Below are 144179 nucleotides of genomic sequence, written 5' to 3'. Positions count from 1 at the left end.
CCTAGCCACTGGAATAAAGCAATTTCTTTTTTATATATATACTGCCCACTCTGTGTACCTGTTTATGAGGAAGTAGACCAGAGAAAGATTGCTGGTCTCCAGAGTTCAGGTATAAGGCTGACTACCTGGGCAGAACGTATGCTCATAAGAACGCTCCCATTTATATGCTGAATAGAATAAGGTTATTCACCATGATGGCATGCATATTAATTCAAAAGGGAGGAATGAAGGGAACATATATACTAAAATACTAGAATTAGTAGCAAACTTGCTAATGATATTTGATGTCTTGGTCTCTTGTTTGTATAACTGCACATGGTAAATATCTGTTTCCCATAACACTGACATATATATATTGTGCCCTTTTGTGGTTAGAACATAAATATGCCATCATGGATGGTTATGGAGGTCACACTGACTAAATTCCTGAATTGTTACTGATACAATGACAGTCTCTGGAAATTGTCAGAGTCCATCATTTGATCTCTCCCCACCCCACTCTGGCTGAGAACGTGTATGTCATCCTCCAGGAAATCAAGTGGTAATTAAGAAGACAAATGGAAAAGATAATACCACAGAAAGAAGTCAGATTACATTCATTGACCCTTACTATTGTGTGACCTGATGTAAATCCAGAAGTTAGTTTACATTCACTGACTTATACTATGGGAACATGCAAACCAGATTCCAGAATATGCAGATGCCAGAGTTGAGGATTTATGACTTTTTGGGTATAAGAGGACATCGCTTTCTGTCATAAGTTCGTAGTTCTTCCTTGCATGTATGTATGCACCATTATGTGTTTGGAACAGCTAACCATTTAAGCTTGATCAAGATTAAATGCTATTTTACTCAAGCCTCTGTTTAAGTCTCTTGATTGGCAGTTATGAGCTTAGACATATTAATAAATGGACTTTACATTAACAATCTCTTCAAAATGATGGAATTGGGTCTTTATTTTCTTAAACATTGATCGGAGGCAAGCTGACATTGTGTCAATTTAGACGACAACATCTTGGTCTAAAAGTCATTCCTTTGTCATTAGTAATTTTGTGACCAAAAGATATTCATGAATATTCTCTCTTCACTGAAAGAGAACAGAATACCTAAGCCCGGCTTTATATAGTATAGCTTAATTCAAACTCTTATTTTTCTAACTCTTGCCATTACTGAAATTTTTATTTTGTATGTCTTTATTTTAAGGGTAGGACCAGTTGGTTGTTGTCATAACTGATATATCTCTGCTAAGAAACTCTAGCTCAGACATGTAAAACTCAAGGCCCATGGGCCACATCCGGCTCCAGCACACCCGAACCCGGTCCGGTGCTCCCCTGGGGGCACAAAAAGGAGGCAGCAAGCATGTGGGGGCTGGCATCCTGGTGAAAGGGAAGAGCTCTCTGATTGTATTCCAGCCTGGGTGGCCATCACAAAGTTGTTGTAGATCAACACATAGAGCCCCAGCAGCAGCACTGTGCCTGCCATCAGCACTTTCACTGCCTCCATGGCCCACAGCACATGAGGGCTTCCCTTTCACCAGGACAGCTCCCCTCCTCCCACCTCCCACCCCCATGTGGAAAAGCCACGATCACTGGCAGTGCTGACACCCTCTCCCTCCCCTTCATCCCTTCCTGGGCACGGAGGGAGGGAGGGAGGAAGGAAGGAGATGAGAAGGAGAAGGAGAAGGAGAAGGAGGGAGGCATGGAAGGAAGGAGGGAGATTGGAATGAGAGGGAGGGAGGGAGGAAGGAGATGAGAAGGAGAAGGAGAAGGAGAAGGAGAAGGAGAAGGAGAAGGAGAAGGAGGGAGGCATGGAAGGAAGGAGGGAGATTGGAATGAGAGGGAGGGAGGGTCTGAGGGAAGTCCTGCCTTAGCACTTGGCTACCAGCAGCCTTGCTGCCCTCTCACTATCCCCTTCCTTCTGACCTTTCCTGGTGGTCTCCCATTCTATCACTGAGAGTGCTTTGCTTATAAAACTGGGTCTTCTCACATGGAGAGGGAGTGGGCCTCCCTCTGACTAAGCACTTTGCTCTCCCACACTCACCATGAGCAACCTGGCGAAGGAGAGTAAGCACAGTAGCAACAGCCTCAAAGAGGAGGTAAGCATGGTTGGGCGTCCCCTCAGGGAAGTGGGGCAGGGCTGAGGTGGGCTGTCAGGTCACAGCATTTGCTCTGCACTGCCCAGGCTCCAGGCAGCCCACACCACTATCCAGGACTCCTCTTGTGGCCTGAGATGGATAGCAAGGCTGTTCTGATGGATGCAGCTTTGGTGCTCGTCCTAGTCTCATCTTCCACTGGAGACTTCCAGATCCCCCTTCCCAACCCTGTAGCCCACTACAGGAGGCAGAGGATGACACTGTTGCATGTGGAAGCACAGAGGAAAAAGTTTGCAGGAAGAAGTTTCCTCCAAATTTAACTTCTGCCTTGACTTCTCTGGAGAGGAGGATGGGGTGGCAGGGGAGTTGCATGGGGGAAGGCTGCCCCAACAAGCCAGGATCCTTACCACGCAAAATTGGAAATGAGTATTCCCTTTTGAGACAGGCCAGCCTCCCTCATGCAGGACTGAGGAACTTTACTCCCCTATCTCCTCCTCTTGCTCTCTAGAGATCTGTCAAGGCAGAAGTTAGAGTCAGTGGAAACTGCTTCCTGCATACTTTCTCCTCTGCGCTTCCATGCACAGCAGCTTCATCCTCTGCCTCCTGCTTTGCTGGGAGGGGCACCAGACAGGGAAACACCAACGATGTCTGGGTTTGGGTAAAGAATGTTTCCTTTGGTGTGCTGTGCACATGCATGCATCCACACACACACACAAACACACACCATTCCAAGCTTGGAGCCTTTTATCCAAATCTGAGCTTGCAAACTGCCAATCATGCCTGGGTTTGGGGAGAAGGTCCTCTCCTTCCTCTGTGGATAAAAGTCCCCAAACTTAGAATGTGTTTTGTGTGTGTATGTGTTTGTGTTTCTGTGTTTACACACGCATGCACTTAGCTGCCAGCAGTTTTGGGAGGTAAGGAGCTTGTGAGGCACCAAATTGTCCCCATGTTGAGTTAGCTTGTTCTGTCCCAACCTCAGCCATCCTGAGTCAACTGCGCCCAGTGAGCAGTGTTGACCTGGTGATACCTACCCAACCACACCCACCTGGTGCTGTGAGTCATCATAATCTTACATGCAACTGGCCCTTTGAGGGCAACCATAATGCTGATGCGGTTCTCAATGAAATTGAATTTGACACCCCTGCTCTAAATTTACTGTCATTTACAGAGGTACAGAAATGAATGCCAGAATGCAAAATTCATGTGTGATATCACTCATATCTTTATTATATTATCTTACAATATGTTTTTTTTAATATACTTTATTGAACTTTTTTACATTAAAAGCATAAAAAAAGGAAAAATAAAAGCTTATCTCATTTAACAGCTATTTGTGGTGTTTTTCATCTGACAATAATCCGTGCAATAATGACAAACATTAAATTCTACATATTTGTATTCTTATTTTATCTATTGATTATACTTAGTAACTAAATATTCCTATCTCCTTTCCATCCATCCATACCACCGTTCCCATATACCATAAAATACTGATGTCTCTTTACCCTTAGAGTTAGTTTGTCCATTTCTGCGCAATTTATAATCTTTTGTATAAGTCTCTCTGAGGGCACACATGGCTGTTTCCAACATTGAGCAAAGGCCATCCTAGCAGCAGTTAATATATGTAGTATTAAATATTTTATACTCTTCAAGTATTTTTTTTTAAAAATCCCCAATAAAAAAAGTTCGGGTTCTAGATCCAATTGTTCATTCGTAATTTCTTGTAGCCACTTTTTAATTTTTAACCAATATTTACGTGATTCGGGGCAGGACCACCACATATGGTAATATGTTCCATCTTTATTTTTACATTTCCAGCATATGGGAGACATTTTGGGATACATTTTCGCTAGTCTCGAAGGGGGCAGGTGCCACCTGTAGAACATTTTATATGCATTTTCTTTGTATGCTGCTGATTTTGTTAATTTATAATTTCTGTTCCATATTTTCTCCCAATCTGATAAATTTATATTATGTCCAATATTTTGGCCCCATGCAATCATACATCCTTTCACTACTTCTTCTTCCAATTCTACTTCTAGCAAGTATTTATAAATTTGGGTAATATTTTTTTTGTCTGGCCCTAGTAAAATTTTATCTAATTGCTGTGGTTTAAGATATATTCCATATTCTTTTATATCTTGTTTGTATCGATTTTGTAACTGAAGATAGGCCCACCAGTCAACCCGTAGTCCTTGTTCTTGGAGGTCCTGTAGTGTTTTAATTTTCCATGAATATCTAATAGATCTTTATATTTTAGCATTTTATTCAAATCTAAATTATTTGGGTGAATCATCGCTTCCATTGTGGATAGCCAAATTGGGATTTTTATATAGTGTTTCTTTTTAACTTTAATCCAATTGTTTATTAGGGAATCTCTAATCAAATGTCTGTGGAAATATTTTTGTTTCATATGGCCTGTTTCCCACAGGAAGGCATGCCATCCTCTCTGTAGGTCGTGGCCTTCTATAGCTAGTATTCTTTTATTCTTTAAATTAATCCAGTCTTTTAACCAAACTAGTGTTGCTGCACTATAATATAATTCCCAATTTGGTAATCCAAATCCTCCTCTGCTCTTCATATCTTGTAGATATTTCATTTTTATTCTAGGTTTTTTCCCCTGCCAAATAAATTTTCCAATTGTTTTATTAAGGTCATTAAAAAAGATCTTTTCTAATTTGACTGGAACAGTCTGAAACAAAGATAGGAATTTTGGTAGTATGGACATCTTTACGGCTGCTATTCTTCCTAATAGTGACATCTGCATCTTCTTCCACAATTCTAAATCTTTTTTTGTTTCTTGTAATAATTTGTTGTAGTTATTCTCCTTTATTGCTTTACAATGCGCTGTCAACCATATCCCTAAGTATTTGATTTTTCTTGTTGTTTGAAGTCCAAGTGATCTTTCCAGTTCTATTGTTTGTAGTTCTGTTAAATTTTTCGGTAGAAGTTTCGTTTTCTGTCTATTAATTTTCAACCCTGCTACAGTTCCATATCTTTCTAATTCCTTAATTAGTGCTTGTCCTCTCTCTAGTGGTTCTTCAATGATAAAAGCCAAATCATCTGCAAACGCTTGCAGTTTATATTCTTCACTTCTAATTTTCAATCCTTTTATTTCTGGATTTTGTCTAATTCGTTCTAGTAATACCTCTAATGAAAGTATAAAGAGCAGAGGGGATAGGGGGCAGCCTTGTTGAACTCCTTTTTCTATATTTAAAGTTTGGGTATTTTCTCCATTGATTATAATTTTTGCTTTTTGTATTGAATAAATTGCTGTTATAATATTCTCAAATTTGGTGCCAAAGTTCATATCATATACTTGTTGAATCATAAATTGCCAATTGAGATTGTCAAATGCTTTTTGGGCATCCAAGAAAACAAGGGCTACCTGTTTCTCTGGGCGAGTTTCATAGTATTCTAAACTATCCATTATTATTCTTACATTGTTTCTAATTTGTCTGTCTGGAAGGAATCCATTTTGGTCTGAGTGTATATAATCATTCAAAATTTTCTTTAGTCTGTTGGCGATAATAGTAGCAAATATTTTATAATCTACATTTAACAGAGAGATTGGTCTATAATTTTGTATCAGCCTAGGATCCGTATCCTCCTTCGGAATTAGCGAAATTAGTGTTTCCCTCCATGTATCCGGCATTTTAGCTGATGTTAATACCTCATTAAATAAATCAACCATTATTGGTCCTATTTGTTCTTCTATTATCTTATAGAATTCTGCTGGAAAACCATCAGGGTCTGGTGTTTTACTACTTTTCTGGGATCTAATTGCTTGATTTAATTCCATCATAGTTATATCCTTAGTCAGCATTTCTTTCAGTTCATCTTTTATTTCTCGAGTTCTTTTTTCCCTTAGATAGTTCCTAATCTGCTCCTCATCTATTTTTTCTTTCTTATAGAGATCTTCAAAATATTTATGTGCAATCTCTTTTTTCTTTTCTATTGTATATTGGTTTTCTCCATTTTCATCTTGTAATTGGTAAATTATTCTTTTCTCTCTCTCTTTTTTGAGTTTATAAGAGAGCCATCTTCCTGGTTTATTTGCTTGTTCAAAATGTATTTGTTTGGTTGCTTTCAGATTTCTGACCAGTTCTTCTTGCTCAACTAAATTGAGTTTGTGTTTATAGAGAATCAGTTGTTCTTGTAGTTGAGAGTTTAATGGGTTATTCTGTAGATTAGTCTCTAATTTTTTGATTGTTTGAAGTAGATTATTTTGTTGAGCATATTTTTCTTTGCTCTTTTTTGCAGTAAAGGATATTATAACTCCCCAAATCACAGCTTTCATAGTATCCCATAAGTTTTGGGTCGATGTATATTGATTATTGTTTTCTTTAAAGTAAAAATTTAGTTCTTCCTTAATTTTCTTAGTAAATTCCTCATCTTTCAATAATTGAGTATTTAGTGTCCATCTTCTCCTTGGTTTTTTTTTCCCCTTCCAGCTAATTTTAAGCGGGTTGTGGTCTGCCCATGAATTCAATAAGATTTCTACTTCTGCCACTTCTTCTACTAGGTCTCCACTCATCCATGCCATATCAATGCGTGACCAAGATTTATGGGGGTTCGAATAAAAGGTAAATTGTCTTTTTTCTGAGTTTAGTATTCTCCATATATCTATTAAATTTAGTTCTTTAGTCATTTCTACAAATATTTTTGGCAGTTCTCTTTTTTTTCTGCTTTCTTATTCTCCCCATTATAATCTTTTTGATAATTTGATATCGCATTAAAATCGCCTATGAAACAAATGTTTTCCTTTTCTAATTCAATAATTTTGTCATATAGGGCTTTGTAAAATTCACTTTGATTGTCGTTGGGGGCATAAATTACCACTAATAGGATTTTTTAAAAATTTATCTGTATTTCTATTGCCAAAATTCTTCCTTTAGGGTCTTCAAATATTAAATTTGCCTCTATTTCTTCCTTAATGTACACCGCTATTCCTTTCTTTTTCTCCTGATCTGCAGAAGCCGTAAACAGCATCCCTAATTTGGGGCAATTTAAATATTTTTCATCAGTTTTTAGAATATGTGTTTCCTGTAAGCATATGATATCTACATTTTGTTTTATTAAATTTGCAAAAATCCTTTTCCTTTTTGTCACTGAATTTAGTCCATTTAATAAGAGAATTTTATAATAAGAATTTAGTAATAAGGAATAATAAATATAATTTAATAATAAGAATTTAGTCCATTTGGATAAGAGTTTCACCTCCTTTTCCATAGCCCTAGTTATCTTTCACTTTTTGTCTTCTAATTGCTCTTATATCCCTTCTGTTTGTTGTTGATTAGTATCTATTTCTTCTTGTTCTTTGTGTTTATTTTTTAGTTGGTCTTGTCTTCTTTGGGGATTTAGCTCTAAATCTTCTTTGCTACTTTGGTCTTCTGACCCCACCAGTTGTTCAAAAAAGTCCTGAGCTTTTTCAAGTGTATCTATTTTAATTGTCCTTTCCTCCCAAGTAACCAACATCCCTTCTGGAATCAGCCATCGAAATAGAATGTTTCGTTTATTCAACTCCTTAGCCAGAAATTTATAATCCTTTCTCTACTCTCTTACTCTTCTTGGGATTTGCTTGAGAATCTGAATTTCTTTACCTTTATGTGTTATTATTTCTTCTCTGGATATCTTGTATATAATATCTCGCACTTTCCTTCTTGTAAATCGTATGTGGACCTCTTTTGGAAGTTTGTTTCTTCTCGCGTAACTCGTGCTGACCCTGTAAACGTCGTCCATCTCCTTTAACATTTCCTCCTTGTCTCTATCTAATACTTCAGCTAAGATTTCTGCCATCACTAGTTCCAAATCTTCATCTTTTTCTTGCACTACATTTTGAAATCTTAAATATGATGCAGCCTTATCCATCTCTATGAAGGTCAGGGAATTTCCCATTTCTTTGCTCACCATTTTTATTTGTTGGTCCATCTTTTCTAGTTCCTTCTCTGTTTGTTCCGTTCTTTTCTCTACTTCCTTTATTGTATGTTCATTCTTCTCTAATGCTTGTTGGATTGATCCTATTTTTTCATCGAGTTTCGATATGTCTGATCTTATTTCCAGTTTTAATTTCCCCATTTCCTCTTTCAGTTCGTTAATATCCGCTCTTGTCTCTGAATGGTTCTTTACCATTATTTCCTGGAGTTTTGCCATTGATTCTTGTAACATAGATAGCGAGATTTGAATATTTATATTGGAGGCAGTATTTTGTTCCTTGGCTTTCAGCATTCCCTCTGTTGTTTTTTGTGTTATTGCTGAAGGTGTTGTTGTTGAGGGTGTTAGAGGTAGTGTAGTTTTCTTTCCTGCCTTAGTTAGTGTGATGTTTGTGGAAGTCATCTCCTAATATCTCTTTCTGCTTTTTAAGAATATTGTACACGTTGTCCCAAATTGGCATTAAACACCTTCAAATTCTTTACTTTGAAAGTTCGTTATTAGTATAATTTAGTCCTTACTATAAACTTTTATGTTATTATATTATTTGTATAGATCTTAATATTCACATCAATATTCAGAAATCATAGAATGCATAATTAATTAGAGGGTTGAGGTGTCTTACTATAAATATCTATATGAAACTCTTTTTTTTCCCAAATCTGACTATAACTAATTATAACAGTAACTTATAGTTTGAGTTATAAATATGAATTAACAAGTATATATAAATGTTGATATATTAATCAAAATATGTGGTAATCTATAAATCTAAGTTATAAATCGGTATATATATAATTATATATATAGGTTGAAAGAATACAAAAAAGAAAGAGCAGAAACAAACATGAAAGGAGTATCAATATATAACACTTTCAGTCAGTTAATATATAATGTTTAAATTAGAATATTTAGCTATAATCAATTCTTTGGCTGGGTTAGTTAGCCTTCTAACAAATAAATTAATAGTTTAAGTGGATTAAATAATGATAGTGGTTTCCAAAAAGCGTTCAAATCATTATATCCAGTAGAAAAAGAGAAAAGTAAGAAAAAAAATCAGTTGGCAAATTCAGTGAACAAAAGTAGGCAAAAAGTAAAGGAGTCACCAATTCCTCAGTTTCTTATTAATGTATTGGTCTCTCAAAATCAACTCAGTCTTCCTTATTATGCTGATAAGTTGCTGAGTAATGCTCTTTGCTATGGTCGCTCTCCACTTCCGTTACTTCAGCAGATACCTTCATCGAGGTACAACATTTACAACACAAATGGTGGTCATAGGATACAAAATTAACACTTAATGATACAACACTTAATGATAATCATAGGGTACAAATAAGCAATCAGGAACAATCAATATCAATATAAATGAGGATTACCAGCAACAAAGTTACAGTCATACATGGAAAGAGATTGGTGATGGGAACGATGAGAAGATTAATAGTAGTGCAGATTTAGCAAATAGTTTGACAGTGTTGAGGGAATTATTTGTTTAGCAGTGTGATGGCCTTCGAGAAAAAACTGTTCTTGTGTCTAGTTGTTCTGGTGTGCGGTGCTCTATAGCATCATTTTGAGGGTAGGAGTTTGTGTCCTGGATGTGAGGGATCTATAAATATATTCACGGCCCTCTTCTTGATTCGTGCAATATACAGGTCCTCAATGGAAGGTAGGTTGGTAGCAATTATTTTTTCTGCAGTTCTAATTATCCTCTGAAGTCTGTATCTTTCTTGTTGGGTTGCAGAACCAAACCAGACAGTTATAGAGGTGCAAATGACAGACTCAATAATTCCTCTGTAGAACTGAATCAGCAGCTCCTTGGGCAGTTTGAGCTTACTGAGTTGGCGCAGAAAGAACATTCTTTGTTGTCCTTTTTTGATGATGTTTTTGATGTTAGCTGTCCATTTTAGATCTTGCGATATGATAGAACCTAGAAAATTGAAGGTTTCTACTGTTGATACTGTGTTGTCTAGTATTGTGAGAGGTGGAAGTATGGAAGGGTTTCTCCTAAAGTCTATCACCATTTCTACGGTTTTGTGTGTGTTCAGTTCCAGATTGTTAAAAGGTAAAGGTAAAGGTTCCCCTTGCACATATATGCTAGTTGTTCCTGACTCTAGGGGGCGGTGCTCATCTCTGTTTCAAAGCCGAAGAGCCAGCACTGTCCAAAGACATCTCCATGGTCATGTGGCCACAATGACTAAATGCCAAAGGTGCATGGAATGCTGTTACCTTCCCACCAAAGATGGTCCCTATTTTTCTACTTACATTTTTTACATGCTTTCAAACTGCTAGGTTTGCAGAAGTAATGGGAGCTCACCCCATTATGCAGCACTAGGGATTTGAACCACTGAACTGCCAACCTTTTGATCAACAAGCTCATCTTAGCCACTGAGCCACCACGTCCCATTAAAAAGCATAAGAAGATGCAAAAATAGAACCAGTTTGGTTAAGGTGACAGTCTGTAAACCAGAATCCTGTGAGTTCTAATCCCACTTTAGGCCTGAAAGTCAATTATTATTATTTATTCGATTTTTATACCGCCCTTCTCCCAAAGGACTCAGGGCAGTGTACAGCCAAAATAAAACAAGCAATACAATATACAATTAAAACCCGAATTAAAAAACTTATTACACCATTGGCCTAAGATTTTAAAACATATAAAACTAAAAAAAGAACCATTAAAATTCATAGGAAAAATTTAAAAACCCAATAAAAACCCAGTAAAATTTAAGCCAGCCCCACGCGAATAAATGTGTTAAAAAAATGCGAATAAATAGATGTGTTTTCAATTCGCGGCGAAAGGTCCGAAGGTCAGGTATTTGGCATAAACCAGGGGGAAGTTCATTCCAGAAGGTAGGAGTCCCCACAGAGAAGGATCTTCCCCTGGGGGCCGCCAGCCGACATTGTTTGGCGGACGGCACCCTGAGAAGTCCCTCTCTGTGTGAGCGTACGGGTCGGTGGGAGGCATGCGGTAACAGTAGGTGGTCCCGTAAGTACCCAGGCCCTAAGCCATGGAGCGCTTTAAAGGTAGTGATGAAAACCTTAAAGTTTTGGATGACTTTGGCCCAGTCACAGTTTCTCAGCCCAACCCCACCTCACAGGATTGTTTTGTGGGAAAAATAGGAGACGAAAAGAGTATGTTTGTTACCTTAAGTTACATAAAAAGGAATAAGGATGGGATAAAAATCAAATAAATAAATAAAAGTGTTTTAATATGAAAAACTAGATGATATTAAAACAGGAAGTATATATGAAAATCTATAAGAAGGGGTATGAATGTTAAATGGATGTAGAGGAACATAAATCTTTGACTGCATCAAATGACAGAGCACTCTAATAAGGAGAACTAGATGGTCATTAAGACTAGTTATAGGTCCTAGCAATATTGTATGTTGTAGCAGGGTTGGTACATGAAAGTAACAAGGTATAGAATTGTTCTGTGTACCTTGGTATTTGTGCAATAAAGCTGAGATAAGACAAGTATGAATCTGATACAGACACATGCTCTATTGTTTCTATGTACAGAATCACAGGGGCATTATTTCTCCAGGAGGGGAATTTTCCCATATCAGTGTTCAAGGACAAATGAGGCAAAGGCATGACATTCTGCCAGAGTAAAGGTTCTAGGGACTTTGAGTTAAGTAAATATGCCATAGGAACACATAGTATCCATTGGATTCAATTTTATTTATTTATTTATTTTGTCAAACACAACAATATACATAAGTATAAGCATGAAATAACCACACAAATTGAATACAACCTAAGGGAACATTAAGACAGGAACGGTAGGCATGCTGGTGCTCTTTCCACAGATAGGCAAGACTTCTTAGGAATGAGGTGAGGTCAACAGTAGACAGTCTTTGGTTAAAGTTTTGAGGATTTTCGGATGAGACCACAGAGTAAGGTAGTGCATTCCAGGCATTAACAACTCTGTTACTGAAGTCATATTTTCTACAATCAAGATTAGAGCGGTTCACTTTAAGTTTAAATCTATTGTGTGCTCGTGTATTGTTGTGGTTGAAGCTGAAGTAGTCTTCGACAGGAAGGACATTGTTTATTTATTTATTTATTTATTTATTTTGTCACAACAATATATGTAGGTATCATACAAAAAGATTATATAGTATATAAACACATATATGAGTAAATATAAGGAGGTAAAAGCATATATATATATAGAAAGAAGAAAAGAAAAACAATAGGACAGGAACGGTAGGCACGTTTGTGCGCTTATGCACGCCCCTTATGGTCCTCTTAGGAATGGGGTGAGGTCAATAGTAGAAAGTTTTTGGTTAAAGCTTTTAGGATTATGAGACCACAGAGTCAGGTAAAGTATTCCAAGCACTGATGATTCTGTTACAGAAGTCATATTTTCTGCAATCTAGATTAAAGCGGTTGACATTAAGTTTAAATCTATTAGTTGCTCTAGTATTATTGCAATTGAAGCTGAAGTAGTCTTTGACAGGAAGGACATTACAATAGATGATTCTGTGAGTTAGACTTAGGTCTTGTCGAAGGCGACGGAGTTCCAAGTTTTCTAAGCCTAGGATTTCAAGTCTGGTGGCGTAAGGTATTTTATTGTTTTCGGAGGAATGGAGAACTCTTCTTGTAAAATATTTCTGGACACGTTCAATTGTGTTGATGTCAGAGATGTGGTGAGGGTTCCAAACAGGTGAGCTGTATTCTAGAATTGGTCTAGCAAATGTTTTATATGCTCTGGTTAGTAGTGTGGTGTTTTTGGAAAAGAAGCTATGCAAGATTAGGTTTACAACTCTTAGAGCTTTTTTTGCTATGTAGTTGCAGTGGGCTTTGGCACTTAGATCATTTGACATGAAAACTCCAAGGTCTTTAACGGGATGGGGGTCGTCTGTAAGGTAATGTCCATCTAGTATGTACATAGTGTTTGGGTTCTTTTTTCCTATATGTAAGACTGAGCATTTGCTGGTTGAAATTTGGAGCTGCCAATTTTTAGACCAAGCGGTTAGATGATCAAGGTCGTTTTGAATGATAGAAGTATTGTCTGTGGTGTTAAATAGTTTGACATCATCAGCAAAGAGAACACAATTACTTGAAATATGGTCACAAAGATCATTAATGTATAGTATAAAGAGTGTTGGTCCAAGGACGCTGCCTTGAGGAACGCCACTCTTGACAGGAACAGGATTTGATAAAGCATTGCCAATTTTGACCACTTGTTGTCTGTTAGACAGAAAAGCAGATATCCGTTTGTGAAGGGGTCCTGAGATGCCATAGGATATTAGTTTTAGGAGAAGTTTATCGTGTACTACTGAGTCAAAAGCTTTGCAAAAGTCTATGTAGATTGCATCTATTGATTTGCCTTGATCAAGATTTGTAGTCCATATGTTTTTACAGTGGAGAAGTTGTAAGTTACATGATAATTTTTTCCTGAAACCAAATTGTTTGTTGGAGAGTAGGTTGTTAGTTTCTAAGTATGAGGTAATGGATTGGTTGATGATTGATTCCATGACTTTGCAAGTGACGCAGCAAAGAGAGATCGGTCTGTAATTTTCGACTAAGCAGGGGTCTCCTTTTTTGAAGATAGGGATGACTGTGGCTAGTGACCAAAGTTTGGGAAGGGAACTGGTAGTGAAAGCTTTATCAAAGATAATACTTAGGGGTTCTGCTATATTAATAGAAAGTTTTTTTAAGAAGTATGCACATAGTCCATCGGGTCCAATAGACAGCGATGGTTTTAAGTTATGAAGAGCTTTTCCAACGTTATCTTCTGTGAAATCTATATGAGTTAAGTCATCATAATCATTGCTGGTACGTTTGTGGAATGTCGGATGTGTGTTATCGGAGTTAACAAAAACTGAGCCAAAGAAAATGTTGAAGAGGTTTGCTTTAACTGTTTCGTCATTGCGTTCTTTGTTGTTAGTATCTTTTAGTGGTGGGATGGATCTTGAGTCTTTAAGTTTATTGTTAACAAAATTATAAAAGGCACGATTGGAATTAGTGCGCAGAAGGTTCTCTTCTTGTTTGGTGTGGTAATTTGTGCATTCAGTTTTTATTTGGTTCCATATATTTCTGTAGCGGTTTTTGAAATTGGCAACATAGCCTTTTTTGTTTCTTTTCCAGAGGGATTTTTTTTTTGATTGAAGCTTTTTTATTGATATGGGTAGTTTGTTTTTCCTGATCATGGTAGTCATTTGTGGAACATATAGTTTAATGACTCTATTGATTTCAAGTAGGAAGACTCTATAGTGGTCTTCAGCAGTTATGCAGGTTGCAAACAGATTTTGCCAGTCCAGAAATGAAAAATCGTTGTTTATAAGGTCGTAATTGGCTTTTTTGAAGTTGTAGTTGGGAATACTGTTGTTATGACGATTTAAGTATGGACGTATATTGAGACGAAAATCAATCATGCAGTGGTCACTGTTGGAAAAAGGTTCTTTAATTTGTAGTCCATAAATTGAGTTTGAATTGTTGCAGAAGATGAGATCAAGGCAGTTGTTGAGTCTTGTATTGTTAGTTACAAGTTGTTCAAGACCTAGGTTTGTAACAGCGTTGTATAGTGTAGTATGGATTGGGTCAGTTGAACATTCATTAGTTGTCCAGTTAATGAGAGGTAGATTTAGGTCACCCAGGAAGATGAGAGGATATGGGCAAGAGGTAGCCCATGTTAGCATTGAGGTTAGCATATTTGCATGGATAATGTCATAGTCAGGGGCTCTGTAGCATAGTAAGAATCGAAGAGTAGTGTCAAGTGATAGGTCGCATACAATAGTTTCAGGAAGAGAGAGTTTATGTGCTACTTGGATATTTTTCAGATTCAGTGACTTTTTGTAAAAGAAGCAGTAGAAGATTTTATGAGTTATGCTGAAGGTGGCATAGTTCTAAATTTTCTAAATCCAGAATTTCAAGTCTAGTGGCATAAGGTATTTTGTTGTGATCAGAGGAGTGGAGGACTCTTCTTGTAAAATATTTCTAGACACGCTCAATTGTATTAATGTCTGAAATGAAGTGTGAGTTCCAGACAGGTGAGCTGTAATCGAGAATTGGTCTAGCAAATGTTTTGTATGCTCTGGTTAGTAGTGTAATCTTTCCGGAGAAGAAGCTATGCAAGATTAGGTTTACAACCCTAATCTTTACATTGCCTTTTTGGCAATGTAGTTGCAGTGGGCTTTGGCACTTAAATCATTTGATATGAGAATTCCAAGGTCTTTGACAGAGTGAGGGTCATCTACAAGGTCATGTCCATCAAGCTTGTATTTATTCTGATTCTTTTTTCCAATGTGTAAGACAGAGCATTTGTTGTTTGAGATTTGGAGTTGCCAAATTTTTTGACCATTCTGACACAAAGTCAAGGTCTGAATGGCAATAAAGGTTAATGTTTTTTTCTCTCCTTTTGGATTAAATGAAAAGAGGCTAACTCACTACATTTTCAAATGTCTTCACTCACTGCTTAAGATGTTGGCTGGTGCTGGAGATTGAGTTGCAATCTAAAACCAGTGTCTTGTAGTGTCTTGTTAGAAAAATATGGCTTGTGTTTATTATCTTTTCTAGATATTGCTCTTTGTAGGTCAAATATTATATGCTCAATATTGGATTTCACTGTCAAATATAATTAAAGATTGCAAGATGTAAAGGACCTGGCAAACTTGAAATCTGAACTTGTATTACACACACACACAAACCTCAAAAAGATTGTACTTAAATGATTACTTAAACAGCATAATTCAAAATAAACTAGGAAACATTAAATTCAGGGGGGAACTATCTCTGAGGAGTTATGACATGCTAAAAAGCCTTGGGAGACAGTCCTATAACCATTGTTTAATCTGATTATTTCAAACGCTTTCCACATTTGTGTTTACTTTTGTTGAGCCTGTGCATTGACAGTCCTGCTTCTAGAAGATAATTACTTTTGGTTTATTTCCATCTTCTCCACCAATCACTTCCTTTCTGCCCTACTGATATTGATTTTTGAAATGCAAAACTACCGTAGTTTTAATATTTCAAAAATACTAATGGAGTCATAACTCATCCTTCATTAGTAAACAGATTACGGGTTTTTAAGTCAGTTTCCTTTCCTTGTTGATAATAATAGCCAAGGGCAATACAGTAAAATTTAAGTAGGCTTCCTTCAGTTCCCACAGGGAGGAGGAGGAGAGGGAAGGGGACAGGGAGGAGGCTTTAAAGTCCCTTGTGTTGAAAATCAGAGGCTATCTTTAACAAAATCAGCAAGGGCAAATTCTTCACTCTGACTGGTAGTACAAAGCATATTCAAAAGAATTCAAAACTTCTTCCTCCCTCTGTTTCAAATAGCTCTAAGAATTTTTGTTAACTAGAATGTTGATCCCATATGCCTCACTGGGACACATTCTGTTACGTACAGACGTACATGAGTAATTTACATAGCTGCCACTGATTGGTTGATTCAGCGGCAGGAAATTTAAAGCGCTGTCAGTGGCCAGCTTGCATGCCAGAGATCTATAAAGAGTGAGGCTCGGTGGCTGCAGGGCGGTTCGTATTGGGATTTTGCAGAGCTAATAAAGAGTTGAAGGTTCCTGTCATCTCTTTGCCTCAATCTAACACTGGCGATGAAGGTGGGATCTCAGAAAGGACAGAGGAACTGACCAACACCTCATGGCAGCCGCGGCCATCTTATCTCTCAGAAAACCTCCACTGGCCAACCAGACCGCACCCATCCTGGCAACCTACAATCCATGGATGGAAGAATGGCACACCTACATGAGCCATTTCAGGATGTTCCTGCAAGCAAACAACTACCAAGATCTACCGGATGACCGCAAACGAGCCATTTTCCTGACCTACTGCGGCCTGAAGCTCTATAAGATGGCACAGACCTTAGTCTCATCCATCGACATTGAATCCATTTCGTAGCCAATGCTGCAGGGCAAGTTGCAGGACCACTATGCTCCAGCCATGACCCCCATGGTCAGCCGGCATGAGTTTTACCGGTGGTGCCAATGAGAGGGGGAAACAATCAATGACTTCATGACAGACCTGCATGAAATCGCTTTGAAGTGCAAATTCATAAACCCAGAAGAGATGATGAAAGACTGCATCCTCCTGACGTGAGAGACCTAGCCCTCCAAAAGAAACTGATGGTGAGATGAGGGGTCTCCTTCAAGGATGTTGTAGAGGAGGCAAAAGTGGCCAAAACCTCAGACACCTCAGCCACGGACACCAAGAGGGCCAGCAGAGTTCACCAGAGCTACCGTGAACCCAAAGTCCTGCTTGAAGCTTCAGAGGAAAAGGACGATGAGGTCGATGATGACACTGTACATTGTGTGCTCCCAGACAAATGAGGAAGCCACAGAGACGGGGACAACAACCCCATTGCTCGGGATGCCTGGGATTCCACACAAGATCGGCTTGCCGGTTTAAAGAGGCAATTTGCCACCCCTGCCATCAAAAAGGCCACATCGCCAAGGCTTGCTGGGCAACCCAACCCATCCCACCCTCCAGCAGACTGCCAGCAGCACCCAGAAGGCAGGGACCAGCCAGGCAGGGGCTCCCGCGAAACCGACGCCGAGGAGACTCCTACCCTGACCATCGAGAAATACATCAAATGACCGTGGGGCACTCTGACGCCTACGACTGGGATAAATTCCATATAACCGTCTCTATTGAGGGGAGCCCATGCCAAATGGAACTAGACACTGGGTCATTCTTCACCATTGCTTCCTGGAAAACCCTACAGTGACTAAACCCAAGACTATCAAATACACAACTGAAGCCACAGAAAATAAAACTGAACGATTTCCAAGGCAACTCCATCAGTGTGCTGGGCAGAACAGAAGTCAGGGTCCAGTTCAAAGAATTCAATGGCCAGCTACCCCTAATTTCTAGCAATCGCCCCACATTGTTAGGTGTGGAGTGGTTCAAACTGCTGTGGTTAGGCATCACGGGATTGCACCAGGTCCGAGAGACTGAATTGGGCCAATTGCTGTCCAAATTTGGTGATGTGTTTGATGGAAGCCTAGGTAAATATACAGGGAAACCCATATCATTTAACCTAGACTCCCAAATTCCCAATAAGACTCAAGCCTCGCAGGATTCCATTTGCTCTGCGGCTGAAAGTTGATAAACAATTAGACAAGCTAATTGCTCAGGGGATCTTAGAGCCAATTGACCATGCCACGTGGGAGACCCCAATAGTCACCCCAATGAAGCCAGATGGGTCAATCAGAGTGTGCGCAGACTATAAGTGCACAATTAATAAGACCCTTCAACAGCATGCATATCCAGTGCCAGTAGTACAGCATCTGCTGCATTCCCTAGGGAAGGGCAAGATATTCGCTAATTGGACCTGGCACAAGCCTACTAGCAATTGCCAGTGGATGAAGCCACTGCAGAGGCCCAAACAATTATAACCCACCCTGAGGCATTCAAATGCAAAAGGCTGCAATTTGGAGTGAGCGTGGCCCCGGGGCTATTTCAAAGCATGATGGAAAGACTGCTGCAGGCCATTCCAGAAGTCATCCCTTATTTCGATGACGTCCTTATATTGGGAGAATCAATGGCACAACTAATGGCCAGATTAAGACAAATGCTAGGGAGGTTCCAAAAGAGGCCTCAAGGTTAAAAAAAGAAAAGTGTAAAATCGGGGTCACACAAGTGGAATTCCTAGGATACCGCATCAACTGGTCAGGAATTCATCCCACCAATTCGAAAATAAAAGCCATCAAAGAAGCCCCAACCCCCAGGAATAAAGCCAAATAACAAGCCTTTTGGGGACTATTGAACTTTTATGGCATCTTTTTAAAACAAAAGGCTACCATTGCTGAACCACTCCATTGACTCCTGGGGAAGACAATGGTGTGGACATGGGGACAGAAGGAGAACGATGCCTTCACCGCAGTGAAAGACTTTTTATCATCCAACAGCGTCCTCATACAATACTCCGAAACCCTGCCACTATTGCTGACCTGTGACACTTCTCCCTTCCGAGTTGGAGCAGTCCTAAGTCACAGATTTCCAGATGGGGAAGAGGCTCCCATAGCTTATTATTCCAAGACATTGTCCCCAGCAGAGAGGAATTACAGCCAACTCGATAAGGAAGTCTTAGCTGCTATGGCAGGAATAAAACGCTTCCACGAATATCTCTACAGTGGAAATTCAAACTCATCACTGACCACAAACCCAGCCTGGGCCTCATCATGGGAGACCAGCAAACCCCAGCATTCATGTCACCCAGACTGACAAGGTGGTCCATATTCTTAACAGGATACAATTACAAGCTAATACACTGCCCAGGCAAAAGCATCACCAATGCAGATGCCCTCAGCTGATGCCCCATACTTGTGTAAGACCCCACACCCACCACCCACATCTTGATGATTGACGCAGATGAGACCAGCCCCATCACATCCACTGAGATCACAGAACACACCAAGAAAGACAAGGTATTAGCCAAAGTCTTGAACTGGGTGTTGAGGGGGTGGCCTCAAGGCAAGGCGGGAAATAAATTTACACACTTTGAAAAGAGGCAACAAGAACTGTCTGCATTAAAGGGGTACCTGCTATGGAGGGAGAGAGTGATAGTCCCCCAGAGCTTATGGAAACAAGTACTAGAGACATTACACACCAGGCACCCAGGCATTGTGCGCATGAAAGCTTTGGCCTGGAGCTACATCTGGTGGCCCAATGTGGACTGGGACATCACAGAGTAGGTGGCAAAATGCATGCCCTGCCAGGAATCAAGGCCAGTACCAACCTGAATGACCCCCCAGGGAATGGGAGACCCCCAAGGGACCCTGGTCAAGGATACATATAGACTTTACCGGATCCATGGGGGGAACAAACATTCCTGATAATAGTGGATGCCTATTTCAAGTGGCTGGAAGTCATCATCATGCCCACCTGCACAACGGAGGCCACCATTTATTTATTTATTTTATTATTTATTATTTAAATTTGTATACCGCCCTTCTTCCGAAGGACTCAGGGCGGTTCACAGCCAAGTAAAAACATACAATACACTATAAATACAATTAAAATACAATTTAAAAAACTTATTAAATTGGCCACAATTAAAATTTGGAGATAAAACCCATTAAAAACCCATAACTTAAAAAACTAACCCAGTCCAGCGCAGATAAATAAGTAAGTTTTAAGCTCGCGGCGAAAGGTTCGGAGGTCCGGAAGTTGACGAAGTCCTGGGGGGAGTTCGTTCCAGAGGGCGGGAGCCCCCACAGAGAAGGCCCTTCCCCTGGGTGTCGCCAGACGACACTGTCGCGCCGACGGCACCCTGAGGAGTCCCTCTCTGTGAGAGCGCACGGGTCGGTGAGAGGTATTCGGTAGCAGCAGGCGGTCCCGTAAGTAACCCGGCCCTATGCCATGGAGCGCTTTAAAGACGTTCACCAACACCTTGAAGCGCACCCGGAAGGCCACAGGTAGCCAGTGCAGCCTGCGCAGGATAGGTGTCACTCGGGAGCCACGAGGGGCTCCCTCTATCACCCGCGCAGCTGCATTCTGGACTAACTGTAGCCTCCGGATGCCCTTCAAGGGGAGCCCCATGTAGAGAGCATTGCAGTAGTCCAGACGAGACGTCACAAGGGCGTGAGTGACTGTGCACAAGGCATCCCGGTCTAGAAAGGGGTGCAACTGGCGCACCAGGCGAACCTGGTGGAAAGCTCTCCTGGAGACGGCCGTCAAATGGTCTTCAAAAGACAGCCGTGCATCCAGGAGAACGCCCAAATTGCGCACCCTCTCCATCGGGGCCAATGACTCGCTCTCGACAGTCAGCCGCGGACTCAGCTGACTGTACCGGGATGCCGGCATCCACAGCCACTCCGTCTTGGAGGGATTGAGCTTGAGCCTGTTTCTCCCCATCCAGACCCGTACGGCTTCCAAACACCGGGACAGCACTTCGATAGCTTCATTGGGGTGGCCCGGTGTGGAAAAGTACAGCTGGGTGTCATCAGCGTACAGCTGGTACCTCACACCGAAGCCACTGATGATCTCACCCAGCGGCTTCATATAGATGTTGAACAGAAGGGGCGAGAGAATCGACCCCTGCGGCACCCCACAAGTGAGGCGCCGCGGGGTCGACCTCTGCCCCCCCGTCAACACCGTCTGCGGCCGGTCGGAGAGGTAGGGGGGGGGCCACCGATAAACGGGGCCTCCCCCTCCCCATCCCTCCAACCGGCGCAGCAGGATACCATGGTCGATGGTATCAAAAGCCGCTGAGAGGTCTAATAGGACCAGGGCAGAGGAATAACCCCTATCCCTGGCCCTCCAGAGATCATCCACCAACGCGACCAAAGCCGTCTCAGTGCTGTAACCGGGTCGGAAGCCGGACTGGAACGGGTCCAGATAGACAGTTTCCTCCAGGAGCTGGGGAAACTGATATGCCACCATACTCTCTACAACCTTCGCCGGCGGGTTGGAGACCGACGATAATTACCTAAAACAGCCGGGTCAGGAAGGCTTCTTGAGGAGGGGCCTCACCACCGCCTCTTTCAAGGCGGCCAGAAAGACTCCCTCCAACAAGGAAGCACTCGTAATCCCCTGGAGCCAGCCTCGTGTCACCTCCTGAGTGGCCAGCACCAGCCAGGAGGGGCACGGGTCCAGTAAACACGTGGTGGCATTCAATCTACCCAGCAACCTGTCCATGTCCTCGGGAGTCACAGAGTCAAACTCATCCCAAACAACATCACCAAGACCGCCCTCAGATACCCCGTCTGAATTGCCACAATTTTGGTCCAGACCATCCCTAAGCTGAACGATTTTATCGTATAGATAACCGTTAAACTCCTCAGCACGTCCCCGCAACGGGTCATCCCGCTCCCCCTGGTGAAGGAGGGAGCGGGTCACCCGAAACAGGGCAGCTGGGCGGTTATCTGCCGACGCAATGAGGGAGGAGGCGTAGCAACGCCTCGCTTCCCTCAGTGCCACTAGATAGATCCTAGTATAGGATCTAACTAGTGTCCGATCAGCCTCTGAACGGCTGGACCTCCAGGAACTCTCTAGGCGTCTTCTCCGGCGTTTCATCCCCCTCAGCTCCTCGGAGAACCAAGGAGCCGGTTGGGATCTGCGCCGGGTCAGAGGCCGCAAAGGCACGACATGGTCTAAAGCCCCAGCCGCAGCCCGTTCCCAGGCTGCAGCTAGTTCCTCTGCCGTGCCGTGAGCCAGACCCTCAGGAAGTGGCCCAAGCTCCGTCCGAAACCTCTCTGGGTCCATCAGGCGCCTGGGACGGTACCAACGTAATGGTTCCGTCTCCCTGCGGTGTTGGGTAGCGGTCAGAAAGTCCAGGCGAAGGAGAGAGTGATCTGACCATGACAAAGGTTCAATGACTATTTCCTTTAAGTCCAGATCTCTCAACCACTGACCAGAGACAAAAATCAGGTCCAGTGTGCCTCCCCCGATGTGAGTGGGGCCATCCACTACTTGAGTCAGGTCCAAGGCCGTCATGGAGGCCAAGAACTCCCGAGCTACCGTCGATGACGAGCCGGCAGATGGCAAGTTAAAGTCCCCCATGACTAAAAGTCTGGGGGTCTCCACTGCCACCCCGGCAAGCACCTCCAGGAGCTCGGGCAGGGCAGCTGTCACGCAGCAAGGAGCCAGGTACGCGACCAGCAAGCCCATCTGACATCTATGACCCCACCTCACAAAGAGGGATTCACACCTGGCAATCTGAGGTACAGTGGTCTCCCTCGGCTCTAGACTCTCTTTAATACCATAAGTGCACTGAAGAGGCTGTTTGCCACACAAGGGTTGCCGGACATCCTAGTTTCAGACAACGGACCGCAGCTGACCATGAAGGCAATGGAGGCATTGTTGGGGGACTAGGGATCAGGCACGTGTTGGTGGCACCCTTCAAGCTGGCCAGTAATGGGCAAGCAAAATGAAGCCCTCACCCACATGGGACCAGGGAACTGGCAGGAGAACTGGCAGGAGAAAATTGACCAGTTCCTCCTGGTGCAACACATCACCCCCAGCACTGTCACCAGTCGAAGTCCTGCCGAATTACTGATAGGACGAAAGCTGAGGTCTCAGCTGGACCATCTACACCCGAACTATCACTCAAACACATCCATGCAGCACCCCGAAATCAGTCAGGGGTTCGAGGTAGACGACCTGGTTTTTGCCCAGAACTACGCGGGGCAAGAGTCACAGCCATTACGGGGCCCAAATCGTATCAGGTAAAGCTACAAGACAGCTGAATATGGAGACGACACATTGACCAGCTCTGGACCCAACTGAGAGAGTCCCAACTAAGGAAAACTGGGAGAGAAAAGCAGGGGAGCAACCTCGACCAGCGAGAGTCTCTGCCCAGACGATCAAGTCACACAGAAACCACCGCTGGAGAACCAGCCCTGATTGACAAAGACCCTGGAGACCTGCTCTACAACCCGGTGGGAGAACGCAAAGACTATCTGAATCTGACAGAGTCCTGTGGGGTGGCCAGGATGAGAGCCCTCTTGACACCGGGCCTGGAACTGCAACGCACCGGGGGGAGTTCCAGGCTTTTCCATTGTTGCCGGCCAGAGGAGCATCAGGTTCATCCTCACTCGATGGAAGCCAGGAAACAACTGAATCATGCAGGCCCAGTAGGACAATCACTCGCCCCGCCTACCTGCGTAACTACATGACTTTCATTGGATATTGATGGACAATCTTCCTTCTAGGAGGGGAGGGGTGTTACATATGGACGTACGTGAGTAATTTTCATAGCTGCTGCTGATTGGTCGATTCAGTGGCGGGAAATTTAAAGTGCTGTCAGTGGCCGGCTTGCATGCCGGAGCTCTATAAAGAGCGAGGCTCGGCGGCTGCTGGCCAGTTCGTATTGGGATTTTGCAGAGCTAATAAAGAGTTGAAGGTTCCTGTCGCCTCTTCCTTGCCTCAATCTAACACATTCTCATTTCTTGTGAGGATTATTAATTCCTTTTTGCACATCATTTCATTTTTGTAATATGTTAAAGTAATCTTCAAGGATATCTCTCTCTCCCTCTCTCTCTTTCCCCTTCCCTCCCCCACTCTCTCTGTGTGTGTGTATTCATGATGTGTGTACCTGTGTGTATTTGTCAGGGTTCCAAGTAATACACCTATAGCAAACAGAACTCTGAGGCAGGTAGATTTCTCAAAGAACATGTTTATTGGATATATCATATTGGCACAGTTCTGTTGAAAACCAACTCTGAAGGTTCCCATGGTTTTCACCTAATTAAAAATAAAAGTTTTTCCCCTTTCCCAAACAATCAGTCACATGGTCCAAACAAGGTGCCGTCCAGTTGCCTGGTAATGTCACTTCTCCTCTCTCTCTGGCCACCTGTGAGAATGTCCTTTGTTCCCTGGAGAAAGCATTTTGTTTTGGCTACAAAACCCCAGCTATCTCTATTCCCCACTCTCTATCCCTCAGCTCCAGTGTGGCAACACTGAAGCATCAAAATGGCTTCAGTCAGGTCAGTTGACAGTATTCATGATTCTTTTGAATTTGGAATTGTAAGGAAATCATATTCATTATTCTACAGAAAACCTACTGAAGAGCAATTCAATCAAAAGCCCCAAAACAAATCAGAGAATGGGGCCTTGCTTTTTCTCCAGGGACATCCATAGGAGGGTATATGTGTCCAAAAAAACCCCAAAATGGAAGTTGTAACTGCAGGATCGGAGCCTAGCTCCTTTTTTACATTTCCTTTGTATCTTGACTTTTTCGATCCTTTGTAGATGTCTGTTTTTCTTATCACCAGGTAGAACCACAGAAGACCAAACTGGGTTTTTTAAACAGGATTTCTCTAATTACTTAGAAGTTCTTCTTATTTTTCAGTATTTCTTTTTTTTTTTATTCTCAGGATCCCTTCCTACTTTTAAAAACTATGGAAGATCCTAAAAGAACTTTTGTTTCTATCAGTAATATTTATCAATATTCATGTAACAATAAAAGTAGTAAACACATTATATATTAACATAAATTATTTTTCATACAAAATTTTTACAACTAAAAATATACTGCTTAGAGTGACATTGATTTCAATAACATCAATACTTAGCAATTAATTTTTATGCTGCAGATCCTCATGAGGATTTTGGGTGCCCCAAGTTTCTCAAGCACTTTAATAAATGCTGATTTAAGGTTAGTAACTATTTTTGAATGTCTAGCCACTGAAATTAGCCTACTTTTGTCTGATTTATTTTTCTGATGCATTTTGTCCTTTTCTGGAAATGCACTAGTAGTCATCTATAGATCATGTTATGCTTCTATATCTATTTTGCAAAAACACTTGAATTATGCATAAAAGGACACATTTGCTGCAAAAGTGTTTTTTATTATTAAACTCCTGAAAAATTATTACATTACCTCATTTTATTACTTGTCTCATTTTAAATGGGCAGAATATTTTAACAGTCTAAGTAAAGTAATAGTTTTTAGCGTAAAACTGGAGATATATTTTTTTCTTAATAAATATGCATGCATGGTTTTCAGCTCCATTTAACTAACATGTTTTTTTTGAAGATTTTACAATAGCAAATGCAACAAACCTCATTGAGGAGAGGGTGTAACACATAAAGCGTGATTAATGGTAGTTATAGTTCTCTATCTTTTATTTGAAAAAAATATGAAATATGAAAACTCAATCAATATAGGTGTATGGACTCTGTATTACCCTATGGCAGGGGTGAAATCTAAAAATGTTCCCTACCAGTTCTGTGAGTGTGGCTTAATTGGTGGGCATGGCTTGGTGGTCAGATGACTGGGTGGGCATGGCCAATAACAATAAATAATAAAAATAATAAACAAAGTATACAAAACAATAAGAGGTACCAAAAACCAACTTTCACACTTTACACACACACAACACAACACAACACAACACAACTGACTCACACACAATGTAAAAGCAAAATGGCCCCTGCAACAAGCAGGAACCTCACACAGCCACAAAAACCTCAAAAATCAACTTTCACACTTTACACACACACAACACAACACAACTGACTCACACACAATGTAAAAGCAGCTACACTTCACCCAAAATGGCCCCTGCAACAAGCAGGAATCTCACACAGCCACAAAAAGCTCAAAAACCAACTTTCACACTTCACACACAACACAACACAATACAACCGACACACACACACACACACACACACACACAATGCCACATACAGCTTTGTGAGATTTTGTGTGTTTGTGTAGTTAGAGTGAAACACTACAGAAACACACCAAATCTCAGAAAGCTGCACAAATATTTTATTTTATTATTTTATTTTATTTATATTTTTTAGATCAGGGATCTCCAACCTTAGTAACTTTAAGGTTTGTGGACTTCAACTCCCAGAGTTCCTCAGCCAGGAAAGCTGGCTGAGGAACTCTGGGAGTTGAAGTCCTAACTAAAGTTACTAATTGAGACAGTTTTAGATAAAAGCAGCTAAATTTAAAACTTCCTTAATTTTAAATTGCTGTCTAAAAAAAAACTCCTTAAAAAAAAACCCAAGTAACTATTTTTAAAGCTCCCCCCCACACATTTACTTACCCAATTGGAGGCAGGCAGATTGAGTTGCTCACTGAGGAGATGGATTGCAGGCAAGCAGATTCAGTTGCTACCTGATGCAACTGATTGCAGCAGCCGAAGCAAAGCAAGGCTTAGCGAGCCCAAAACAAGCAGCAATTAGGTAAGTGGGGATGGGGCGATTGGGTGGGCATGGGCAGAGGTTGTAAAACAATGATTTTAAAAGCATGTGATGATCAGGCAACTCAGCTGGGATCGCCAAAGGAGCCTTTTAAAAGCTTTTTGTTTACAACGTCTTCTGCCAAAGAAGTTGTTTAAAAAAAACTTTTAAAGGGTTCTGATGATCCCAGCTGAGCCACACGATCATCAAAGGCTTTTTTTTACTTTTAAAAGCAGTTTTTCGGCTGAAGAAAAAATGCTTTTAAAAGTAAAAAAAAAACACCTCTGATGATGGCGCAGCTCAGCAGGGGCAGGGGGCAGGGGCAGGGATTTTTGCTACCGGTTCTCTGAATCACCCACCGACATCGCTACCGGATCAGGCAATCTGGTCCGAACTGGGAGCATTTCACCCCTGCCCTACGGTTAACAAAGCTGTATCCATTAGGACTAGGTATTCAACTGAAAATTATGTGGGAGAATTAATTTTAAAAACCATGTAAATGTTATTCTAATTGTTAGGACAGTAAATGAATTTTGCTATCTCCTGCTAAAAAATATGCATTTTAATATGGACCTTTCTTAGGTGGAAGGATTTGAAGAAGTCCTATGTTAAACTGGGCAAGGCTTGGTCTCTTTAAGAATGAGCAAAACAGCAATCCTGTAAGTCATACCTCCACAATACAGTAATTGGGAAAGATATGCTAATTGAATTTTTATATTTCTCAAAGCCCTTAAAAGACTATAAATGTTTGGAACAAATATTTCAGTTCAGTTAAACACAGATTGCTTAGAATGTTAACAAGCAAAGAGAGTACTAAGCTGATAAATAATATTCTAACAGATCTTTTTAATCAGAAGAATCAAGATTGCTTCCCAGTTCTTCTGCAAGCCAAGTACTTGACTAAGTGATCCAAATTTAGACTTTGGCCACAAGGCTACTCTTTTCTGATCCTTAAAAATACCATTGCTTTTGAAAGGCTTATTCAACTGCTTCAAAGTTGCTCTTAGTTATCTCCTCACATGTATGCACTTGCAGCCACTTCACTTCCTATAAAAGAAAACAAAGAGAAATTACTCCAGAAGCAAGCTCTTCAGTTTGGGGTGATTGCTGTAGAAATTCAAAAAAGGAATCTCCAATTATCTTCCATGTGTTGTGAAACAATACTTCTGAAGGAAGATTGGGAGCTGGAAGTACTTATTTCTCTCAGACTGAAAGAAACTGAAAGAAAAAGATTAAAAAGGATAACTCATGAAAGGGTCAGAAGATAACCTTCTATTTCCTACTGCAGCCAGTACAAGTCTTTTTGCCTATACGCCACCACATAACTTTTAATTCCTTAAATATCTCCATCAGGATTCCATGATGGATCCTGATTTTCTAATGTATAATATTTTTCAATAATCTAAATATTTACTGAGCAAAAGTACTCAAGTACTCATGCACTTGATTTTTTGAATGCTTGGAACAATTAACAATTAACATTTGTGAATTATATTTAAGTGTACTTGCTATTGGTAAATGTTCTAATAAGACTAGATTATTTGGAGAACAGTACACTTTCAACTGCTTTGAATAACTTGACTCAGTACCTCCCAAAATAAAATTGGTAAAATAATTTCCTTATTGTCTTGACAATAGAATAAATTTTCACAGTAACTTATGAATGAAACGTGGTCCCAAGATTGCAGCTAGACACTTGAAATCTCACTTTTGGGTATGCAGTATTTTGTATTATTATTTCTGAGCTGCTTTGATTTTTTTAAAATAGCTATCTGGCTACTTTATCAATAGTCTTCCATTTTTCTTGTTCCATTGTACAACTCTATTCTTTCCTCAGTGATAATTATGAAATGTTCAAAATGTTAGACTCTTCAAGTTTATATTTCAACATTTGCTAATTCTTTAAGAACCAGAAAAAAAGTTGCACATTTTCTTACAGAAAAGTGGCTAGAAATATTAGAAAGCTATCTTGTGCAAAGTTAGACCACTGTTATAATAGCAGAGCATAACAATAATAGCAGAGGTAAACTATCTTGTTTTGCTTTGTAGCAATGGGGTATATACTCTGATAGCTGCAATGAATGTAACAATGTCATCACTAGAGGTGGGACAGTTGGGAGTTTGAGTACTACTAAATCAAAATGACTACTATTGAGAAACCTGTTCTGAGTCCTACAGTGTTTTAAAAACATAGGCAATAAGGTTACAAGAAATCATCATTTGCTGCTAATTCTTAATGGTACTATCCTGTGGGACTGGTGCCTGCTAAAATGGGATTGGGAACTGCATATGGCTCATTAGGTACTGAATGCTCCCTTTTAGTCTTAGTCTATGATACTTAAAAGGGGTGGCACATATAATCATATTTAATAAATGATATGAATTCTGTTCATTTCTGGACTACAGTCTGACAATATCATCTGGAAATGAGGTTTTATATCTTCCTTCTAGCAAGGCTCCTGTAGGTTTGAAAAAACATAACAATAAGGCATTAAGTTTAATCTTTCCCCTTATTCAATTTCAGTTCTAAATAAAGATGGCCTACACCTTTTAATTTATTCTGCTTTTGTTATAAAAAGCACAAGAAAGTTGGGAGGAAAGGGGCCACCTCTATAAAGTCACAGCCACTGCTGGATATGTATGGCCAGGAGGACCTTCTCTCAGCTATGGGTTGTGTGTCAGGTACAGCCCTACCTGGAACAGAACTTAACTGTTGTAGGAATAATGAAACTCAGATCTCTGAATCAAAGGAGTTGTATTTATTTGCGCAAAAGGTTCAGAGCAACTTAGCTGTAGCGACATCTGAACAACTTCCTTATGGACAAACAAGCAGTTATATACTTTACAAAAGTAGAAAAAACACACAGAAATACAGCATATCAGCATTAATTGGTTATGGCTTCCTGTTGCTGTGCTAAAGCAGCTAAATATATCTCTCTCCCCTCGTCTCCAGGATGCGGTTACAGGTTTCCTGCAAGAAATGTCTACATTTTCAACAGCTAATCTTGTGGCTATCTCAATGCTTGCACAACTTGCAAAACTGAAGTTTGACATTTTCCATTCTCTTCACACATTTCAGCTATTTTTTTAATATATTTTTTAATATATTTTTTATATATCTTTTATAACCTACATTTGTACCCTGCTATACTCCCTCCTCTGAGACTCTATTTATAGATATTAATTTATCAGTAATTGAGTCTCACCTGAAGTCTGTTTGTATTTACCTAGAGAAGCATAACATATGGCAAGGGCAATACTTTTAGACTGGCCTCCACCCTTTTCCTTCCTACAGCCAGCGCAAGACAGCTATAGACAAGAAAGCAAAGCAGTTTGTAAAGTCATTCCCAAATTTCATCTTCTTCAGGCACTTCTTCCAATCCCCAGGGTCCCATTCCTACATACACTTCACCGTCAGGACCTTCATTTTCCAGCTGGGGATCTGGGTCAAACTTATTTCTCAGCAGCCTTTCTGTCACTACTAATTCCTTCTCAATTTTTATTTCCTTTACAGATCTGATAACTATTTGTCTGAGTATAGGTATTACACAAGGAATAAAGGCTATACCTGCTATTCCACATAACAACAAGAATAACATCTGCTTGACCCTGGTAGCCATGAGAACCATACATTAGTACCTTGTACTCTTTGTCCAATTTTAGATGCCCTATCTTGTAAATCCCTTGCTACTTCTCTGACTACTCCTGATTTGTTCATGTAAAAACATTCTTCTCCCAAGAATAGACATAAACCACCTTTCTTGGCTGTCAAGAGGTCTATGGCATGCCGGTTCCGGTTTGGCACCGTAGGTGATGGCGGTGATCTTTATGATCACCAACCTCTGGATTATGTGGAATCGCTAGGACAGCTTAAATCTGCTGTCCAGTGGTTCGGAAAACCCCCTCTTCGGGAGAAGGAGAAGGTGGTGAGCTGAGGGTAGAGGTTGAATTTCCCTAAAGCCCCTGAGAAAAAAGGGGTTTGAAGGGTTAAGTTCCCTCCAGTAACCCGAAGTGCTCCAGATCCGAGGATTCTTCTGCTTTGGCGGAACCAATCACCACGACCAAACGCCGAGATTTATTTTGGACAATAAAGGATTATACCGGACAGAACGAAAGTGGGAGAACTTTAAGCAAGTAGCCAAGCCGATTCCCCGATACTTTGTAACAAGCTTGAAAACAGTAAAAAAATGGAGGCGAATTGTTAACAAGTTAACGAGTGGAAAGCGAAAGTGATACTTTCAGCGTTGCCGTCTGCAGTTGGTAATTTGCATGTTACTTGCTGCTCTTACTCTTTAACTCTTTGCTGCCTGCTGATAGAATCAAGGGGAGATTTTTAAATACTGCTTTAAAAGACTGTGTTTCTTAGAGGTTAAGAAGATTTAAAGTGAATATTAAGTTGGAAATAAATAAATAAATAATTTTATAGAAGATGGCAGCCAAACAATTAAAGTCTACTGTAACAAAGAGCTCTGGAACTTTATCAGTTGGTGCCTCTCCAGCTCATACAGCAGAGACTAGAACATTGAATTTAGAGGCGTTACAAGAGAACTTAAAAGGCTTTATAGAAGAAAAATTTAAAGTAATAACTGATGAGATGTCTGAAATGAAAGAGCAGATATCAGAAATTCAAGTGGGAAATAAAGAAGTTAAAGAAGGATTTGTAATGGCAGTACAAAGTTTGGCAACGAATGTGATTTTATTAGAAGAGGAGGTTGCAGAAATTAAGCAACATAATTTAAAATTAGAAAATAAAATGGATGAATTTCAAAGTAAAATGGAAAAAACAGAGGATGAAATAGTTTTGATACAATATAGAAATATGGAACTTGCTCTTAGAATCCGAGGTTTGAAAGACAATAAGGAAGAGAATTTAAGGGAATTTTTTTCTGAAGTATTTGCTGAGATATTAGCAGCTCGTCCAGCAGATGTGGCTTATCAAATTGATAAAATATATCGTGTGAATTCTTGGATAGCAAGGCAAAAAAAGTTGCCAAGGGATGTTGTTATTTATTTTACAAACAGAACAGTGAGAAATCAGATTTTGCAAGCTTCATATAAGGGGGAGAAGATTCAGATTGCTGGTCAAGATATTTTAATATTAAAGGAAATTCCACCAAAAATGTTAAGGGCTAGGAAGGAATTTGCCTTCCTGGTGAATGAACTTAAAAAACGTCAGATTGAATATAGATGGGATATTCCAACTGGTATAATAGTATACTATGCAGGGAAAGTACATCGTCTCAATACAGTTGGAAAAGCAAGAGAATTTTATGTTGAGGTATTAAAGTTGGAAGTCTTCCCCCATTGGAAGCTAGAAGAAGGGAGGCTGAAGTGAAGGAAAGAGAAGTGAAGCAGGTACAAGAACAGATTGTGATGGAAGAAGATTTATTACAAGTATTGGAAATACCTACGACGGGTTTAGATTCAAAAGAACAAAGGCTGACAAGAGCTGCTGCTAAACGCAAGGAACAAGAGATGAAGGCACAACAACAACTGGCAACTACTACAACGGAAACAGTGGGAGGAGCAAGGCCTAAAGTAAAATGTGATCTGCGGCTGGTGTTCCAAAAGTTTCCTTTGGCCGATAATGGCAATTAAACTATTATCTTGGAATGTTAATGGCCTGAATTCACCGCAGAAGAGAAGGAAAGTATTTCATTATTTGAAACAATTTAAAAATGACATTACCTGTTTACAAGAAACACATATTAGATCTTTAGACCAGAAATATTTGATAAACTCAAAACTGGGGGTACATTTTGTTGCCTCCTCTTTGGGAAAAAAAAACGGTTTAGTTATATATATAAAAAAGGATATATCAGCAAAATTAATTGAGGTGGATAAGCAAGGAAGATACATTGCTATTGAACTTTTGTTGGAGGGAAAGAAGGTATTATTAATAGGAGTTTATGCTCCGAATCAACAACAAGAAATTTTTTTCAAGTTTTTATATAAAAGAATAGTGTTTTGGGATTATAAATCATATATATTAATGGGTGATTGGAATGGTGTGTTGGATACTCAAAAAGATAAAAAAAGTTTAAGGAAGATGTCAAGCAGGGTGAAATTACCAAAGGTTTTTTTTGAAATGATGGAGGACTTGGAATTAAGAGATATTTGGAGAGAACATAATACAGAAGAGAGGGATTTTACCTTCTTTTCTGACAGGCATCAATCATTTTCGAGGATTGATTTTATTTTGATTTCTAATGATTTGTATTCTAGAGTGAAGAAGACTAAGATTTGTTCAAGAACTCTATCTGATCATAGTCCGGTTTGGATTGAAATTGATCGGGAAAAGGAGGCTAGGAGATCATGGAGGTTGAATGAGAATTTGTTTAAATATGAACAATACGTAAATGAATGTAAAAAGCAAATGAAGGAATTTTTTATTATGAATATGAAAAAAGAAACATCTATACTATAGAGATGATTTGGGACGCTAGCAAGGCCTATATGAGAGGAAATCTTATACAAATGAATATTAAATACAAAAATAAATTGCAGAAAAAGAAAAAGGAATTGGAAGAGGAAATTAAAAAGAAAGAACAGTTATTGATAAATAGCCCAGGAAATAGTAAAATAAAAGAATCAATAAATATATTAAGAGGTCAGTTTAACATGTTGATGGCAGATCAAGTAGCAATTAATTTACAATATGTAAAACATGATACGTTTAATAACGCCAATAAGCCAGACTGAATCAATTAATTACTTCAGAGGAAATTTTGTTAGCAATTAAGCAACTTAAAATTGGTAAAGCACCAGGTACAGACAGCTGTTTATTATAAAAATTTACAAAATGAGATGGTTGAACCACTTAAAGAGTTATTTAATAAAATTCAAATGGGAGGAGATGTTCCCCCTTCATGGAGGACAGCCTTTATTTCGCTAATACCGAAGGAAGATCGAGATGGTATTAAAGCAGAGAATTATAGGCCTATATCACTTTTAAATACTGATTATAAGATATTTGCCAAGATACTTGCTAATAGATTAATGCCAGTGATGAATCAAATAATTCATAATGATCAGTCAGGATTTATTAAGGGTAGGCAGATGAGATATAATGTGAGGCAAATTGTAAATTTACTTGAATATTTGGAAAGAAACAACCAAATCTCAGCGGCTTTTTTTTTTTTGGATGCTGAAAAAGCTTTTGATAGATTGGACTGGCAGTTTCTGTTTAAAGTAATAGAAAAAATGCAATTTGGGGATTATTTTATCCACGCAATTAAGGCAATATATCAGAAGCAAACAGCACAAATAATAGTAAATGGTGGGTTAACAGAAACTTTTAAAATTGGGAAAGGGACGAGACAGGGATGTCCCCTGTCTCCATTACTTTTATTTTAACTTTAGAAATTCTTCTGAATAAAATACGAGTTCCGATCAAATAAAGGGAATTAGAGTTAAACATCAAGATTACAGATTAAGAGCTTTCGCAGATGACTTGGTTGTTACTGTATCTCAACCAACATACTCAGCTACTGGTTTAAAAGATATAATTGGTCAGTATGGTAAAGTATCTGGATTTAAGGTGAATCAGCAAAAGACAAAGATGATAACTAAAAATATGAATATACAACAAAAAGAAGAGTTAGAAAGAACTACAGGTTTTGAAATCGTTAAAAAGGTTAAATATTTAGGAATATATATTACAGCTTCAAACGTTAAATTATATAAAAATAATTATGAGGTATTGTGGCAGAAGGTATGGAAAGGAATGGAGAGTTGGAAGAAGTTACTATCCTTGTTGGGAAGAATAGCGGTTATAAAAATGAATGTTTTGCCCAGGTTTCTATTTTTATTTCAAATGATACCGGTGCTTAAGAATGATATCAAATTACAGGAATGGCAAAAGGGGGTTAATAACTTTGTATGGATGGGCAAAAAACCAAGAATAAAATTAAAAATAATGCAGGATGCAAGGGAAAGGGGGGGTCTTAAAATGCCTAACTTGAAATTGTATTATGAAGCAGTTGTTTTATCATTAATTACTGATTGGATTAATTTAACTGAGGAAAGAGTTTTGAATATAGAAGGGTATGGTTTGTTATATGGGTGGCACGCCTATATATTATATGATAAGAAAGTAGATAAAATATTTAAAAATAATATAATTAGAAATGCATTATTGAGGGTTTGGAGGAAATATCAATATAAATTAGATGGAAAGATTCCAATATGGGCAATCCCGAGACACATGATAGAAAATATAAATATATATCAAAAGATGGATGTAGTTACCTATAAAGAACTTCTTTGTATGGAAAAGGGGGAATTACAATTAAAATCTAGAGAAAAGATGGGGGAAGAAGGGAAAAATTATACATGGTTCCAATATGGACAATTACAAGCTAGATGGAAATTAGATCAAAAAATAGGTGTTAAGCAAACTGAGGATAATTTGTTAAAACAAATGAGAGATCAAGGCCAACAGCATATTAAGAGGTTGTATAATGTATTAGTAGAAATAGACTCAGAGTCCGAACTAGTTAAGGATTGTATGATTAAGTGGGCACAAAATTTTCAGCAACCAATAATGTTGGAAACTTGGGAAAGAATTTGGGTGAGGAATGTTAAATTTACACAAGCGCAAAATATGAGAGAAAATTTTTATAAGATGTTTTATAGATGGCATTTAGACCCCAAAAGTTGTCATGTATGTATCCTAATGTACAGGCTAAATGTTGGAGATGCGATTGTGAAGATGCCACTTATTACCATATATGGTGGACTTGTAAAAAGTTAAAGCATTTTGGATTAAAGTATGGTGGATCATGCAGAATATTTTGAAAAGAAGATTAAGTTTACTCCGCAGTTCTTTCTACTAGGAATAATTATGGATTGTACAGCTATAGAGACTAAATTGATTTTGAACTTAATAACAGCCATAAGACTTTTGATTGCTCAATATTGGAAGAAAGAAGAATTACCTACAATTGAAGAATGGACACTCAAAGTATCAAATCTGGCAGAGATGGCAAAATCTCCGCTTACTTGAAAGACTATACACAAGAAAAATATATTTTAGAATGGAAAATGTGGATTGATTATATTCAAAATAAGTATCAGATAAAAATATCAATAGCATATGAGTAAATTTAGGAAATATTTTGTATTAGATATATTTTGAAGGAGAGGGAATTGAGAGTGTGACTAAGTGTGGTGTGACTAGAGATTATAATTTAGGAATTATTTTGGATTATGATTGTTAGTTTTGATACCCTGCATTTTGTTCTGGGAAGTCGGGGTGGGGGGGGGGGTAAGGGGGAGGGGATTTGGGGGGGGTTTGGTAGAGATGGAGTGATGGTTAATGTACAGGGATTATTGAAGATGTATAAATATAATTAATGTAGGGTCGGGTCTGCCCAGTTACCATTTTAGAACGGTGGGGAGGGAGAAAAGAGAGAGTAGGAGGTAGGAAAGAGGAGAAGAGGAAGGAAGAGGGGTAGAAGAGGGAGAAGGAAGGTGGAGGGTGGAGGGAGGAGAGGATGTAGATAAGAGAAGGAGAGGAAGGTCTGGAAAGTAGAAGAAGGTAGAAGAGGGAAGAGTGTTAAAAAGGGGGGGTGGTGACTGGGCAAGCCCGACTAATTGTATATAACTGTACATTGGATGAATTATTTGATATGATTGTAAAAATAAAACTTTTTATAAAAAAAAAAAAAAAAAGAGGTCTATGGCATGCCGATTTTGCAAGACCACTGCTGCTAAAGAGTCTATCTGGTCCTGGACTTCAACCAGGGTCCTAGCAATCTGGTTCAGACTTCGTTGGAACTCTTCAGATAGTTGTCTAAACTGTATGATGGAGTGGGTTAAACCACCTATACCTGTTCTGACAGCAGTGCTTATTCCTAAAATGGCTAATAATGGTATTACAAGGGATACCTTTTTCTGAATGTGTCCCATGAGGGAAACAGGAAGAGTTGTTCCCCACTGACTACATCCATCTTTGGGAAGAGGTGTACCAAAGTACATGTTCCAGTCCAGTTGGTAGGTAGACACACATATGCATTTTTCCCACATAAGAAAAATACTCCATTTTCTTTTCAACACACTACATGTTCATGGAAAAGGCATGAACTCGATGGTTCCCCTCATTACTCCAGAACCCCAAGGTCCCTGCCATAAACATACCAGTTAATGGTTGCAGTGGAAGCTCTTGTCTATGGTCTCTCTGCTCATTTGTGAAGTATGGAGCTTCAAGAAGATAGCAGGAGCTTTTGAGGGGGTTGGGAGATGAAAAGATTTGGATGAGGTTAATTGGATTAGAAGGGAAAATTTTACTCGATGTTTGGTTTATGTATAACAATACCTTGTGATTGACCCGGGAAGCCGGGGGGGGGGGAGGGAGGGGGGAAGGGGGTTTTCTGGGAGGGAGGGGGGAAAAAGGGGGGAAAATGTTTTTGTTTCTTAAAACTTTTTCAAAAAAAAAAAAAAAGAAGATAGCAGGAGCTTTCATTCCCAGAGCGGAATAGAAGACAAAATCCTTTCATGGGTGCATTGTAGAGCCAGAATGGGAAGTGAGGTGGCTTAAGGATATTTGGGCACTTTATCAATGTCACATTTCCTCCCCATTTAGTAAAGCTTAATTGTGGTGGAGGCAAGAAGGTGACTCTTTTCTGGAAAAGGCGGTGCACGGAAGGAGCAATATCACGAGTTAGCTTCACATGCAAAAGTGCACGTCGATAGCTAATGTACAATTCTAATGGACATTGTTGCCATTGCCCCTTTGTCATTGATCCCACAGGAATGCCCTTCTGAGATTCCTGCTCCTTTTAACACACAAAGAGGGTGGCCCTAGGAGATCCACACCAACAGCCACTGGACCAACAATGGGAAGATGGCTCATTCCCAGCTTTACTAAGTCGTTATAGAAATCACCATGTAACTTTGCCTCTACCGTATTAATTCTCCACCCAGCATCTCTTTCAAAAGCCATGGTGGCCTTGGTTTCGGCCCAAAGATCTGGCAAGAATGGGACTGCATTATAGGCAGATGGGGATGCAGATAAACACAACCAACATCTTTTGCCTAAAGCAGAGTCAAATTGGTTAATCAGCATCTGGCCCAATTCTAAATGCTTTAAGTATATAATGTCCTTTTCTCAATTGTTGCAAAGCCACCCTCCCTCTCCTCTGACCTACCCCATAGTGTATCTTAGGAGTAACGCGCTTAGTCGTAGGATTTGGGGTTGGCCCAGGGTATTGTCCCCATCCGGAAATAAGGTGGCGATGGCGGGAGCGAACTTGATCCAGTTCCTCCTTGCCTATTATCTCCGAGGACCCCAACCCCTGGACCCTAATCTTATCCTGCTCTTTGTGATTTTCAACGTTCCCGGAACCTTCTTCAGGAGTAAGAGGAGTTAACTGGTCATACTTACAACATTTGGAATTGTTGGCCACAGTACTATGCTATGTTGGCCACTGGCAAGCAATAACCCAAGCCATTGAAAACCCATGTCAGATATTTAAAACAAACCTTTCCCAACTATAGGAATTACCACGTCAGAAAGATGGATGGGAGTAGGTGTGATTTGGGAAGGGTCAAAGTCAGTTTTGCGTGTTCCACAAAGCCAAGTCTTATTTCCTAAATATAGTACCCACAGTCCCAGATTTCCTAATATACCGTAAAGGACCCGCTCCCAAGATTCTTTTTCTTTTTTTAGAAAAAGTTTTTATTGATTTTTAGTTTACACACACACACACACACACACACACACACACACACGATTTATGAATAGTATTGGCCATATCATATCTTATACAATTCAATATATTCAAATATATTTTACTTAGTTACAGTTTTTCAAAAATATTCTTTTTTCATAGTTTTTATTCATTTCCTAATAGTTCCTTGCTCATTTTATTAAGTCACATCTTCTTTTGCCCTCGTTCTAATTTCTCCATTTTTATTCGTGTTCATTCTCTTTCGTTCTTTTTTTTTAACTATTTCAATTTTTATCCTAATTTTTCAAATATATTCGGGGTTACCTTTCTTCCATTTCAACTTTTCCTTTTCACAGCAATCCTTTCTTCTCTTCTCACTCCTTTCCCTCCCTCCTTTCTTCCTACCTACTTTCTCCTCTCCTCTCCTCTCCTACTCCTTTTCTACTTCCCCATCCTTTCTTCCCCTCTACCCTACCTCCTCCCTATCCAACCTTCTCTCCTACTCTTATTTCCCCTACCTTTCCTCCTCTTCCCTTTCTTCTTTCTCTCTCCGTGTCAGTGTTCCAGAAAACCCCTCCTGCAGAAAAGACTCTGAAACCAACATCTTTCAAAGTTCTTTTACTAGCATAGGTAAACTGGCACAGTTGGAGGAAAACCGAAACAGGGGATTCCGGTTCCTCCCTCAGTAATACAAACCCCAAAATCTCCACCCTCATGACCCCTCTGCCAGTCACATGTGCTAATCCTCAACCGTCCCAAGTCGAAGCATCACTCCAGCCACTCCTTCTCCAGATGCGAACCCAACCTGACTTTGACCAGCAGAAAATGTTATTATGTCTAATCATCCCTTGTACTACCACCTTCCTCCCCTCCTTTCCCACAGAGAATTGTGGCAGCGCATGGAAGCCTTCAGCCTAGTATGGCTTCCAAAGCTGACAGGTGTCCCCTCTTGCAGAAGAAAATACTTCCTAGAAAAGAAAACAGACAAACCCAAAATGGGGTTAATGCTACCAACTCCCCTTCTAACCCCCTCCCCCCCCAGGAGGACCTTTAGGTTTGTCAGGGAATTTATCATGAAATTGTTTGACTAGAGCATCAGCATTTACATCCCAGCTTTTTACCCAAGTAGCTTCAGACAATGGGTATCCCTTCCAGTGGACCAAATATTGTAAGCGACCTCTGTATAGTCTAGAGTCCAGGATCTTTTTAATTTCATAGTGGGTAAACTGCCAGGTAAACTGGCACAGTTGGAGGAAAACCGAAACTGGGGATTCCAATTCCTCCCTCAGTAATACAAACCCCAAAATCTCCACCCTCATGACCCCTCTGCCGGTCACATGCTCCAATCCTCAACCGTCCCATGTCGAAGCATCACTCCAGCCACTCCTTCTCCAGATGCGAACTCAGCCTGACCTTGACCGGCAGGAAATGTTATTATGTCTAATCATCCCTTGCACTACCACCCTCCTCCCCTCCTTTCCCACAGAGGAGAATTGTGGCAGCACATGGAAGCCTTTGGCCTACTATGGCTTCCAAAGCTGACACTCTGTCCTTCTCCCTTTCCATCTGTCTCCTTCTTCTTATCTCTCTCCATTGCTGTATTTATTTTCATTTCAATATTTCTGGTGTCCAGACAACCCCGGTTTTCTCATTTATTATACATTTCTCAAACCTCCCCTCCTATATTTTAGTTATTAACATTGTCTTTATCTTATTCCATTTATATCTTACAATCAATTAATGCAACCTTCCACCTCTTATTTTCTTAGAGATTTTGTTCACAATTCAATACATTATTTTCATCATTTACTATCATTTCAATTTTTGTTCCCTTTTACATCTTAATTTCAATCATTTTCACTTATAAGCCATACTATCTTTCACATTTCATCTGCTGGATTTTCCATTCTTTTATATATTTAAAATTTATTTCCTTACCATCCACTTTAATTCTCTCTCAATCCATGTATTCTCAGACACAAACAGAAAAAGAAAACAAATATTCCATTATATCTTTCACATTTAATTTACTTCTTCTCTTTTTATTTTCATTCATTTCAACCTTTTTTACTACCTTTTTACAATAATCCATATATTTCTTCTAATTTCCATTATTCCAGAAAATAAAAGAAAATAAACTTTCTACCACTATTTTAGTTTTTTTCTACTATTCATTTTTCTCCTTCTTTTAACCATTTTCCACCTTTCTCTGACTTTTACTTTTAATTTCCCCCCTCAATTTTTCTCTATTTCCTCCTCTTCTCTGTTCTATCACTGCTAATGCCAGTGTAATCATCTATTTTTTCACTCTTTTAATTTCCCCCTTTCTTTTCTTCTTTTCTTCTTTCCTTTTTCCCTTTCTTTTTTAAAATATCTTTTCCCCTCTCCATTTTTATTCTTTCCCTATCAATCCCAATATGATCATCTGTATTATCCTCACTCATTTCTTTTTCAACATTATATTTTTGTTGTTCTTGTTTTCTCATAATTTCATAATTTCTTTTTTTATTTTTAAACCACAGTTCTGCTTGTTTGTTCCCATTAAAGGACTCTCACATCATTTGAAGTATCTCCCATAATTCCTCCCAATTCTCCATGCTTTCGATGTGAGGAGAAAAACTTTTTATATTTATTTATCTTAATTTATGTATAGTCCAAATTCAAGTCCAAACTATTCTCTCTCCCCACCACTTTTTTTCCTGTTTCCAAATGCAAGCCAATTCAAATGTTTTTATTTTTTCCTGCAGTCCAAATTCCAATCTTGATTTTTCCAGTTCTTACCATAGCTGTTCAAACAAGACTCCTTTAATGTCCCTTTCCTCTTAGACTAAACAATGCAATGCTGTTTTTTTCTCTTCTTCTCCAGCAATGATTCTCTCCAATGCACAACTACTGGCAACAAAATGTCACTCATTAATCACAAAAGCAGTTTCGTTTTCTTCCTCTATTAAATCCTTTTCTCTCAATCTTCTTCTCCCTTTAATATTTATATTTATATTTTCTTCCAAGACCAATTTTAAATCCAGATGGAACGTTGTTTCTTTTAGGGCTTTTGACTTGTAAATCCTCTTTACTGTTTGCTTCCTCTCACTTTAAGTTTTTGCATGCCAATTAGCCCCTAACTTCAAGCCAGAAAATTTTTGAGCTTTACAAGTTTTTTTCTTCTTACCTGCGAGTTGGCCAATCGCTCATCTGGTAACAATACTCTGTTCTGATCTCACCTCCTGCTCAGTCTTCTTGTGTGGCTGTCCCAACATTGGCAGCTTTTAATGGCTGCCTTTCCTGTTGTTGGGTTGAAGGCTGGATGCTGGTGCTGCAGGGAATTTGCAACTTCCCTGTTTGCGCCAGCCGGTGCCTTCTTTCTTCGCTGTCCCTCCAGGAAAGCTATGGTTCATTGAGAACCCCCAGAATGGCAGGTGTTGTGTTCGGCTGGAGAACACATGACCAGTAACCAGCAGTTGATTGGTTAACCGCCGATGCTATAGCCGGCGGGAGAATTAAGGAGCTGCTATTGGCTGAGCTGTTTACAGCTCCAATATAAAAGGGCTGTCAGTTTAGAGCTTGCTTGCTTGCTCACCTCAGTTAATTGTTTGTAGTTAATAAAAGAACTGTTAATGGTTCTCCTGCGTTGCCTCACTTCTTGCTGTTGTTTTGCGAATACAACACTGGCGACGAGGATTTTGTTAGCGGAGATCGCAGGGGAACAAAGCCATTCATGAGAACTAGCCAGAGAGCAGAGCCAAGGCAACAAGACATTGAGGACTAAATTACCTCAGGCAAGTCTCCTTGATCAATGGCCACTCTTTCCACATTCGCTCCATTCGATCAGGCGAAGGAATCCTGGGACTGCTTTGTAGACAGGGTCAATTGTTTCCTGGCCGCAAATGACTACAGCAGGAATTTGAGTGTTTACCCCAGGGCACTGGGGCACACCATCCCATCATGGCGCTGGCCACGCCCCCTTTCCACTCCCAAGGTTCTTCAAACATCAGTATACCCAGGGGATTCACTCTGTCCATGGTTACAGCCTATGTTTTCAGGTACAGTGATCACAATTAGTACAATCAAACTCATTACAGCCAGACCCACTGCACCTATGGCTACATATGCTCGGACTACCATTCCTTGAAATATATTTAGTCTACCCAAGTTGTTTTTCTCATCCAGGTTCTTCAGCCGTACATAGAGGGTCAGCTTCTGGAGTGACACCAGTAAGGCTTCTTCTGCCCCGTATGTTGCCTGCCCGCTGCCAGTAAGGCAGTTATAGGGGGTGCTTCTTTAAGTGCACCACTAGAGGATGGGTTTTGTCTTGTTCTGCTTCCCAATATTCATCAGCTACCGGCTTAATTCAAGTCCAGTGAATCCAGGACTTGGATTCCAACACTTTTACTGCAAGTGGAGAACACATAACCATAGTACATGGGCCTTTCCACCTAGGTTTCAAGTTTTCCCCTTTCCAGTGTTTTACCCATATTTTGTCTCTTACTCGGATATTATGACTGGGGGTACTCAAAAAAGGTGGACTGAGGGACACACAATATTGTTGGATTTCTTGTATTTGCTTGTTCAGTTCGCCCACCATTTGACTCATCCATGTGGTCCCTATCTGGCTTAAGTCCCCCATATGATTTTTCAAACTATTACTGGTTTCTTCCCAAATTTCTGGAGCTACTTGACAGTGCAGCTGCCAGAAATTCAGCCTTTCATTGCATCCTATCATCCTTCTTCTTTTCTTCCACCTTCTCTCTATTCATGTAGACTTTTCATGCAATTTCCATCAACTGACTCTTAGTTATGCCCAATGCCCTTTCCTGTTTCTGAAGCTTTTTTTAATATCAGGGGCACTTTGTGATATGAAGGCCATGGCTAACATATGGGCATTCTCAGGACTCAAGGGGTCAATTGGGGTGTATGTCCTATAAGCCTCAATTAATCTCTGGAAAAAGGCTTTGGGACTCTCATCAGTCTCCTGTATTATTAAAGAGGGCTTGGATATATTCACTGGTGGTTTTGCTGCCTGCTCTAAAGCCTGGAGGATCAGTCCCTGATAGTTCTAGAGGTTTGCCAGGTCTTGATAAGGATCCCAATGGGGATCCTGTCATGGAAACCATTGATCTAGTACAGCCTGAAGATTTCCTCCCGCTGCAGGTTTTAAGATATTACTGATGGCATTATTCAATCTCTCTCTCTCTTCACCATTGAGGAGAGTATTCATTACTTGTTCTAGGTCCTGCCATGTAGGATTGTGTATCTTGATAAAGGTTCCAAAGAGGTCAACAACCTCTTGGGGTTTGGCTGACAGGGGCACAAAATGCTACTTCCAATTTAAGAGGTCTGTAGTAGTAAAAGGGACATATTGGAACAGAGGCTGAATGCCCTGGGCATTCATGACCCTTTGGTCCATCTGGCGAAGTGGGGCCAAGAGTTGGGCTCTAATATAACCTGCAACTGGAGAATGAAAAGCGGGTGGAAGGGGGGGATGAGGGGATCCCTTAGGCCTTGATCAGTATTTGGTATTTCCCTCTGTATTTCTTGTGCTCCTGCCCCTTGAACTTGATTGATGCCATCCTCCAGATTGGACAGTTGAATTGGGACTGGAATGTTGCCTGCTTTGGGCCATTGGTCGATACACAGGAGCATAAGGCAGAGGAATATCTTCTTAATAGGATTCTGTTTTTAGGACAGATTTCCCTTCATTGTGACTCTCCTTGACTTTACATCTGGAAGTTCCTTTCATTCGAGCCACGCAGACTCGCATGAGTTCAATTCGACATTTGTGAAGCCAATCAGGATTCTGTTTTACTACTATTTGCCACTGGTAAATATAAGGGTATTGATCTGGGTGCCCATAATCTGAGTCAGTCACAATTTGGTGCTCCTTGAAATGATGTCTAAATTAATGGTACCTTGGGGCTTCTATCCTACATTAAATGTTGGCAACTCACTTTCACAAAATTTCTTTAGGTCACCTGGATTGGCCCTAGGGTCTCCATAATCTCCACTAAAACCTCTCTTGAAATTATTCAACATACACTGAAGAGGTATCCTGGGGACAATTCCTCCACCACCCATTGTCTAACACACTGCCACTGACCTGTGATGCCGGACGTTCCAATGGTCACCAACAGGGACTGCAATGGCTTAACCACCCACACAATTCTTGAGCCTCCTTAGGATACACCAATCCCAGACCCAGGTGGGTGATCAGGCCCTCTCTTCCACTCTCAAACTGAGTGGGGCTACAATGACACAATACTTGCCTGCAGGTGTCTTCTTTTCAGCTGGCATGGTTTTGTGGCTGCCTTTGATTCCGGACGGGTTCTTGGATCAGCCGGTTGTCCACCGAATACCCCTGTAATACCATCTGCCTCTTTCTGGAGAAATCATCCGTGGTGCCTGAAGGTTCAGGGAGGCAGCCCCGACTAGGCACCAGTCGGTCCATGCTGTCCTATGCTGTCCTCAGTGAAAGATCGCTCTGAGTCCTGGCGGAGTCGCCATAAATGTTGTAGGAATAATGAGACTCAGACCTCGGAATCAAAGGAGCTGTATTTATTTGCACAAAAGGTTCACAGCAACTTAGCCATAGCAACATCTGAACAACTTCCTTATGGACAAACAAGCAGTTATATACTTTAAAAAAGTAGAAAAAACATACAGAAATACAGCATATCAGCATTAATTGGTTATGGCTTCCTGTTGCTGTGCTAAAGCAGCTAAATATTTCCCTCTCCCCTCCTCTCCAGGATGCGGTTACAGGTTTCCTGCAAGAAATGTCTACGTTTTCAACAGCTAATCTTGTGGCTATCTCAATGCTTGCACAACTTGCAAAATTGAAGTTTGATATTTTCCATTCTCTTCACACATTTCAGTTATTTAAAAAGCAATCTTTTATAACCTACATTTGTACCCTGCTATATAACTATGACAAGACATGCTGTTATCACCCCAGAAATGTTTGCATTTGTTCATAATAACCTTGTAAATTTAATCCTCTTATACCAATTTTATCCACAGGAAACTGGGATCATCAGAGGGATGGCATATAATTTTTTCAGTAAATACTAAATAACTGAAATAAATGTAGGCTATACAAACAAGAATAAACTTCTTGAGCTCAGTGGAGAAGAGTTCCAGAAGTTGCTCCAGTTCTGAAAATAATAATCTGGATCTTCTTGCCAAGGAAGAAATCTTACATTTTCGGTGCATGGAAAGGACAACCTGTCATTAGAAAAGGCAGGTGTTCAAACTTACTTGTAATTTAGTCATAAATGAAGAAAAAAGAAACGGGAAGCCTCTGAATAAGTACTGCAAGTTATGTTACAGGATCCATCAACATGAAGGATTTTTATCCTACTGTGAAGGAAAGGTTAACCTGAGAAATAGTATTGCATCAACAGAAATGATAATGAGTTTATATGTGACAGCGGGTAAACAGCAACACAGCACAAGGAAGCTATTGTGATAGGCAGTTAATTACAATGGAAGTCATGTCTTGGTAATGAAGAAGATTCACAGCACATTTCTTTCCAGTCACAGTACAATTTCTCCAGCTCTGTTTATGATAATCTATGGAATTATTTGACAGCAAGATGACATTTTGACTTTGAAACAAATTTATTTTATAGACAGTGCAATTACTCACTGGTATTCTGACATTCAGTTATGTGTGGAATTGCTCTGTAATAATAATAATAATAATAATAATAATAATAATAATAATAATAATAATAATAATAATAATAATAATAATAATAATAATAATAATAATAATAATAATAATAATAATAATTGGAAGATATATAAATATTGGGTCTATTTCTGATTAGGACATAGGACATTTTCTTTTTAGCATTCTGGCATTCTTACTTAAAAAAAACTATGTTTTCTGTAACATCATGTGTTAATATGCAGGAGAAATTGCCTTGCAATATGTATTTCTTTTTTAAAAACAATAAGAGGTACCAAAAACCAACTTCCATACTTTACACACACACAACACAACACAATACAACCAACTCACACACACACAAAATGCCACATACAGCTTTGTGAGATTTTGTGTGTTTGTGTAGTTAGAGTGAAACACTACAGAAACACACCAAATCTCAGAAAGCTGCACAAATATTTTATTTTATTATTTTATTTTATTTATATTTTTTAGATCAGGGGTCTCCAGCCTTAGTAATTTTAAGGTTTTTGGACTTCAACTCCCAGAGCCTCAGCCAGCAAAGCAAAGCAAAACAAAGCTGGCTGAAGAATTCTGGGAGTTGAAGTCCACAAGCCTTAAAGTTACTAAGGTTGGAGACCCCGTTTTTAGATAAAAGCAGCTAAATTTAAAACTTCCTTAACTTTTAATTGCTGTTTAAAAACCCAACTCCTTAAAAGAAACCCAATTAACTATTTTTTAATAGTTTACTTACCCAATTGAGGCAGGCAGAATCAGTTGCTAGCTGATGCAACTGATTGCAGAAGCCATGGTTTGCGAGCCCGAAAGGAGCAGCAATTATAGGTAAGTGGGGGAGGGGGCGATTGGGCAGGCATGGGTGGTTGTAAGAGGTTGTAAAAAAGTGATTTTAAAAGCCTGTGATGATCAAGAAATTCATCTGGGATCACCAGAGGAAAAAACGGCCCCTCTGACGATCCCATGAGGCTTGTCTCATAGCAGTCCAGAACCTCTTAAAAGGATTTTTTCTACAAGCTCTTCGGCTGAAGAGCTTGTAGAAAACATGTTTTTTAAAGGTTCTGGTGATCAAGCAATTCAGCTGGGATTGCCAGAGGAGCCTTTTAAAACCTTTTGTTTTTGCAACCTCTTTGGCCAAGGGAACCGATTCGGGAGCATGGCCAGGTGGGCATCGTTACTGGTTCTGCGAACTTGGACAGATTTTTGCCAGCGATTCTTAAGAACCAGTCAGAACTGGTAGCAACCCACCACTGACGTGTAGGCATAGTGTGTGTATTTAAGAGACTGATGCAGAAATAGCATTAAGGAAACTTGTAGCGAGGGTAATACCTCTGGAACAACTAAAAATATAATTAGCTTGTTATAAAAAGATTTCTGGAAATAAACCCATATGTAACATGACTATGGAGATTCTTGGTCATCCAGGTCATGGTTGTCCCAAAGGTGCTTTTTCAAAAGGCAACTGGACTTGCCTTTTAAGGTAGGTCCAGAAAGTCCAATTGCCTCTTAAAAAAGCACCTTTGGGACATCTGTAACATGAGTTTTACATGACCAGAACACTATTCAAACTGACACCATACGTACTGAACAGTTCTAATAAAATTTTCTTCATAATCATCAGTCAGAACAGATCAAGATTTTTGGATGAGAAGCGAAACGATGTCTTAATGAAAAAAACACAATCCCATTCCCTTTTGAAAAAAAAAAACACCTTTGAGATAACCGTAGCTTGGATGACTGAGAATTTCCATAGACATTGTGCTTTCTATCATTTTTTTCTCAGCTGCAAGGTTTGCTTTTTGGATCAACTAATGCCATTTCACTGGATTTAATGCAGGAACTGGATCCAAATTGTAATGTATCTTTAAACTTTTGGAGGGAAATTTGGGCGGGAACAAGCACGTTGCTGATTGGTTCAAGCATAAGCCAAAACTGTATAAAAGGAGGAATTTTGCCAGATGTTTTTTGCTGGGTTCACTATAAACTAAAGAGCTGTTGTCACTCACTGGTCTCCAGCCTCGTTATTGCCCGAATCTAACATTGGCGACGAAGGTGGATACTGAGGCAGTGAGATCAGGAAAAAGAGCTGAAGGAGCAAAAGAAGACGCGAACCCAGCCAGTTCAAGGGCGGATAGTTAGCGATGTCCAGCTACACGGCGCCAGCGCCATTTGACCCAGCAAAAGAGAAATGGGGTCATACATGGCTCGCTTCGAGTGTTTCCTCGAAGCGAACGAACTACAAGGAGTTTCGGATAATAGGAAGCGAGCGTACTTCCTGAGCCACTGCGGTCCAGAGGTTTTCGATACCGCGGAGTCACTTTCAGAGCCAACGCCGGTACAATCGGTACCGTGGCAAACACTACAAACAACACTTCGAGCGCACTACGTACCGGTACCCTCAAAGTTCGTCCAACGGTTCGAGTTGAGGCAGCGGGTACAGCGAGAAGGCGAATCGATAAGCGTGTACATGGCCGCGTTGAGGAAAGCCGCGAACCACTGTGAGTACAGAGATTTGGAGGACTCCTTACTCGAACAGCTCATTTGTGGGGTCAGAGACATCCGATTGCAAAGGCGGCTGCTGTCTAAGAGCAACCTGACTTTGGCAATAGCCCTGGACGAAGCCAGGGCTCACGAGATGTCTACCAAAGCGGCCGAAACATTGCAAAAGCCGAACGCACAGGGTACCGTGGCGAAAACAACACCGGTCCACAATGAGGAGGTCCAGGCTGAGTCAGACGGTGAGGAAGAGGAAGAGGTTTTCCACACCGGCCGGAGAGAGGGGATTGGGGCGAATGCGTGAGTTGCGGGGGCCAACATCAACGACAAAACTGCAAGTTTAAGGACGCTATTTGTCGGCGGTGCGAAAAGAAAGGTCACATAGCGCAGGCCTGTCGAGCCCCCCAACCTTCCCGCCGAAAATTCAAACCGACCAATCAGAGCGCGGGAGCAGCGAAGTGGCCCGGGATTGGCCAATTCAAAAAGGGACCACTGTGAGAGTGAGCCTCGCATCGACGCGACTAGAAAAAAAGATTTTTACCAAGACATACATTGAAGGAGTGCCGTGCCAGATGGAAGTGGACACCGTCTCATCAATCACAATTATGTCTTGGGGCACCCTCGTGAAAGACTTGCCAGCTGTCGCGAAGCGCCAACTACAAACCCAGAAGCTGAGAGTGCAGGACTACCAAGGAAATCGAATCCCTGTTCGAGGGGTGACGTCCGTCCAAGTCAAATATGGACAGTTCAAGAAGACCCTGCCAATCACCATAGTGGATGGAACCTTACCGAGTTTGCTAGGACTGGACTGGTTCCGAGCTTTGGGCATGGGAGTGACCGGGGTCTTCAGAAACGAAGTCGACCTCAAGGCTGAACTACTGAAGGAGTTCGAGGACGTTTTCAAAGACTGCCTGGGCAAGTACGAGGGGACCCCTATCTCTTTCAATCTAGACCCACAAGTTGCCCCTATCAGGTTAAAGGCTAGGAAGGTCCCATTTGCCCTTAAGCCAAAGATTGACAGGGAATTGGACAAGCTAGTTAGCCAGGGAATACTAGTGCCCGTTGACCATGCGAAATGGGAGACACCCATAGTGACCCCAGTCAAACCGGACGGATCGGTCCGGATTTGTGCTGACTACAAGGCAACGCTAAACAAAGCGTTGCAAAAGAGTGCATACCCCGTTCCAGTGGTGCAACACTTGCTGCACTCGTTGGGACAAGGGCAAGTTTTCGCCAAACTCAATTTGGCTCAAGCCTACCAGCAGTTACCCGTAGATAGCAGCACAGCCGAGGCGCAGACAATTGTCACGCACCGGGGGGCTTTCAAATGCACTCGACTCCAGTTTGGAGTTAGTGTGGCCCCAGGGCTATTTCAAAACCTAATGGAGCGACTATTACAGGGTTTACCTGGGGTGGTGCCTTATTTCGATGATGTATTGGTATCAGCTGAGAACTTAGGGGAACTGGGAGTGAGACTAAGGAAGGTTTTGGGCATTTTCCGGTCTGCCGTGCTTAAAGTTAAGCTTAACAAATGCCAAATTGGGGTAGAGTCCGTGGAATTCCTAGGCTACCGCATAGATAGGGAAGGGATTCACCCCACTGAGAGCAAGGTAAGGGCCATCAGGAAGGCCCCAGCTCCCAAAAATAAAACGGAGTTACAAGCATTCTTAGGTCTTGTCAACTTCTATGCGGTATTCTTAAAACACAAGACAACAATAGCTGAACCGCTACACAAATTACTAGCAAAGAAAGCTGTTTGGTCCTGGGGGAAGGCGGAAGCTAGGGCATTCGAAGGGGTAAAAAACCTTTTGTCTAGCGATAGCCTCCTCATTCAATATAATGGCACGTTGCCATTAGTACTAGTTTGTGATGCATCTCCCTATGGGGTGGGGGCTGTGCTCAGCCACAGATTGCTGAATGGAACGGAAGCCCCTATAGCATATTACTCCCGAACAATGTCCCAGGCCGAAAGGAACTATAGCCAGCTAGATAGGGAAGCATTGGCAATAGTCTCCGGGGTGAAGAAATTCCACAAATACGTTTTCGGATGAGACTTCGAGATAGTCACGGACCATAGACCCTTACTAGGTCTATTGGCAGGCGACCGCCCAACACCCGTTGCACTTTCACCCAGGCTGACCCGTTGGACTATTTTTCTAGCGGCATACTCTTATAAATTGATCCACCACCCCGGAAAAGACTTAGGGCATGCGGACGCTCTAAGCAGATGCCCTTTACCTGAAACCATTGAAGACCCGACCCCGGGAATTCCAGTCTTATTAATTGACTCTTGGGACTCTGGCCCAGTCACATCCAAAGAAGTGGCTAGGGCATCTTACAAGGACATTACAATAAGGACTGTAATCGGTTGGGTACAAAGGGGATGGCCCTTCTGCGCGAGCGGTTCAAAGACTTTGCGAAAAAACGAGCGGAACTGTCGGTTCAAGGGGGGTGTCTGTTATGGGGGGATAGAGTGGTCATTCCAGAAAAACTACGGAAAAATGTATTGGAACTATTGCATGTGGGCCACCCGGGAATCGTGAGGATGAAGAGTTTAGCGAGGAGTTATGTTTGGTGGCCCTTGATGGATCAGGAAATCAGTGACAGGGTAGGGAAATGCCAACCCTGCCAAGAGTCACGGCCACTACCCCCTACAGCCCCAATTAGAGAGTGGGAGAAACCCCAGGGGTCATGGTCCAGAATTCACATTGATTTTGCCGGCCCGTTCCACGGTCAAACCTTTTTAATTGTAGTAGATGCCTACTCAAAATGGTTAGAAATTATCCTCATGAGATCCATGACGGCTGAGGCAGTCATATCAGTCCTAAGGCACCTGTTTGTAACCCATGGGTTACCCGACACCCTGGTTTCCGACAACGGCCCGCAATTCACGGTAACTCAGTTTGAGGGGTACTTGGCAGAGGAGGGCATCAGACATGCCCTCTCGGCGCCTTTCCACCCGGCGTCGAACGGACTTGCAGAACGTTTCGTTAGGAGCGCAAAGGAAGCGCTTTCTAGGATAAGTCCAGGCGATTGGCAAACAAAAATCGATACGTTCCTAGCAGTCCAACATAGAACCCCCTGTGTAGCAACTGGCCGCAGCCCAGCGGAATTATTGATGGGCAGAAAGCTCAGGTGCCCGTTAGATCGTTTAAACCCAACCTACACCCCAGATGGGTACAGGGGGACACAAGGAAAAATCAGGGAAATGGCAGTTGGTGACCCAGTGTGGGCACACAACTATAGCGAGGGTCCAACATGGTTAAAAGGAACAATCCTTGGAATAACCGGGCCAAAATCCTATATAGTAGACATGGAGGATGGCCGAGTTTGGCGGCGACACATAGACCAAATAAGAAAGCGAATACCAAGCAAATCAGAAACAAATCAGCCAGGCCCTGACTACCAAATGTTTGAATACACAGCTGACTCAAGCCCGAGGCGAACGGGGGACTTATCTGAGTCCAATGAAGTCCAGCGACGCAAACCGGTTCCTCAGGAAGACAGCAGGGACGACTCTGCCAATAATCCAGGGCCGGACGGCCAAGAGGAGGAGCTAGGAGGAACTAAAAGTCCCTCCGAACAGCTCGACTCACTCCCCGAGAATGAATTGCGCAGGTCCAAAAGGGTCAGGAAACGCCCTTCCTACCTGCGTGACTACGTTGAGAAATGATATGCTAAATAAATGTAAATATAGGTACAATGCGTTCTGGGAGGGGAGGAGTGTAATGTATCTTTAAACTTTTGGAGGGAAATTTGGGCGGGAACAAGCACGTTGCTGATTGGTTCAAGCATAAGCCAAAACTGTATAAAAGGAGGAATTTTGCCGGATGTTTTTTGCTGGGTTCACTATAAACTAAAGAGCTGTTGTCACTCACTGGTCTCCAGCCTCGTTATTGCCCGAATCTAACACAAATGGTGATTTTTATGTCTGAGTCAATTGCGTCCTGTTACCTGTGCTCAACATTAAGAAAACTAAAATCTTGGCATCCAGCCTTCTCAATTCCTGGCAGATAGATGGGGAAGAAATGGAGGTAGTGACAGATTGTATTTTCCTGGGCTCCAAGATCACCGCAGATGGGGACTGCAGCCAAGAAATTAAAAGACGCTTGCTCCTGGGGAGGAAAGCTATGGCAAATCTAGACAGCTAAAAAGCAGAGACATCACCCTGCCAACAAAAGTGCGTATAGTCAAGGCTATGGTTTTCCCAGTTGCAATGTATGACTGTGAAGGCTGGACCATAAGAAAGGCTGAGCGCCAAAGAATCGAGGCCTTTGAACTCTGGTGCTGGAGAAGACTCCTGCGAGTCCCTTGGACTGCAAGGCGAACAAACAAGTCAGTCCTAGATGAGATCGACCGACTGCTCTTTAGAAGGCCAGATCCTGAAGATGAAACTGAAATACTTTGGCCACCTAATGAGAAAGAAGGACTCACTGGAGAAGAGCCTAATGCTGGGAAAGATTGAGGGCAAAAGAAGAAGGGGTCGACAGGTGGCTGGATGGAGTCACTGAAGCAGTAGGCATGAGTTTAAATGGACTCCAAAGGATGGTAGAGGACAGGAAGGCCTGGAGGAACGTTGTCCATGGGGTCGTGATGGGTCAGACACGACTTCGCAACTAACAACAACCTGTACTTTGATCTTCCATGCAGGCATTTGCCATCAATGTAAAGTGTTAAATGGTACAAGTAATGCTGTGGAGTGTTGCTGATAGGACATGGCATTTTCCCAGTGGTAAAATCTCCAAGGTTTGTTACTGGTTTGCTGCACGTGCATATGTGTTGCGCACGAAATGCACCTATGCATGCATGCATAGTGCATACCAAACGCATGCTGTACATACATGCAATATGCACACCAAACATATGCTGCGCACGCATGCGCAGTGCGCACCTAAAGGAGGCTTAAGAAGGTAAGTAGAACAGCGGGGTGGGGGAGAAACAGCTATGCCGTTCCTGCTTTCTAGCAAATATAAATCACATGGCATAGCTGATTGTCCGAAATACTAGTTCAATCGAACCGGTAGCTTTAATTACTACTGGTTCGCACTGGTTTGGGCATTTCACCCCTGCATTTGCTCCACATTTTTTCTGTCATTGGTGCGACATTTTTCTACTGGTGGTTTGTTGCTAACATGGTCAAGAAGGGAAACACCTAATGACCAATAGAACATACACATCTCCCTGCATCCAGAGGGCATTCAGCACTTTGTCCAGTTCTCAGCTCCATGCAGCACTACTGGGTGAACCATCGTTCTGTGAACTTTCATTTTAAAGTGAATTGCTATGTACCTCTCTCAAAGCACCCCAGTAATCTCCTTCTATTACAGCCATGTAGCATTCATTTGTACACACACTTCCCCATTCATACCACATCACTTTGCAGATGAGATCTTAAGTAACAGAAGGAGTTTGTCTTTAATAGATTTGCACTGCTGACTTAGATGGTGAAGGTGCTTGAACTAGTCTCTAGATACACAGTCTTCTTGATTTTGAGGCACAAACTAAATTGCCTAAAATGGTCGTTCCATGTCTGAACACAGTGCTGAAGTTATTCTCTGGTGGTAGCAATGAAAATAGAACAAGGCCTAGGAGACACTACAAAGCAGATTTCATATAATGGAATGGCATATTTGTTGACTTATACTTTAACACATTTTTACTGTCTGTTGTTTTATAACCTTATTTTAATGGTTTCTTCTTTGATATCTGGTATGTTATAGTTTATTATATCTCACTATCTGAACATAATTTTTATCTAGAAATGTTTCTCTATGATCCATTTTTTTGATCTTATAGTTTTTCACCATCCTTTAATCACGTTTGCCTCTTTTAGATTATCTTTGAATACTGTTGTCCTAGCCATACATTTCATTGTGATATCTCTGCTCTTTAAAATATATCTTATTTCATTGGCATTTATTTTATTGTCCTTTCTCACCTAGAATTGTCTATATTGAAATCTATGTTCAATTATCCTACTGTCAGGTGTGCCTCCATTCAAAACGCAAGAAAGAAAAACCCCAACTCCATTGTTTGTAGAGAAAGGTGCTTTTACTGAGTAGAAACTGAATGCATCACAAGGAAAGCAAGCTCTGAGGCAATAGGTGTGGTTTACACATAGAAGTTCTAACATTAATCCCTCCTCCCCCCATAGTTCAGGCAGTCTTGTCCAATCCACCTTCTTCTCAGGTGCCACGTGAGGAGCATCTTCAGATGGCTTCATTTCTCTGGTATGCACGGACCGTTACCTGTGAGTGTTATCAGCCCGCCTTCTAGCCTAAGTTTCTGAATATAGGTTTCGTTTCTCACTATCTGACCTCTCCTTTCTTCCCCCATCCTCCATTTGATAACAGCCAAAGCAGCTAGACCTTATCAGGGATATATTACCTACTACAATTGAACCCAAAGTATTGATGGTCTTCAATATTTAGATGTAGTGATCTCCCATGAAAACAAGATTGAAAGTGCTGCTTTATGGAATTTAGCATCTACTTGAATAAACTCCCAATCCACATTTTTATATTTAAAAGAGCAAGAGATATGCTATTAAATGTGTACACTTTTCAACAATTCATGCTGGCAGTCTTGAAAAACCTTAAAAAACGGTTTGGCAGTTAGGTATCGGTACGGATACATTCTCCATAAATAAATAAAAAATATTGTCACTGGCAATTGGAAGTGATAATGTTCATCTTTAATATTGGAAAAAATAATTTGAAAAAAGGGACATTTCACTTAAAATTCTGATTAATCATAGTAGGATCAATCATCTAAGTTATATACATATTTAAGAATCCTTGCTGAATCAATCACTATATTTATTGAAGACCATGCTGTTCTGCCCCAAAGATTTAAATGGAAAACATGTCTAAATGTTTATTTTGAAAAATCTGAAAGAAGTTTTATTAGACAGGATTACACTTGTTCTTCAATGATTAACTTCATAAACTGACAATATTATGTCGAACAGCCATTGTAATTATCTTTTAACAAATTGGAAACAGGTAAGACATTTCCACAAAATTGAAGATTCTGCCATCAAAATTATGAAAATAGGATCATGATATTGCACTGTCAGAACTGTGTATACAAAATGCAAAGTTTGTGGCACACTGGTATGAGATGACTTTTGTCATTCACCCTCTATCGCTTCACCGCCACATCCACAAATGTTTCTGCAACAGGGCCTGAGAAAGGTATATACTCATTCCTTTGGAGTTTATTCTAATACTGAACTCAGTTGATGTCAACATTCACCCTCCATATCTTTCTGCAAGGGAGATTCTTTATCTACCAACCCTAAATATCCTCATTGTAAATGTATCAGGAGAACCAGAGCTTGCCAAATATATTCTATTTATAGTCTCTGATTATTATTATGAGGAAGTAAATATTTCATTTTTGAACTCTCTAGTGCTGAACAATGCAGCAGAATTGTGTTTAATTTCTGTTTGATCATTAGTTATGTAAATTGGATTAAAATGTAGATTTAAATAAAAATGGAAATGCATGCTGAAATAATTCAAGGTTTGCTTTTTACTGTAGTTTAATTTTGGTGATACTCTAGCTCCCTCTGCTGTGCTGATAACTATCCCCAAATGCAAGGGCAAGGATTACCAATCTGATTCTCCCGTTCCCCCCCCCCCCTTCAGTAAAATCATTAGCAAATAGCACATATTAATATTATAGAGAAAAGCAGTGGCTTCTAACAATTATAAATAGTTCAGAAACTGTCTATTATCTCCCTGTATTTTAAGATTAAAGAACAGGATGACTGCTAGTCATTTCTGCAACTATACGAACAAAATCCATTCTTTTTTTAAGTCTTTGCACCTTTCACAGATGACCATTAGTGGCAAGCATATATTCTCAAAAAAGTTAAGCAATGTCAGGACTGCTTAATGTTTGGATGACAGACTACCAACAACCACCCCCCATCTATAAACATATAGTTATAAACTATAAACACCCCCCATCTATAAAGTCAATTTTTGGAATAGAGCCATTTTGTTACTTCAGGCAATATGTTTTAGTGCAGGGGACTCCAACCTTAGTAACTTTAAGGTTTGTGGACTTCAATTCCCAGAGTTCCTCACCCAGCAAAGCTGGCTGAGGAACTCTGGGAGTTGAAGTCAAGCCTTAAAGTTACTAAGGTTGTAGACCCGTTTTAGGGCATTTTGACAATGTTGGTTGCAAATAAAGGAAAGCTGGTGTATCTGAAGGCATCAGGCTAGAGAGATATAGACTTGTCTAGGTATTTTGGAAACTTTTGTGTATAGGAATATTTCTACTGCAAACCACAGCAGCTAAAATACCTCTAATTACAAGGATCAAAATACCTAGGGGAGAAAATCAAGGTAGTTTTTAGGCTACACTTAATATCATAAATCTTTGCAACTTGTTACCACACAAGGTGACAGTGAACAACAGTTTATGTGCATGATTTTTTGATGCCTCCTGAAAATGCTGCCATACTGGAAAGTGTTAGAGGAAACTGGAAAATAACTAAACGTCATAGGCATATTAACAAGCATGATTATGCTATTGTAAGCTAAGCTGTTTATGTCAAGAGGGATCTTTGAAGAATTTAATGCACGCTTTTCTCCATAGATGCAGAAAATATTTTCTAACCACTTTACTTCTAATATTGAATCATTTTACAGCCAGGAGCTATGACATAGTGGGTCATTGGTATAATTACTGCTTGAAAGGAAGATTTTAAAAAACTTGACATGAAACATGAGGAGGGGGAGGGAGGGTTAGTTGTTTATGGATTAGATAATTATTGATAGAATGATAGAATGCTCCACAATGGGACAATAAATGTGTAGGCATATGGATTGTGATATAAAATATTTGCAATTCTCCCCATCAAGATCCCTGGTTACTCCATCAGTCTCAACAGATGTGGCAGAAGAGGCCTGCCACAGATGCTCCTACCATGATGTCTGTGTCCTTTGGAATATCATTCCCCTGGAACATAGTTTGGTCCCAGCCCTTCTGACCTTTAGGAAAGGCCTGAAGATATGGTTGAGCCTGTCAACTTTGAAACAAACCTGGCTGAAGCCATCTTGTGCTGCTTCATAGTTGCCACGAAGCCAGAAGGGGTGAAGGGAGGGGGTGGAAGTAGATGGCCAGGCTCCAGTCAAAATGCTTTCTTGTAAGAAGCAAGATCATTGAAACAGGTGGCCGTTGAAAGTAGAGAAGAGTGTGCCTTCCATCTTCATTGGACAATTTGACCGGTGACACTTGTAAGTGGGGAGTTTGATTCTTTTAATTAGGTGAAAACTGTGGGAATTGTCAGAGTTGGTTTTCACCGGCTGTGCTGGTATGATGTATCCAATAAACATATCCTTTGAGGAATTTACCTGCCTTGGAGTTATGCTTTCAATGGGTGCATTACTCAGAACACTGACAGAGCAACTGCGTTCGGCAGTTCAGTTGGAGGGAGCCTCTTCAATAGTTATACTAAACTGGATGTATTGATTGTATTTATCTTCTGATCATATTATGCTTTTGTGCTTGAGGTTTTTAATTAGTGGTTTTGGTATAGTTGTATGTTAGCTATTTTTACTTTTTAAATTCTTCTTGCTGTTTTTTTAAATTTCTGTGAGCCACTGTAATATCCCATTTCAAAGACAGGTGCTGCATTTTCCAAAGGCAGAAGCCAATCTAACTTAAGAAGTTCTTGGATTTTTAATGCAAAAATTAATATTTGTCACGCATATATATTTGAACATGTCTTCTTTAGTACATAATTATTCACTGGAATAAAGAATTATTTTAGTAAGAGCACGCACACATATAGAAAGCAGGAATGGATAAGATTTGGTGTGAATCCCAAATCCAGAATGGATCAAAACAATTTACTGAAAGGGAAATGAAGCAATTCCAATTTGTCTACAAACCAAACAAAGAAAAAACTACCCCTCACCCAAACAGTTCAAAGAAAAAAGGACTAAGAAATCACTGAATTTAATGAGTATATTTTCTGACTCGTTCAGTCTTTTTTTTTAATTAAAGGACTATTATTTAAAACCCATTCACCAGTCTTTATGATGTTTGGTTTCCTCCATTTCTTTGTGGTGTCCTAAAGTTCCTGAAATTTTTATTCAATTCTAGTGAAAAATAAAAATATTGTTGGAGGGTTGGCTACAATTCAGTTTGAGATGTTGCTTCAATTTGGGCAAAGAGATCAGTTTTTTTTAAAAAAATCAAATAAATCTTACATTGATGTTTGATTGAAACATCAATCAAACTAGGACAGCAATGAATAAAAATGACTAGTCATGGCACACACTATTTAGGATGCGTTCTGAATGTGCTACAAAACAAGAATGTTATGATTTGATTTAAGTATTTGTTTACATATTGACTTACTACACAGCTCTGAGTTTGATGATATTCACATTATGTTAAATGACAAAATCACATTATGTTAAATGTCCAACCACTTGGAATAAAGTACATACAATTAAACATGACCTTTATTCAAGGATGAAAAAAATTGCAAAACTAATTAAAAGAATAATAAACACAAACATAGACATCTGAAAGCCAAAGTGAACGAAGTTCAGTTTTTTGGCAAGCTTCTCCCCTTTTCTTCCCCTCAATGCAAAAGCAAATAAATAAAAGTTACTGAGCTTGCAGTACGATGCTCCTTTCATAATTTGTCTTCCCTTGATGCCTAGCCCTTGATGCATATGTTCACAAACATCCATTTTGCTTGTTGAAAAAAAAATAGTAATCAATCAACTGGGCAAATGAAACACAGAATGAAAATTAAACAAATTGGATATAGTCTCTCCAGGGACTTCAATTATCCTCTAATGTGGTAGATAGTCTGGATACAAACAGTTTTCATTTATAAATTTTGATAGTAACGGTGACGGTTTTGAAAACCTCTGTATGCATACTTTGCATCCAATTTGCTGTGAGGCACTCTGTCAAATGGCTCATGATCATTGAAGCAGGATTCAAAGACTTCATTTACTGCTTTCTCAGCCGTCTCTTTAGTGATATTTCTAACAGCCAACATGGAGCGAACAGCTTTCATCTTTACACAAGTCTGAAACAGGTGATAAAAAAGGCCAAGGCATATCTAATCAACTAAAGCTTTCATTAAACAAACAATTATATTTATATAATATTAGGTAATATAACTATTACCTAAATAAATAGATAATAATTATAAGTTCCATGAATATCTTCCAATGTGTTGCTATCTAACTCAAAAATATTTAAAAAAATTTTCCACATTAAATGTATCACTTGGAAGATACCATAGTGTACAATTCAAGTTAATAACAAATAATTCATGAGAATACTTTATCAGCTGTGTCATTTAAAAAAAAAAAGCATTTGTAATGCTTTTATAGTAATTTTAGATCAATGAATAAATTCAGACTTTTTTTATATCTAGGACTTCCATTACTTGAAATACACATATCTAGATTACCTGATTATATGATTTCAAGAATAACAGCAATTTTCAAAGGAATAGCCAGAAATAATTTAATATATTCATTACCTCATAAATATTGTGGGGCATCCAAAGCTTATATAAAGTAGTCCTGAACTATAGATTATTACCAAAAATCAATGAACAATTATTTTATCCAAGTCCAAATAAACAAGTAATCTTAGTGTCTATGGAGATTCTCAGTCATCCAAGTCACGATTGTCCCAAAAGTGCTTTTTCAAGAGGCAACTGGATTTTCTGGTTTTTCTTTGAAGATGTTTCACTTCTCATCCAAAAAACTTCTTCAGAGCTGAAGCTTTGGGACAAGTAATCTTAGTCTTTCTAACCATAAATATAAAGTTCCATAATATGGAATGTACATATCAACACTGAGAAATATAATCCAAGATTAGCTAAATTTTGAAAAAATTGATCTGGCCAATAAACAGTAGGTTTCTCATCCTTAATCCCTCTTCTTTAAAATAAAGGATGCATGAAAAGTATTGCTCTCACTTCCATAATGTTGAATTAAATAGGAATATTTCAATAAATAAAACTCAAAATCATTGAAAGCTATCTTTTAACTGTATTATTGTATTTACATCTCCATATAATCACCGTTATTCACTGCTCTATTAAATGCTTCATTAAATGCTGTCAAAAAAGTGCTTCACATTTTGACTCTTCATCCAGGCCTTGATAATCCTTTTCACTTCCTCTACCTTTGCCACTTCAAAAAAAGTTACCATATTTTTCAGACTATAAGACGCACCAGTGTATAAGACACACAAAGATTTTGAAGAGGTGAGTAAGAAAAAAAAAGTTTTTGCCCTCCCCCAGCCCCCAGGAGCACTCTGCAGGCCTCTCAAACACTCTGGCACACCACATTTTTCGCAAAATTTTTTGCCCATTTTGTCCCATCTGTGAAGACCTTATGGAAGACCAAAATGTGAAGTTCTTTCATTCTTTAAAAAGCTTGTTTATCACTGAGAAATGTATTCAGAGAATGTAATTTTATGGGGAAATAAATTCAGGTAACGAAACAGCTTATTTTGAGGATTATGTTTCTGTTCCATCTATTTTAACATCCCTATTTCAGTTAAAATTATGGAAATGGAGCAGTATTGAAATTACTACCGGTTTGACTTCCTGTTTGGCACCGTAGGTGATGGCGGTGATCTTTACGATCACCAACCTCTGGATTATGTTTAATCGCTAGGACAGCTTAAATCTGCCGTCCAGCGGTTCGAAAAAACCCCTCTTTGGGAGAAGAAGAGGAGGTGAGCTGCAGGGTAGAGGTAGAACTTCCCTAAAACCCCTGAGAAAAAAGGGGTTTAAAGGGTTAAGTTCCCTCCAGCAACCCGAAGTGTTCCAGATCTGAGGATTTTTCTGCTTTGGCGGAACCAATCACCACGACCAAATGCCGAGATTTATTTTGGACAATAAAGGATTATACCGGACAGAACGAAAGTGGGAGAACTTTATGCAAGTAGCCAAGCCAATTCCCCGTTACTTTGTAACAAGCTTGAAAATAGCAAGAAAATGGTGGAGAATTGTTAACAAGCTAACGAGTGGAAAGCGAAAGTGACAGAATTTTTATTGCTTGCCGTCTGCCGCTGGTAAATTGCATGTTATTTGCTACTTTAACTCCTTGCTGCCTGCTGATAGAATCTAGGGGAGATTTTTAAATATTGCTTTAAAAGACTGTGTTTTTCAGAGGTTAAGAAGATTTAAAGTGAATATTAAGTTGGAAATAAATAAATAAATAAATAATTTTATAGAAGATGGCATCCAAACAATTAAAGTCTACTGTAACAAAGGGCTCTGGAATCTCATCAGCTGGTGCCTCTCCAGCTCATACAGCAGAGACTAGAACATTGAATTTAGAGGCATTAAAGAGAACTTGAAGGACTTTATACAAGAAAAATTTAAAGTAATAACTGATGAGATGTCTGAAATGAAAGAGCAGATATTAGAAATTCAAGTGGGAAATAAAGAAGTTAAAGAAGGATTTGTAATTGCAGTACAAAGTTTGGCAACAAATGTGATTTTATTAGAAGAGGAAGTTGAGGAAATCAAGCAATTTAACTCAAAATTAGAAAATAAAATGGATGAATTTCAAAGTAAAATGGAAAAAACAGATGATGAAATAGTTTTGATACAATACAGAAATATGGAATTTGCTTTAAGAATCCGTGGCTTGAAAGAGAATAGAGAAGAGAACTTAAGGGAAATTTTTTCTGAAGCATTTGCTGAGATATTAGCAGTCCGTCCAGCAGATGTGGCTTATCAAATTGATAAAATATATCGTGTGAATTCTTGGATAGCAAGGCAAAAAACGTTGCCAAGGGATGTTGTTATTTATTTTACAAATAGAACAGTGAGAAATCAGATTCTGCAAGCCTCATATAAGGGGGAGAAGATACAGGTTGTTGGTCAAGATATTTTAATATTAAAGGAAATTCCACCAAAAATGTTAAGGGCTAGGAAGGAATTTGCCTTCCTGGTGAATGAACTTAAAAAACGCCAGATTGAATATAGAAGGGATATTCCAACTGGTATAATAGTATATTATGCAGGGAAAGTACATCGTCTCAATACAGTTGGAAAAGCAAGAGAATTTTATGTTGAGGCATTAAAAGTTGGAAGTCTTCCCCCATTGGAAGCTAGAAGAAGGGAGGCTGAAGTGAAGGAAAGAGAATGAAGCAGGTATAAGAACAGATTGTGATGGAAGAAGATTTATTACAAGTGTTGGAAATACCTACGATGGGTTCAGATTCAAAGGAACAAAGGCTGACAAGATCTGCTACTAAACGCAAGGAACAAGAGATGAAGGCACAATAACAACTGGCAACTACTACAACGGAAATAGTGGGAGGAGCAAGGCCTAAAGCAAAATGTGATCTGTGGCTGGTGTTCCAAAAGTTTCCTTTGGCCGATAATGGCAATTAAACTATTATCTTGGAATGTTAATGGTTTGAATTCACTGCAGAAGAGAAGGAAAGTATTTCACTATTTGAAACAATTTAAAAATGACATTACCTGTTTACAAGAAACACATATTAGATCTTTAGACCAGAAATATTTGATAAACTCAAAACTGGGAATACATTTTGTTGCCTCCTCTTTGGGAAAAAAAAAACAGTTTAGTTATATATATAAAGAAGGATATATCAGCAAAATTAATTGAGGTGGATAAGCAAGGAAGATACATTGCTATTGAACTTTGGTTGGAGGGAAAGAAGACATTATTAATAGGAGTTCATGCTCCAAATCAACAACAAGAAAATTTTTCAAGTTTTTACATAAAAGAATAGTATTTTGGGATTATAAATCATATATATTAATGGGTGATTGGAATGGTGTGTTGGATACTCAAAAAGACAAAAAAAGTTTAAGGAAGATTTCAAGCGGTAAATTACCAAAGGCTTTTTTTGAAATGATGGAGGACTTGGAATTAAGAGATATTTGGAGAGAACATAATACAGAAGAGAGGGATTTTACCTTCTTTTCTGACAGGCATCAATCATTTTCGAGGATTGATTTTATTTTGATTTCTAATGATTTGTACTCTAGAGTGAAGAAGACGAAGATTTGTTCAAGAACTTTATCTGATCATAGTCTGGTTTGGATTGAATTTGATCGGGAAAAGGAGGCTAGGAGATCATGGAGGTTGAATGAGAATTTGTTTAAATATGAACAAAATGTAAATGAATGTAAAAAGCAAATGAAAGAATTTTTTATTATGAATATGAAAAAAGAGACATCTATAGAGATGATTTGGGACGCTAACAAGGCTTATATGAGAGGAAATCTTATACAAATGAATATTAAATACAAAAATAAATTGCAGAAAAAGAAAAAGGAATTGGAAGAGGAAATTAAAAAGAAAGAACAGTTATTGATAAATAGCCCAGGAAATAGTAAAATAAAAGAATCAATAAATATATTAAGAGGTCAGTTTAACATGTTGATGGCAGATCAAGTAGCAATTAATTTACAATATGTAAAACATAATACGTTCAATAATGCCAACAAGCCAGGAAGATGGCTTGCCTATTTAATAAGGAAAAAACAGAAATCACGAACGATTGATAAAATAGAATATAGGGGTAATGAAGTTTATCAAAAGAACTTGATTAAAAAAGCATTTTTAGAGTATTATAGTAAGTTATATACTAGGGATATGATTGATGATACAGAGATAGAAAGATATTTACAACAACAAAATATTTGTGAGCTTACAGAAAATCAAAGAGAAGAATTGAATCAATTAATTACTTCAGAGGAAATTTTGTTAGCAATTAAGCAACTTAAAATCGGTAAAGCACCAGGTACAGATGGTTTAACAGCTGTTTATTATAAAAATTTACAAAATGGGATGGTTGAACCGCTTAAAGAGTTATTTAATAAAATTCAAATGGGAGGGGATGTTCCCCCTTCATGGAGAACAGCTTTTATTTCGTTAATACCGAAGGAAGATCGAGACGGTATTAAAGCAGAGAATTATAGGCCTATATCACTTTTAAATACTGATTAAAAGATATTTGCCAAGATACTCGCTAATAGATTAATGCCAGTGATGAATCAAATAATTCATAATAATTAGTCAGGATTTATTAAGAGTACGCAGATGAGATATAATGTGAGGCAAATCGTAAATTTACTTGAATATTTGGAACGAAACAACCAAGTCTCAGCGGCACTCTTTTTTTTGGATGCTGAAAAAGCCTTTGACAGATTGGATTGGCAGTTTTTGTTTAAAGTAATAGAAAAAATGCAATTTGGGGATTATTTTATCCATGCAATTAAAGCAATATATCAGAAGCAAACAGCACAAATAACAGTAAATGGTGGGTTAACATAAACTTTTAAAATTGGGAAAGGGACGAGACAGGGATGTCCCTTGTCCCCATTACTTTTTATTTTAACTTTAGAAATTCTTTTGAATAAAATACGTGGTTCCGATCGAATAAAGGGAATTAGAGTTAAACATCAAGATTATAGATTAAGAGCTTTTGCAGATGACTTGGTTGTTACTGTATCCCAACCAATATACTCAGCTTCTGGTTTAAAAGATATAATTGGTCAGTATGGTAAAGTATCTGGATTTAAGGTGAATCAGCAAAAGACAAAGATGATAACTAAAAATATGAATATACAACAAAAAGAAGAGTTAGAAAGAACTACGGGTTTTGAAATCGTTAAAAAGGTTAAATATTTAGGAATATATATTACAGCTTCAAATGTTAAATTATACAAAAATAATTATGAGGTATTGTGGCAGAAGGTATGGAAAGAAATGGAGAATTGGAAGAAGTTACAACTATCCTTGCTGGGAAGAATAGCAGCTATAAAAATGAATGTTTTGCCCAGGTTTCTATTTTTGTTTCAAATGATACCGGTACTTAAGAATGATATCAAATTACAGGAATGGCAAAAGGGGGTTAATAACTTTGTATGGATGGGCAAAAAACCAAGAATAAAATTAAAAATAATGCAGGACACAAGGGAAAGGGGGGGTCTTAAAATGCCTAATTTAAAATTGTATTATGAAGCAGTTGTTTTATCATTAATTACTGATTGGATTAATTTAACTGAGGAAAGAGTTTTGAATATAGAAGGTTATGGTTTGTTATATGGGTGGCATGCCTATTTATTATATGATAAGAAAGTAGATAAAATATTTAAAAATAATATAATTAGAAATGCATTATTGAGGGTCTGGAGGAAATATCAATATAAATTAGATGGAAAGATTCCAATATGGGCAATCCCGAGACACATGATAGAAAATATAAATATATATCAAAAGATGGAGGTAGTTACCTATAAAGAACTTCTTTGTATGGAAAAGGGGGAATTACAATTAAAATCCAGAGAAAAGATGGGGGAAGAAGGGAAAAATTATACATGGTTCCAATATGGACAATTACAAGCTAGATGGAAATTAGATCAAAATTAGGTATTAAGCAAACTCAGGATAATTTGTTAAAACAAATGAGAGATCAAGGCCAACAGCATATTAAGAGGTTGTATAATGTATTAGTAGAAATAGACTCAGAGACTGAATTGGTTAAGGATTGTATGATTAAGTGGGCACAAAATTTTCAGCAACCAATAATGTTGGAAACTTGGGAAAGAATTTGGGTGAGGAATGTTAAATTTACACAAGCGCAAAATATGAGAGAAAATTTTTATAAGATGTTTTATAGATGGCATTTAGACCCCAAAAGTTGTCATGTATGTATCCTAATGTACAGGCAAAATGTTGGAGATGCGATTGTGAAGATGCCACTTATTACCATATATGGTGGACTTGTAAAAAAGTTAAAGCATTTTGGATTAAAGTATGGTGGATCATGCAGAATATTTTGAAAAAGAAGATTAAGTTTACCCACAGTTCTTTCTACTAGGAATAATTATGGATTGTACAGCTATAGAGACTAAATTGATTTTGAACTTAATAACAGCCGCAAGACTTTTGATTGCTCAATATTGGAAGAAAGAAGAATTACCTACAATTGAAGAATGGACACTCAAAGTATCAAATCTGGCAGAAATGGCAAAAATTTCTGCTTACTTGAAAGACTATACACAAGAAAAATATATTTTAGAATGGAAAATGTGGATTGATTATATTCAAAATAAGTATCAGATAAAAAAATATCGAATAGCATATGAGTAAATTTAGGAAATATTTTGTATTAGATATATTTCTGAAGGAGAGGGGAATTGAGAGTGTGATTATGTGTGGAGTGACTAGAGATTATAATTTAGGAATTATTTTGGATTATGATTGTTAGTTTTGATACCCTGCATTTTGTTCTGGGAAGTCGGGGTGGGGGTGAGGGGTAAGGGGAGGGGGGGGGTTGAGGGTAGAGATGGAGTGATGGTTAATGTACAGGGATTATTGAAGATGTATAAATATAATTAATGTAGGGTCGGGTCTGTCCAGTTACCATTTTAGAACGGTGGGGAGGGAGAAAAGAGGAGAGAGTAGGAGGTAGGAAAGAGGAGAAGAGGGGTAGAAGAGGGAGAAGAGGAAGGAAGAGGGGTAGAAGAGGGAGAAGGAAGGTGTAGGGTGGAGGGAGGAGAGGATGTAGATAAGAGAAGGGGAGGAAGGTCTGGAAAGTAGAAGAAGGTAGAAGAGGGAAGAGTGTTAAAAGGGGGGTGGTGACTGGGCAAGCCCAACTAATTGTATATAATTGTACATTGGATGAGCTGTTTGATATGATTGTAAAAATAAAACTTTTTTATGAAAAAAAAGAAAAGAAAGAAATTACTACCAGTTTGCTGGTTGCGCATGTGCACGTGCATGCGCAGTGCACATCATGCACCAAATGTAAGGTGCGCATGCACAGTGCATGCCAAATGGAGGCATGAGAAAAGTAGAACAGCACACAGGGGAGGGGTGATCAGCTATGGTGTGGGATTTTTTTTTTTTTACTTTTAAAAGCATTTTTTTACAACCTATTCGGCTGAATAGTTTGTTAAAAAAACGCTTTTAAAAGTAAAAAAAGAAGGCTCTGACGATCAGGTGGCTCAGCTGTGATTGTCAGAGCCTTTTTTATCTTTTAAAAGCATTTTTTAAAAGAAACGACAAGCCGGCAAGTGGGCGACCATAGGCGTGGGAGGGGGCAGGGATTTTTGCTACTGGTTCTCTGAACCACCCACTGCCATCGCTACCAGAGTAGCCAATCCGGTCTGAACCGGGAGCATTTCACTCCTGAAATGGAGACATTATTTTTAATTCTCTCCCCCCCACGTATATGCATATACACACACAGCATAAGGAATGAGAAAAAAAACCTTGTCTTATATTTTTCATGTCTATTGACATTACATTCCTTTTGCTAAGTCTCAAATTACAGAAGAAGCTACCTCAAATTAAGACATGAACAAAAATCTCTTCTTTTACAGATTATTATTAATTTACCTGCTGATGCTGCTTCAGCCCAAACCTAAATCTCATCATCTCATTTATGAGAGAACAATCTCCACTGAGATTAGATGCCCGAATCTATAAAAGATGCACAAATTGAGTGAAATATTTACAGAAAAGTTAGCATAGTATCCCATTTTAAAGTTTTTGTCCCAATGGCTGCAAAACTGTCCATTTCCTATTTGTCGTATAATTGCTAAAAAGACCTTCAACAATTAAATGGTTAAGAATAAGTGAATTCTCTTGGTTGTTAATATAGCATGGGATGCTATTAAAACATAACAGCTGAAAGACTATCACCTTTATCTCATTTTAGACATATAGACATTTATTAATTTTTGATTTTATTAATTATTCATGATTTTATTAATACTTGGTTGGGATATACCAGGAAAACTCCAAGGCAAAAAGTGTTTATAAACTGTACCAAACTATTCCCATACTACTGCCAATAAACTAGATGAACATATCCATGGAGACAATAGGAGTTGATATTCTGATTCAGCAATGACTTTATTTTCTACAACCTTTAAGTAATACTACCCAAACTAGCTTAAATAGCACCTCTTAAGATCTGATGGACATCTATCAGTCAGTAAATCTCTGATTATCTCAGTAGGTGGCAGTATCTAATCTATCCTTTCTGAGTTTTGAAGCTACACAAGTGGCCTCTGCTTAGTCCTTGAATGAGACAATACTACTACCAGAATTATATTAGAAAGAAAAGTTTAAAAAAATCTAGGAGACAATTGCAAATTATGATAGTATTGAATACATCCATGAAGTCACAAGGTACTCAAGGGAGATCTCAGTGGGAAAAGACCATATAACTGCAATAGATCAGGATTATTTTCCTTGTGTTTACAAACTGTAAAGCTCTTTCTAAATGGTGTGAGGCAGGATGCTTATTCCCTGGAACCAAAAAAAAAAAAGGGGGGGGAGAACTATTGTTCTTCATCTTAAAGATAAATCAGCTGGTAAGATGTTTCTGACTGTTTGCAAAACTATTTATTGTTATACTAATTTAAATAACTCAGTGGAGATATCATAGGTAGTTTTATATGTTTGCTTTTAAAAGCTTGCTTGCAGTGAGAGTTAGAGGAATACACTGCTGTGGTCAAACAATGGCTTAAATCATTTGAAAGATGCAAAACATACTGCAGTTTCACAAGCTATTTCCTCTGTGACATTTCTAGGCTGCTCTAGATGAACAAGGAGAGAATAGTCAAGTGAATATGTTGCTATATCCACTGAAGATAAGAACACATTACTCATTTAAAAAACTATTCACATAACCTCTCTTACTCCTCTCATAACTCTCTCTATCCCACCCTCTTTACAAAGCCCTGGATCTGCTATAAAAGTACATAGACATACTCACACATATATAGACTAAAAATTTGCTGCAAAAAATCCAGAAAAATGGTGCATAACATAATAATTTTGTCTTAGTACTTCGTATACTTCTATATGCGTTAAAATAAATCAAATGTCAGGGTTTATTTTTGATTGATTGATTGATTCATTCATTCATTCTATTTGTACCAACAGGATGACTGAAGAAAATGTATTTTCAGAAATTGCCCAGTATATTTTACTTTTAACATGTAAAAACAAACAAGCAAACCAACCAACCAACTGAACAAACAAACAAGTCCTTCACCGTGTAATTGATAAATTGCTACATTAAAACTTTGAAATCACAGAACCCATATCATGACCTTATATTCCAAACACTGTGGAAAACTGCAGTATTGTGATTATAAGAATTTATCTCTTCTTGCTTATACTGAAAACAATGTATTAGGAGTGGGACTGGCTTAAACCTATAAGGTAGAAGGTTAGAAGCCTGCAACCTTCTTTCCCAGAAGTTCCCTGGGTATTTAGACCTGGCCCTCCTACCTCCTGCTTTAGAGTAGCAGCTTGGTAGTTCTACTGCTATCATCTAATTTCCCGTGTGTGCTTCCCCTATTATCCTCTTCCTGAATCCCAGCACACAAGAGACATAAGGTCCTCACAAGTTCCAGGTACTATTTTTCTGGCAATAATCAAAAGGAACCAAAAATAAAATAACATTTGAATAACATTACAATCTACATATTACATTAGAGTACTCCTCTGTAATTAACGTTCTTGCTAAATTCTCTTTCTCCAGACTAGAGGGAGGGACTGGAAAATCGCCATGGGCACATGGACAACAGCCATGTCTCACTTGTGGGTACAGACTGAGATATCTACAGTTTGTGAATGTTTATGCCTATCTACAAAACAGACTGATATACACAACAGGAATTAGGCAAAGAAACGTAAAATATGATAGTAGGACCACTTAACTCTACTAATTCATTCAGAAATATGTTTCACTTAAACCATCAGGACTTACCTTCTGAATAAATAAGCATAAGACTTTACAGTAAGTGAAACTGTGTTATGAGGTTTATGCTATGTGTGTTTCTGATATCCTTATTAAAATATATTTATAAAATTAAGTTTTTTAACTTACCTCTGAACAGGCTAAGTGCTTTATATTGTTAAACCAATCCACATGAGCACGGCAGTGATCAAATGCATGGATAAGTTCATGAGCAACCACTCTGTTCATTTGAGATTGACTATGTATGTTGTTTTGGCAAAGTACAATCTGCAAATAAGGTTAACCCAAAATTTTAAGAATGCATTTTATTTTTAGAGCTTTCACAGCATAATGTGCTTTCCTGTTCTATACACATCATTGTTCAACCATTCATTAGATGTAGTGCCAGAGACTTGAAGGCACTATTTATCTGGTTTCCACCTCTCTTTCCTTTTCTGAAAATGAGGAACCTCCTAGAGACTAAATATACATATTAAAATACAAACTAAAACTAAAAATCAGCTGATATCATTACAATATAGCAATAGAATTTAGACTTATATACCGCTTTACAGTGCTTTATAGCCCTCTCTAAGTGGTTTACAGCATCAGCATATTGCCCCCAACAATTTGGGTCCTCATTTTACCCACTTCTTGAGCCTGGTGAGATTTGAACTGCCAAATTGCAGTCAGCCGGCAGTCAGCAGTAGCAGCCTGCAATACTGCACTCTAACCACTCTGCCACTGTGGCTCATATACCTGGAGGAGATCACCAGGCTGAACCTGATGTATCAACAGTCATGACTCCCTTTGTGGCCACAAGAGATCTAAGTCCAGCCCACCATGAATTCCATTTTTACCACTAAATTGCTTTGACCACTAGTGAAAAATAATTGCTTTGTCATTGAGCTCTGGGCCTGTTCCTAATTTATTTGATTTCCTGCTATAGTTATCTAGAAATAGCACCATCTATTTTAATATAATGAAACCAGCTTACAAAAAATAGAATAAAAATCAATAGAAAAAATCAATAGAAAAAAATCAGAGGGTTTAATAGCAATATTTATAAAATATTAAGTTGAGATTGACAAAAATTCTAAACTCTACTGTTTAACACTGACTACATAACTCAACTATTTTGTTTTACCAACATAGCAGAGCATAAAAAGGTCCAAACATTAGGCAGAAAAAAGTAATAGTTTACCTGTGATACTGAAGAATCAAATCCTCCACCAACATGTTTATCACAATTTTCACATGAAATGTGTCGGTTATGGGCAACAGCACTAAAGCAAATGAAAAGTCACACATATAACAAATATAATACAGAGCATTCATATAATAATCTTTGGAGATAAATTATCTCACCAGCCAGAATTCTTCATAGCTTCAAGTAGCAGTTTAGCTTGTGGACCTAGAATAAACATTGGCACAATAACTCATTTCTAAACAAATCTGTTATTCAGAGAAAAAAATGTAGAGCTTATCTTTCAATTACCTCAGAAAGTGTTTACAACATCATTAAACTTATGAAGCATCATACAGTACATCCAGAAACAATTTATAGATATCATAATCAAAACACAGATGAACTTGATTGACAGCAAGAGATACTACTAGCAAAATCTTAAGTGTTTACTTAGATATCAAATCTCATTAAGTAAAGGGAGTTTAATAATAAAGGGAGTTTAATAATGTTCAAGTGTACTTCCACAGCCAAGGAGCAAAGGAACTAATCTGAGTGAAATTCAAATGAATATTCCGCTTTGGTAAAAACTTAATAAATATTAAATACTTAATAAATAAATAAATATAAGTAAAAATATCCTTTTGATGTAGGACACCAAGGTAGATGGCCCAACACCTAGATACTATAATAAAAACACGATACCAGAGCACCCACTTTGCTGATTGTGACATCCTCTGTGCAGGAAAAGAAGGAAAGCAACACGTCCCAAAGGTGCTCTTTCAAAAAGCAACTGGATTTTCTTGTGTTTTTTTTCCTTTGAACACGTTTCACTTCTTATCCAAGAAGCTTCTTCAGAGCTGAAGTCGAGGAAGGAAGTATCCAGCTAGATGACAGCATCAACCTCCTTGACTAATGTTGTGAGATAGGTATTTCTTTTAAATGTTTAAAATAAATAAAAGTTAATAATAATGTATCTAGAAAAAATAAGACCAGCAGAACATTCCAGAATTGTAATTAAATTGAAAAGGAAGAAGAAAAAGATGAAGCCATGGAAGAGGAGTTTAACTTTGACTGAAATGTGTCTTCCCTTGCTATGGAAGAGTACACAGGAAGGAGAAATTTCCTGAATAATTAATCAGTGAAAGGAGCTGAACTCCAGAAGTTGTGGGTTCTGCATCACTGGAGGTTTTTAAGAAGAGATTGAGACTGTATTTCTAATTAATTGTAGACATTCAAACTATCACCTCCATCTATAAGTTGGTAGGTCTCCTGGTTTGTAGCTGGTTGCCTTAACCACTACAGGAGCAGCAGCAACTGCAGGAATGATTTCCTTCTGTGGTTTTATCAATGAACCAAGACTGATAAGATTGTTTGGATCTTTTACTATTTCATTTTAAGTATTTTTTTAATAGACCTGTGATAGTCAGGCAACAAATTGTAACACGCAAATCTCTCTCGGAGACAACATGGCTGTGACAACGCCAAGACAACCCAAGATAAAAGATTTTTTTCCAGATAACGGACACTGCAAGTAAGACTCCTTCTCTATTTTCTTCCCCCCACCCCCGCAAACAAACCAAGCCCCTTACTGCATTGGGAAGAGTACAATTGCTTCTCTGTGGAGGAGGGAGTTCCAGTTACAGTAGGAGTTGGGGGAGGGAACAAGAATAATATTAGGAACTATTTTAAAGGAGACTTGGATTAGGTCACCAAGAGTTGCCTACTAAAAGCACAAACAGTTTCTGCCATATTTGACCAGCTCCTGAAAGCAAATGGAGGGATTGAAGAACTAAAGTCTCTAATGGGAAAACATATCTATAAGTTAGATGAAGAAGTAAACATCAAAACTCCACATAATGCTTAGCCAGCCTATGTGGACCGGGGGCCTCAAGACAGAGAAGATACAGTGGAGAGGCTGGTCTTACAGAGGCACAGGATCTTACTCCACATTACCAACACCCCTCTGAACAGGGGCAGGTGGCATAACAGGAAAGTCATTTTGATCTGTCTATCCCAACTCTTACACTGTACGGTATATTCCAACGAGCTAACAGAGATTTCTTGGCTCCTCAGCAGACAAGGCTGCAAAAGAATATTACTAACCTTTGGGTAGATTGTTCTACCATCAATGTTATTCAGGCTTGAAACCTCCCTAAAGGAATTCTGTATTTGGCCAAGATGGGTATTTCACACCACCCAAATTCACTCCCTGTTAAAGTCTGGGCAGGGAGCCAAGACAATGAGGGAGGTTGACATTAGCCTTGGGAATTCCAAAATACTAATGGCCAAACAAACGAGCCTTCAACTAACAAGGTTATAAAAAGATAAAAAAGAATATTTAAACCTACACAATGGAAAGTTTCAGTTCATGGATGACATGGAAGAACTAATCCACCAGTTTGCCAGCCTTTGCCCAGGAGACCAAGAGCTGATACTAAATAAGATTGAAATAATTAGCTTAATATTGAAATCAGCAACTAGTGCAACAGAAAGCTTGAATGTTTTGCTTCCTTCTCGCTATCTTCTGTGGAATTCTGTGGAATTGCTATCGGCTTCTGAAAGTACTCAAGGCCCAATAAATAAAAAGAGAAGGTGTACCAGTCCAAAACAAAAAGGAAAGGAAAGGGACATCCAACAGGACATAACAGTACAAGTCCAAATTAACCATCCAGTAAGACAACTAAATAAGGAGAAGGAAAGCCAGAGTCCCCGTCCACTTGAAGAAACATCAATCTTAGATCAAAAGTAGAAGAATACTCACAATCAAGATAAAGAGGAGCAACAACAACAACAATTGCAACTCACGAGGAAAAATACCGAACCTCACAGTAACTGTGTCTATATGGGAAGCATAGTTAATGTCGACACAGCTCCAAGTCAAGTTGACATCTGGCATTTTACTAACTAGCCAACCAACCAAGCCAGACCACCTTGCTTCTGGAATTCCATACAGATGGTGACCTGGAACATGGCTGGCTGGAAAGGATGGTTGATAGTGGTCTAATGAACTTTCTCTTTAGATTTGATGTAATAGCCATTCAGGAAACCTGGTTAACTGAAGTGGATGAACTAAGACAACTGCCAGACTTTCAGGGATGGACCTCCCCAGCCCAAAAAACAAAAAACAAAGGGAGATCCTGTGGTGGTTGTGCATTCTTATAAAGCAAGAATTGCAATGGCAGGGGAAGAAACTATACAATGAAGACAAGTATTTGTATTTCTTAGCTGTTAAATTTGGATATGAAGTGTTCAAGTTAATACTGGTAAATGTGTATATTCCTCTAAACACATCCTGGTATTACAACTCCAAATATTGTATAAATTTGGAAGTTATCCTAGACCTAGACAATATATCTTTATTGTACCCTCAGTCCATAGTGGTATTACTAGGAGATTTGAACACTAGGTTGGGTCCTTCTTTGTATGAGTTCAGCCAGAAAAAGCGAGTCCCAGGGGAGTTTTTCTATAACCATCCTCAGTGGCTCTTGAGAGACCGCAACACTGCTGGCCTGCTCCTAGTCTCCTTAATTTTTAAGGATAATCTCCAAATCCTGGGAGGTAAGGATAAAAATTATACATATCCTTACACATACCACTCGACCCATTCAAGCAGTGTACTGGATCTCTTTTGTGTGTCTAGAGATAAAGTCGACCTCTTCTCAGAGGCTACGGTACAATTCAGTGACAATAGCGATCATCAGCCTGTAAGCGTGACATTGCGAGCTCAATCAGATTCAAGACCATATAATATGGTTAACAGATGGTTCACCAAAAAGGTAAAGGTGATCCAAAATAAAAGGTTAATGTGGGATAAAGTTGATACTAAGACAATAACTCTGTGTTAAAGAAGAGAATGCTACCAACTGGGCTAGAACAATCCAGTCATCTACTACTGACTGGCCACCAGCATTCTTTAATCTTTATAATATCCTGAAGAAAAACTTAATAACTAAATCTGCTACCAAAAAAGCTCAAGTGGATAGACCCAGTTGGTTTGATTCTGAATACCAGCAGCTGAAAAAGAAATTGAAGGCAGCCATGAGGCTCTCCCAGAAGAATCCTACTGCTCATATACAAGCTGAGATGTTGCACACAAGAAGAAAATACAAAAAAATAATAAAATTAAAGAAAAAAAAGTTCCACCACCTTAATTTGGGCAGAACTTGAATTGGCCGCTAAAAGTCATAATATTCGGCATTCAGTAGCCGGAGTTCTAAAGGAACAGACATTTGCATTGATATACCAATCTCTACTGAAGAATGGGAAAACTACTATTGAAGTCTGTTTGCCTCTACCGAATATGTAGAGAAACTGTTTCTAAGCAGTGAACAAGCACCCCCTGAAACCCTTCCGCTTTGGCAGCCAGTCTCTATAAAAGAGATACTATCTATTATTAAATGTCTAAAGAACAATAAAGCCACAGGTGAGGATTTTCTACCAGCAGAAATATTTAAGAACTTCGCTGATTGGTGGAGTCCATTTTTGGCAAGTCTTTTCACACATATAAATAACACCTGCCATATTCCAGTTGGCTGGAAGATGGCAGTAGTGGTCCCCATAAAAAAAAAAAGAGAGAATAAAAAGGATCCTAGTAATTATAGACACATTAGCCTGATTGATATTATAGCAAAAATATATGTGAGGTTCCTTCTGAACAAAATGGAAATCTGGGCAGAGGAAAATCATATTCTTGTAGAACAAGCAGGCTTTAGAAAAAGTCGATCTACCATTGACAACTGCTTTGTTCTGAACCATCTAATTACCAAATATGCCTACAAGAGAAGACCCCTATATGTAGCCTTTATAGATCTCACAGCCGCATCTGATATGATAAGTAGAGATGTACTATGGCGTAAACTGACAGTTCTTAAAATTGAACCTAGACTACTAATCTTGATTAAAGCTCTATATTTGTTTGAAAGTGTGGCATAGGGTTAATGGAGCCCTGACTAACAGGATTCACACAAGCAAAGGGGTAAAGTAAAGGTGCATTTTAGTTCCATTGCTATTTAATTTATACATCAATGACTTGCCAGGATTAATCTAAGACCCTATGATGCACATGCAAACAATCCTAAATAAAGATTGTAACATCTTGCTCTATGCTGATGATACGATATTATTGTACTCACAAGTAGGATCGCGTAGGCTACTAAGGAGATTTAGTTACTACTGTCAGGATAACTCTAATTATTAGCAAATCCAAATCAAAAATTGTGGTGCTTGGTAAACATAACCAGAGACATAGATGGCAACAAGAACAGGTTAGCACCTTCATATATTTAGGCGGAAGACCGGGCTTGTAATCACCAACAGAGTACACAGAGCAAAAATTCGCTTCAATTTAGTACTTAAATTAAAGAATCACAGTTACCAAGGAGGTTCCCTAGTACCACTAATCAAAGTATGTAAAGCTAAGGTACTCCCCACGCTCCTATACAGAGCTGAGGTTTGGGATTTACACTTTTATTACAGTTTTAGAACAAACACAGTCTCAGCATCTAAGATGTATTTTGGGTGTGGACCCTAAGACATCTGCTGCAGCAGTCACAGCTGAATTGGGAATTTACACAATTCACACACAGTCTAAAATTAGAGTTTATAACTACTAGCGCAAAATTAATGAAATGGAGACGGATAGATTCCCTAAACCAGGGCTGTCAAACTCGCAGCTCGCGGGCCAGATGCCTCACGTGTTGGCCATGCCTACGCCTGGTTTAGTGAAGGGAAAAAAGTCATGATACGTCATGTGACGCCACCATAACGAAGCAAGTTTGACATCCCTGTCCTAAGCTATGTCTACTGGAACAGATAAAATTGCAATCTTAAACCCGCTGGATCAGTGGTCATCAACTAGCAGTTTGAGGACCACTTGTGGTCCGTGAGAAAATTTTGGTGGTCTGCAGAGAAATCTTTGAATTTTTCTCGAGGAGCTGGCCAAAGTACCTGTACCACTCAAGCTTCAGCTCTTTGACTCGCAGGGACAGGATGGGATCCTTTAAGCAGTTAGCTTGGCCGCCTGTTAGCGGAGAGAAGCACCCAGGATCAACCCTAGCTTTACTGTCCATTGCAGCTAGAAATCTCAAATGTGGCCAAGAATGAACATTTTGCTTGTAGCCAGCCCGGATGCTAGATTGGCCCCTGCAAATTCTTGTCTCTCGAGGAACGCTCACTGAAGCGGTGGAGGAAACTTCAGCCGGGCTCCTCTAGAGATGAGAGTTTGCAGGGGGCCGAACTAGTGTCCGCAATGGACAACAAAGCTAGTGTTGTGTCTTGCCCGCCCTCAGAGCAGCCGGGGCCTTCTTACCTGCTCCCGAACACTGAGGAATGTATGCCTCCCGGCCCAAGTCCTGGCTCCATGCCCACACAAACTGCAGAAGAAGGAGCATCTCCCGGCCCCAGCCCTGACTCCATGCCCAGGCAAACGGAGCAGCTAGACCCCTCCCCCTCCTCCACAGCATGTGAGCCTGAGGAGGGTTTATTCCCAACAGCTGCTGATTGGTGTGACCCTCACATCAGAAGGCTGGATAGGCGGAGGCAACAGAAGGAAGGGAGGGGCAGGCCTTAATGAGTGCTGAGTCATGGAGCCACACCCCATGGCCTATATAAAGGATCTGCTTTCTGGCAGTCTCTGAGTCAGGCAAAAGTCGAACTTATCTTGCTGAAGTCACTTACTGGTCTCCTGCCTGCTCTGAGGACTTTGCTAGGACTTTGGGCAGAGCTGCAGAGGCAAGCCTGATTCGGATTTCCCTGACCCGGCCGTCAGCGGAGGAGTGGGACACGACAGCTAGGGTTGACTCTGGCTGTAGTGCTTTCCGGACACAGTTTACTGCTCTAAGCCCCAGTCGGCAGGAGATGAAGGCTGCCTTGGTGCCACCAGCTGGCGCAATTATACCACAGTGAAAGCGGAATGCTGATGCCCTGCAAATGCAAGTAGTGCTTTGCTCCCGCATCTTCCAGCCATCGCCACCTCTGCTTCAGCCTCCACCATTACCTTATTCTGGCCGGCGAGGGCTGCTCTCCTTTTTGCATGTTGCACCACCTGCAAAGTTGCACATTGCATGTGCCACCCCCCAATGGCAGAAATTTCCAGCCCCACTACGGGCTGGTCCTATATTCCAGAGCTGTAATAATCACAGGATTGGCCCTTTGGTCATCCCAAAGCAGCTCCTCTACCCGGGTGCACCGGCCTGCCAGGGAGCAGCTCCCCGGGAGGCCGGTGCACTCGGGTGGAGGAGCTGGGATGACCAAAGGGCCAGTCCTGTGACTACAGCTGTGAAATATGAGACTGACTTTCTCACCAATGTCAGCAAGCCACCGTCAGTCTGTCCGTCTTCAATTTCCTTCACTCTGATTAACCAAGCTTCTTGAGAGAAGAAACACAAAAGAGTGTGTGCCTGGACCAGGCGCTTTCTCTCGGGCCTCCCACCCAGAGGCATCGCAGAAGCAGACAGGTAGGCTTGAAAGGAGGCTGAGCCTTTCCCCCACAGTGGTCCATGGGATTTAAAATTATGAATTTGGTCCCTGAGGCCCAAAAGGTTGGAGACCCCTGCTCTGGATTACTAAATTGACAAATTATATAAAGAGCTATGATCTCCCTGCCCGTGTAACAGGAATTCTGTCAAATGAGAAAGTGTGTGTAGGTGTATACATATTTTTATAACTATACAGATATAGTTTCATAGCATTTTGATCGCTCATTATACTGGAGTTACTTAAGATAGGACAATATATTTTCAAGGTCAGAATTACAACTTACCATGCAGTAAACTTTAAGGGAATATGTTAAGGCTCATTTGTTTGGGGAGAATGCACACTAAAAACCTAAGGCTTTTTCTCTGAAGCAGAAATCGGTACATCATCCTTCCTCATTAGAAAAATACATTCTCACGATCAGGGGGCCGAGGGGGGCGGGGCGGGGGACGGGACTTACTGTCTAAGGCAACCTTCAGCATGGACTGGCACCTATATTGGGAACCAAACAAGCTGGAGATTATTTTTCCTTTCAATGCGGGCTTCTTCCCCTGGCCAAGAGTTCTCTCGGGAAACCGACTGTAGCCAAAGTCGTCCTCTTGCTCTTCGCCAGAGCCGCGACTCTCCGGTTGCGAAGACCGCTCAGACGTCATAGTTCATACAAGCGCGGGCAACAGAGCAAACGGAGATTTCTGTTCATATGGTCTCCCCGGCCACCGTACCCGTCCCTCGAATCCAGGCAAAGGCCATCTTCCGCCGAAACCATAGAGGTTCGCCACGCGTGTTTCCTGCTGCCTGTCTGGGGCGATTCATCTTAGGTAAACTAAAGTGAGATGGGGTCCATAGAGCTCTTCCTTTATGCCTCTTTTCCAAACCATGTATAGACAAATAAATTATAATTCTCTTGCCTCGGCAACTTTCTAGTTTCTGTACCTACGAAATGGGGTAGTGGAAGCGCGGCAAACACTCGCATTCTGTCTAGGGAGAACGAAATTCATGCACCAGAACGCGCATGCGGAGAGGTGGGCGAGGGGAGCTGTCGACGCTCTTTCTCATTTTCTACCTAACTTGGACTATAGAAGTTGGAAGTCTTTTCCGCTAGAGTGGCTACCACGGCGACGCACCTCCCTTTGCTTGGCACGCTAGGTGTTGTGGAAAAGGAAAGCGAGACGGGCTTCGGAACAGCAGAAGAGTGAGAGGAGTTTGCGGTCGCAGAGGTTGGGGACGCCCCACTACTGTTGCTAGGCAAGGCGGGCGGGGGGAGCAAAGAAAACTCATTGAGGTTGGGTTAATGGCTTGTTTCTTGGGTTCTTATGAAAAACCGGGAACATCGACCTTGTTTGCTTTTCTGGCGCAGACGGATAAATTGATGTCCTCCCTTCTTTTGGGGGGTGACGTTCAGCATTCACAGGCCGTACCCAGGACGATTCTTTTGCACTGTGGAAATAAATGCATCAGGGTTGCTTCCCCGCCTCGTCGTCCCGTCCCCCCCGCGTCCTTTCATGCCCAGCACACACATATCTCTTTTTTTAAACCTGTCTTTTAAAGGAAAGTCCCGCCAAAATGATGGGCTCTATGAGGCCACAGAATAAGAATGAATATGTACAGAAATAAGGCATGCTTATATCAATCTGACTTGTATATAAAAATAAGTTGCACCCGTGATTTGTTCTAATTATTTCTCATTTTAGTGAAAAATTAAAAAGTGGATTAGTTGTTCCATATCAGTTAAAAAAAAAGGGCAAGGGTGATTGCATGGGCAGAATGTCTGCTTCTGGTTTGATTCCCGCCTTAGTGGCTGATTTATTTTCAGGTGAACTGGACACCTGACTAGCTGTGGTAGGACAGTTGTCAGAGGAACTTTGCAGAACATTGACTAGGCCCAGCTGGTTGGCAGGACATCACTTTCTGTACCAGGGTTCTTCATAAGATGCTGAAATGTTTGCTTACAGCAGATTTAATTTATCCAAAGGGGAAATGCAATGTGGCAGCTGTCCTTCAAAGACTGGATGAATTCAATTTGCTTGTGTTATTTTAAACCTAAAGCATTATTGTAATAATCACTGGCAAGCTGATTTTTCCACAGTAAGCACATGTGATTTGCATAATACTATGCCAAAAAAGATGTTTATTTTTCTTTTTTTTAAGCTAAAATTTGTTTATGATTCTTACAGACCTATCTGTTTTCCAATGCATTCTTTCATCAGATGAGTTCACCAAATAAAGCAATTGAGTTACAGTTGCAAATCCGACAAAATGCTGAAGAACTTCAAGATTTTGTGAAAGATTTGGAATCATGGGAGAAGGATATTAAAGAAAAAGATCATGATCTAAGGCATCAGAGTGGCACTGCCGAAAAAGTAAGACTGATGTGTTGATAATGGGATGAATAAAGACACCTTGAAATACTAGTTCATCTAATTAAAAATAGAATTACAAATCAATCACTTATATAGTTAACTTAGGATTCAGTTATATTGTTTCTTTGCCAGAGATCTAGGGGTAATGGTTAGATGGGCTTTCTTGCTATAGAATATCATAAAATAAAGTAGAATATCATAAAATAAAGTAGAATATCATAAAATAAAATGCATTCCTTTTAAAACGCTTTAGAAATTGCTACAATTCTTTCTCACTGTTCTGCAGTGAAGAAAATCAAACAATATTTGGGAGAGTGGAATGGGATATTTTAAATTCAAACGTTTGTCTCCATATCTTAGATGAGTACTTCAGCTAGTGTAAACTATTTCAATCTGTCACTGTTAAAATCACTGTTAAAATCATGTGAGAAGCAAAACCTTTTCTGTTAGGACAGATTGTCAGTGGGAATAGATCCTGGTCAACTCAACAATTACCCTTGTTGGAAGAAATATCCAAGTCCAGTTCCAAGCCAGGAATAAAACGGAGACTGATTTGAAAGAAAGATTCCCCTTATTGATGAAGCAGAACCACCAACTGCATGTGATTCTGGGACAGCTGTCAAAATGGAATTTAGAGTGGGTGGGTTTTATACCTTCTGGATTCCTAAGGGGTCATGTAGGAGTCATGGCTGGCTCTATAGGCAAAAGGGGAAATGCAAATCCTAGATGTTTATCTGAGCTAATTTTGGCAACCTTTGACTTGATTGTGTTGCTTATCTGAAGTTTCTGCCTTACCCAGTCTTTCTGAATTGATTACCAAATCTGCATTTCTAATAAGCTGGCCTCCTCAGTTTCTGCTTGGGGCAGGGAAACAGGCTGGTTTCTGCCTCCCTTAAGATTTTTTTCCATTTCTCCTTTAGGGGAAATATTCAATCTTGCCTTTTTAATATTCCCCCGAATATTTCATTCTTGGTGTGTGTGTGTGTGTGTGTGTGTGTGTGTGTGTGTGTGTGTGTGTGTCCCACACCCTGTTAGAATTAGAATGAATGAGCTGGAAGAGACCTTGGAGGTCTTCTAGTCCATTCCCCTGGTCAAGCAGGAGAACCTATACTATTTCAGATAAGTGAGTGTCTAGACCTGTGATAGCTAACCTATGGCATGGGTGCCACAGGTGGCACGCAGAACTATCTCTGCGGGCACACGAGCCATTGCCCCAGCTCCGGAACACAGCACACGTGTGTGCGCCTCCCTCCGACCAGCTGGATTTCAGGTCTCTGCCATGAATGTGCAGGGGCCGAGGTGTATGCGGGAGACATGCATGTATGCATGCGGGGCGCATGTGGGGGTTGTGCATGCATGTGCAGGGGGTGGGGAGTGGGGAGGTCAAGCGCACATGAGTGGGAGGCAGGGTGCACAGGGGGTTACATGTGTATTGTATTATGGGTGTGCAGGTGTGCTATCATGTGCATGCACATGCTTTCAGCACATGACGATAAAAATGTTAGCCATCACTGGTTTAGATTTTTCTTAAAAACATCCAGTGATGGAGCGTCCACAATTTCTAGAGGCAAGTTGTTCCATTGATTAATTTTCCTCACTGTTAGGAAGTTTCTCCTTAATTCCAGATTATTTAACTCTTTGATTAGTTTCCAACCATTGTTTCTTGTCCGGTGCTCCAGTGCTTTGGAGACTAATTTGACCCCCTCTTCTTTATGGCAACCCCTCAAGTACTGGAATACTGCTATCATGTCACCCCTAATTTTTCTTTTCTTTAGATTAGCCAAACCCAAATCTTGTAGCCGTTCTTCATATGTTTTAGTCTCCAGGACTTCGATCATCTTAGTTGCTCTTCTCTGAACTTTTTCAGAGAACATCTTTTTTGTAGGGTCACCAAAATTAGTTGCAGTATTCCAGGTGTGGACTTTCTAGGGTTTTATAAAGCAGTAGTAATCTTGATTCTATGCCTCTCTTTATCCAAGTTCTACCATTTTCTTTTAAATCATTGATTTGGGATTTTCTGTTGAAGTGTTTGAAAGACTTTATGGTTTTCCCCTTGGGGAACCACTTTCCAGTGGCTAATGCTTTGGACCCTTGTCTTTTAGAAAAAAGCTAGCATTGATTTTATACTACTGCATTCCTGTTTTATAAATGGATGTCATATATTGTCAAAAGTTTCCTGAAAGTATACTGTTACATTTACTGTTATTAGGATTTACCCCCAATTCGGAATGAAGCTTACAAAAAAAAGAAGAGCAAAGGGAGCAAACAAACAATTGAGGAAAACAAAAAGAACAAGATAAAATCTTATGATTATGAAGCTTGGGCAAAGCTGGATGTGGTATGAGAATATTTTTTATTAAATATGTTTATCAAAATGCTAGGCAAGTTTTTGTGATATTTATACACAAAACTATAAATTACTAGTTTCTATGTTGTAAAATAATGTTGGTAACTGTACTAAAGATACAAGTCTTAAGTGTTGTAGTACTTCATTAAAACTGGTATCCAAAATTTTAAAAAATGCTTATTTTATAAAAAGTAGAGTTGACAGTATTGTGTAACATGCATTAATTTTATTTTAGTGCTTAAACACTACTTTAAAGTTTGGGGGTTGATTTTATTTATCTGTTGTACATAACCTAGATGCTTTCATGAAAAGACACTATATAAATATGACAATAATATTTCACACACACACACACACACTTTTAATGTAAAAAATGCCAGACATAGGAAGAAGATGTTTATACTTCTAGAAATCATGAAGAAATTTATTTCCTTCATTAGAAAAGAGTTTGATGGAATAGTTGGAAATAGTATCGAAAGGCTATAATTCTACCATTGATACAAATATTTCTATATAGTACCAGTATTAGTAATAAATTTATATGCTGCCCTTCCCTCTGTCAGCGACTATATAGACTTTATATATCTGCAAGGTTGGATTGGTTCCTTGTTGCATTATACTCATTCTTTAAATTTGTTTTGCCTTTATAAGATTTACATTTGTCTTTTCAGGATAAGATACTTGAAGAATTTGATAAGGAAGATACCACTCATGACTCAGTGTCAGATTCTGAGGAAGATGGAATTCACATTGATACAGAAAAAGCTCTTGCTGAGAAAGAAAAGGTTATTTTTCATATTTTAATAGACCCACATTTTTTCTTCTAATGCTTACTAAGGAACAGGATAAATTAGCCTATATAACAGTTTGTATTCTCAAACTCTAGTTGAGAAGGATTTTTTTCTTTATATTATACCTTTATTATTTGTACAAATAATTCAAGGCGAATCAACATACCTTCCTTCTATTTTTCCACAACTATGTGAGGTGGATTGGATTGAGAGAGAGTGACTGGCCCAAAGTCACCTACCTGACTTTCATGGCTAAGGTGGGACTTGAACTCATATCCCCTGCTTTCTAGCCTGGTGCCTTAACAACTAGACCAAACTAGCTCTTAAGTTTCAAGTTTTTATATATATATATATATATATATATATATATATATATATATATATATATATATATATATATATATATATATATATATATATATATATATTTGTTTTCTGAGGTTTTCACGGGTGTTTGTATATAGGTCTTTGGTTGTTCGGGTTTTCTCCGTGTAAAATTGGAAGTGTCTTGGCGACGTTTTGAAGTCTCATTCGTCATCTTCAGGCTTCAGCTTCGTGCTTCTGGGAGCAATGTGTGATCGCAGCTGTTTCTTCCTTTTAACTGCTAGTGGGGGTTTGAACCGATTGGGTGGGAGCTTGGCTGTGCTCTGATTGGATGGGGGTTTTTCTGTGCTCTGATTGGCTGGGGGTGTGTCCTGTGTTGGTGGGGGCTTATCTTATTCGAATATATTTTTTAACTTTTAAAAGTATTTTTTAACAACCTATTCAGCTGAAGAGATTGTAAAAAAATGCTTTTAAAAGTAAAAAAAAAGCCTCTGACAATTGCGCAGCTCAGCTGTGATCATCAGAGCCTTTTTTTTACCTTTTAAAAGCATTTTTTACAACCTATTTGGCCAAAGAGGTTGTAGAAAAAATGCTTTTAAAAGTAAAAAAAAGGCTCTGACAATCGCGTGGCTCAGCTGGGCATGGGGTGGGGGGTGGGGGTGGCAGGGATTTTTGCTACCCGTTCTCCGAACCACCCGTCACCATCTCTACCGAATCGGCTGGTCTGAACCGGGAGCATTTCACCCCTGCTATGTCTTCTTTCTGTTTCTCTTGTACCATGGGTTTTGTAGATGCTGAAATTTATGTTCTTGAAACTCTAAAAAAAATCCTTCTTGGATATATCTAGGTAATTATTAAATGATTGAGATCATTTCTTTATTGTAATAATATCTTTATTGCCATCTGATCTACCTGCTAGAACAGAGGTGTCAAACTCTATTTCATTGAGGGCTGCATCAGGGTTGTGGTTGACCTCGGGGGTCCAGGTGGGCGTAGCTGGGGTGAGTGTGGCCATCTTAATGTAGTTCGTGTCACGGGCACCTGTGGTGGCCTCGGTGAGGCTGGAAGGATCCATTGTCTCCAGCAGAGAAAGGCGAGACCAGGGTGAGTGTCAAAACCTCGTCTCAGGCCATGCAGAGAACCCCTGGATGGTGGCACAGGCTGCCCAGAGCCCTAGGCAGTGGAGTGCAAGTACCCAGCCCGGCCCTCAATCTCCCAGGGCACCGGAATCCCAAGGGGGCACCCAGCTACGCTTACCTCCTTCTCGAGGCTGCTGCTGCTATACTCACTCTCCTTGGCCAGGTTGCTCATCATGTGTGCAGGAGGGCAAAGTATGTGGATCAGATGGAGGCCCACACCCTCTCCTTCCAAGGAGACCCGACTTTGTAACCAAAGCATCTTTAGCTCTAGGATGGGAGACCACCAGGAGAGGAGGGGGCAAGGCAAAAGGGCAGCAGGGCTGCTGGTGGCCAAGTGCTAAGGCAGGACTTCCCTCAGACCCTCTCTCCCTCTCATAATCTCCGTCCTTCCGTCCTTCCTTCTTCTTCTTCCCCTCTTCCCCCTCCTCCTTCCTTCTCCTCCTCCCATCCTTCTATCCCTTTCTTCCCTCCCTCCCTTCCTTCCTTCTGCATTTCTCATTAGGTTAAAGACAAGGCCCTTGTCCCTGTCATTCACTCCTCCTTTCTTACTGCGCTATCAGCTGACTAATCTGCCTGCATATTCTGATACACATAGCTGTGAAAGATTGAATCTGTGCATTGCCATCTCCCGCCCTCCCTCCCTTCATGGACAGGGGGAGAGATTGGCAGCTGTGGCTTTCCCACGCAGTGGCAGGGGTAGTCCCAGCAAAAGGGAAGCCTCACAGGTTGCGAGGCCAAGCTGGTTAGCAGGGTATGGAGGCTTGTGGTGGCCATCCAGGCCAATACGTGGTCAGCCTTAGATCTGACCCGTGTGGCCACCCTGGAACCAGCAAGGAGCTATCACTGAGTGTGCGCACAGGAGGTTAGCGCTGGTATTCTGGGTGAAAGGGAAGAGCTCTGAACATAGGCAGCCTGCAAGGCAAGATGGTCCCCAGGGACACCAGGTCCTGCACGCTTGTTGCCTCCTGTGCATGTACCCAGGGGGAAGGGTGGGAGTGGTCCCTCGCTAGCTCCAGGGCGGCCCCAGAGATCTAAGGCTGACCATGTTCTGGCCTGGATGGCTGCCACCAGATTGTAGATCAGTGCCCGGTCAGCCTGGGTTGGGCTCAGGCGCCACAGGCTGGTCCTTTGCTTTTTCCAGGGTGGTCCCGAGGACCAGATCTAACTACTTCGCAGACCGGATATGGCCCGCAGTCTTTGTGTTTGACATATCTGTGCTAGAATAAAGCCTGAAAACTAATATGAATTCTTATGTATCTTAATGTTTAAAAAAGTAAGAATTGATAGAATTGATAGATTGTGAAATAAATTGGCCTTCTGTCTTTTTCCAATTTTGTACCTAGTCCTCTTTATCTTATCTCTAAAACAATCCCATGTTACAGTGAAAAAGTAGCAGATCAAAAATCTTTTTATAGTGTTATTCTTTCTTATATAAAAGATACTTTTGTTTTTTATTCATTTATTTCAGTCATTCAGTGTACATTGTACTGTAGTATTTGGATACTACTAATTGAAGATAAGAATTCTTAAAGAGATTCAGATGAAATGTCATAAAATTAGATTTATAATCACAAATTTCTATTTCAATTATGATGATAAGGGAAATATAGCATTTATTTAACAGAAAGATTTTGAAAAACTCAGAATATTGTGGTTGAATCAAATGTAAGGATTTCATTTATCTAGCACTTGAAAATAATTATGTTGGTTTGAAAAACAGGGCAAGTATTGTTTCAAAGATATGAGAAAAAGAATAAAGGTTTGTAATATATTCATCTTAGTGTTTATCACATTTGTTTTAACAGGGCAATACTTATTTTAAACAAAAAAACTATGACGCTGCAGTAGAATGCTACACAAAAGGAATGAATGCAGATCCTTACAATCCAGCTTTGCCTACAAATAGAGCATCTGCCTTTTTTCGGCTAAAGAAGTAAGAGTCTGTTGACTTCCATCATATTTCACTTCAAATATAATTAATTGCAGATTAGAAAACTGAATTTTAGATATATTTTATTAGGATATGTTTACCACATCATTACCTGGCAAAAAAAATCTTGCTAGTTTTAACCTTGTAATATCTTATATATTTGTGTTGTGCAACCCTATATATATATTTTGGGCAGTGTCTCCCTTTGGATTAGGTTGGTAATTGTGTTTCTTTGGAATCCGTTGGAGATTAATACGTTTGTGAGAGTTTGTAATTCAGTTTTCAGGTGTCTTTGTCGGCTAGGCGTTTGGTTCTGGAGATGAGAGTCTTGGCTATGGAGTTGATCTGTGCAGGGTGGTGATGTGATTGTGCGTTTAAGTAGCGGTTGGTGTGTGTTTTTTTCTGGTAGATGGTGTGTCCTAGGGAGCCGTTGGATTTTTTGTAGATTAGGATGTCCAGAAAGGGGAGTTGGTTGTTAGCTTCTATTTCCATGGTGAATTGTATTTTGGGGTATAGGCTGTTGAGATGTGTGAGGAAGTTGTCCAGTTTCTCCTTTCCATGTGGCCAATTACGAAAGTGTCATCTACGTATCTAAGCCAGAGTTTGGGTTTGAGTTCAGATTTATCTAAAGTGTTGGTTTCAAAGTATTCCATGTATAGGTTTGTGATGACGGGTGAGGGGGTGATCCCATGGGTGCTCCTTCTATCTGTTTGTATCTTTGTCCATTATGGATGAAGTATGTGTTGGTTAGGCAGTGGTTGGTCAGATCTAGGATGTGTTTGGGGGGGTTGTATTTGTTTTGGATAGCTGTCAAGGCTTCTTTAATAGTGAAGAGGGATATGACATCGAAGCTCACGAGTAGGTCGCTGGGTTGTAGGTTTTATTTCTTTATTGTTTCTATGAAGTGGAATGAGTTTTGTACGTGTGAAGTGATGGATTCTGTGTAGGGCTAAAGTTGTTTGGCAAGGAATTTGGCGAGATTTTGTAGAGGTGAGCCTATAGAGCTGACTATGGGTCTGAGTGGTGTTCCTTCTTTGTGTATCTTGGGGAGGTCATAAAGCTTGGGGCATCTGGATAATTTCTCTCTGGGGATGATACTTCGCTGGATCTCTTCACTGATGGGGGAGGCTTTTATTTTGGATTTGGTGGTTTTTTCCAGGTAGGTGGTGGGGTCTGTGTTTAGAGGTTTGTAAGCGGGGTCTTGGAGTAGGTTGGATAGTTTGGATTGGTAGTCAGATTCCAAAGAAAAACAAACACCCATTCCATCTTCCATCTGCAAACACCCATTCCATCTACCAATCAAGATGCAACCACACAACCAACCAACCCACTTACCGCAACACTCCCCACCAGTATTTATAGAGAGACGGCAGCTCCGACCATGCTTTGCTCGCACAAGCACGAAGCCGAAAGCCCCAGCCTGAAGATGATGAGTGAGACCTCATCAAAACGTCGCTAAGATACTCTCAACCTTACATGGGAAAAGACCCGAATATGCCAAGACCCCCCCACACACACGTATTATAACAAAAAACAAGACTATTTTTCCTGTTGGAGGGCAGTGCAAAATAGAGCTATCTGAAGAATACAGAATGTACTACTAGCAAATAAAACAAAAAACTAAAACATTTTTAAAAATATGTGTTTTAAGCATTACCTCATTTCTAATGCATTTTTATTGCACATCAAATTTCACTTTAATGATATTCAGGGAAATGCATTTTAAAACTCCCGTATAAAACAATTCTGTGAAGTGAGGAAGACCAAGTGATAATGATAGGCCCCCATGCATTTAATGTTTCATCTTGCTGCTGATCATCTTTCTTTACTTTCATTTGTCGCAGCATTACAGCCTGCCTAGAATATCACTAATTCCAATTTGTGTATCAGAGAAGTTTAAATTGGTTAATCATAAATACAGACCACGTGAAATTCACCCAAAGTTGCTTAGATACACATAGTAGTAAAGAATATGGCCGGATCTAGACTATAAGGAAAATTAGCCTTTATTTCTCCATAGAATCACTGATTCTAAATTGATATTTTTGGAACCTTAAAAAGGGTTAATATTTAGGAGTTTTTTTCCTAGTAGAGTATTTTCCCTGGACACACTTAGATATTATGTTACAAATTTAGTCTAGGTTCATGTTTGAATCCTGTTTTCTCTTTAATTATTTAGGAACCTTGTTTTATTTCAAATTGGGTCTATAACCTCATTCACTATTAAAGGAATTGATTATAAACTAAATTGAAATACCAGTACCCTAACGGTGGTTGGCTTGTGTTTTCCTTCTCAAAATTGGACCGCCAATGTGAGAATTTCTTTTCACAGTCCTTCCAATGTACAATAGTAGACTATGTTTTCAACAGCCTTGATAGCTTATGAAGTTAAAATGGAAGCTTTTTTAAACTTTGCTCCAATAGTTCATTGATATCTTTGAAAAATAATATGGTGAAATAGTTAAGATGATGGATCTAAAAGAACCAGGTCTAAATCCTCCCCTATGGTAACTTGCTAGATAACTTTGTACAAGATTTCTCAGCCCTTGGTATTTAGAAAAAATGGAGGAAGATATCTTCTTGAACTACTGAAAGAAATGTAGCAGATAAATAGTACTTCAGAATCTATATCTGGGCTTGTCCTTTTATTAGTATGTATTTAATCAATAAGTATTTTAATAGCCATACAATATCATTTCAGGTTTTCTATGGCTGAATCTGATTGCAATTTAGCCCTTGCCTTAAACAAAAATTACACAAAGGCTTATAGCAGAAGAGGGGCAACTCGTTTTGTGTTACGAAATTTTAAGGGTGCCAAAGAAGGTACATGTCACGTATTGTATAATGCATTCCTTTTTTTGTTGTATTATGCAAAATCTTTGATTTATAGAGTATGTATTTGAGATGATCACTATTACTTTCCATACATTGCTGTTTCTCCAGTCACAGCATAGAAGAATTTGACCAATTATTCTTACAGGTTGCTTAAGAGATTTTCTTGTGTTATTATGGGAAATATCTGTGATTTTAAAAATTTAAACACTGACATAATATGCTTTATTTGACCTTTGTAGGAGATATTATGGGAAATATCTGGTTTAAAAAATTTAAATACTAACATAATATGCTTTATTTGACATTTGTAGAAGATCTTAAGATTTGTATATAAAAGTTATTTTTTACAGTTTTATCCCATCTTTAGGTAGATGAAAGGCTATGTCAGTGATGGAGAACCTTTTAACTTTTACAGTGCCCAAACTGGGCACACACATGCCCAAACTGAAAGTTGTGTGCTTGCTAACACGTGCATGTGTGAACATGTGTGTCCATGTGCATGCATAGACATGCATGAATGTGCAGATGCGTGGATATGCATGAATGTGCAGATGCGCGGATATGCACATGTGTGGACATGCGCACATGCGCAGTAGACACCCAAAGACCAGCTGGCCGGCAGGAAGTGGGGCATCCCAACACAGGCAGCACAGCAAGAGGTAAGATCTTTTTCGTGAGCTTCTGTTTCATCGTTTGCAGGGAAACAGAAGCTCACGAACGAAACACCACGAGTCCTGACCTGGGGCACAGGCTCTATGTACCACCTCTGGCACGTGTGCCATAGGTTTGCAATCACGGGGCTATGTTAATAAATTGATAACATAAAATGAACTGTGGCCATGTTCAATCAAAATGAAAACAAGACTTATTTTCTAATATTGTAGAATATAACTATAATACTCTAGACAAATAGACTGTATTTCAGGAATAATCTAGTTTATCTAGCTCACAGTTTTTGCATTGAACTATGTCATATTTTATATAAAGAAGCACTACTGGTATCGTAATGGAACTTTATATTTTCCTTTCTTTAAAGAATTGCTTATGCAATCATAGTTTTTGAAAACTCTACCTTTATATCTTCACACAGATTATGAAAAGGTTTTGGAATTGGATCCAAACAACTTTGAAGCAAAGAATGAACTTAAGAAAATTGAACAGGTGAAGAACGTCAACTTAATCAATTTGCCAATGACCATGATTTTGTGTAGCTAAATATGCACCAAAGACAAATTCCTTGTATGTCCAATCACACTTGGCCAATAAAGAATTGTATTGTATTTTATTTGAAATATTATTTATGTTTTTATATTAGGCTCTCTTGTCAAAAGAAAACTGTCAGGCTGAAGAAACAGATACTTTTAGCAAAGTAGAAATTACAGAAGATGAACTGAAACAATTGGAGGAGGAGCAGTTGAAGCAAAAGGCTATGGCAGAAAAAGATTTGGTAAGCAGCAATGGAAAAATATTTTTCAGATATTTAAATTGGAATGTTTTTGGTCTAATGAATCATTTCTTGGCCAGTGGTAGAATGACAGTGCTATTCATGAATTGCATTGTCATAATTGATGACTACGTTTTACCAGTATTGTTAAACTGATTTTTTCTTTGCTTGTTTTGCATGTCAGTAATTTCAGATGACACATTGCTTTACAATTGGCTTATGACATCTCAATTTAACTTATAATTTCAACAGTAATTTTATTTATTTATTTATTTATTTATTTATTTGATTTTTATACCGCCCTTCTCCCGAAGGACTCAGGGCGGTGTACAGGCAGAATAAAACGAACAATACAAAATACAATTAAAACAGATTTTAAAAAACTTATTTAAATAGCCTGAAAATTTAAAAATTTACCATACACTAAAAAACCCCTTTTAAAATTAATAAAATTTAACATTTAAAATTCAATTTAAGCCAGCCCCGCGCAGATAAAAAGGTGTGTCTTCAGTTCGCGGCGGAAAGTCCGAAGGTCAGGTATTTGGCGTAAACCTGGGGGAAGCTCGTTCCAGAGTGTGGGAGCCCCCACAGAGAAGGCCCTTCCCCTGGGGGCTGCCAGCCGACATTGTTTGGCAGACGGCACCCTGAGAAGTCCCTCTCTGTGAGAGCGTACGGGTCGGTGGGAGGCATGTGGTAACAGCAGGCGGTCCCGTAAGTACCCAGGCCCTAAGCCATGGAGCGCTTTAAAGGTCGTAACCAACACCTTAAAGTGCACTCGAAAGGCCACAGGTAGCCAGTGCAGTCTGCGCAGGATCGGTGTTACATGGGAGCTACGCGTAGCTCCCTCTATCACCCGCGCAGCTGCATTCTGGACTAACTGAAGCCTCTGAGTGCACTTCAGGGGGAGCCCCATGTAGAGAGCATTACAATAATCCAAGCGAGAGGTAACGAGCGCATGAGTGACTGTGCACAAGGCATCCCGATCAAGGAAGGGGCGCAACTGCCGAACCAGGCGGATCTGGTGGAAGACCCTCCTGGAGACGGCCGTCAAATGATCTTCAAACGACAGCCGATCATCCAGGAGGACACCCAAGTTGCGCACCCTATCCTTTGGGGCCAATAACTCGCCTCCAACAGTCAACCGCGGCTGCAGTTGACTGAATCGGGATGCCGGCATCCACAGCCACTCCGTCTTGGAGGGATTAAGCTTGAGCCTGTTTCTCCCCATCCAGACCCGTACGGCTTCCAAACACCGGGACATGCTCATTGTGGTATAAGACAGTGTAGTTCAAAACAGTTGGAGACATCATGTTGCTTACTGCCTGATACCAAGCATACAGAATTCTATATAGCTGTTTGAAAATTTGAAAATTTTCCCCATAGTCAATTCTTCCTGCTCTACTCTTGCAAATAAAATTATTGAGAAAAGTGTTATTTTCAGTAGTACATGAATGCATATATTTAGATTACCACATTATTTATTTCTTTTTCCAAATACGATAGGGTAACAGATATTTCAAAGAAGGTAAATATGAAATAGCAATAGAATGTTACACACGTGGAATAGCAGCAGATGGCACCAATGCACTTCTTCCAGCAAACAGAGCTATGGCCTATCTAAAAGTTCAAAAGTGAGTTGTGTGAATTTACCATTTTTATGTATGCATTTTTATGAAATTCACTTTAAAATGCATATTTTTTATTAAACCAACTATTCATTTTATTGGTCATTGGGAATGGCTTACAAGGAGTCCTTGGTGCTCTCTGAGCTTGCTTTTTTCTTGCAGATGTTTCATTACCGCAACTAGGTAACATCATCAATGCTAGTAAGCAGATTTGTCGGAGTGCCAGGCTTCTAGAAATTCCCTGGCATTTTTGGACTTGACCTGGTCTAAGATTGTCATATTTTTCCAGTTTATTTATTCATATTTTTTGATTTTCTCTGACAATTAGCCATCATTAGACACATAAACATTAACAACATCTATAGTCTATGCAAAAGATATGATCAACCAGCCCAAAAGAGAAAAAAGACTCCAGCACCTCTCCACCAGTAATTAGCACTCAGATCTGCATAGATTAACTTCAAGGTTAACTTCAGACCAACAATCAAGTGAACAGTACCCCAGTCAAGAAACTGCCAAAGAGCCATCAGTAAACAGTCCAACCAAAGATTCTCTAAGACCACCCTCACCCACACAGACAGACAAGTCACCAGAATATAAACTGATAGCAAATAGCACACCTTACTAGCACTGATGATGTTACCTAGTTAGGGTAATGAAACATCTGCAAGAAAACAAGCTCAGAGAGCAACAAGGACCCCCCATTTCAACCCTGAGCTACAAATATTCTTTATTGGTAGAATGACTTACATTAGTAGTTCTAGATTAATATTTCTCACATGTATTTTAGCTGTATATAACTCATCAAATTTATATGTTTTCTTAGTGAAGTTAATTAAATCACAGTTATATATTTATTTGCCTTTCGTCTTTATTTTTTATTTTTTTTAGAACAAGTTTTTATTGATTTTTTAGTTTCCCCTCCTATACACATACATAATTTATGAACAGAGTATTGGCCATATCATATCTTATATAATTTAATACATTCAAATATATTTTACTTAGTTGCATTTTTTGCCGAAATATTCTTTTTTCATAGTTTTTATTCATTTCCTAATATTTCCTTGCTCATTTTATTAAGTCACATCTTCTTTCGCCCTCAAGTTCTAATTTCTCCATTTTTATTTGTATTCATTCCCTTTCATTCTTTTTTTTTAACTATTTCAATTTTTATCCTAATATATTCAAATATATTCGGGGTTGTCTTTCTTCCATTTCATCTTTTCCTTTTCACAGCAATCCTTTCTTCTCCTTCTCACTCCTTTCCCTCCCTCCTTTCATTCTGCTTATTTTCTTCTCTCCTTTCTTACCCTTTCTCTACTTCCCCTTCCTTTCTCCCCCTTCTCCCTACTTCCTCTCTATCTAACCTTCTCTCCTACTCTTATTTCCCCTACCTTTCCTCCTCTCCTCTTCCCTTTCTTCTTTCTTTCTCTCTCCCTCCTTCTCCCTTTCCATCTCTCTCCTCCTTCTTATCTCTCTCCATTGCTGTATTTGTTTTCATTTCAATATTTCTGGTGTCCCAACAACCCCGATTTCCTCATTTATTATGCATATTTCTCAAACCTCCCCTCCTATATTTTAGTTATTAACATTGTCTTTGTTAAGTTCGGGTATTGACGAGGCAGGAGACCAGGTTAGTGACAACAGCTCTTTAATATAGTGTGACCCAGCAAAACTCTGGAGAAAAACCTCTCCTTATATACACTTCAGCCTGAGGCTGCAACCAATCAGGAACGAGATATTTCCCGCCTAAAACTCCCGCCAAAACTTACAGTAATACATTACACTCCTTCCCTCCCAGAAGGCACTTTGCCAATATTTGCATATTACTTCTCTACGTAGTCCTGCAGGTACGTGGGGCGTCTCCTGACTCTCCCGGACCTGCGCAGTTCACTTTCTGGAGTTGAGTCGAGCTTGCCGGAGGGACTTTTCGTTCCTCTGAGCTCCTCCTCCCGGCCATCCGGCCCTGGATTATTCGCCGGCTCGGACCTGCTGTCCTCTCGAGGGGCCTGAGGGTGTCGCTGGACCTCGCCTGGCTCAGATAAGTCTCTGTTTGGTTCTATGCTTTCTGTTTGTTCTCGGTTCCAGTCAGCTGTGGGGTTAATTAAATCATAGTCAGGGCTCGTCTCGCCTAATTCTGCCTTATCGCTCAATCTGTTTCTTAGCTGATCTATGTGGCGCCTCAAACTCTGCCATCGTCTATTTCCACTAGATACGATTTGGGGCCCGTTTTGTCTATGACTATCCCCCTCTTCCAGTTTGGGCCGTCGCTATAATTATGGGCCCACACTGAGTCTCCTATGTTTAATTCCCGGAGTCTATCTGGTTTTGTTTTGAACCCGTCCTGCACGTAGTTCGGGTGTAGCCGGTCTAGCGGGCACCTAGCTTCGCCCCATTAATAGCTCGGCTGGGCTGCGGCGGTGGCCACACAGGGGTCCTGTGTTGACGGTTAGGAATCGTCGATTTGTGCCTGCCAGTCTCCGGGCTGCTTCGCGTGATAGCGCTTCTTCGCACTCGAACAAAGCGTTCAGCAAGGCCGTTCGACGCGGGGTGGAGCGGCGCTGAGAGCATGTCGGATGCCCTCTTCAGCCAGGTACCCTTCAAATAATGCTGCAGTGAACTGTGGGCGTTATCGGACACGAGGTGTCGGTAGCCCGTCGCGTGGCGAATAGGTGTTTTAGTGCTGAAATGACGGCTCCAGCGGTTGTGGATTTCATTAGGATGATCTCCAGCCATTTGGAGAATGCATCCACCACAATTAGAAATGTTTGGCCGTGGAAGGGCGGCAAAATCAATGTGAATGCGGGACCAAGGGCCTTGGGGTTTCTCCACTCCAACACTGGGGCCGTGGGTGGTAGTGGTCTGGATTCCTGACATACCTGGCATCGGCCAACCCTGTCACCGATTTCCCTGTCCATTAGGGGCCACCAGACATAGCTCCTGGCTACCCTTCATCCTTACAATTCCTGGGTGACCCTCATGCAGTAGTTCCAGGACTTTTTCCTCAGCTTCTCTGGAACTACCACCCTATCCCCAGAGCAGGCACCCCTTGCACAGACAATTCCCTCTTTTCTTTACAAATTCTCTAAAGCAGTGCGCCCGGTAGCCATCCCTTTGAACCCAACGATTACAGTTCTTAAGAACAACGTCCGGTAGGAGGCCGAGCCACTTCCTGCGATGTGACTGGCCCAGAGTCCCAAGAGTCAATTAGTAGAGCAGGGGTGCCGGAGTAGGGTCCTCGATTTCCCGGCAATGGGCATCTGCTCAGTGCGTCCGCATGCCCCAGCTCTTTCCCGGTCGATGCTGTAGTTTGTAAGAGTAGGCGGCCAAAAGATAGTCCATCTGGTCAGCGGGTGATAGTGCCACTGGCGTTGGGCGGTCGCCAGCCAGTAAGCCCAATAGTGGTCTGTGGTCAGTGATAATGTCAAAGTCTCAAAAGCGTATTCGTGAAATTTTTCACCCTGACACTGCGAGAGCCTCCTATCTAGCTGGCTGTAATTTCTCTCAGCCGGGACATCGTTCGTGAGTAGAATGCTATAGGGACTTCTGTGCCGTTTGGGAGTCTGTGGCTAAGTACAGCTCCTACTCCATAGGGGACGATCACAAACCAATACTAATGGCAGCCTGTTATTGTATTGTATTAACAGGCTATCGCTTGATAGCAAACTTTTACTGCCTCAAATGCCCTATTCTCTGACTTCCCCACGACCAAACTGTGTTTTTCCAAGCAATTTATGCAGCGGTTCAGCAACGGTTGCCTTGTCTTTTAAAAACACGGCGTAAAGTTACCAGACCCAGGAAAGCCTGAGTTCTGTCTTGTTTTTGGGTGCTGGGGCTCTCTTTATCGCCTTGACTTTGCTCTCAGTGGGGTGAATCCTTTTGTCTATTCTATAACCCAGAAATTCAACAGATTCGACCCCTATCTGACACTTGCTTGCTTTGACTTTTAATCCTGCCGTCCTAAAATGGCCAAAACTTTCCTTAATCGCTTCCCTAGTTCTCTTAAATCTTCCCCTGATACCAACACATCATCGAAATAGGGCACGACTCCCGGTAACCCTTGTAGGAGTCGCTCCATCAAATTTTGGAATAGCCCCGGGGCCACACTCACCCCAAACTGTAACCGGGTGCACTTAAAGGCACCCCGGTGCGTTACAATGGTCTGGGCTTGCGCTGTGCTAGCATCTACGGGTAGCTGTTGGTAGCTTGTGCCAAGTCTAATTTGGCAAAACTTGTCCGTGCCCTAGTGAGTGCAATAAGTGTTGCACTACTGGAACTGGGTAGGCGCTCTTTTGCAATGCTTTGTTCAAGGTAGCCTTGTAATCGGCACAAATTCTTATGGACCCGTCTGGTTTCATAGGGGTGACGATTGGCGTCTCCCATTTGGCATGGTCAACTGGCACTAGTATCCCCTGGCTGACTAATTTATCTAGCTCTTTGTCGATTTTAGGTTTGAGTGCAAAAGGAACCCTCCTTGCCTTTAGCCTAATGGGAGCTATTTGGGGGTCTAAACTGAAGGATATAGGGGTCCCCTTATACTTGCCTAAACGGTCCTCGAATCGTCTGAATTCCTCCATTAGGCGTTTTGCAGGTTGCATCCGCTCCGGTGGGCGCCAGTCACCCCATTCCCAACGCCCGAACCAGTCTAGCCCCAGCAAACTTGGCAAGGTTCCCTCGACTAACGTGATGGGCAGGGTCTTTTCGTATGTTCCGTACTTGACCTCGACGGTCGTTGTCCCTCGAACAGGGATGCGGTTGCCCTGGTAATCCTGCACCCGGAGCCGTTGTTTCTGTAGCTTGCGCTTTGCGATGTGCGGCAAGGCTTTCACAAAAGTGTCCCAGGACATGATTGTGATGGCGGATCCTGTGTCTACTTCCAGCCGGCACGGTACGCCTTCAATTGTTGGGTTAGTGAAGATCTTTTCTTCAATGCGGGTAGCTGCGTGGTCTATGGTAACAGTCATTCGGTTTGACTTCGCTCTTTCTTTCCTGGCCAATCGCGGTCGCCTTGCCGATCTCGCGCTCTGATTGGCTGGTTTGAAATTCGGCGGGAATGTGGGGTTTGCATCTCTGACTCAGAGCCGCTCTGATTGGCGATTTGAATTTTCGCGGAAGGTTGGGGTGCTCGGCAGACTTGGGCCAGGTGCCCTTTCTCTCACACCGCCAAATGGCGTCCTGAACTTACATCTTTGGCGCTGATGTCGCCCCGCTTCCGCATTCCTCCGGTCTTCCCTTGTCGATTTTCGGTGTAGTGGACTTCTTCCTCCTCTTCGCTGGTTGACTCACGATAGGTTTCTTCGTGGTGGACTGTGCTCGGCTTTGCGCCCGCCATCGGCGTGAGTCCCTTTTGCAAGGTGGCTGCTGCATGGTTGGGCATCTCATGGGCTCTGGCTTCGTCCAGGCGTTTGCCAATATCAGGTTGCTCTTGGCTAGCAACGGTCTCCTCAAACGGATGTCCCTGACCCCCCGTATAAGTTGTTCCAGCAGCTCTTCGTCCAGATCGCGGTACTCGCAATGCTTGGAGGCTTGTCTCAGGGCTGCCATGTAGTCGCTGATAGACTCGCCTTCTTGTTGCCTCGCGCTCCCCAAACTCGTGCCGTCGAGCGTGTTTGGACGGGGCGGTGCGTAGTGATTCTTCAGGAGGGTCTGAAGGGTCTGCCACGACACGGAGTGTAGCGGTGTTGGCTCCGCCAGAGCTTCTTGACGGCGATGACTGCGGACCCACAGTGGCTTATGAAGTAAGCCCGTTTGCGGTTGTCGGAGACTCCCTGTAACTCGTTTGCCTCCAGGAAACTTTCGAAACGGGTCATGTATATTCCCCATGTTTCCTGGGCAGGGTCAAACGGAGTGGGTGGCGTGTAGCCGGTCATCGCTGCATTCGCTATCACCTTGCTGGGTTTGATTCTCGTAGTGAGTTCAGCTCTGTTCTGGTGCTCTGCCTCAAGATCCCATCCTCGTCGCCAATGTTAAGTTCGGGTATTGACGAGGCAGGAGACCAGGTTAGTGACAACAGCTCTTTAATATAGTGTGACCCAGCAAAACTCTGGAGAAAAACCTCTCCTTATATACACTTCAGCCTGAGGCTGCAACCAATCAGGAACGAGATATTTCCCGCCTAAAACTCCCGCCAAAACTTACAGTAATACATTACAGTCTTCATCTTATTCTGTTTTGTTTTTTTTTACATTTATATCCCGCCCTTCTCCGAAGACTCAGGGCGGCTTACAGTGTATAAGGCAATAGTCTCATTCTATTTGTATATTTTTTACAAAGTCAACTTATTGCCCCCCCAACAATCTGGGTCCTCATTTTACCTACCTTATAAAGGATGGAAGGCTGAGTCAACCTTGGGCCGGGCTTGAACCTGCAGTAATTGCAGGCTACTGTGTTCTAATAACAGGCTTCTTAACAGCCTGAGCTATCACGGTATTTATATCTTACAATCAATTAATGCAACCTTCCACCTCTTATTTTCTTAGAGTTTTTGTTCACAATTCAATACTTATTATTTTCTTCCAATAGTGTACATCATTTACTAACATTTCAATTTTATTCCCTTTTACATCTTAATTTCAATCATTTTCACTTATAAACCAAACTATCTTTCACATTTCATCTGCTGGATTTTCCATTCTTTTATATATTTAAAACTTATTTCCTTACCATCCACTTTAATTCTCTCTCATTCCATGCATTCTCCATTCTCTCATTCCATGCACAGAAAAAGAAAACATATATCCCATTATATGTTCCACATTTAATTTACTTCTCCTCCTCTCTTTTTTAATTTCCTTCATTCATTTCAACCTTTTTTACTACCTTTTTACTATAATCCATATATTTCTTCTAATTTCCATTATTTCAGAAAGAAAAAAAGGAAGTTTCTACCACTATTTTAGTTTCTTTTCTACTATTCATTTTTCTCCTTCTTTTAACCATTTTCTTTCAGTCTCTCCCAGATCTCATCTCTTGATATTTTTCTCCCGTTTCTCCCTTTCTTGCATCCTCTTTTCCAGCTTTCTTTGACTTTTACTCTTTTAATTTTCCCCCTCAATTTTTCTCTATTTCCTCCTCTTCTCTTTATTCTATCACTGCTAATCCCAGTGTAATCATCTATTTTTTTCACTCTTTTAATTTCCCCCTCAATCTTTTCTTTTTTTCCCTTTCTTTTTTTAAATATCTTTCCCTCTCCATTTTTATTTTTTCACTTTCAATCCCAATATGATCATCTATATTATCCTCACTCATTTCTTTTTCAACATTATTTGTTGAAATTATATATTTTTGTTTTTGATTCCTCATAATTATTTCATTTTTTTTTAATTTTTAAGCCATAGTTCTGCTTGTTTGTTCCCATTAAAAGACTTTCGCACCATTTAAAGCATCTTCCATAATTCCTCCCAATTCTCCATGTTTTCGATATGGGGAGAAAAACTTTTTAGATTTATCTTAACTTATATATAGTCCAGATTCAAGTCCAAAATATTGTCTCTCTCTTTTCCCTTCCCCATTTTTTCTATTTCCAAATGGAAGCCAGTTCAAATGTTTTGTTTCAATTTCATAACATAACATAACAACAGAGTTGGAAGGGACCTTGGAGGCCTTCTAGTCCAACCCCCTGCCTAGGCAGGAAACCCTACACCATCTCAGTCAGATGGTTATCCAACATTTTCTTAAAAATTTCCAGTGTTGGAGCTTTCACAACTTCTGCAGGCAAGTCGTTCCACTTATTAATTGTTCTAACTGTCAGGAAATTTCTTCTTAGTTCTAAGTTGCTTCTTTCTTTGATCAGTTTCCACCCATTGCTTCTTGTTCTACCCTCAGGTGCTTTGGAGAACAGCCCGACTTCCTCTTCTTTGTGGCAACCCCTGAGATATTGGAACACAGCTATCATGTCTCCCCTAGTCCTTCTTTTTATTAAAATAGACATACCCAGTTCCTGCAACCGTTCTTCATATGTTTTAGCCTCCAGTCCTCTAATCATCTTTGTTGCTCTTCTCTGCACTCTTTCTAGAGTCTCAACATCTTTTTTACATCGTGGCGACCAAAACTGGATGCAATATTCCAAGTGTGGCCTTACCAAGGCATTATAAAGTGGCACTAACATTTCATGTGATCTTGATTCTATCCCTCTGTTTATGCAGCCCAGAACTGTGTTGGCTTTTTTAGCAGCTGCTGCACACTGCTGGCTCATATCTAAATGGTTATCCACTAGGACTCCAAGATCCCTCTCACAGGTACTACTATTGAGCAAGGTACCACATATACGGTACCGGTGCATTTTGGTTTTTTTTGCCTAAATGTAGAACCTTACTTTTACTTTAATGTTAATCTTTACCACAGCTGTTCAAACAAGTACTCCTCAATATTCCAATGTTCCTCCCCTCTTTAAACAAAACAATATAATGTCTCTTCTTTTTCTTCTCCAGCAACAAAATGTCATTCGTTAATCCTCTATTAAATCCTTTCATTAGCAAAAAGATGTTTCCTCTCAGTCGTCTTCTCCTTCCAACATTTACATTTTCTTCCAAAACCACTTTTAAATCCAGGTGGAATGTTGTGTCTTTTAGGGCTTTTGTCTTGTAAATCCTCTTTGTTGTTTGCTTCCTCTCACTCCAATTAGCCGCTAACTTAAAATCGGAGAGTTTTTGAGCTTTAAAAGTTTTTTCTTCTTACCTGCGAGTAGGCCAATTGCTTGCCCGGTAACAATACTCTGTTCTGATCTCGCCTCCTGAACAATCTTCTTTTTTTTTTCCCTTTTTTTTTCATAAAAAAGTTTTATTTTTACAATCATGTCAAACAACTCATTCAATGTACAGTTATATACAATTAGTTGGGCTTGCCCAGTCACCACCCCCCTTTTTAACACTCTTCCCTCTTCTACCTTCTTTTACTTTCCAGACCTTCCTCTCCTTCTCTTATCTACATCCTCTCCTCCCTCCACCCTACACCTTCCTTCTCCCTCTTCTACCCCTCTTCCTTCCTCTTCTCCTCTTTCCTACCTCCTACTCTCTCTTTTCTCCCTCCCCACCGTTCTAAAATGGTAACTGGGCAGACCCGACCCTACATTAATTATATTTATACATCTTCAATAATCCCTGTACATTAACCATCACTCCATCTCTAGCCTCAACCTCCCAATTCCCTCCCCTTACCCCACCCCCACCCCGAATTCCCAGAACAAAATGCAGGGTATCAAAACTAACAATCATAATCTAAAATAATTCCTAAATTATAATCTCTAGTCTCTCCACACTTAATCACACTCTCAATTCCCCTCTCCTTCAGAAATATATCTAATACAAAATATTTCCTAAATTTACTCATATGCTATTCGATATTTTTTTGTCTGATACTTATTTTGAATATAATCAATCCACATTTTCCATTCTAAAATATATTTTTCTTGTGTATAGTCTTTCAAGTAAGCAGAGATTTTTGCCATTTCTGCCAGATTTGATACTTTGAGTGTCCATTCTTCAATTGTAGGTAATTCTTCTTTCTTCCAATATTGAGCAATCAAAAGTCTTGCGGCTGTTCAAAATCAATTTAGTCTCTATAGCTGTACAATCCATAATTATTCCTAGTAGAAAGAACTGCGGGGTAAACTTAATCTTCTTTTTCAAAATATTCTGCATGATCCACCATACTTTAATCCAAAATGCTTTAACTTTTTACAAGTTCACCATATATGGTAATAAGTGGCATCTTCACAATCGCATCTCCAACATTTGGCCTGTACATTAGGATACATACATGACAACTTTTTGGGGTCTAAATGCCATCTATAAAACATCTTATAAAAATTTTCTCTCATATTTTGCACTTGTGTAAATTTAATATTCCTCACCCAAATTCTTTCCCAAGTTTCCAACATTATTGGTTGCTGAAAATTTTGTGCCCACTTAATCATACTATCCTTAACCAATTCAGTCTCTGAGTCTATTTCTACTAATACATTATACAACCTCTTAATATGCTGTTGGCCTTGATCTCTCATTTGTTTTAACAAATTGTCCTCAGTTTGCTTAACACCTCTTTTTTGATCTAATTTTCATCTAGCTTGTAATTGTCCATATTGGAACCATGTATAATTTTTCCCTTCTTCCCCCATCTTTTCTCTGGATTTTAATTGTAATTCCCCCTTTTCCATACAAAGAAGTTCTTTATAGGTAACTATCTCCATCTTTTGATATATATTTATATTTTCTATCATGTGTCTCGGGATTGCCCATATTGGAATCTTTCCATCTAATTTATATTGATATTTCCTCCAAACCCTCAATAATGCATTTCTAATTATATCATTTTTAAATATTTTATCTACTTTCTTATCATAAAATAAATAGGCATGCCACCCATATAACAAACCATAACCTTCTATATTCAAAACTCTTTCCTCAGTTAAATTAATCCAATCAGTAATTAATGATAAGACAACTGCTTCATAATACAATTTTAAATTAGGCATTTTAAGACCCCCCCTTTCCCTTGTATCCTGCATTATTTTTAATTTTATTCTTGGTTTTTTGCCCATCCATACAAATTTATTAATCCCCTTTTGCCATTCCTGTAATTTAATATCATTCTTAAGCACCGGTATCATTTGAAACAAAAATAAAAACCTGGGCAAAACATTCATTTTTATAGCCGCTATTCTTCCCAACAAAGATAGTTGTAACTTCTTCCAACTCTCCATTTCTTTCCATACCTTCTGCCACAATACCTCATAATTATTTTTGTATAATTTAACATTTGAAGCTGTAATATATATTCCTAAATATTTAACCTTTTTAACAATTTCAAAACCTGTAGTTCTTTCTAACTCTTCTTTTTGTTGTATATTCATATTTTTAGTTATCATCTTTGTCTTTTGCTGATTCACCTTAAATCCAGATACTTTGCCATACTGACCAATTATATCTTTTAAACCAGTAGCTGAGTATATTGGTTGAGATACAGTAACAACCAAGTCATCTGCAAAAGCTCTTAATCTGTAATCTTGATGTTTAACACTAATTTATTCGATCGGAACCACGTATTTTATTCAGAAGAATTTCTAAAGTTAAAATAAAAAGTAATGGGGACAAGGGACATCCCTGTCTCGTCCCTTTCCCAATTTTAAAAGTGTCTGTTAACCCACCATTTACTATTATTTGTGCTGTTTGCTTCTGATATATTGCTTTAATTGCATGGATAAAATAATCCCCAAATTGCATTTTTTCTATTACTTTAAACAAAAACTGCCAATCCAATCTATCAAAAGCTTTTTCAGCATCCAAAAAAAGTAATGCCGCTGAGACTTGGTTGTTTCGTTCCAAATATTCAAGTAAATTTACGATTTGCCTCACATTATATCTCATCTGCCTACCCTTAATAAATCCTGACTGATCATTATGAATTATTTGATTCATCACTGGCATTAATCTATTAGCAAGTATCTTGGTAAATATCTTGTAATCAGTATTTAAAAGTGATATAGGCCTATAATTCTCTGCTTTAATACCATCTCGATCTTCCTTCGGTATTAACGAAATAAAGGCTGTCCTCCATGAAGGGGGAACATCTCCTCCCATTTGAATTTTATTAAATAACTCTTTAAGTGGTTCAACCATCTCATTTTGTAAATTTTTATAATAAACAGCTCTTAAACCATCTGTACCTGGTGCTTTACCGATTTTAAGTTGCTTAATTGCTAACAAAATTTCCTCTGAAGTAATTAATTGATTCAGTTCTTCTCTTTGATTTTCTGTAAGCTCACAAATATTTTGTTGTTGTAAATATCTTTCTATCTCTGTATCATCAATCATATCCCTAGTATATAACTTACTATAATACTCTAAAAATGCTTTTTTTAATCAAGTTCTTTTGATAAACTTCCTTACCCCTATATTCTATTTTATCAATCGTTCGTGATTTCTGTTTTTTCCTTATTAAATAGGCAAGCCATCTTCCTGGCTTATTGGCATTATTGAACGTATTATGTTTTACATATTGTAAATTAATTGCTACTTGATCTGCCATCAACATATTAAACTGATCTCTTAATATATTTATTGATTCTTTTATTTTACTATTTCCTGGGCTATTTATCAATAATTGTTCTTTCTTTTTAATTTCCTCTTCCAGTTCCTTTTTCTTTTTCTGCAATTTATTTTTGTATTTAATATTCATTTGTATAAGATTTCCTCTCATATAAGCCTTGCTAGAGTCCCAAATCATCTCTATAGATGTCTCTTTTTTCATATTCATAATAAAAAATTCTTTCATTTGCTTTTTACATTCATTTACATTTTGTTCATATTTAAACAAATTCTCATTCAACCTCCATGATCTCCTAGCCTCCTTTTCCCGATCAAATTCAATCCAAACCGGACTATGATCAGATAGAGTTCTTGAACGAATATTAGTCTTCTTCACTCTAGAATACAAATCATTAGTAATCAAAATAAAATCAATCCTCAAAAATGATTGGTGCCTGTCAGAAAAGAAGGTAAAATCCCTCTCTTCTGTATTATGTTCTCTCCAAATATCTCTTAATTCCAAGTCCTCCACCATTTCAGAAAAAACCTTTGGTAATTTACCGCTTGATATCTTCCTTAAACTTTTTTTATCTTTTTGAGTATCCAACACACCATTCCAATCACCCATTAATATATATGATTTATAATCCCAAAATACTATTCTTTTATGTAAAAACTTAAAAAAAAATTCTTGTTGTTGATTTGGAGCATAAACTCCTATTAATAATGTCTTCTTTCCCTCCAACCAAAGTTCAATAGCAATGTATCTTCCTTGCTTATCCACCTCAATTAATTTTGCTGATATATCCTTCTTTATATATATAACTAAACCATTTTTTTTTCCAAAGAGGAGGCAACAAAATGTACTCCCAGTTTTGAGTTTATCAAATATTTCTGGTCTAAAGATCTAATATGTGTTTCTTGTAAACAAGTAATGTCATTTTTAAATTGTTTCAAATAGTGAAATACTTTCCTTCTCTTCTGTGGTGAATTCAAACCATTATCATTCCAAGATAATAGTTTAATTGCCATTATCGGCCAAAGGAAACTTTTGGAACACTAGTCGCAGATCACATTTTGCTTTAGGCCTTGCTCCTCCCACTATTTCCGTTGTAGTAGTTGCCAGTTGTTGTTGTGCCTTCATCTCTTGTTCCTTGCGTTTAGCAGCAGCTCTTGTCAGCCTTTGTTCTTTTGAGTCTGAACCCGTTGTAGGTATTTCCAACACTTGTAATAAATCTTCTTCCATCACAATCTGTTCTTGTACCTGCTTTACCTCTCTTTCCTTCACTTCAGTCTCCCTTCTTCTAGCTTCCAATGGAGGAAGACTTCCAACTTTTAATGCCGCAACATAAAATTCTCTTGCTTTTCCAACTGTATTGAGACAATATACTTTCCCTGTATAATATACTATTATACCAGTTGGAATATCCCATCTATATTCAATCTGACGTTTTTTAAGTTCATTCACCAGGAAGGCAAATTCCTTCCTAGTCCTTAACATTTTTGGTGGAATTTCCTTTAATATTAAAATATCTTGACCAGCAACCTGAATCTTCTCCCCCTTATATGAGGCTTGCAAAATCTGATTTCTCACTGTTCTATTTGTAAAATAAATAACAACATCCCTTGGCAACTTTTTTTGCCTTGCTATCCAAGAATTCACACGATATATTTTATCAATTTGATAAGCCACATCTGCTGGACGGACTGCTAATATCTCAGCAAATACTTCAGAAAAAATTTCCCTTAAATTCTCTTCTTTATTTTCATTCAAGCCACGGATTCTTAGAGCAAATTCCATATTTCTATATTGTATCGAAACTATTTCATCATCTGTTTTACCATTTTACTTTGAAATTCATCCATTTTATTTTCTAATTTTGAATTATGCTGCTTAATTTCTTCAACTTCCTCTTCTAATAAAATCACATTTGTTGCCAAACTTTGTACTGCAATTACAAATCCTTCTTTAACTTCTTTATTTCCCACTTGAATTTCTAATATCTGCTCTTTCATTTCAGACATCTCATCAGTTATTACTTTAAATTTTTCTTGCATAAATTCTTTTAAGTTCTCTTGTACCGTCTCTAAGTTCAATGTTCTAGTCTCTGCTGTATGAGCTGGAGAGGCACCAGCTGATGAAATTCCAGAGCCCTTTGTTACAGTAGACTTTAATTGTTTGGCTGCCATCTTCTATAAAATTATTTATTTATTTATTTATTTCCAACTTAATATTCACTTTAAATCTTCTTAACCTCTGAGAAACACAGTCTTTTAAAGCAATATTTAAAAATCTCCCCTAGATTCTATCAGCAGGCAGCAAAGAGTTAAAGAGTTAAAGTAGCAAATAACATGCAATTTACCAGCAGCCGACGGCAAGGACTAAAAGTATCACTTTCGCTTTCCACTTGTTAGCTTGTTAACAATTCGCCTCCATTTTCTTGCTATTTTCAAGCTTGTTACAAAGTAACGGGGAATCGGCTTGGCTACTTGCATAAAGTTCTCCCACTTTCGTTCTGTCCGGTATAATCCTTTATTGTCCAAAATAAATCTCGGCGTTTGGTCGTGGTGATTGGTTCCGCCAAAGCAGAAAAATCCTCGGATCTGGAGCACTTCGGGTTACTGGAGGGAACTTAACCCTTCAAACCCCTTTTTTCTCAGGGGCTTTAGGGAAGTTCTACCTCTGCCCTCAGCTCCCCACTTCTTCTACTCCCGAAGAAGGGGTTTTTCGAACCGCTGGATAGCAGATTTAAGCTGTCCTAGCGATTCCACATAATCCAGAGGTTGGTGATCGTAAAGATCACCGCCATCACCTATGGTGCCAAACAGGAAGTCCCCCTCCTGAACAATCTTCTTGTGTGGCCATCCCCGACTTTGGCAGCTTCTAATGGTTGCCTTTCCTGTCGTTGGGTCGAAGGCTGGATGCCGGTGCTGCAGGGAATTTGAAACTTCCCTGTTCGCACTGGCCAGTGCCTTCTTCCTTCGCTGTCCCTCCAGGACAGCTATGTTTCATCGAGAACCCCCAGAACGGCAGGAATTTAGGCATTCACCCCAGAGCCCCAGGGCACACTGTCGCGTCGCAACGCTGACCACGCCCCCTCGTCTTTATTTTTTATTAACATTCACAAGTATAACTAGTAAAAATTGAGGTTCTTGGGATCCAAGCAAGATCCTCCAAGGAATTATTGCTGTTAGCGTCCAATAGAGTATCTTACCATTCTCGTATCTACAAGATTTTTGTTTCTAAATAATAAATATATATTAGTCCTTCCCTAATTAATCTATTGAGATGATTTTACATGCATTCTAGTATATATTTCTCTTTCATACCTCACATAAAATATGAAAACCTTCATTGGAATAGATGAGAATTACTGTATGCTTTAAGAGGCCAAAACTGTATTAAATTATGCTATAATAAGTATTTTTTTAAACAAACAACTCTTTATCAATAAGATATGAAGAAGCAGAGGAAGATTGCACCCGAGCTGTGTTATTTGATTCTTCATATTCTAAAGCCTTTGCCAGAAGAGGCACAGCTAGAGCTGCTCTTGGAAAACTAAAAGAAGCTATGCAAGGTACGATTGTGTGGCTGTTTAATTTTGTCCCTTTCTCTATCCAACTCTTTGAAGGAAGCAGCTCCAATCCAACAATAGCATCCAGAAATTCCAAATGCTGTGATGTACAGTAGCATAATACTTTAGCTTTTATGAACCAAAATTTTTCTAGTTGCTTTTTAGTAAGAATTAAAGAACAGATATTACTATTACAAAATTCCTATAGGTTTTAATCAGATAAATGTTTTGGAAGTCCTGTTGAAGTTAGTGAAACTGCCAAGTTTATAAATGTATAGATATATATATAGATATATTTATAGATGTAACTGTAGCATTGTAAACAAATGTGTATATTGGAAGAAATGCACATACTTGTATCTTTCATAAAAATGTATTAAAAGCCTAAATAATAATAACAATAACAACAACAACAATAATAATAATAATAATAATAATTCTCTTCCTCCTCCTCCTCCTTCTTCTTCTTCTTTTTTTGCCTTTGCTAGATTTCGAAAGTGTCCTGAAGCTGGAACCTGGAAATAAGCAAGCAATGAATGAAATAACAAAGCTTAAAAATGTATGTGTGGTTGTGCTTGTGTATTTTAATACTATATTGCAACAGCAATTAATTGCTTTTAATCTGGATGTTTTGTGGGTATTAACCTCTTTAGATTTCCATGGATATTTATTTGACTAATCTTTTCTTTAAGGAGTTAATCGCAAAAGGTTTTTTGTCAGACACTGAATATTTTGGACTACCACAGAATGAATCAGAAATACAAAATCTGGTAAAACCCATTGATAAACCCTTGCATCTGAGATCAGCTGTAAGTAGTATTGGTTTGTTTGTTTAAATATAAATATTTTAAATAGGACAAAAATAGTTAAAAATGTGACCTTAACAGGCGGGAGGAGGGCATAAGTATTAATGATGAAAGGATGCAAGTTTTTTTTTAATTTTTGTGTAGTATTTCCTGTAAAGATAAGCAATTTGGCATAATAGTTGAAGTTACTCGTTTCTGACTCCAATCCTGTCTCTCTTATTCATTTACCAGTAATCAAATTCTTCTATATAATAATGAGGGAATAGTGGATTTAGTAGATAACAAGAGAATGCTTCTTGATAATAAAACTGAATAAATTATCTAGGATTCAATTTCACTTATCCAGTTCAAAGTATGCTATTGAATCTAACCCAGAATTTATTTAAGTTAATTGCAAATCCTGGCCACCAATATATCAATCATAATTCTCTTGGGTTTGAGATGAGGGTGGGATCATTAAAATCCATAGGTGGGCAAAACATTTATTAGAACTAAACAAAGTTAGTCAAAAGAGCATAAACATTTTGAACCTAGAGGCTCTTCATCAGGTAAGACATTGCACAAATGGATAGAAAGTGAAAAGAAAAAATAAAAATTCATCACAGTATTAAGTCATAAAGTCCACAGTAAAAATACCAATATCAAATTCTTGAACTCAGTATATTGTGTATTGTTGGTAACAGATTACACTTGGTCATCAGGAACAAAGCAAATGAGTTGTAGCTGATTTTAAAACTATAGTTGCTAGTCTTCACATGTTGATAAGTCAGGAATTAATAAAGAATATTTGTCAAGGTTGAAATAAGAAGTCCTTGATGCTCTCTGAGCTTGGTTGTTTTCTTGCAAACGTTTCATTACCCAAAATGAAACAGCTGCAAGAACATAACCAAGCTCAAGAGTGTACCAAGCACCCTCAATTCAGGAATTGGCCAACACAAAAAAGTGGAATTCTAGTTTATTCTCTCTCTTGCTGTTCTTTATCTCATTCTCCTTTTTCACATTCAAATAATGATAAACTACCATTTTAATATTATATTCAAATCAGGCACAAAAAGTATAATTATTTAAAGGAATGAAATTTCAGTTATTTTCTTCTTTCTACCTTTGTGATAAGATTGATAGATCGGATGCAACATTTCTCTTAGATTATTTCTGCGGAAGAGATAGACAAAATATTCTTTGTTTTCATTAAGATATAGTTATTCTTTAGAAATGCTGCTTATTATATATAAAAGTGTGTTTATGTTAATTCATTGCTCGGTTGTTTTTGTTTATTTAGAAACCTTTAAGAAGAATAAACATTGAGGAAATCAATAATGATGTCCTAAATGCAAATTTGATGCCCACCAGACAATCCGAGCCTAGTCAATCTGAAACACAGGAATTAATATCTATTAAGAATCAAAATGAAGATTTCTCTTCTCCATCTGGGACTCCCAAAGCAAAGCTGCTGAAAATAGAAGAAATTGGTGATCCTTTGTTGACTGAGTAGGCTTATCTTTTTTAGAATAGAATATTATCAATTTTTTGTGTTCAAAGGCTTTGTAAAAGAAATATCCTATGCATGAATTTGTGCCAAATCATAGTGTGATTTTCTTACTACTTTTTGTAACCCTTTGAAATTATTCATGAGTTTAAGAATCTAGTTCAACATTTCAACTGCTTATTTATATATCTACAGTTTGGCAATAGCACTTAGACTTATATACCGCTTCATAGTGCTTTTATAGCCCTTTCTAAGTGGTTTACAGAGTCAGCCTATTGCCCGCAACAATCTGGGTCCTCGGAAGGATGGAAGGCTGAGTCAAGCTTAATTACATAAGAAAATTTGCATAATTTGCTATACAAATTACAATTGAATTTCAGAGATTCTAATGCTACTTTTGACATGGTACTATGTACTCTAAACAGGTAATCGTATATATTTCCTAAGGCAAAATATTTAACCAAACAGAAATTCTCTGTCTTAATATTTTTAGATCTGTTACCACAAATGCTGTGAAAGAAAAAACATCACTTCAGCCTAGTGCTATAAAAAATCAAACTAAGATAGAAAACTACATTATTTCTTCTGTGTCTGAATTTTCCATGCCTCCAGTCCCTGTGAATTCTTTCCAACTTGAATCAGATTTCCGAAAATTAAAAAGTTACCCCGATCAATTGTATAGATATTTGAAGGTAAGATAACTCATTCTTTCTATGGTCATTAGTTTCTCCCAAATTTTTGGCATTTAACAAATTTTATTTTGAAAACCAGTTTGGTTTGGTGGTTAAGGCATCAACTAAAAACTGGGAGGCATCAACTAGAAACTGCCTTAGGCTCAAAGCCAGCTGGATGACCTTGGGCCAGTAACTCTCTCAGCCATAGGAAATAAGGAATGACAAATCACTTCTGAAATCTTGCCAAGAAAGCTGCAGGGGTTTGTCAGAGCTGTTTCCAGAAGTCAAGACTGACTTGAAGGGATTCAGAAAATGATATTATTAAGTATAGCTTAATAGTGCAAGTATACTGGCATCTTTCTTTGAGAAAAAATTACATATTCTATTTTATTTATCTTATATTTTTGTATTGTTCTTGAATTACAAGAATTACTGGGATTCTACTTTTAAAAAGTAGAATGTTTCATACTGAATGCTTTATAACAGAGCAAGTTTATTGTATCAGTAAGTAAATGCCAAAGTTTAGCTCAGGCGGCAGAGATAGTTACAGTCTTTCATAAAGTCTATTTCTGGAGAGCCCTTGGTTATATTCTTTTCTAGCTAGGAGAAATGGGTTGTGCAGTTCCTTGTTAGCTTGAGATGTTTGTTTTTTTTAGTCCCAAAGTTCTGAATTATTTTAAGGTCCATACTTGGATTCAGACACTCCAAATCTTACAATAATATCTCAGTTCAATCAATTTCATTGACCTTCAAAGCTATTGTGTGTATACTTGAAACTGAAACTTGAAACTTTTAGAATCAGAATTGAGCTGGAAGGGACCTTGTTTTTTTTTTTATTATTATTATTTGCATTTCTATTCTGCCCTTCTCTGAAGACTCAGGGCGGCTTACACTATGTTAGCAATAGTCTTCATTCTATTTGTATATTTATATACAAAGTCAACTTATTGCCCCCAACAATCTGGGTCCTCATTTTACCTACCTTATAAAGGATGGAAGGCTGAGTCAACCTTGGGCCTGTTGGGACTAGAACCTGCAGTAATTGCAGGCAGCTGCTGTTAATAACAGACTGCATTAGCAGTCTGAGCCACAGAGGAGGTCTTCTAGTCCAGTTCCCTGCTTAGCTCAAAATCCTATACCATTTCAGACAAGTGGCTGTCTTCTTAAAAACCTCCAGTGATGAAGCACTTACAACTTCTGACAGCAAGCTTTTCCACTGATTAATTGTCCTCACTATTAGGAAATTTCTCTTTAATTCCAGGTTGCTTTTCTCCTTGATTAATTTCCATCCATTGTTTCTTGTCCTGCCCTCTGGTGCTTTGGATAATAAATTGACCCCTTCCTCTTTTGTGGCAGTCTCTCAAATACTGGAGTACTGCTATCATGTCCCCCCAGTCCTCCTTTTCTCTAGACTAGCCAAACCCAAATCCTGCAACCATTCTTCATATGTTTTAGTCTCCAGCCTTTAATTATCTTGGTTGGGGTTTTTTGCACCTTTTCCAAAGTCTCAACATCTTTTTTGTAATGTGGTGACCAAAACTGGCTGCAGTATTCCAGGTGTAGTCTTATTAAGAATTGTATTAGTTTGTTTGGCTGCTGCCATACGTTGCTGCAGACTCATATTTAAGTGATCGTTCACTAGGACTCCAAGGTCCCTCTCAGAGTTACTGTTTTGAGCCAGATTTCGCCTACTCTGTATTTGCGCCTTTGGATTTTCTTGCCCAGGAGTGGAGCCTTGCTTTTCTCAACATTAAATTTCATTTTGTTGGATAGGGCCCATTCAAGTCTGTCAAGATCATTTTGGATCCTGAGCTTGTCTTCTGCGGTGTTGGCTATTCCTGCCAGCTTAGTGTCATCTGCCAATTTGTTGAGTTCCCCTTCTAAGTTCCCCTCATCTAAGTAATTTATGAAGATATTGAGGAGTACTGGGCCTAAGACTGAACCTTGTGATACTCCACTGCTTACTTCCCTCCATGTAGATGTAGTACCATTAAGGACTACTCATTGAGTACAGTTTGTCAGCCAGTTACAAGTCCATGTGGTGGTGATGTTGTCTATTCCACATTTTTCTAGTTTACCAAGAAGTAGTTTGTGGTCTACTTTGTCAAATGCCTTACTAAAGTCTAAATATAATATGTCCACAGCATTGGTACTGCTGGTCTATTAATTTAGTCACTTTGTCAAAGAATGAAATAAGATTGCTTCCGCATGATCTGTTTTTAACAAACCCGTGCTGGCTAGTTATAACTTTATTTCTTTCTAGATGTCCACAAATCTGTTTATTGATTATTTTTTCCCAGTATCTTTCCTGGTATTGATGTTAGGCTGGTCTGTAGTTTCCTGGGTCTGGTTTTTTTCTCCTTTTTTGAAGATGGGAACCACACGAATTCTTTTCCAATCCTCTGGTAGCTTCCTAGTGCTCCAATATTTTTTAAAAATATAATATAATGGTTCTGAGATAACATCTGCAAACTCCTTCAGAATTCTGGGATATAATCCATCAGGTCTTGGTGATCTATATTTGTCAAGATCAGATGGATCTAACCATTTTCTTGCTTATTTTAATTTTTATTTCTAATTTGTCTTTTACAGTTATGTTTTTGGTAGATTGGACTATAGTTTCTTTTTGTGTGAAGACTAATCCAAAGAATGTGTTAAGCATCTCTGCTTTCTCTCTGCTGCCTGTTACTTCTTTGCCATCTTCTCTCTTTAGTGGACTAACTGTTTCCTTGACTTTTTTTTCTTGTTATTTATATGTTGAAAGAAACTTTTTTTGTATTATCTTTGACTTTTGTTGCAAGTCTTTGTTCATTTTGAGCCTTTGCTTTCCTAACTTCATCTTTTCAGATTTGGACTGTCTGCTGATATTCTGTCTTATTTCCTCTTTCCATTTTTTATACTTATCTTTTTTTGTCTTTCAGTTTATCAGAGAGATCCTTGTGCAACAATCTGGTTTCTTCTTGGATTTCTTGTTTTTCTTTTTCAGTGGTATTGTTTTGGACTGGGCTTTAATTATCATATTTTTCAGTGTTTCCTATGCTGCTTGAGTTGTTTTCTCCTTTAGAATTTTTATCCATGAAATTTTGCTTAGGTTCTCTCTGAGTTTGTTAAAATCAGCTCTTTTAAAATTTAAGACACTGGTTGGATTATTTTCTATTGCTTGTGTTTGCATTTAATTGAATTCCACTATGATGTGATCGCTCACCCAAATTTCCTGCAACTTCAACTCCCTCTATCATTTCTTCCCTACTAGTAAGAATTAGGTCCAGTATAGTTTTTCCTCTAGTTCCTTCCTCTACCTTTGGATAATAAAGTTGCCAGCTAAGTTGGTTAGGAATCTGTTCGATCTCCCACTGTCTCCCAGTTGATATTAGGGTAATTAAAATCTCCCATTACTACTGTGGTATGTTTCCTACATGCATTTGTTAATTGATTAGCAAAGAGTTCATCTATTTCTTCTGCTTGGCTGGGTGGCCTGTATTATTTATTTATTTATTTATTTATTATATTTGTATACCGCCCTTCTCCCGAAGGACTCAGGGCGGTTCACAGACAAAAAACAACAGAAAACATATAATAGATTAAAAACAGCTAAAGAATAGATAGTTGAATTCAATTGATGCTCTAACTTTTGAATACAAATTTAAAACCTCATTTAAACCCCTTTTTTAAAAATCCCAATTTAAAAAACTACATTCAGGCTAGTCCTGCTCTTCGAAACAGCAACGTCTTCAGCTCGCGGCGGAAGGACTTGAGATCGGGGAGTTGATGAAGCCCCAGAGGGAGCTCGTTCCAGAGGGTAGGGGCCCCCACAGAGAAGGCCCTCCCCCTAGAGGTCGCCAGCCGACATTGTTTAGCTGACGGTATCCGGAGGAGTCCCTCTCTGTGAGAGCACTGGTCGGTGAGAGGCTAATGGTGGCAGTAGGCGGTCCCATAAATATCCCGGCCCTAGGCCATGGAGCGCTTTAAAGGTGATGACAAGTACCTTAAAGTGAACCCGGAAGACCACTGGGAGCCAGTGCAGGTTACGCAGGAGGGTGTTACATGGGAGCCAAAGGTGCTCCTCTATCACCCGCGCAGCCGCATTCTGGACCAGTTGGAGTCTCCGGGCACACTTCAAGGGAGCCCCATGTAGAGAGCATTACAGTAGTCCAGGCGGGATGTAACAAGGGCATGAGCGACCGTGCATAAGGAAGCCCGATCCAGAAAGGCGTAACTGGCGTATCAGGCGAACCTGATGAAAGGCTCCCTGGTGACGGCTATCGTATGATCTTCTAAAGACAGCCGTGCATCCAGGAGGACGCCCAGATTACGAGCCCTTTCCGTGGGGCCAATAGTTCGCCCCCAATGGTCAGTGATGGAATTAGCTGACTGTACCGGGCCGCCGGCATCCACAGCCACTCGGTCTTGGTGGGATTGAGTCTGAGTCTGTTCCTCCCCATCCAGACCCGTACGGCCTCCAGGCACTGGGACATCACTTCAACAGCCTCGGTGGGGTGGTTAGGGGTGGAAATATAGAGCTGAGTATCATCAGCGTATAGATGACAACTCACCCCAAGACCACGGATGATCTCACCCAGCGGCTTCATATAGATGTTGAACAGAAGAGGCGAGAGAACCGACCCTTGCGGCACCCCACATAAGAGGCGCCTTGGGGTCGATCTCTGTCCCCCCGTCAACACCGTCTGCGACCGGTCGGAGAGGTAGGAGGAGAACCACCGATGAACAGTGCCACTCACTCCAAGTCCCTCGAGTCGGCGCAGCAGGATACCATGATCGATGGTATCAAAAGCCGCTGAGAGATCTAATAGGACCAAGACAGAGGAACAACCTCTGTCCCGAGCTCTCAAGAGATCATCAACCAGCGCGACCAAGGCTGTTTCCGTGCTGTGACCAGGCCGGAAACCGGACTGGAATGGATCAAGATAGACAGTTTCATCCAGGTACTGGGGCAACTGTCGTGCAACCACACTCTCGACAACCTTTGCCAAAAAGCGAAGGTTGGAGACCGGACGATAATTTGCTAAACTAGCTGGGTCAAGGGAAGGCTTCTTGAGGAGGGGCCTCACCACCGCCTCTTTCAAGGCGGCAGGGAAAACACCCTCCATCAAAGAAGCGTTCACGATTTTCTGGAGCCAGCCAGAAAAAAACTACTGCAATGGATCTAAGAGATAATTTAAGTTTCACACATGTATACTCAAAGCAAGCTTCATTTGTTAACGAACTCAGGCTGAGGGGAAGCAAAAAATAAAGCTGAATATTTCCCTTCAACTAATCTTGGCTGTAATTTGCTGTAAACATGACTGTAATAGAATCTTGAAAGCCTATCCAAATTGTTTTTGTTCTATCTTACCCTAAAGAAAATGAAGGTTATTTTGAATTTATTTCTAACAGTTTTTTTCAATTTATGGACTCTGTAATCTTTTCTTCAAGTCCATCTTCATTGACTTTTGTTATCTTCTTCAATATTGAAATTAATTCCTTTACACTGAGTATGAATTTGGATCCAGGTATCACATCTCCAGTTCATGGACAGATCTTCAGAGCTTTATTTCACAACCGTGTGAACTATGAAATATGCTACAGAAAATGGTCAGCATTTTTGTCTGCTAATTATAGGAGTGGGGTGGGGATAGCACTTGTCATTCAAAGGCATTCATTGTGTTTTACTGTGAAAGGTGATTGTCGTTACTGAGAAACTGAAAAGCTCCCAAGGTAATTAATAGTAATCTGCCATAATTTGAATACTAATTGTTAAAATAAATTACATTTGAATTTTATTTTAGTAGGTATTATGTAAGAATATGAAATCTATTAATAGTAAATATGGGATCTGATTTATAGATATTCCTATTATTAGTCTGTTTTTCTTTTGTTCTTCCAAAGCAAATTGAGCCTTCCCTTTATCCTAACCTCTTCCAAAAATCATTGGATCCAGAGGTTTTTTGCCAAATCTTGAAAATTCTACAGGATTTTCATACTAAGTAAGTTTAAAGCTATTTTCTCAGATTAATTTACTATTGTATTTTTGATTGGATTGTGCCTTTAACTGGATTACAAGTTTTAATATTTTCTGCTTCATATTTCTTGAGACAAATTTGTTCTATCTGATATAAATAATATGTTAATATTAAAATTCATACTATTTGGATAAGAAGCAGGTACAATAAATTATTATATAATTTAAGATGTTTTAAAAACCAGGGGTAAGAACAGCAAAAGTACTTTTCATGGTTGAAACACTTCAGTGTGACTTACGATTTTTGAATAGAAATCCAGAGGTGATTCATAAATGCAATTGCCATGGCAATTTTTTCTTCTGACAAAATTGTATCCCAGAAATACTCTGAGCTTCTGAATAGCATGTTAAATTAAAAAATGAAAGCATTCTTTTTTCCCAGACTTATAACTAGGGAAGAAGAAGCAACTCATCTCAATATTTTTGTGCTATGTTTTAGAACATTCTGAATTTGTAGAAAGCACAAAATTATACCCAAATATTGTTCTGGAGGGGATCAGTGACTACCTCTTGAAAGATGTTGTAAGGGTCTTGCATCAAATTCTCTGTGCATATTGGAAAATTCAGCAGATACACCCTGTGACCTTAATTAATAAAAGTTTACCAAGGCCAGCCAAACTACTAAATACTCCTTTTAATTCAAGATGCCAAAAATTTAAACCAAGAAAATAATTATTTTTCTTGAACTTTTACCCGTATCTTTGAGAGGGTGGTGGTTACTTTTTAAGAGAAAGTTTAATTTATTTAGTGTTGTTTGCAACTTGAAAATCAGTTGCATATGTATACTGAAGAAGAAAAGTTTACAGTGACCAAGGAAATAAAGATTAGACGACTATTTAATATAAATGGAATGTTTCCATTATTGTGTATCTATAATATGGAACAGATTTTATATATTTATTTGTTTATTACATTTCTACACTTAAGTGACTCTGGGCAGTTTAGAACCAGATAGTTGCAAATACAACAGAATGCCATATTTGCAGTTTGAAGACAAAATCGGGACATTCTCATTTAAACAATTGCAATTTGGGGATCCATCAACTAACAGAAAAATACAGAAGGGTCATTTAGTTTTCAGGGTGTGAATTTTCATTTTAGCAACAATTACATTTTTGATATATAGCTACTTTTAGAGTATGAAGCTGTATGTATTATTTTCAAATATACATTTTTCATTTTAGTCAATTTTGTGCTTTTTTATGCCATGAATAAAAATAATAATAGGTATGAATTAATATCTTGTCTTTCAAGGAAAGAAGAGCCTTTACTTATCCTTGAAATTTTGCACAAATTATCAGAATCCAAAAGATTTGATATGGCAGTTATGTTTATGTCAGAGTCAGAGAAAAAAAGTAAGTAAAACATTACTGGGTCATTATTAAAATCAACTGGCTTGATAGTTTAGAGATTACTATAAATATGGTCAACATGTCACTATTCCAGATATATTAAAAACATTTATTATAACATTTTTTCCACAGAAACCCTTCTGTCCCTTAAAATATTTGAAAATATTTTTTTCAGAGCAAGCTATAAAAAGATTTGTTGGGTCTGTGAAATTCTTCTCTAGATCCTATATCTCTTTGAGTATCTTTTCTTTCTGTTTAAATTGGAAGACAATAAAGAAACAAAGAACCAAAAACGAAGAATGGCCAAGCCATCTTCTCCCTCTTTTCTGTACAATTACATCTGTATAGCAGTGGATTGTATTGTTCATAAAGTCAAGTTTATGGAAATATTACTGTTCTGTTTCCCACTCCCAATACTCCCAACAAAAAGTCAGTCAAAGGCCTTCTTTTCAAGTTTATTTACATTTGGCTGGAATCCTTCTGGCACAGAGATGTTCTGGCCACATCTACCCACGTGCCTGCCAAGTCTCTGGAGATAACTAGGAAATTATAGATAAGACAAGATTCACTCACGAACATATTCTTCCCTCCATTGAAACAGTTTGCCCACGCAAATTCACTGCTTTGTCCAAGACAAAAAGCAAGGAAGCTCCGCCTCCTGCTTTATAGCCCCTGTGGGTGTCACTCCGTGACTCATCATTCTCTGACCTTGTCCTAATGCCTCCTCTGCTGCGGGTGCCAGTCACATCTGCGCAGTCTTGCATCAAGCCAAGATTGTTCTTGGGGCGTTGCCAAATCAGAAGAAGGCCCCGGGGAATCAGGCCTTGCCAGCCCTTCCTCCTCCTCCTGGGTGGGTGGGTGGGTGCCAGAGAGGGAGAGGGCCCAGGGGAAGCAGGCCTTGCCAGCTCCTCCTCCTCACTCTCTGAATCATCCTCCTGCCGGAGTCCGAGTCCGGGAACCTGGGTCACAACAGTTACAGTTCATTCCAAGTTTAATATGACTCTTAGTTCAGACTCTTTGCAATTTATTTATTGTCTTTTTAAATAAATAAATAGAATGATGATATCATTTTCTAAATATTAAATCTATTTTTAATTTAAAGATAATGTAATACCGGATTTCTCTTTCATTATAGCTGTACGTTGTTTATTTGATCATTTGGAACAATCTCATTTGGAAGATTCTTCTATTAAGCAACTCAAGATAAAATACAGCATTTAATTTAAAGACTTTTTATATCTCTATATAAATACAGCAGATTATATACTGCTTTGGAAGGACAGTTCCATATAGATGATTATGACAGAGAATTTCAAGTTCATTTAGCTTTTTTGTAATGAGTTGATCCACCATGTTTTGCCTGAATCTTATTTCGTTTTTCATTTTAAACATTCTGTAGAAACAAGACTGATAGCTGTTACAATATTTATCAAATTCCATTCTTTACTAGTTGTGTGTTAAAAATTATATATTTTTATTCATATAAATAAATTCAGAAATGTTAAATCATTTCAATCTTTTTTGTTATTTGCGATACTTCCAGTATTTCTTGGCAGAATTTCAAGCTTAGACAAGTGAAAAATCACCTTAAAAAACCTTGACATCTAATGTTTCCCATATTTTTATTATTTAGTCTTGGTATCTTTTAAGAACATTTGCTTGCTGTTAAAATTTCACTAATTATGATTTTGACTATGTCAGCTTCTTTGGAGACAGAACCACTATCTATACTTGATTGTAATGCTTTAGTGTATATTTCTTTAACAAGGATTAAGATTTTACTTCTGAGTGCCATGATAGGATGAGCTACAATAAAGGGAATTACTTTTTAAAATATATAGCTAAATGTAATAATTACAGTCATGGCCGAAATTGTTGGCATCCCAGAAATTTTTCCAGAAAATCAAGTATTTCTCACAGAAAAGTATTGCATTAACACATGTTTTGCTATACACATGTTTATTCCCTTTGTGTGTATTGGAACAAAACAAAAAAAGGCAGGAAAAAAAGCAAATTGGACATAATATCACACAAAAGGGCCTCTGTGGCTCAGACTGGTAAGACAGTCTGTTATTAACAGCAGCTGCCTGCAATTACTGCAGGTTCAAGCCTTCCATCCTTTATAAGGTAGGTAAAATGAGGACCCAGATTGTTGGGGGCAATAAGTTGACTTTGTATATAATATACAAATGGATGAAGACTATTGCTTGACATAGTGTAAGCCGCCCTGAGTCTTTGGAGAAGGGCGGGATATAAATGCAAAAAAAAAAAAAAAAAACCCTCCAAAAATGGGCTAGATTGGCACCCTTAACTTAATATTGGGTTGCACACCCTTTGGAAAAAAATAACTGAAATCAGTCGCTTTCTATAACCATCGATAAGCTTCTTAAACCTCTCACCCGGAATTTTGGACCACTCTTCCTTTGCAAACTGCTCCAGGTCTCTCTTATTGGAAGGGCGCCTTTTCCCAACAGCAATTTTAAGATCTCTCCACAGATGTTCAATGGGATTTAGATCTGGACTCATTGTTGGCCACTACAGAACTCTCCAGCGCTTTGTTGCCATCCATTTCTGGGTGCTTTTTGACGTATGTTTGGGGTCATTGTTCTGCTGGAAGACTCAGCACTCAAGATCTCAGACGCAAACCCAACTTTCTACAGTGCGACCCAAAATCCTTTGGTAATCCTCAGATTTCATGATGCCTTGCACACAGTCAAGGCACCCAGTGCCAGAGGCAGCAAAATAACCCCAAAACATCGTTGAACCTCCACCATATTTCACTGTAGGTACTGTGTTCTTTTCTTTGTAGGCCTCATTCCATTTTCGGTAAACAGTAGAATGGTGTGCTTTACCAAAAAGCTCTATCTTGGTCTCATCTGTCCACAAGACGTTTTCCCAGAAGGATTTTGGCTTACTCAAGTACATTTTGGCAAACTGTAGTCTTGCTTTTTTCTCTGTGTCAGCAGTGGGTCCTCCTGGGTCTCCTGCCATAGCGTTTCATTTCATTTAAATGTCGACGGATAGTTCGCGCTGACACTGATGCTCCCTGAGCCTGCAGGATAGCTTGAATTTCTTTGGGACTTGTTTGGGGCTGCTTATCCACCATCCGGATATCCTGCGTTGCAACCTTTCATCAATTTTTCTCTTCTGTCCACTCCCAGGGAGATTAGCTACCGTGCCATGGGTTGCAAACTTCTTGATAATGTTGCACACTGTGGACAAAGGCAAATCTAGATCTCTGGAGATGGACTTGTAACCTTGAGATTGTTAATATGTTTCCACAATTTTGGTTCTCAAGTCCTCAGACAGTCCTCTTCTCTTTCTGTTGTCCATGCTTAGTGTGGCACACAGACACAATACAAAGACTAAGTGAACTTCTCTCCTTTTTTGGGAGGCACCGTTTATCGGTGGTTCTCCTCCTATCTCTCTGACCGGTCGCAGTCGGTGTTGACAGGGGGGCAGAGGTCGGCCCCGAGGCGCCTCACTTGTGGGGTGCCGCAGGGGTCGATCCTCTCGCCCCTTCTGTTTAACATCTACATGAAGCCGCTGGGTGAGATCATCAGTGGTTTCGGTGTGAAGTACCAGCTGTATGCGGATGACACCCAGCTGTACTTTTCCACACCGGACCACCCCAACGAAGCTATCGAAGTGCTGTCCCGGTGTCTGGAGGCTGTACGGGTCTGGATGGGGAGAAACAGGCTCAAGCTCAATCCCTCCAAGACAGAGTGGCTGTGGATGCCGGCATCCCGTTACAGTCAGCTAAATCCGCGGCTGACCATCGGTGGCGAGTCATTGGCCCCGATGGAGAGGGTCCGCAACTTAGGCGTCCTCCTGGATGAACGGCTGTCTCTAGAAGATCATTTGACGGCCGTCTCCAGGAGAGCGTTCTACCAGGTTCGCCTGGTACGCCAGTTGCGCCCCTTTCTGGACCGGGATGCCCTATGCACGGTCACTCACGCACTCGTGACGTCTCGCCTGGATTACTGCAATGCTCTCTACATGGGGCTCCCCTTGAAGGGCATCCCGAGGCTACAGTTAGTCCAGAATGCAGCTGCGCGGGTGATAGATGGAGCCCCGTGGCTCCCGATAACACCTATCCTCGCAGACTTCACTGGCTACCTGTGGCCTTCGGTGCGCTCAAGGTTTTGGTGACCACCTTTAAAGCGCTCCATGGCATAGGGCCGGGTTATTTACGGGACCGCCTACTGCTACCGAATACCTCTCACCGACCTGTGCGCTCTCATAGAGAGGGACTCCTCAGGGTGCCGTCAGCGAGGCAATGTCGTCTAGCGACGCCCAGGGGAAGGGCCTTCTCTGTGGGGGCTCCCACCCTCTGGAACGAACTACCCCCCGGACTTCGTCAGCTTGCGGACCTTCGGACCTTCCGCTGCGGGCTTAAAACACACTTATTTAATTGCGCAGGACTGAGCTAGATTTTAAATTTATGGGTTTTAAATTGGGTTTTATTTCTATATATTTAATTTTTGGGGCTATTAGAATAAGTTTTTTAATTGTTTTTATATTGTATTTATGTGTTTATGTGTTTTTTAAGTGCCTGTAAACCGCCCTGAGTCCTTCGGGAGATAGGGCGGTATATAAATACGATTAAATAAATAAATAAATAAATTTATCTGCTTTCAGGTGTGATTTTTATATTGCCCACACCTGTTACGTGCCCCAGGTGAGTTTAAAGGAGCATCACATGCTTGAAACAATCTTATTTATCCACAATTTTGAAAGGGTGCCAATAATTTTGTCCAGCCCATTTTTGGAGTTTTGTGTGATATTATGTCCAATTTGCTTTTTTTCCTCCCTTTTTTTGTTTTGTTCCAATACACACAAAGGGAATAAACATGTGTATAGCAAAACATGTGTTAATGCAATACTTTTGTCGTGTCCCACTCCTCCGCTGACGGCCGGGTCAGGGAAATCCGAATCAGGCTTGCCTCTGCAGCTCTGCCCAAAGTCCTAGCAAAGTCCTCAGAGCAGGCAGGAGACCAGTAAGTGACTTCAGCAAGATATGTTTAGACTTTGCCTGACTCAGAGACTGCCAGAAAGCAGATCCTTTATATAGGCCATGGGGTGTGGCTCCATGACTCAGCACTCATTAAGGCCTGCCCCTACCTTCCTTCTGTTGCCTCCACCTATCCAATCTTCTGATGCGAGGGTCACTCCAATCAGCTGTTGGAAGTAAACTTTCCTCAGACTCACATGCTGTGGAGGAGGGGGAGGGGTCTAGCTGCTCCGTTTGCCTGGGCATGGAGCCAGGGCTGGGACCGGGAGGTGCCCCTCCTCTGCAGCTTGTCTGGGCATGGAGCCAGGACTGGGGCCGGGAGGCATACATTCCTCCGTGTTCGGGAGCAGATAAGCAGACCCCGGCTGCGGTGAGAGCGGACAAGACACAACAACTTTTCTGTGAGAAATACTTGATTTTCTGGAAAAATTTCTGGGTGCCAACAATTTCGGCCATGACTGTATATATTAAACCAACCTATGACCCATTGGATAATCCTTTCAGGTATATTTCCTCATTTTATTTATTTATCCTACCTTTGTATACCTCAAGATATCGAACATACCTAATATTCCTTCCTCCTTCTTCACAACAACAACCCTGTTTCTCCACAACAACAACCCTGGGGAGTAAATTGGCATGAAAGAGAGTGACTGACCCAAAGTCACCCAGCTGTTTTTCATGCTAAGACATGATTAAAACTCACAGTGTCCCTGTCAGACCTGCCCCAATCTGATTCCTTAGGAAAGAAAGACTCCATTTGGTTGACCGAAAGGTTCTTTTACTAAAAGATGTTGGCTGCAATAAAGTCAGGCTAGATCTGGGTTTCCCATGCTCAAAAGATAAGAAAGGTTTCTCCTCATCCCAGTCCTCCCCTTGTCCATCTTCAGCCAATCAGAACTTGCCGAAGAGTTTTGAGAACACAGATGTTTTGGGGTAATCCACATTTTTTCTCAGGGTGCCTCGCCTTGTATACAAACTGGTTCAGAGCTTGTCTGATCTTTATCACTTGTCATTCCCCCATCTCTATTTCCCTTCAGGTACACACACAGCTTTATTGCCCATCTATCCTCCCTCCCTCCTCCTAGTCTTTGATGGCAGGATGCCTGTAAGGTGCCAAGCTGAATCTGGCAGACCTGACATTCTGCCCCCACCCTTGCCAGAGACATTGGTCCTGTAAAGAAAAAAAGGGAAGGGAGAGAAGCAAATAAATTTTCTAATTAGCAGATATTCAGTAAGGTTCAGTAAGGATAGTGCTCATGGAATTTTTTAAGCATTCTTGGAGGCTTTAATATCTTTAATAATATCAACCCATTCAGTCTCTGAGAGAGGGAAGGTTTTCCGTGTTACCAAGTACTGGATTTGCCCTCGATGCATATGGAGTCCAAAATGTATTTGACTTCAAAGTGTTACTCTCCCTCAATCATAATGTGGTCGGGAGGTGGTTGTGACTTGGGACATAGAGAAGACGTAATCTCTGGTTTCAGTAGGCTGAAATGAAATAACGTGTATGCGTCTGAGCATTTTTGGCAAAGTTATAGTCACTGGGTTAACTGGCTCAAGTTCTATAGTCACTGGGTTAATAATCCTTTTTATGGGGAAATGTCCAATGTATTTCAGCCCCAATTCTTTTGGGCAGGTGTCTATATTTTAAGAATCGGACAAGACGATGGATGATATAATCAACCTTCCTTATATTTGGCTGAGATGCTCTCTCCACAGCTGGATGAATGTGCGCAATAGAATGATTCTAGCTAGAAAAGTCCTAGAAGGACCTAGGCCAAGTCACGCAAGACCAGTGGTGGGATTCAAATATTTTAACAACCGGTTCTGTGGGTGTGGCTTGGTGGGTGTGGCTTGATGGTCATGTGGCTTGGTGGGTGTGGCTGGGGGGTCATGTGACTGGGCATGGCCAACTCAGCATCACTCACGTCGAGAGGCGCCTCTCCTGGCCCCTCCCTTCCCAGCCACTCCTTGTCACACCCAGCCTCAACGTATCTAAAGTTCTGTAAAAATGTTCATCTTTTTTCGATTTTATTATCTGCATCTACATACTATAGATGTACTTTTATGGGCCAGTGAAAGGAGAAAATGGCTCACATGCTTTACCCAAGAGTATGTTAGGCAGATCAAAACAGGCCTTTGAGGAGCTGCCACAAAGAAGGGGGGGCCACGCAAAGAGCCCTGGGCAGTGGTGGAAAAGCCCCCATCCTGGCCCTCAAGCTCCCAGAGCACTGGGACCGCACAGTTCAGTCCTGCTTCCCCGAGGGGGCACCGGGCTGCACTTACCTCCTCCTCAAGCTGCTGTTCTTGCTCTCCTTGGGCATGTTGCTCATGGTGTATGCAGGAGGGCAAAGTATGTGGGTCAGAGGGCGGCCCCCTCCCTCTCCATGCAAGGAGACCCAGCTTTGTAACCAAAGCATCATCAGCAATAGGATGGGAGACCACCAGGAGTGGTCAGGAGGAAAGGACAAGGAGATGGTGAAAGGACAGCAGGGTTCTGGTGGCCAAGTGCTAAGGCAATACTTCCCTCAGAATCTGACTCCCTCTGTTTATAATCCATCCTTCCTTCCTTTCCCTCCCCCTTTTCTTTCCTTACTTTTTTTTAAGCTGCCAAAGGCTCTCAACTGAGACTTCCCATTTTGACCCCTCCCCCATCATTGCTTCAGCATGGTTTTTAGCTCACATCTCCCAGAGTTGTGTATGTTTGTGTGTGTGTGTGCCCCTTGCAGCTCAGCACTATGAAAGAGGAAAAGATCAGGAGAGCCTGGGCTGAGAAGAACAAGCATGTTTTTCTCAGCCCCCCAGCCTCTCCCGATGTTTTCCTCTTCTTTGTGATAGCACCAGGCTGCAAGGGGGGAGACCTTAGGCACGTGCGCACACGTGTGCACACACACGCATACACGTGCACAGGTTGGAGAGGTGAGCTGAGAGTCACACACAGGTCCGTCAGGTACAGAGGCAACGACGGGAAGGGGATCAAAATGGGAAGCCTCTGCCCATTTTTTAAAAAAAAAAACCTACAGAGCTTCCATGTTTGTCTACCCTCCCCTCCATTGCCTCCATGCCTGATGCCTTCCCACCTCTTCCATCCTCCACACACAGGTAGGAATGTGGCTTTCCCACGTGGGGATGGGGCAATAAGCGGGGACAGAAGGCACCAGTGCCACCCACGGCCAGCCTTAGATCCACGCTGCCACTTGGGCGCCACCCCCTCGTCATGTGCACAGCAGGCTCCAAGCTTGAGAGGGCTGCTGTCCTGGATGAAGGGCAGTGCTCAGCAAGCAGTCCTCAGGGACGCCAGTTGGCAGGTCCCGCACACTCTCCGCCTCTTGTACACACGCCCAGGGAGTGGGGCCAAGGTGGAGCTGCACATCTAAGGCTGGGCCTGGGCGAGGAACCAGAGAGCAGCTGAGCTGCGGGTGTCATCTAGGAGACAAGATGGCAAGATGGGTGGGGCGGGGAGGGGCCAGGTGGGGTGGGGGTGGGGCCAACCAGTGGTTCTATCTACCAGTTCGCTGAACTAGGCAAAAAGTTAACAAAAGTTAACAAGGTCCAAACTGGCTGGAACCCACCTCTGTGTGGGAGGCAGCTAAGGGAGGAAGACTCACCAGGCAGAGATCAGCTGGGCTGCGGGGGCCGTAGTCAAAGCAACCAGAGAGCAGCAGCAGTGATGCCACAGGCGTGACTGTAGGCATTGGTTAAGATGGGCGGGATGAGATAAGGAGTAAGAGGTGGGGCCAGCCAGCAATTTAACAACAGGTTTGGCCAAAGTGGTGCAAACTGGTTGAATCCAAACACTGCACAAGACTAAAAATAAAAAGCAGCCAATACTCTCCATTGAAACCACACTATTTCTCAACAGTATTCCTTAAAAGGACTGCATCCATGGAAGTTCTCTTCAAGTAAATGCATACCAGCACATCCTTCAAAACATCAGGAATAACCCCTTCCCTCACCCCATACATGCACAAGAAAGCATTCACTGCTTCCCAGAGCCAGCTGCTATTTGGGGGTTACTGGTTATGATTATTAATAAAATCTATGTGTATATCTATTCCTGATATATTCATTTTCCTTATAGGAATGACTCAAGTGCACAAAATCCATTTTTTAAAAAAATTACAGTTTTGTTCTCAGGCTGTGGGGGAGGCAGAATTATTTTTAATTAAATAGCTTAAGAATTCCCTAAATCAATCATTTTAGATATGGTAAAATGATGGCTTAGACTTTTTACATGTTCTGAAATTACTCAAAATTACAGAATTTTGCTGCTGCTGCTACCTGTAACATAAGGAAAAATAACAGTGAAATTTGTATAGAGATGAGGTAATTATTCCATGCTCGATACAATCTCTAATTATTTTCCAGTTAAGTTTGGTGAAGTTGTTACAACCCTATTGTCATTTTGGATTTTGCTATTAAAATGAATAATCAAGTGGCTAGACTAGAAAACTATCACAAACTATTTAAGCATGTATACAATAATCTGTCTTTTCCTAGAATATATAGGGATTAGTATACTAAACCTTCAAAGTTATTTACAATTTTAACACCATTCAAAATGTAACACAAACATGAATGTACACTTCAACTTAACCGTGAAGTCATAAAATCATCACCCTTTCTTGCAGAAACATGCTTAAAGGGAGTGATCAGAAACAAATGATAGCAAATGCAGTTCTAACACTCCAGAACACAGAAATTGCTATTTATTCCTTGAGACCATTCCACCTCAGAGAATAATAAGAAAGATAATGCCTTACATTATTAGCCATGCTAACCCTGAGAAAGACAACATATCTTTGGTATAACCTTAAACCTGAACAATGCAGGCAACCGGCCATTAAAGCTTCATTCATTAAAAAATATGGAAGTGTTTTCCCTAATAAATCTAAAATATATGTGTTATATTTCTGAAAATGCATTTTATTAATATGTACAGTAATATCACATATAGAACAAATTACCTCAGGCAAAGCACTTTTTTCAAAAACTTAATTATATCTAAAACATTTACCTCAAACATTTAAAAAGATTTAGTATTCAGCTATGGATTCTATACAATTCTGTGAGGAAAACCATCTGGGCCTAGTGTTTTGGCATTCCTCAAACTATTAATTATTAATTCCATCTAGATCAACTCAGAAAACAGCTTTAATCAGAAAAAAAAGTACAAAGACCAAAGAGGAAGTTAAAGGACTAAAGCCCCAAATCCCTACCTGGATTTAAAATTGGATTTGGAGAAATTAAAAATAATACAGGAAAAAGAAAACCGAGGGAAAGCACTCTTTAATGAAGATTTGAATTATTTGTGATAGATTTGATATTGGATGAAAGAACAAAGAGGAAGCTAAAATATTAAAGCACAAGAAAGGAAATTTTACAATTGGATTTAAAATGGAATTTGGAGAAATTAAAAACAATAAAAGGAACAGAAATTGAAGAGAAAGTATTTTTTTGTGGATTTAAACAAGCTACTTTTCTGTCTTGGGATTTGTGGATTGGAGAGAGACATCTGCTGGTGGAAAGAAAGCACTACAATGATTGCCTTGAAAATTGAAGGAACAGCAAGGACTTTGATTACTGTGAGACATTTTAAGGAGTATTTGTTTATTTTTTAAGCAGCTGACTGTTTAAAAACAGTCTTTGAAAGACTTTGAAAGTCTTTGAAAGTCTCCTGACTTTGAAAGGAGGTGAAAAAGAATAAAGCCTTAAACAGGAATGGACTAGATAAATATTTGAACTAGATATTATGTGGAAATAAAAGAGAGAGAGAGAGAGAGACTACATGGACTTGAATCTTAATTAAACATAAATCAAAATAAAAACTTTTTTGAATTGACAATATGGAGCATTGGGAGTATGAGGAGTATGAGGAACTAATGGAGATGCTAAAAATGTGCGTGAAGCATTTAAGGATAATAAAGAAGCAGAAGCCTGATTAGAATACACAAAAAAGGAAAAAATGAATATAAATGAGAAGCAAGAAGAAAATGTTGAAGGGAAAATAACTCACGATAAAAAGATAATTACATTGGGATTGACAGTGACAAAAAAAAATGGATAGGGGAGAATATCCCCCAAAAAAGGGAAGAGAAGGAAATGGGAAAAGATTGGATAAAAACAGGGGGAGAATTATGAGGGTAACAGTCTTAAAAGTGAGGGAAAGGATTCAGGGGAAAAGATATAATAAATAATAATAATAAGAGGAGGAGGTGGAGAATGGGATAAAGGGAGAAAAATATTAAGAAGTGGAATTTTGGACAGCTCAAAAGAAAATGGTTAAAAGAGGAAGAATAATGGAGAGAAGGAAGGGAAATAAAGCATTTATTAGTTGATTTAAGGAAACTATGTTAATAGTAGAAATTGTATGTAAGAAGCAAATAAGATGAGGTATATTGTTTATTGTAAAATGGATCAGCAGATGCAATATGGAATGTAATCTGGTTTAACTATGAAAATAACTGAAATTAAGATATAAAATTGAAATGTTAGTAAATAAAATAAAATAATTAATTGATGTTAGAATAAGAAATTAGGAATTAAGGAAAATAAGAGGGGGAAGGTTAACTAAGTTAAAAGGTTTCAATGTAAAAATGGAATAAGATGAAATACATTATTAATAATCAAAAACTGTGATGGGGATTTTGAGAAATATTCAATTATGGAAAAAAAATCGGGGTTGCTTGGATACCATTTTGGAAAATATTGAATTGAAAATGAAGAGAGAATGGAAACAATGAAGAGAGAATGGAAAGAGGAGGAGAGGGATAGAAGGAGGGGAGAAGAGGAGGAGAGAGGAACAGAAGAAAGGGAAAAGGCGAGGAAGAAAGGGAGGGGAAACGAGTAGATGAGAAGGTCAGAAAGGGAGGAAGGAAGGAGGAGTGGGGGGAAGGAGAGAAGGAGAAGGAGAGGAAGAAAGAAGAAAGTAGAAAAGGATAGAAGAAGGGAGGGAAGGGAAAGAGAAGAGAAGGAGAAGAAGGATTGTTGTAAAAGGGCAAACCCGAGTATACTCAAACTTATTAGGATAAAGAACGAACTAATATGGAAGTTAAAAGAGAATATATAAGATTAACAATGGATAAGATAACTAATTGAAATAATGTTAAAAAATTAGGATTTGAGGGCGGATGGTGATATAATAAGTATGGAAGTATTAAAACAAGATTTAAAAAGTAGAGAAAAAGAGTATTTTAGCAGAAATTGAAACTATGTAAAGTGAATTTGGATATGATAAGTTGTATAAGATATGATTCAGTCAATACTCATAAAATATGTGTATGTGAAAGAAAAAAAATCAATAAAACTTGTTTCAAAAACAATCCTTATTTTATTAAGGAGTTTTAAAGTTACCTTGTGTCTCCAAATTGATATTATTGTGGTTCATTGGACTAAATTTCTGAATTTATTGCTTCTTGAATTGACGTATCAACAATATACCTTTTTTTTCTCCTGATTTCCAAAATATTTGCTGTAAAACCTGTTAAAATAAAGTCTTAATAAAAAGCAGATGATACATTTTCTCCATTGTATTTTAATATGGCTGTGAACTGCCCTGGGTCCTGTGGGAGATGGTGCGGTATAGAAGTTTAATTAATAAATAATAAATAAATAAATAAATCCATAATAGTTTGCATTTCATTATCTAGAGAAGGATGAGTAGCAATCAATCAAAATTTATTTACTTTCCAAGACTGAATACTGGATTAATACAAATTGAGACAATAGAAACTTAAATTTGTCTTCTAAATTTATCTTCTAAAAATGCCTTTTTTTCCTTTTGTGGGATATATGCCTTACCTTTAGTTATGCTAAAGAATTATGAATGTTCCTTCAGATTAAAACAGGCTTGAAACCCATTTGCTTTTGAAATTATAGTAATTTAACCAATTAGCTGCCATTTAATTTTAATTAATAATTTTAATTTAATCTAATCTAATTTAATTAATTAGCTGTAAATTAAACTTCAGTTAATAATTAAAACTATTAGTTTCAAAGGAACAGTATCTGAGATGTATGGTAGTAATATATTTCTGTGACATTTTAATATGAAGAATTAAAAGATATTCAGATGAGGTAAACTTTTACATAAATAAGAAATATATGAAATCCAATATACTGGATAGATTGCATAATGTGAGAGATAGTGTCTACAAAAAGATGGTATGATAGTCCATGTACAGTGGACTACAGTGTAGTGGCAGTTTTCCAGGAAGAAGTGAACACGTTCTAAGAATTGGGGGTGGGGGAGTGGAAGATGAGTTGGATAGAAGATGAAAGTTTAGGATAAACGTTCCTTAGAATCTCCCAGGGTATATCCATTGGGGTGAGAATAATAAAGATTTAATCTAGCAAGACACTATTAGTATAAGCAAATAAATAAATAAAGAACTGAACTTTTGCTGGACTATACCCACCTACAGAAATAAGCCTTCAGTGCTAATCAAATTGAAGATACAACTTCTTAAGTGAAAAACCAGGATGAAAAATATCCTTGAAATCTAAAGCAATGACTTTAAAATTTCAATGAGCATTCATTCTTCATTCCTACAATACTCAGGAAATTAAGCAATTTGTAACAACATACAATTATACCATATACATATAAATATACATAAACATGTATATTTCCTGCTTCCATGTAAGTGGGAGAGGATTGGAATCTAATGGCTCTTCTGTTTTTTAAATGAAAGTCTATTGATAAATTGAATATCTCTTACTCAATTTTGACTAGACTGTAGAATTTTACTTTTCCATATTTTTTGCAATCCTGATTTTATTTTTGTGCTTCCAAATACATAGGCTTGGCCTATAATGAATTTGCTAAAGAGTTATCATGGCAGTCTCAGAAGCCCTTTGTCATGTAATTGGGAGATATTGTTTCTTATTTTATTATAAAAGTGATATATGAAGTACGCTCATTGACTATACTACAAATTAAAGCAGAGTTCTTAATTCTGAATTATCTTCCTTTTATAGGCATTGAGATACCCTACTATTTTCCAATTAAATGAAAAAACTCATTTTTTTTCAGGTAAGGGAGATATGCAGCTCTCTAGATAAAATGAGATAAAAGGTAACAGATGGAGAAAAATACCAGCTGATATATTTTTATTATGGGAGAAAAGAATACTTAAAGTTTAACATATCTGGAGGCATACGGTATATTAATAACCTGGAAGATATTTGTCACAGAAAGAGTTACAGGGGAACTCTGTTCTTTCCTTCTGTGTAAAATCTTTCTATTTATGCCTTAGTTCAGTGATGGCGAACCTTTTTCTCGTTGCGTGCAGGAAGTGTGTGTGTGCCTGCATAATAGCGTGCACGCATGCCAGCACCCATAATGCAATGCGACCCCCCTGCGCATGCACACACGACCCCCTTTCCCGCGCATGCGCCCTGCATTGCGCATGCGCCACCCGGCACATGCACTCCTCCCCCCCAGAACATTGTTATTGCGAAGAGGGCTGTTTAGCCCAACGATGGGCTTTCTGATGAACTGGCGAGGCTGCGCAGTTACTGCAGAGGCTTGTAAAGCTCGGGCTAAGCCTGTGGACCGCCAAGTCCGGAGCCGGCAGCAGCTTCTTCCTGTCACTCAGCCCTTGCTTTGGGGTGACTTTTTCCACATTCAGGCCTGAAGAGTACTGGACTCTTCCACTCTGCATGTGCTCAGAGGCAGTCTGCAGTCCTCTGGATCCAAGTCTTGGCATTGGAAAAAAAGCAAATTTCCGAAAGCAGCAGATTAATCAGATGCAAGGGGATGGCGGTAAGGATGGGCAAGCCGGGGCTTCCCTGTCTCCCCACCCAAGTGGGCTTCTGGCCTAGCTCCAGAACTCTGGGGGGAGGGAGGGAAGCCCCGGCCTGCTTCCCCGTGGAAGGCTGAGGCGGCAGGCCATTCGTGCTGACTAAGAGGTAGAGGCTGCTCCTCGAGCAGCCAGGAGAAGGAGAAGCTGTTGGCGGGGCGGCGAGCTGCCCCAGGAGGAGAGGGTACCACCAACCTTTACCAGCACGAATGGCCCCAATCCTACTCTTTCTCTCTCTCTCTCTCTTTCCTCCCACCCACCTCTCTTTTCCTTCCGAAAAATCAATTCAGCAAATAAGTACCTCGGTCCCGATCTCTCCTGAGTATCGTTCAGACGACATGAATGCACGTTACTTTACAGGCGCCTCTACTTTCAGCAACCCCATCCAAGCACTAGTGGGTGGGTAGGGGGTTCTGAAGAGTCGAGGGTTAACTTTTCAGCACCCTCCCCATCCCGCGATCCAAACCTAACTGGCTTCTCCATGTCCTGAGGACACACACACACACACACGCTGCGCTCAGCAGCCACTTCTACCGGCTTCGCCTTCTTGCGCCCCACCCGAGCCATCTTTTGCAAGTCAAGGAGGATGCAGGGTGACGATTGCATCCCTGTCTCGAAGTCCCCTCTCAACTCCGGATGGGTTTCGTAGTTGTGTCCATGAGATAATGCTGGGGAAGGAGCAGAAGGGCAGCCAGAGTTTCTCCGTTCTAAAACATATTGAAGAATTTGAATCTCTCTCTCTCCCTTCCTCCCCACCCCCACCCCCCTCTCTCTTTTCCTTCCAAAAAATCAATTTGGCAAATAAGCATCCCAGTCCCAATCTCTCCTGAAAGATTCAGAAAGATTTCAGGGCATAGAAAAGGAGAAACACCGCCCTTCTGCCCCTTCCCTGGTAGAAGTGGCTGCTGAGCGCAGCGTGTGTGTGTGTGTGTGTGTGTGTGTGTGTGTGTGTGTGTGTGTGTGTGTGTCCTTGGGACGTGGAGAAGCCAGTTAGGTTTGAATCTCGGGATGGGGAGGGTGCTGAAAAGTTAACCCTCAACTCTGCAGAACCCCCTACCCACTCACCAGTGCTTGGATGGGGTTGCTGAAAGTAGGGGCGCCTGTAAAGTAACATGCGTTCAAGCCTGAACAATACTCGGGAGAGATCGGGACCGAGGTGCTTATTTGCCGAATTTATTTTTCGGCAGGCAGACGGACGGATGGGTGCAGGATAGTAACTGCGGGAGCGCTCCTGGCTGGCAAGGAGGAATGGATGTCCCGGGACACACATGTGCAGCGGCCAGCTAGTCTTTTGTTTACTGGCGCAACAAGCAGCTGGCCACTGATCTTCCGGTTTCCGGCACTGCCGCACACAGCTGATTGTTGCATGCACATGTGCACCAGTAATCAGAAAACTAGCTGGCCAATGCGCATGCGAGCACCAGAAACCCGGAAGAGGAATGGGCGACGCTGCGCGTGCCAGGCGAAATGGCTTTGCGTGCCACTTTCGGCATGCGTGCCATAGGTTCTCCATCACGGCCTTAGCTGACTGACTAATTCTGGAAGTTTGTTGTTAGTTGCGAAGTCGTGTCCGACCCATCGCGACCCCATGGACAATGTTCCTCCAAGCCTTCCTGTCCTCTACCATCCTCTGGAGCAACGGTCACCAACCGGTGGTCCATGGACCACTGGTGGTTCACGAGAAAATGTTGGTGGTCCACAGAAAAATTATTTGCATTTTTTATATTGCACTAAATCAGGGGTCCTCAAACTACGCCCCCTGGGCCAGATACGTGCAATGAATGTTTGTGTTGCTGCAGAGAGTCTCCCCCTTCGGGGTCTTTTTGTGTGGGTCAGAAGGGGCAGAAATTCCAACTTGGGGTCTGCTTCAGACTCCTGGTGTGGGGCTTTGGGTAAAGGTTGGAGGGAAGTTCCACTGGTGGCAAAGAGCCAGAGGGCCTTGTTCCAGTGGGACTGCATCATGGCCTGGAACTGGCTGACCATCTCAGCCCACTGAGCCTCCAGGCTCCTGTACCTGGCTTTGCACTCCCGCAGGTCTTCCCTCTGCTTGGAAAGCCTATGCTCATAGTCCTCAGTGAGGTGTTTCTACTGAAGCCTCCTTCTCAGTCAGATCCAATTTGAACTGAGTGATTTTGCCTTCTCTTAGCTCCAACTCATGCTTCCTGTTGGGGCCCTAAGTAGCCCGGGTGGGGAGGGGAGGGGCGAATAGAGGCTAACAAGGCACTCCTCGATGTGAGTGACATTGAGTTGGCCACGCCCACCCAGCCAGTCATTAGGCAGTTCATATTAGTGGTCCATGGGATTTAAAGTTATGAATTTAGTGGTCCCCGAGGTCCAAAAGATTGGTGACCCCTGCTCTGGAGTACATTAAGTTCACGCCTACTGCTTCAGTGACTCCATCCAGCCACCTCATTCTCTGTCGTCCCCTTCTTCTTTTGCCCTCAATCTTTCCCAGCATTAGGCTCTTCTCCAGCGAGTCCTTCCTTCTCATTAGGTGGCCAAAGTATTTTAGTTTCATCTTCAGGATCTGGCCTTTTAAAGAGCAGTCAGGGTTGATCTCCTCTAGAACTGATCGGTTTGATTGCCTTGCAGTCCAAGGGAGTCTTCTCCAGCACAGAGTTCAAAAGCCTCAATTCTTTGGTGCTCAGGCTTTTTTTTTTTATTTAATTTTTGTCACAACAGTATACATAAACATCGTCATAGTAAAAAAGAAAAACATATCATGAAATAAATATATATATATATATATATATATATATATATATATATATATATATATATATATATATGTATGTATGTAAAGGATATGCATAGCTATATTAATTAGATATAATAAAGAGAACAATAGGACAGGAACGGTAGGCACTTTGTGCTCTTATGCACGCTCCTTATAGTCCTCTTAGGAATGGGGTGAGGTCAATAGTAGACAGTTTTTGGTTGAAGATTTTGGGATTTTTTGTAGAGACTATGGAGTCAGGTAATGAGTTCCAAGCATTAACAACTCTGTTGCAGAAGTCATATTTTCTGCAATCAAGTTTGAAGCAGTTGACATTAAGCTTGAATCTATTTTTTGCTCTTGTAATATTGCGATTGAAGCTGAAGTAGTCATTTACAGGAAGGATATTGCAATAGATGATTTTGTGTGTTAAACACAGGTCATGTTGAAGTCAACGTAATTGTAAATTTTCTAATCCCAGGATTTCAAGCCTAGTGGCATAAGATATTTTGTTGTTTTCGGAGGAGTGAAGAACTCTTCTAGTAAAATATTTCTGGACGTGTTCTATTGCATTTATGTCAGAGATGTGGTGTGGGTTCCAGACTGATGAGCAGTATTCAAGAATAGGTCTGGCAAATGTTTTATATGCTCTAGTTAGTAGTGTAGAGTTTTTGGAAAAGAAGCTGCGTAAAATTAGGTTAACTACTTTTAGAGCCTTTTTTGCTATGTAGTTGCAGTGGGCTTTGGCATTTAGGTCATTTGATATGAGAACTCCAAGATCTTTGACAGGGTGAGGGTCGTCAGTAAGGTAATGACCATCAAGTTTGTACTTGTTGATAGGATTCTTTTTTCCAATATGTAAGACTGAACATTTGCTGGTAGAGATTTGGAGTTGCCAAGTTTTAGACCAATCAGAAACTAAGTCGAGGTCTTCTTGAAGGGTAGAAGTATTGTTAGTGGTATTTTATAGTTTGACATCGTCAGCAAAGAGAACACAATAACTTGAGATGAGGTCACAGAGATCATTTATGTATAGTATGAAGAGCGTTGGACCAAGAACACTACCTTGGGGAACGCCACTTTTGACTTTCTTATGGTCCAACTTTTACAGCCATATATTGCAACTGGGAAAACCATAGCCTTGACTATACGCACTTTTGTTGGCAGGGTGATGTCTCTGCTTTTTAGTACGCTGTCTAGATTTGCCATAGCTTTCCTCCCCAGGAGCAAGCATCTTTTAATTTCTTGGCTGCAGTCCCCATCTGCAGTGATCTTGGAGCCCAGGAAAATAAAATCTGTCACTACCTTCATTTCCACCCCGTCTATCTGCCAGGAATTGAGAGGGCCGGATGCCATGATGCCATGAAGTCTAAAAATCTTAAAAATTGTCAAGGTTGAGAAACCCTGTCTTAGACTTTCATTCTCAAAGTAACTGCATATTTTCTATTTTCTCATTAGTCAACTATCCAATTAATTTCTACTTCCCAGCAAAACTCAAGCTAGATATGCTAAAAAAAATGACAGTCTACCAATTTTTTTCTGAGAGTTGATAAGAAAATGTAAGCAATAAAAGTACTTTATTAAAATAATATATACTGTGTGTGTGTGTATTATATATAACAAAAAATATAAAAATCTTCAAAGAAGAACCTTAGTAACAAGATCCTAAGAAGGTAATCATGCCATGCCATCAGAAGAAAATATTTGTGGTTCCTCTGAAGAGAAGACAGGTTCCAGAAACAAGAAGCATGTAAGATACTATCTTTTTTCTATATAATTTTTATTTAAAACATTCTTTTAACTAAGAACTATTATTGTTGTTTTTAAGGGACGCGGTGGCTCAGTGGCTAAAACGCTGAGCTTGTCGATCAAAAGGTTGGCAATTCAGCGGTTCAAATCCCTAGTGCCACGTAACAGGGTGAGCTCCCGTTATTTGTCCCAGCTTCTGCCAACCTAGCAGTTCGAAAGCACGTAAAAAATGCAGGTAGAAATATAGAGACCACCTTTGGTGGGAAGGTAACAGTGTTCCGTGCACCTTTGGTGTTTGCAGGCCACTTGACCACGGAGATGTCTTTGGAAAGCGCTGGCTCTTCGGCTTTGAAATGGAGATGAGCACCGCCCCCTAGGGTTGGGAATGACTAGCACATATGTGCGAGTGGTACCTTTACCTTTATTGTCTTTTTTGTCTAAGATTATTCAATTAATCATTTTTGTTTTTATCTTGCCTGTCTATTCATGCTTCCAAATTCCACAACTGTTACCTGGAATTTACTGAGACAAAGCACCAGGTTGGGATAGACTGCTATAAAGCATGAGCCTTGTTGGGGTGCCAAAAGGGGGAGAGGAAGTAAGTGAGAAAAAGAGAAGGAGGAAGAGGAGATAGCAGGAGGAAGTGCTGAGAAAACAATTTTTTTAAAAAAAGAAGACCAAACCAACTTGGTATAGCAAGGTGGTTCTCCACCTTTATAGTGCTGCGACCCCTTTAATACAATTCCCCACGATGTGGCCACCCCAATCGATCTCAGCGTGCCTCAGCAGCCACAGAAGGGGGGGGAAAGTGGCAAACTGGTTTTTTTGAATTTATCGTGTCTGAAGCTGTATTGGCTAGCGATCTGAACTGCTTGCGATTGCCTTGAGGACTGAGGCATCAAAGTGGAGACTCCTCCCCTATTAAATTTATCACGCCTGAAGCCAGATTAGGCTACCGATTGGGAGTGATTGCAGCTGGCTTGAGAGGGAGACATCAGATTTCTCTCTTTTTTAATTCATCGTGCCTGAAGCTGAATTCGGCTAGCGATTTGAAGAGCCTGCAGCTGGCTTGTGGAGTCAACCATTGGAGCATGATTGTTCGACTCGCAAGTATACTTCCCATATTTCTGATGGTCTTAGGATTCGACCCCCAACGGGGTCGCGACCCACAGGTTGAGAACCGCTGGTATAGCACAATCCCTCTTTGCAAACAAATCTGAAGCATTCAGTCGCCTCAACTTGCAAAAAGGTTTGGAGTAAGCAGTGAAAACCTAAGTACACACACACACACACACACATCAAACCAAACCATGAAAAATAGGCAGGATGTTCCAAAACATACGAGGTATCCTCGAGCATCAAAACAAAAGCAAAAGAACTCCAGTCCAATAGAACCCAGCAGTTTTGGAAAAAGTGAAAACGAGAGGGATTCCTTTGGAGATGCAGCGATTAAAGTGAAAAGTAGCTTCTCCCTGCCCCTATTTGCATTCCGAGAAAAAGACATCCACACATACACATACCTTGGGAGGGTCCCCCTCCAACAAAACTTTGGGAAAACCCCTGGTTTCAAGTTGGGCTGCTGCATGCTTTTCTTGCACACTTGGAGAGGTGAGCAAAGGGAACGTGAGCCTAGTTGGGGTGCGGAGAGAGGGATAGGAAGAAAGTGGGGAAGAAGAGGAGGAGGAAAAAGAAGAGGTAGCAGGAGGAAGAGGAAGCAGGACCAGGAAGTGGGGGAGGAGGCAGAAGCAGACATAGCAGGAGGAGGAGGAAGAGGAGGAAGGATAAGCAACTCAGCTGTTGCAAACCAGTTGCAAGCGCAGCTGCTGGAGGACCTTTGAACTGGGCAAGAGGGCTTCGCATCTGCCGGCCTTACTGTTTGAGGGAATGAACAAAGCCTTCAACTGAATGAAGCCTTCACACTCACGTCCAGCCTGCCAGAGTTTGCTGTGCCAGGGGAGGAATGAGATCCCATTGTCCCATGGAGCCTGCCTGCATGCAAGTGGGGCACTTGGAAATGATCTTTGGGGGCAATCCCACAGCTGCACCTCCAGTTTCTTCAGCTCAGATAGAGCCAGGCACCCAAGCTGCTAGTGGCGGTGGGGGCAGGAGTCATCTGAGCAGCCATGATCCCCCATCCGCAGCTTTGCCTCTGTCCTCCCTGCCGGCAGGCCGGCTGGCACAAACCCTCCCCACTCAAGCAGCAGTGGGCTCTGTGGGACAATGGGTCTCATTCCTCTCCTGGCATGGTGAACTCTGGTGGGCTGGATGTGGCTGTGAGGGCATTGCTAAATTGAAGGCTTTGTTCCTGCCCTCTGCTGAATTCCTCTACTGTCAACTCCCCCTGGTTTGCCTCTATACTCTGAGTTACTTCTGGCAAGGCTTTAATTTCTTTGCCTTGGGTAAGTGTTTGAAATTCTTCCAATTCTGTTTCTGTGAATACTTTATTTTGAATTACAAATCAGTGTTGGTTTGCTAGCCTCTGTTCTGTTATTTCTGATTCTTCATGTTGTTCTTTCCAGAACTGGTGCATTTGTTTCAAATATTCTCTTCTTTTTGGACTTGATCTGTAATAACAGATCATTATTTCTTTGTTTTCAATCACTTTATTTGCAATGTGTAAACACTTTTCTTCTGCAGCTGCTGACCTTGGTTGGTCATCCTACAGTCCTTCATCTTGCAACCCATTTTTCACCAGATATCCAGGAATGGATGGGCCTTGTTAACCCAGACAACATCTGAATCAGTATGGCTTTCTGAAATTTACATCTAACCAGTGATGGGATTCAGCCAGTTCGCACCACTTCGGGAGAACCGGTTGTTAACTTTCTGAGCAGTTTGGTGAACTGGTGGTTGGAAGAAATCGTTAGGGCAGAGAACCGATTGTTAAATTATTTGAATCCCACCACTGCATCTAACCATATTTTTTATGGAAGAGACACTCTTTGTCTGGCTCCTCTGATGAGACCTGTCTAGTATGGTTGAACCTCTGGCATAGCTTTCATCTTCCTCAGAGCACACAAGCCCATACAACCAGGTCAAGGTAGTGCTTCACTAGGGGATTATTATTATTTAAGATTTAATCTTCAATTTGTTTTGTTTAAGTTTTTTATTTTTTATTTTTCTTACACACGTATTATAAATGTACATTTTCTTATTCATAGATAATCATACATATTCTGTCTAAAGAAAGCACAAAAATAAAACTTTTTAATTACCTTTGGAGTTGCTCTTCTACCCTTTCTTTCCCTTTGTTTTACAACAAACCTTCTTCTCTTTTCCCTCCCTCCTTCTCCTTTCCTACCTTCTTCCTCCTCCTCCTTCTCTCCTTTCTCATACCTACTTCCCTTTCCTCTCCCCCACTCCTCTTCTCTTTCCCTCCTTTCTCACCTTCTCTCCTACTCTTATCCCCTAACTTATCTTCCTCTCCTTCTCCTTCCTTCCATCCCTCTCTCTCCTTCACCTCCTCTTTCTTACCCTTTATTCCTCTCTTCTTTCTTCTTCGTTGTATATTATTTCCCTTGTTTGGTATCCAAGCAACTCCAATCTCCTGATAATATATACTTTCTTTTCGATTTCTTTTCTATTTTACCCAATCCATCACTTCATGGTTGTACATTTATATCTATAATCTTCTCTTCTTCATCCCTCCTTCCCTTTTTCCATCTATTTTGGCGATATCTGAGTTTCTGTTTCTTCATTACCATTTTTCTCATTTCTTTTCCATTTACTAACATTGTTTATCTATTTATTGACTTTTATTTCTGTCTCTTTCTAACCATACATAAAATCTTTCCCATGTCTTGAAATACACCGATTCCTCTTTATCTTTTATTCTTAAAATTAATCTATTCATTTCCGCACAATTTAAGATCTTTTTTATTACTTCACCTGATGGGATTCTCTCTAACTTCCAATTTTGCGCAAATACAAGTCTTGCTGCTGTTATCACATGGATAATTAAATATATTTCTTCTTTGCAGTATCTTTCTGGCAAAATACCCAATAAGAAAATTTCTGGCTTTAAATCTATGGATTTATGTAGCATTTCCTTTAACCATGTCTGTATTCTAAACCAATATTTTTTTACTTCTATACATGTCCACCACATATGATAATATGACCTCGGCAAATTCGAACATTTCCAACATTTAGCTGATTTATCTTTAAACATTTTTGCTAGTCTTTCTGGTGGCATGTGCCATCTATAAAACATTTTATATAGGTTTTCCTTATATGCCATTGTCAATTTATAATTCCTTTCCCATAGTTGTTGCCATTTCTCTAATACTATTGCATAACCAAAATTTTTCGCCCAGGTTATCATTGTTTCTTTTACTTCTTCATCTTCTAGTCTAGCTTGCAATAAATAATTATACAATTTTTAATCATTTTTTTCATCCTTTCCAGTCAGTATCTGATCCAACTCTGATTCCCCCAAATTAAAACCGTATTGTTTCAAGTCTTTATCTTATCTTGATTATATTTGCAATCTTGTGTACCAATCAGTCTCAATCCCTTGTTTTTCTAATTCTTGCTCCTGTTTCAACTCTCTCTTCTCTTTCCCTCCTTTCCCTCCTTTCTCACCTTCTCTCCTACTCTTATCCCCTAACTTATCTTCCTCTCCTTCCCCTTCCTTCCATCCCTCTCTCTCCTTCACCTCCTTTATCTTACCTTTATCTCTCTTCTTTCTTCCTTGTTGTATATTATTTCCCTTGTTTGGTATCCGAGCAACTCCAATCTTCTTAAAATGTCTTTATAACATACAATATTATTCATATTAATAATATTCGGATGTGTCAACACTTCTATTGTTGAAAGCCACATTGGTATTTCCATGTAGTGTTTTTCTTTCACTCTCTCCCATATTGTTAACAAGCCATTTCTTTTTTTTAATCAAAAAAGTTTTTATTTTCCATAATAATTCCAACAATTTGACCAGTGTACAGTACAATCACTTATCCAACAACGGATCCTATACCCAAATTATGCTCAATCGGGCCTGCTCAGCCGCCACTCCCTTCCTTAGTCCTTTCTACCCTTCTCTACCTTCTTCTACTTTCCCCATCCTTCCTCCTCCTTGCTTTCCTACTTCCTCTCCTCCTTCTCACTTCTCACTTCCATCCTTTCTAACCTCTGTCTTCCCCTCCTTCTCCTCCTCCTATCCTTTCTTCCCCCTCCCTTCTTTCCTGCTTACCTACGTACCTACTTTTTCCTTCTTTCTACTCTTCTCTCCTTACCCTTCCCTTCTGGAGTGGTTGCTGAGCA

General features: G+C 39.8%; 2 protein-coding genes across 17 annotated transcripts; one reads left to right on the top strand and one right to left on the bottom strand.

Moving 5' to 3' along the window:
• Positions 1-58152: 58152 nt before the first annotated feature.
• On the bottom strand, positions 58153-79687 carry ATP23 (ATP23 metallopeptidase and ATP synthase assembly factor homolog). 4 transcript variants are annotated; one of them, XM_058191563.1, is made up of 6 exons: positions 79357-79687; positions 71603-71648; positions 71439-71520; positions 70385-70522; positions 67876-67959; positions 58153-59543 (listed from the first exon to the last, which is right to left on the bottom strand). In XM_058191563.1, the coding sequence occupies exons 1-6, from the start codon at positions 79547-79549 to the stop codon at positions 59340-59342; spliced, it is 747 nt and encodes a 248-aa protein (XP_058047546.1). In that variant the 5' UTR covers positions 79550-79687; the 3' UTR covers positions 58153-59339. The 4 variants fall into 4 exon arrangements, with proteins under 4 accessions (XP_058047546.1, XP_058047548.1, XP_058047547.1 ...); XM_058191565.1 differs by lacking the exon at positions 79357-79687 and adding an exon at positions 79183-79332; XM_058191564.1 differs by lacking the exon at positions 67876-67959.
• Positions 79577-132117, top strand: RPAP3 (RNA polymerase II associated protein 3). 13 transcript variants are annotated; one of them, XM_058191556.1, is made up of 17 exons: positions 79577-79714; positions 81104-81256; positions 83466-83594; positions 84275-84388; positions 87663-87790; positions 90489-90610; positions 91713-91783; positions 91938-92069; positions 93570-93697; positions 109174-109295; positions 109781-109851; positions 109985-110101; positions 111378-111586; positions 112078-112276; positions 118145-118242; positions 119532-119632; positions 120765-121138. In XM_058191556.1, exons 2-17 carry the CDS (start codon positions 81104-81106, stop codon positions 120848-120850), a joined length of 1980 nt encoding a protein of 659 aa, XP_058047539.1. In that variant the 5' UTR covers positions 79577-79714; the 3' UTR covers positions 120851-121138. The 13 variants fall into 13 exon arrangements, 12 of the variants coding, with proteins under 12 accessions (XP_058047539.1, XP_058047535.1, XP_058047538.1 ...); XM_058191552.1 differs by having other exon boundaries at positions 79620-79714; positions 81071-81256; XM_058191555.1 differs by lacking the exon at positions 79577-79714 and adding an exon at positions 79721-79918 and having other exon boundaries at positions 81071-81256.
• The last annotated feature ends 12062 nt before the right edge of the window (positions 132118-144179 follow it).

This window comes from Ahaetulla prasina, chromosome 7 (genome assembly GCF_028640845.1).
Source record: "Ahaetulla prasina isolate Xishuangbanna chromosome 7, ASM2864084v1, whole genome shotgun sequence".
NCBI classification, from domain to species: Eukaryota; Metazoa; Chordata; class Lepidosauria; order Squamata; family Colubridae; genus Ahaetulla; species Ahaetulla prasina.
Note: the sequence above shows the minus strand (reverse complement) of the source record. Positions and strands in the feature narration are given on the sequence as shown.

Excerpts from the sequence above, each read along its gene's own strand:
- ATP23 (XM_058191563.1), bottom strand. The coding sequence starts at position 79,549 with ATGACGTCTGAGCGGTCTTCGCAACCGGAGAGTCGCGGCTCTGGCGAA. Across the intron at positions 70,523-71,438 it reads TTGATTCTTCAGTATCACAG|ATTGTACTTTGCCAAAACAA; the intron begins GTAAACTATTAC and ends CCTTATTTGCAG. Across the intron at positions 59,544-67,875 it reads GGCTGAAGCAGCATCAGCAG|ACTTGTGTAAAGATGAAAGC; the intron begins GTAAATTAATAA and ends CACCTGTTTCAG.
- RPAP3 (XM_058191556.1), top strand. The coding sequence starts at position 81,104 with ATGAGTTCACCAAATAAAGCAATTGAGTTACAGTTGCAAATCCGACAA. Across the intron at positions 87,791-90,488 it reads GCCTTTTTTCGGCTAAAGAA|GTTTTCTATGGCTGAATCTG; the intron begins GTAAGAGTCTGT and ends ATATCATTTCAG. Across the intron at positions 91,784-91,937 it reads AACTTAAGAAAATTGAACAG|GCTCTCTTGTCAAAAGAAAA; the intron begins GTGAAGAACGTC and ends TTTTTATATTAG.